The following is a 140100-nucleotide window of genomic DNA, read 5'->3' on the forward strand; positions in this document are numbered from 1 at the left end:
AACTACTGCTGTTATTACTACCACTACGGTTACTGCTGTTGCTATTACTGCCCCCACTACGGCTCGCGCCACTGCTACTATTACTCCCACCATGACTATTACCATTAGTGTTACTGCTATCGCTACCACTGTTGCTATTACCATTACTATTCCATAATTATTATTATTACTACTCCCCTACCTTCTTTTTTTTCCTTCCGCAGTAATTGTTATTGTCATTTGAAAGGTAATACATGTTCATTATAGAAGAATTAAGAAATTAGAGATAATTTCAAAGACAAATTAAAACTTACCCTCGAATACCTCCATGCAGAGGTATCCGTCTCCATTAGGTCCCCGTTCCTCAGTGGGGTCTGCAGGACCCTCCATGGCCAGCCACTGCCCACCTACCCATCCGTCTCCTCTCTGACCAGGTGCTGCAGTCAGACAAACCTCTAATGCCCCCGGCCTGCCTCTGGGCCTTTGCACATGCTGTTCCTTCTGCTTGGCATGGCCTCCTCCTGTCCTTCATCTGGCTTACCCTCCTGTATCCTGGGCTCTGAGCACAGACACAGGCCCCTAGGGAGCCTCCTCTGAGCACCCCTGGCCTTAGGCTGGGTCAGGGCCCCTCCAGGCCTCAGCAGTCCCCAGTGTCCCCCACTAACGCACACCCCCACTTTGTCTCTCTGGTGAGTGTCTGTGTACTTGCCTTTCTCCACCACTATAGAAAGCAGGGCCTCTGTGTCCCCGGTACAGACCTGCCCCCCGGCAGGGGGCCCCGTGTGTGTTTGATGAGTGAACGAGTGAGCGCCTCCACCTGGAATGGTCCTAGAGGTAACATTCTCACATGGGCTCATGGTGGCATCGCAGAGAGCAGTCGGGCTGCAGGGCCAGGCAGCTTCTTCTGGCCCAAATAGCAGGTCGTTGGCATTGGCCTTGGACCAGGGCTGCCACCTGGGGCCAGAGGTCACATGCTGGCGACCACCAGGCTCCCAGTGGCAGGTGTGAGGAGGCCAGGCTGCTCCACCCCCGCCCATCCACACCCTGAACAGACTCGTCAGGCGGGAGGAACAGGGCTCTTTGTGAGCCATCGATTCTTCATAACCGCCGCCGACAGACCGGGTGCACAGGGCGCGCTCATGAACCCTTGTTAACAGTGCCCAAGAGATGGTTCACGCGGAGTGCCCCCTTTTTGCTGAAAAACAACAGAAAATGTAAATTATCTCATGGGAGATGCTGAGAGCTCTGGGCTGGACCTTCGGAGCAGACAGGCAGAGCCTGGCCGGAAGTGAGGAGGGGAAGGCCTTCGTGCCTCCCCGCACCTGGCCACACTGACCAGGAGCCTTCCCAATGCAGAGGCCGGCGGGAAACCCAGGCTGGGCAGAGGGAGTGCGGGCAGCAGGAGGCTGGTCATGGAAGCTGATTTTGTGCATCCAAATGGAAAAGAGAAAAGGACAGCGATGTTTGTTTGTTTTCAGTTTTATCATTTTATTTTATTTTCTTAAAATCTTTCTTGCTGAAAGTATTACACATGTCCCCTTTCCCTCCACCGACCCTCTCCAGCCACCGCCCCCCGACCCCACCCCACTCCCCAGGCCCTCACCACCCCGCTGTCTGCGTCCATGGGCCATGCATATGTGCACACAAGGTCTTTGGTTGATTACCTCCCACCCACCCACCCACCCTCCTCCCCCATCTTCCCTCTGAGATCCCACACTCTGGTCCCTGCTTCCATGTCTCTGGATCCACTCCGTTCATCAGTTTATTTTGTTCATTAGATTCCACATATGAGTGGGATCCTGTGATATTTGTCTTTGACTGACTTATTTCACTTAGCATGATACCCTCCAGGTCCCTCCATGCTGTCTCAAAAGGTAAGAGATTCTTCTTTTTTATTGCTGCATAGTATTCCATGGTGTAGATGTACCACAGCTTTTTATCCACTCATCTACTGATGGGCACTTGGGCTGTTTCCAGATCTTGGCTATTGTAAATTGTGCTGCTATGAACACAGGGGGGCATACATTCTTTCTGATGGGTGTTTTGGGTTTCTTAGGATATATTCTTAGAAGTGGGATCACTGGGTCAAATGACAGTTCCATATTTAATTTTTTGAGGAAACTCCATAGTGTTTTCCATAGTGGCTGCCCCAGTCTGCATCAGCAGTGAACTAGGGTTCCCTTTAGAGAAAAATACAGGGATGTTCATAGCAATCTTTAAAAAGAGCACAAAGCTATAAACAACCTAAGTGTCCATCAACAGGGGACCGATAGAATGTAAATGGCCACGTGTCCGTTTGAGCGGAGTACTGTGCAGCCGGGAAAAGAAGGGGTAGCTCTGTGTGGGCCAATAGGGAAGGGTGTACATGAGATAGTACTGACTGGGAAGAGCGGATAATGGGACAATTGATAGTGTGCTACCATTTATTTAAGAGAAAGCTATATGTGCTTGATGTGTATTAAACGTGTGTGGAAAAAGTTACACAAACATCTCACAGTGGTTCTCTCTGGGAAGTTGGACTGAAAAACGGGATGGGACCCAGCTTTCAATTTTCATTTTACTCGCTTTTGTGCTGGTTTAATAGACTTTTCACTGTGTGCGGTATGACTTTGATCATTTTAAAAGTTTAAAATCTTTCAAAATGCTCAGCTCAAGGGGATACTTTAATTTTCCCTTTACATCCTCCTGTACTGTTTGAGGCGTTTTTCCCAACAACTATTACAGCCGTAAATATAAACATATAATACAAGATTGTTAAACAGAAGACGTTGGCTTGGGTGTCAGGTGGGCCCGGTGCTCGTTCTCAAGCTGCCTTTACGAGCTGAGTGACCTTAGGCAAGTCGCTTAACCTCTCTGAGTGTCAGCTTCTCCGGCACTGCTGGATGTGAATAGTGTATAGAGGGCGCGCATGCTGTGATGGTGGCTTTATCATTATAATTACCACTGTCCTATGGAGCGGTGGCAAACCCTCCCGGGCTAGCTATCCCAGTGGGCGGGTGAATACCCATCCCTGTGAGAGACCTCTGCAGCTACTAAAAATGTTGTAGGGCTCTGGCCAGCGTGGTTCAGTGGTTAGAGCGTCGGCCCACGCACCAAAGGGTCACGGGTGTGATTCCGGTCAAGGCCACATACCTGGGTTGCAGGTTCCATCCCCGGTCCCAGTCAGGAGGCGTGCAGCAGGCAGCCAGTCGATGTGTCTCTCTCACATCCATATTTCTCTCTCCTGTCTCTCTTCCCCTCCCTTCCTCTTTTCCACTTTCTCTGAAAAGCAATGGGAAAAATAGCCTTGGGTGGGGATTAACAAAAAAACAAACAAAACCTGTCATAGGCCAGTGCTCCTCGGTTGTTAGGTGTGTCACTCGGTTACACACGGAATCTTGGGTGGAAACCCAGTGTGTGTACGACGGGGATGAAAACATCTGAGTGGCATCCAAAGTGTGACCTTTACACCCAGGGGGTGTCTCAGCCTCCTGGCCGTCAACACCCCGGCCTTCCTTCCCTCACTCTAAGCCCCCCCTCCCCTCCCCCCCCCGCCCCCCGAATCCGAGATGGGCATGGACTCAATGCCAAAGACATCAGGGAAGGTCCAGGACCAGACGTGCCCATGTGGGCCGTGCGGGCTTGTGACGTCCATGCGAGCTGCAGAGGGAGGAGGTTCCTCTCTCCTGTGTGAGCCTGGGACGGGGCGGGACCGGCCTGGGCTGCCAGAGTTCACCCTGGAGTCCTAAGGACGAAGCTGACACTGTGAGAGGCTGAGCTGAGCGATGGCAAAGAGCTGGAGTCCCAGTGACATCGCGGGAGCCCCTGCGTCACACTGTGCCTGAGCCAGCCACCCCGGTCACACTGTGCCTGAGCCAGCCACCCCTGTCACACTGTGCCTGAGCCAGCCACCCCGGTCACACTGTGCCTGAGCCAGCCACCCCTGTCACACTGTGCCTGAGCCAGCCACCCCGGTCACACTGTGCCTGAGCCAGCCACCCCGGTCACACTGTGCCTGAGCCAGCCACCCCGGTCACACTGTGCCTGAGCCAGCCACCCCGGTCACACTGTGCCTGAGCCAGCCACTCGGTCACACTGTGCCTGAGCCAGCCACTCGGTCACACTGTGCCTGAGCCAGCCACTCGGTCACACTGTGCCTGAGCCAGCCACCCCGGTCACACTGTGCCTAGCCAGCCACCCCGGAGGGTCTGTTGCGGGAGCCCCTGCATCACACTGTGCCTGAGCCAGCCACCCCGGAGGGTGTGTCACGGGAGCTGGTCCGCTCCAGCGAGGGGGTTCTTTCACTTCAGCCAGAGGCGCGCTCACCGGTGGGATGTGTCATCCAGGAAGCCAGGTCGGGGGAACCGTGGGGCTGTTCTGACAGACGGAGCCCCTGAAACCAGGAGTTAGGGTGACAGCGCTGTCTTGCATCAGTTTCGCAGCCAGTTCATCTCGGCGTTTGGTTGTGGTTGCCCGGTATCGAGAAGCTCCTGACTCACAGTGAGTGTGGTAGCACTTCCTGTATTCTGTGCCCAGACCCTGGAGCCAGACAGCCTGGCATAGGACCCCTGGCCTGACCCCCGGCAGCGCCAGGACCTCCGGAGTCTCCGTCCCCTAGCGCCTGCCTCGCTGGAGGGTTGGGAGCAGCAGATGAATCGCTACCTGTGAAGCATCCAGAGTGCCTGGCGCTTCGCCCGGTGCACGGGTCCTTCTGCCACATCCCGGCTCCTCGGAGCGACTGCTGCTGCCTGGGCGGCACTTCATGGGAACGAAACCGCCACTATGCTGGTTTCATTGACAAGCGTCCCGAGACAACGGACAAGCTTTTGCAAAACCTCCTGGCAACAGCGTCTCCGTGATTTTCCAGATAGTGACCTCGGAGCCATGCTGCAAGGGCAAGGGGATCCCTCGGGAAGTTTAGGGGCGTGAGTTAGAGCTCAATAGGTGGAACGTGTTCCAGTGCCTGGAGTTGCCCAGGGTGGGCCAGGCTGGCCTCCGGGCCATGAGCTCTGCGCCAGGGAAGGGTGCACAGTGAGAGTGGCCTGCACGCAGCGGACAGCGCACTGGGTATGCCAGCTCAGGCAGGAGAGTCCACTCACTCACCCACTCATCCGATGTCCCCCCGGGCCCAGGAACTAGCCTTGAAGTCCCCGCTGGCGCTCAGAGTAGGTCATTTCACGGATGATTTCTTGCTAAGGTAGGAGGGTCCCCTTCTGCCAGTTTTGGGGGCTGTTTTCATTTGTAAAGAGGATCAAGTGTCAGAGCTCATGCTGAGAACGGGTTTCTAATGGTGGCTCTCGGGCACTTGGGCAGCTCGCCTGGGCGAAGAGACGGCAGGAGGCCCCTTCATTGTGCTCACATCTTACCTGACCCAAGTGGATAGAATGAGGAGAGGGACAGGCCCCACCACCTCCCAGGTGAGTGTTCAGATCATAAGGCGACCGGCTAAGCATGTGACTCAGGTGAGACCTCATTCACCTCGGCTCCCGGGCTGTGGGGTCTCCCAGGCAGGCGGCCAGGCCTCAGACAGGCCTCTGCTTTGTCCCCCCCCTCCCCCCCACCCCGCACCCACTGGAAGTCCTGCAGCTCCTCAGGCACTGGGTGGACACACTGGCCGGAGCGCGGACCGTGGTGCCAGGGGCAGGGGTGGCAGATCAATCCCATGGCCGCCTGTGCATCAGGCCAGGGGTGGAGAGAAGACGGGGAGAGGAGTGTAGGCGGCCCTGCTCCTCGCTCCCTGGAGCAGAGTGGGCCTCTCTCGGTGATCAGTCTGTCTGGCTGATAACCAGCGAGAACGAGAGCGGACCTCCGTTACGTGCCAGCCGCCCGGCACGCCCGATCAGTCCTCCTGCGCCTCTGGGAGGAGATGGTCTGACCTTCCCGTTTCCAGATGAGAAACCCGAGGCTCAAGAGGCAAACTGTCTCCCCGAGGGCAGGCCTGTCTGGCTCAGCGTGCCTTCCCCGCCCACTCCGCTTCCCAACCCCGCAGTCCTCCCCGGCCTCCAAGGGACACCTGACGCCCATTGCTCAGCTGCAGAAACAGAGGCCCAACGAGGCAAAGGCCAGACCTCAGCCCAATTACTCCAATCCTGGGGTTCCCCTTCCTCGCGGCCTGTCTGAGCAGGACCTGGGCGGCAAGCGGAGTGCCAGAGCGCACGTCTGGCTCCGGGGCCACGCCTCCGGTGGGAAACCACAGCCCCTCTTCCTCCGCCGCCCACGGGGAGTCACCCTGACCGGCTGCTGGCACAGCAAATCCATCCTAAGCTTCTCCCTCTAAATGTACGTGACAGGCGAGTGGGATGTTACAGGTTTTGGAAAAATAAAAAGCAACAGAAAAGTGGTTTGCATTAGGTGTGTGTGTGGCACTTGACAAAAATCTCAAGAGACAAGGATCCCAGCTCTCGGTTAAATTCCGGGCCTCTGCCTGAGAGGTGGTGAGGGCTCAAGGAGGCGTGATCCGGCCCTTCACGTCCCACATGCACCACATCCTGGAAAGACAACCTCTCCCTCTCTCCCCTCCTCCTCCCTCCCTCTTCATCTCTCCTCTTGTCTCTCTCCCTCCCTAGCCTCCCCTGCCTTCCTCAGCTCCTGGATCTCTCTCTCCAACCCGAAGGAGCCCCGCTGGTGCGCTGCACTGAGAGGCAATTTATAAAGCAGATGTTTACTGCAAGGTTTCACGCGAGCTTGGTGCCTCGCCAAACGTTATAGTAATTGGAGGCTGCGTTTAATTACTGATCAATGTAAAGTCGAGACAGGCCTGGAAACTGCTTTTGGTCTAGAGACTCTAGACCAGCCGTGGGCAAACTACGGCCCGCAGGCCGGATCCGGCCCGTTTGAAATGAATAAAACTAAAAAAAAAAGACCGTACCCTTTTATGTAATGATGTTTACTTTGAATTTATATTAGTTCACACAAACACTCCATCCATGCTTTTGTTCCGGCCCTCCGGTCCAGTTTAAGAACCCATTGTGGCCCTCGAGTCAAAAAGTTTGCCCACCCCTGCTCTAGACTCTCCTCTCAGCGTCAGAGAAGGCAGGGGCTCCCTGTCCTCCGTGGCTCAGCCCGTCCTGAGCCAAAGCCTGGGCAGTGGCCAGGAAGGAGGCTGTGGGCTTACAAGTAGTGCCTGGGCCACTGCCCTCTAGGAAGTGGCTTTGGGGAAAGGAGACCGGACTCTGCTCAGCCGTCCCATTACTGTTGATGCCCACTCTGTGCCAGGCACCTGCTGGCACTGGGGTCGCAGGAGTTAATCAGTTTCTCCCAGAGCCTGAGATAAGAGCTTTATGCACATTATCATTCAATCCGATCCAAGGCAGGTGTGACCGCCAGCTCCAAGCTGGCCCCCCGTGATCCCTGCCGCCTGCTATTCACCTGTTGCATAGTCGTCTCCCACATGGAGAGACTGGCCCGGGTCCCCAACATTGCAGAAGGGACACTTGTGACTTCCACGGCCATCATTAACGACATGGCAGCGCCCGCCTTGCTCTCTTAAGCCACTTGCTGTACAGGAAGCCAGCTGCCGTATCATGAGGACACGCCAGCAGTCCTATGGGGAGACCTGCACCGGAGGGACCGGGAGCCACCTTGGGCAGTGGAACCTCCAGTCCATTCAGATGAGACTGCAGCCCTGGCCGACAGCATGGCTGCAACCTCATGAGAGATTCTGAGCCAGAATCATCCAGCGAAGCCACTCCCAGATTCCCAACCCACAGAATCTATGAGATACCGAGTGGTAAGCCACTAAGTTTTGGCACAACAGATAGCCATGGGAAAGAAGGAAACATAAGAAAGCTCGATAAATGGAAAATATAAACAAGTGTGGCAAGAAAGAGTCCAGCTGTATGATCACATAATTATGTAATTTCTCTATATATGGATATAGATTTTTATATAATGACAGTATAATATTATCACAATAAATGTGAATGAGTTAAATTCACCAATTAAAAGAAAAATGTTATTTTATTCTTTACTCACAGGCTCCCATGAGATAGGCATTATTATACCCACTTTACAGATGAAGGAGTTGAGGCTCAATGTGGGGGAAAAACTTACCCAAAGTCTCTCAACTTAAAAAAGATAAGGTTGGGATTACAAAGCCAGGTCCCCCTAACTACAAAGCCCAAAGCTCTGACACCGTGCAGTGTTGTTAACGCCTTCGGACAGAGGACGACGCTGAGACTCAGAAAGGACGAGTGACTTGCCCAGGGTCACACAGCAAGTCATTCCAAAGCTGGAGTCAGAACTGGAGCAGATCTGTTGTCTGGAGTCGCCCCGTGACCTTCGCAGCTCTGCCAGGAAGGCACAAGGATCTCGTGGGTCTTCTATCTTCATCGCTGCGTAGGACAGTTGGAGACCTTAGCTGTGGCCAGAGAGACCCTGGCGGGCATGTGGGAGTGCCTGCTCAGGGAAGAACCCAGCACAAAGCAATGTGCAAAGGTACAGGGTGGGGGTGGCTCGATGCATTGAGCTGAACTCCAGTAATTACATCAGGGCCAGCAGCATAATTTGTATCTGGGTGATGAATGTCTGTGTTTTCGGGCCTGATTGCCCTATTTACATTTGGAATTTGCTGATCTATTATTAATGTTTCCTGGAGGCCAATGCGACAGGCATGAGCAGCTCGGGAGGCCCCTCCCACCTCCAGGAAACACCAGCTCTTAGGTTCTTGCTACCCAGAGCCCCACCTACTCTGCTCTGCGTCCCTGGCTTTCACGGGGCTCTTGGACCAATTGGCAGAGAGGCGGACCTGGGATGGGGTTTCCCAGCCTCTTTTAGACACATGAACACATGCTTAGAGGTACATATGCACAGGCACAGCACGTGCCTACATGCACACCCTTGCACATATATATACATCCACATCCTTATATACCCATAAGCACCTTCACACAAACATACATGAAACGCATACACAGACATACAAGCACACTCAGGTGTACATGCACACTCATTCATGTGCATTCAACAGCATACATACTGTTATTAACTGAATGTTTGTGTCCCCCACAAAAAAAATCCATATGTTGAAGCTCTAGTCCCCAGTGTGATGGTATTTGGAGATGGTGCCTTTGGGAAGTAATTAGGGTTAAGTGAGGTCATGAGGGTGGGGCCCTCAAGCTGGGATTAGTGCCCTTATTAGAAGAAACACCAGGGAGAGAGAGAGATCTTTCTGTGCACCTGAACTGAGGAAAGAGTGTGTGAGCACACAGCAAAAAGGCAACTGTCTACCAGCCAAGCAGAGAGCTCTCACCAGGAATTGGCTAGCTCCATGAACTGGACTTCCCAGTCTCCGAACTGAGAACATAAATTTCTGTTGTTTTTTGTTTATTTTTAAACAATCTAAGTTTATTTATTTTTAAATATGTTTTTATTGTTTGTCTTTTTCAAAAGAGAGGAAGGGAGAGGGTATAGAGAGATAGAAACATCAATGAGAGAGAGACATCGATCGACTGCCTCCTGCATGGCTCCCACTGGGAATGGAGCCCACAACCTGGTCATGTGCATCCACCCGGGCTGGAGAGCCTGTGTAGGTTCCAGAAATTAGCCAAAAGAAATGATTCTGCCATTCCTCCATTTTCCTGGAATTTCTGGCCTGTGGCAGCTGTGAGTACTATGTTGGCAGGCCCTGTGACAAATGGGGAAACTGAGGGAGGGACGTGACCAAGGCCGGCCCAGAGTTAGAGGTGAGACTCGGGGGGAAGCCCGGGCTCCTGGTGGCTCAGTGTGAGGCTCATGAAGCAGCATCTTCTTCACCCTCTCTGCGCAGAGCAGAAGCACGTCTTGGTGGTTGAGCTCAGGTGGCCCAACCCTGACGGTGTCGCTCAGTGGATAGAGCAATGGCCCACTTACCAAAGGGTCACAGGTTTGATTTCAGTCAAGGGCACATACCTGGATTGCAGGTTCAATCCCTGGCAACCAATCAATGTGTGGGAGGCAACCAATTGATCTCTCTCTCTCTCTCTCTCTCTCTCTCCCACCTCCCTTCCATTGTCTCTAAAAACCAATGGAAAAAATATCCTCAGATGAGGATTCACAACAAACAAACAGAACACAAACAAACAAGATGTGGCCCATTCCTGTGTCACCAGGATCTCGGGCAGTGGTACCCAAAAATAATAAAATTGCACATAAGCCTGAGCCGGTTTGGCTCAGTGGATAGAGCATCAGCCTGCGGACTGAAGGGTCCCAGGTTCAATTCTGGTCAAGGACACATGCCCGGGTTTCAGGCTTGATCCCCAGTAGGGGGCGTGCAGGAGGCAGCCGATCAATGACTCTCTCACCATTGATGTTTCTCTCTCTCTCCCTCTCCCTTCTTCTCTAAAATCAATAAAAAATATATTTTTTAAAATTGTATGTAAAACCCTACAGCAGCGATAACCACTAGCCTATATTGCGTGTTCACTGCACACTATGCACCTGCTTTATCTCATTTCACCTTCTTAACCAGGAGGCAGAGACGCACACATGCTTAAGGTCATTTGACTCAAAGTAGCAGAGTTGGGACTTGAACTCACTCCAGAGCCCCTGCCCTTAGTGTCAGCTCCGGCACCTCCCCAGAGAAGCAACGTAGAGGAAAATGGGTTTGCAAACTGCAACAGGACCAGCGGCCTGTGGGCGGAGACCACGGTTCCTCCTGGAGGTGATGGGAGGGGACATGTGGTCCAAGGGCTGTGGTAGCGAGAATCCCCTGCTGCTCCCTCTAGAAAGGGCCTCGCCTCCCTGCGATCCTGTGGAAGGGCGGGCAGCGAGCACATGAAATAAGGTCATGAATTTGTCATGAAGGCCTGGAAATGAGCGGGACTCATCATTTATGGATGGAATCATTAAGCCCTGAGCTCGGCGCTTCACTGAGGCCTGCACCCAGACACCAGGCGTCGCCAGCCGCTGAGCCAGGGACCGGTGTGGGTCTTCGCCATCACCCTCCACACTCCAGCGTCTCCAACGAGCCCCATGCGAACAGCAATTGCAATGGCCCTGCCCGGCCAATCCCAGTGAGACCTCTCTCACAGGTCTGCGCTGAGGGTGCCCAGCCCCCTAGATCAGCAGTTCTCAGCCTGTGGGTCGCGACCCCTTTGGGGGTCGAACGACCCTTTCACAGGGGTCGCCTAGGACCATCAGAAAACACATATATAATTACATATTGTTTTTGTGATTAATCACTATGCTTTAATTATGTTCAATTTGTAACAATGAAAATACATCCTGCATATCAGATATTTACATTACGACTCATAACAGTAGCAAAATTACACTTATGAAGTAGCAACAAAAATAATTTTATGGTTGGGGGTCACCACAACATGAGGAACTGTATGAAAGGGTCGCGGCATTAGGAAGGTTGAGAACCACTGCCCTAGATGGAGGTGCGGGCCTGCCTTCTCTTTAGGATGCAAAGAGGCCCCCTCATAAGGTAGTAAGTGTGAGAAATTCGGATTAACTTGGGTTTGAATCTCGGCATTTTCAGGCTGCAGCTGTGTGCTTCTGGGCTAGTCACTTCACCTCTCTGAGCCTTGGTTTTCTGCTCTTAAAAAATGGGCAAAATGATACATTTCATGGTTATCTGGTGGATCAAATTAAACAACTACAAAGTCCAAGTCAGGGTCTGGCTTATAGTAAGTGCCCCACAAATCCAGCATTTCAATCCTCACTCCCATCAGAGGCTCAGAGAGGCAAAGGGACTTGACAGCAAGTGAGCAAAAAGTGGGCATCGACTTCCTGCCCCTGGGATTCCCTATCACTATCGCTTGTGGGCGGGCTCAGCCCATCCCCCAACAAAACCTTGAGGCCGCTGTCCACTCGCTCCTTGGCTCCAGCTGCCTGCAGGAGGTGGAGGGAGGATGAGGAAGTGACCGCGGCCACTAGCGATTTCGGAGCTCCGCCAGTGGCCAGGCACCGTCCTGGGTGCTCTGCAGTTACGATTTCACTTTAATCTCCAGACAACCCTTGTCGGCAGGAACCACTATCATCCTTCCCACTTTAGAGGTGGAGAAACTGAGACTCACACTCCGACCCTTGACTTGGGTCAGGCAGCCGGGAAGTGGAACTTGTGTGTGATTTTCTGGGTCCCTGCAAGGCCAGGCTTGCGGGAGGGTGGCAAGTTAAAGACTGTTTGGGCTCTGAAAGAGCTGTCGCTTGACTCGGCCAGCACCTTCCAGAATTTCAGCTTTCATATTCCATGTTGTTGAATGGGTTCAAACCCGTGTTTTACAGATGGGAAGACTGAGGCCCAGCCACTAGAGGTAGAAGCTTGGGGCTTTCCCACCAGTTCCCCAGAGCCTGTCCATTGGTGGTGGACACCGTGGCTTGCACATCTAGAGAGGCCTCTGGCACCTGCCTTGGGGAGGAGCCTGGATCTTCCTCCACTCCCTACCCCACCCACCCTCTATCACCATGGCAACCATGCAGGTGAGCCTCGTCACAGCTAATCCTCTAATTACCAGCCACCTCTTCAATCGGCTGTAATTACTTTGGGGACACAGTTAACCTCTCATTAGGAACGCACGGCCGCTTTCTCCAAAAGCGCAGCGGTGACATGCCTAGTAATTTACCGCCCCGGCTCACGGGCCGCTTTGTGTCTAACTCGGGCGCCATCCCATCCCTGTCATTACTCCAGCCCGGTTGTCATGACGATTAATCATTCAATCCCTCATCAGCAACTTTTGCCAAATGTCACCCCACTCGTGATCAAAATCCATCCTGCAGCCTGACGCTGGGGGACTAATGGCTTGGAAATAGGCTTCTCCATTCCCAAGAGCTTTTTCCCACGACTTCTCAGCTTCCTCCAGGAAAAGGAAAGGAGGGACTTGCAGGGTGGTGGGCGGGGGGACGGGGGGGACAGGAAAATGGCATGTATGGGTGCTTCCTCTGTGCTAGGCACCTGAGGGGCATGGATGCCTTTAACCCATCACAGCCTGCTTCCTAGGAGGGGGGACTGAGGCTGAGGGAAGCCGGCGGGTCGTCCGCAAGGAAGTATAGCAAGGTTCTCACTCACACCTGTCTGGCTCCAAAGCTGAGCTTTTTGATAAAACAACACCACCCCAACCTCAAGGACAAGGAGCGTCACCAACTAGAACAGCGGTTCTCAACCTGTGGGTCTCGACCCCTTTGGGGGGCGAACGACCCTTTCACAGGGGTCACCTAAATACATCCTGCATATCAGATATTTACATGACAATTCATAACAGTAGCAACATTACAGTTATGAAGTAGCAATGAAAATAATTTTATGGTTAGGGGTCACCACAACATGAGGAACTGTATTAAAGGGTCGCGGCATTAGGAAGGTTGAGAACCACTAAACTAGAAGGATCCTCGGATGTCAGTGTGGGCAGCGTGTAGAAAGGAGCTGGCCCGTCAAGTTCAGGGCAAAAGGCCGTCAGGGACAAACCTGGGCACGTCATGAGAAGGAGCCCAGCCCAGCGTGAGCACCTGTGTCCCGAGCACACCTCCCTCAGCACTGCCTGCTCGGCAGCCTCCAGCAGACAGCAGCCTCAGGACGCAGGCGGAGAAACAGGCTGACCGCGGGCAGTAGGTCCAGGGACCAATCCGGACTGAGAGGAGTCTAGTGATGGGACGCGGTGGCCCACGAGCCCCTGAGAATTCGCACGTTGTGATGGGATGCATGTGCGTGTTTCTAGGGAGACACGGAAAAGGCTAGGACCTGCTCCAGTGCACTTCTCCGCTTTTCCCGCATCCCTGTTTGCAGAAGGAACACCGAGGCCCAGAGAAGAGCCATGACTTCCCGGAGTTGCACAGCAGTTCAGGATGGTGCCACCGGCCCAGGCAGGGGTGAGTCTTTCTAGGCGTCCAGGGCAGCCAAGAAGGGCTGTTGGAGGGGAGGAATTCTACCCCCTGCCAATGGCTTCCAACCTCCTCGCTCCGCCTCCCCTCCGAGAAAGCCCAGCCCCCACCTGCTAACGGAACCTTTCCCAGGCCCCTCCCAGGGACGGTCCTGCTGTCTGGGCCGCAGCATGTGGGAGACATCATCACGGCACGTTGTAAATGGCATTAACAGACTGTCACAGCAGCCGCATGGCATTAGCTAGCGGCTCTGTCTTCATCAGGCCGTCCCCGCAGCCCCGGCTCAGCCCTTCCCAAGGGTCTTCTTCCGGGGCCGGGCTGCAGAAGTCTCCTGGCCGGGAGGGGGTGGGCAGGGGCTGAGTCCCCGCGGTGAGGTGGGTAGAAGTTAGGAAATCTGATTTGTAAACGTGGTCGGCCTCAAAGAATTCGCCTTCGGCAGGCAGCTACTTATGTGCCCGGCATTCTCATTTAACCCTCATAACCACAACCTAAAACAGCGTGTTCTTCACCGGTCTGTGGGTGAGCTGTCGGGGGCTGAGAGGGGCAAGGTGGCTGCCCCAGTCCCTTCACCTAACAAGAGGCAGTTGTAGGACTCACACTAAGTCCTGCGGTTTCCGTAGATCATGTTGCCTTCTTGGAAAAGTCTTTGATCCATTTTCTGCCCATAGATACGATAGCCTTGAAGGTCATTCCCTAAAGCTACCAGCCCACCGGAAAGTTACCAGTCCCTGAGCTCTGCTTAGCGGGACTTCCAACATAGTAATAATCAATATTATAACAAATATTGGGTGTTTCCATGCCATTTCTCCTATGGTCTGGGTAGCAAACCCATGAGGGAACGAGGACCAATTAATCTTATTTGAGACAGTTGAGAACTAAGGCCCCGAGGGGGATGCCACTTGCCCAAGCTGCCCAGCAAGTCTGCGCTGGAGCCAGAAGTAACTCCCGGTCTCCTTCCCAGTCCTGGTCCTTTTCCAGGAGCCAAGGAGAAAGGTGCAGAGGCCTGCAGCAAGGGGACTGAGCAGGGCATTCCCTCTTCCGGGTGCCGCCTGCCCTCCCACTGCCCGTGGGCACGGCTGATTGATGCTTCACCCGGGGGCCTCCAGGCTGCAGGCAGCCGGATGGGCTGCCCCCGACTGGTAAGCAAATCCCCTGCTGAGCAGGTCATATTTTATCCGGCGCCACCTGCCAGCTCATTTGCTTACAGATACAGGTGCTTCATCAGGGAGGGATTAGCAGTTACTCAGCCCAGAGACCCTGGCAGAGAGCGAGCAAGCCGGGCCATAGCTGGGTGGGAAGCCAGGAGCCTGTCTGTGAGGTCTCCATCTCCTCCCAGGCCCTGGCCCTGGAACCAAGGGTAGGGATAAGGATAGCAGGGACCTCTGTGCTTTGCAGGTAGCTGACTTTCCACTCCCAACCCCATTGTCTTCTACCAGTTCTCCAAGGCTTGGTCCCAACCCCCTCTCCCCTGCAGCCTTCCAAGATTTCCCACTTGCCCTGCAAAAACAATGAGAGAGAACAGGAACAGCCCCAGAGTGTTGCTTGGTGCCTGATGATTTCTACACATCGCCCCCTTCATCCAAATCAACTAGTAGTTGGCACTTTAAAACCCCCATTTTACAGATGAAGAAACTGAAGCCCAGAAAGCCAATTGCTCAAGGTTAGAAATCCCTTCCTAACCAGGGCATAGTGCGTCCCCCAGGCTGGTCCTTGGCTTGCTTGAAGTTTTATTTACTCATTTATCTATTTACTTATTTTTTAACTTCTTTTTTTTCTGTCTGGTACAATTTCACTCAATTTATCCTGGTCATCAAAAGGCAGTTTAGCCCTGGCTGGTTTGGTTCAGTGGATAGAGTGTCAGCCCAAGGACTGAAGGGTCCCAGGTTCAATTCCAGCCAAAGGCACATGCCCGGGTTGCAGGCTCTATCCCCGCCAGTAGGGGGCATGCAGGAGGCAGCCAATGGATGATTCTCTGTCATCACTGATGTTTCTCTGTCGCTCTCCCTTCCTCTCTGAAATCAATAAAAATATATATATTTTTTAAAGGCAGTTTATTCTAGGGAGGTGTGGTGACAATTAGAGCAGTACTTAGCTCAATTTGTGTATCAGCCTCCCAATTTAAAATAATTTAAAATCTCAGAACAACCTTGGACTTACAGAAAAAATACATATGTGGTACATTTGTCACAACTAATGAACCAATATTGATACATTATTGTTAACTAAAGTGTTTTTAAAAAATATATTTTTATTGATTTCAGACAGGGAATGAGAGATAGAAACATCAATGATGAGAGAGAACCATTGATTGGTTGCCTCCTGCATGCCCCCTACTGGGGACCGAGCCCCCAGCCCAGGCATGTGCCCTTGACCAGAATCGAACCCGGGACCTTTCAGTCCGCAGGCCGACGCTCTATCCACTGAGCCAAACCAGCCAGGGCTAAAGTCTATTCTTTATTCAGATTCCTCTTTTTACCTAATGTCTCTTTTCTGTTCCAGGATCCCAAATTACATGTAGTCATCACTTCTTCTTGGGCTCCTCTTGTCTGGAACAGTTTCTCCGGCTTTTCTTGTTTTTCGTGGCCTGGACAGCTGTGAGAGGTACTGTGAGGTGCTGTGCAGAACATCCTTTAGCTGAGATTTGTCTGATACTTTTCTCATTAAACGGAGGCTGTGTGTTTTGGGGAAGTAGACCACGGAGGTAAGTGCCATTTCCATGCTGTCACCTCGGGCACGCATCCTGTCTGACTTGTCAGTGTTGCTCTGCCCTTGAGCTCGGGGCTGGGTGGCATTTGCCAGGCTTCTCCCTGTAGAGTTGCTTTCTCTCTCGCGCGCCGTCCTGTCCTCTTTACAAGGAAGTCATGTGCACAACCCACTCCTAAGGAGGGGAGTGACTCGCACCCGCCTTGAGGGCAGAGTAGCTACAAAAACTATTCAGGGCCCTTCTGCACCAGAGACTTGTGTGTCCCCCTTTTTCTTTATTCCGCCATTTGTCACGTCAGTATGGACTCGTGGATGTGTATTCTATGCTTCGGCTTATAATCCAGTGCTGCTCTGTGCTTTTTAAATGACACACTTGGTCCTTCTTCCTTGGTTTGTCAGCATTCCCCCAAATCTCTTCTGAAACGACCTCATTCCATGGGATTTTAACAGGCAACCTTCTTAAACTGGGTTCTAGAGGCATGTCACTTGGGTAAGTGGTTGAAAAGGATCGAAACGAGATCTTGACCGCTGGACCTTTCAGATCTCCTGATGTGGTGATGTAAGGGGGGGGGGGGGACACATAGGCACCACGTCCCACATCTCCTTCTCACACCCTGGGGGGCGGGGCGGGTGGGGAAGACACGTGAGGAAGTGATGTGTGTGTCTCATCTTCCCTGGAGACCAGAAGCTCTTAGAGCAAAGGTTCTGCTCTATTCTCCACTTTGTCTCTAGAAATCAGCACTGAGAAGGTGCTAAGGAAAAGCAGTTGGACAGGCGGGGAATGGACGATGAAAGGGTGGGTAGATGGACAGAGGGGTGGGCAAGATGGTACATGGATAGATAAAGACACAGGACTTGGTGGGTGGATGGATGGGTGGGTGGGTGGATTGGTAGGTGGAAGGAAGGAAGGAAGGAAGGAAGGAAGGAAGGAAGGAAGGAAGGAAGGAAGGAAGGAAGGAAGGAAAAAGGAAGGAAGGGAGGGAGGAAGGAAGGAAGGAAGGAAGGAAGGAAGGGAGGAAGGAAAAAAGGAAGGAAGGGAGGGAGGGAGGGAGGGAGAAGGGAGGGAGGGCAGATTGATAAGTGGACGGATGAATAAATGGATGGATGTTTTGGTTGGTAGGTGGATGGATAGACACCTCAATGGGTGGATGGACGGACGGATAGACGGGCGGACTTGTAAGTGAATGAATTGGTAGATGCTGACTCTTTACTTTGGAAGTTTCCTTTGTTGGGACTGTTTTCCAGTCTTCGAGGCAGTTATTAGGTCAACATATTTCCTTAGAAATTGTTTAAAAGGCACCTTTTCCCCTGGCCGGATGTGAGGAAACCGATTACATCCAAAAGCCAAGGGTAAGGTAATGACAGCAACTGAAATCTAACCTGGTTCTGAGCTTCCTGGCAGTCATGGCAAAAGGGCAAACAAGTTCACTTTGCTAGTTCTCCTTATCCACCCAACGCCACGTTTCAGGGAAGTAGACCTGTGGGCTGTGCAGAAAGAGGCTTTTCTCAGGCCTGAACCCCGAGAAGGTGTGGCCCTGGGCCATTCTAGAATCCGTATGCCATAGATGAGCACGGCCACCACTGGGGTCCGTTTCTTGCTAGCAGTTTCATACAGAGGCACCCACGTGACTATTTCTCATATAAACCCTTAGCAGCTGTCCAGGGCGCCGTCGCTTTGTGGCTCTAGGTGGGCAGTTCCCCTGGGAAAAGCACAACTTGATGTGACTTGATCCAGGGACAAAGCCTGGATAACCCGGAGGACAGAGGATGGGCGGTGGCAGCAAGTTGGACCCCGGCATCCCTGGGAGCAGCGAGAGGGCGTATGAAGAAGCGGGCACAGAGCAACCCACATTCCTCGCACTCAGCCTCAGACTAGCAAAACCAAGCCTTCGACGCCCCTCTCCCTCCCGGCAAAGGCATACCCGGGACATTTGCCCGCCAGGAAAAGGCCTCAGCTTTAAAACCAGACAACTGAGACTCAAGTCCTGGCTCCCTCACTAGCTGTGTGATCTTGGACAAGTCTCTTCGCCTCTTCGAGTCTCAGTCTCCTTATCTGCAATATGGGAATAGTTACTACCCCGTGGGTTGTTCAGAGCCGAGAGCCTGGGGTGAGGCAATATATAATGTCAGCTCAGTAGACGCCAATTTCCTTCCTTCCTTCTCTCCTTGCCAAGAACCCAGTGCCCCGATGGCCCCCGGGGTGGGGGGAGCAGAGGCTGCCGCTTTGAGGGTGGGAGTTCTTTGGGGTCCATGGATAGGTTTTCCTATGCTCACGAGCCCCTGAATAATATGCAAAACCGTGTGCAGATGTATTTTCTGGGTAGAGTTCATAGTTGCTATCAAATGCCCAAGGGATCCCTGACCCCCAAAGCCAAGGACCACTGCCTGGAGGGCTGGACCTGGTCTCCTGTCATGTGCCCACCCAGTCCCCAGACTGTGGGCATAGTCCTCAGGTCACCTGCCGGCCTCCTTAGTCATTGGACCACAGCCCAGCTTCTTCCTCGGCCACAGGGAGAGAGATGGGCAGACCTGGTTCTTAGGAGGGTGTGGCCTGGGATCTGGGCTGGTACCAGGGAACAAAGGCTCAAAGTGTAATGAGGGGCCCCAGTGGCTGCACAGGTCATCTATTGCAACCTGAGCCCCGGGATGGGAGAGCTGTTATCATCCCCATTCTAGAGATGGGAAAACTGAGGCCCAGAGAGGGAGTGGGAGGGCACACACCGCTAGGGCGGTGCTGGGATTGGTTCCAGGCTGGCTGATTCTGGAGCCCGTGTTCTTCTACGGTGTCACAGGGCCCGAGGGTGTCCTCGGGGGCCCAAGAAGGGAAGAAGACTGCAAGATATAGTTGTCAGGTTGTGCCCTGCCCAGGGGCGCCTGGTTGAGGGGTGCAATTTGGGGGTGCAATGCATCAGAAACTCAGCTTGAGGGCCACCAGCGGAGGCCTGTGCCAAGCGCCTTCAATGGCCTGAAGAAAGTGTAGCCCTGGGCACTTACTGCACCCGGAGGGGTGTCTTCTCCTAATTGGTCTGCCCAGAGGGGATGCCTTTTTCTAATTCCAGCCAAGCCCGCAGATGGCCTCCCTGCAGTCCTTTAGGAGGCAGCACACCTGCCTGCGCCAGGAGCTCTGCCAGCCTCCAGGATGACACGGCGCCCCCTCCGGGCCGCGACAAAGGGGTAGAGGAGGAGGCAGGTGGGACCAACTGGCTCCTTCGAGGGCTCCCAAGCATCCCGCGTGCTCCCCGAGTGACCCCGCTTAATCCCCCGCACAGCCTTGCTATTTGGGGAGGAGGAGGAGGGTGCCCAGAGGGCAGTAGGGACTTCACCTCCTCACCTGCTCTCGGCAGCCGAGATGCACAGAGTTCCCGCAAGATCCAGGGAGAGAGAGAGAACAGGCCCCAGAGAAGTCCCCCAGGCCGCTGTGAAGGTCGCCCGCCCATCCCTCTGGCCTCAGGCTGCTGGGGCCCAGCAGGGAGCAGGAACAGTGCTGCCCTCAGCTCCCTGCTTGGGTCCCTCTCGCCACTGCCCCTGCGAGCTGGCCAGGACCCCCCCCAGCTGTCACCTGACTGAACAGAGGGAAAGAAGCAAAGGCGGGGTCCCTGCCAGGCGGTGGAGGATTAGGCGCCAGGATTAGGGAGAAGGGAACAGCCCCCGCCTCATTAGAGCTGTTCTCGCTACCCTGCCAGCCTATTTACACTCCCTGCCCCCTCCCTCCCAATAAGCCAGTAATAATAATCCATTTCTAAGAGCCTCGCAGTCCTGCTGCTGGGCTCAGGGAGAGCTAGCAGCCTGTGGCTGTGCGTAAACAAGAGAGACAGATGTTGCCGACATCTGGAGACCAGGGAGGCCAGTGCGGCTGGGAACGAGGAAGAGTGCCCAGCTGGGAAGAGGGCTGCCGGGGAGGGAACCCTACCTGCCACTCATCTGGACGGGCCATCTACCCCAGCGGAGGCCCCTGGGCCGCGGGCTCCCAGGCTGCAGATGCTGGGGGGAAGCTGGGCGGGTGCTGCCTGCGAGGAGGGGACTTCAAAGGCTCCCCTAATCCCCGGTGACATTTTCAGACACAGGAGTTTGCTTTTTTATGCTGCGGATCAAAGCCCAGAGCTTTATAAATAACCCTCATAAAAGCCAAGGGTCTTGTAAAGTTAAACAACAAGTCACAAAGAGTGTGAGCATTCAGGGGCAAGAGATGGGGGGAGGGGGGAGCAGGAGTCTGGCTCCTGCCCCTGCTCTGCCCACCAGATGGCCACCCTCCCTCTCCCCCCATGAGGCCAAAGATGGCAGGCCCTGTGGGGGGTCAGGAGGCGGGCCTGGAGGGCCTGGCTTGCATTTGAAGGTTCCTCACCAGCCCCCACCAGCCCTCAGTAGGATACTAGAGCTGGCCTTTCATTCATTAAATCATTCATTCTTACAGTCTGTCAGTCAATCAACAAACATTTCCTGATGCCACCCCATGTGCAAGGCTTCTGGCCGGGAAACATAGCCTAGGCATTACAGTGTTTGAATCACAGCACTGCCACTTCCCAGTGGGTGACGTCCAGGAAATCACCTCACGTCTCTGAGACTCAGTTTTCTCATCTGTATAATGGGGGTACATTTTGAGCTTGTCCTAAGGGAGTTATTGGGAGGCCTCAGTGGGTATGGCGTCTGGTTAAAGCTCAAACGGGGTCATTATCACTATTAATCAGACAGCAAGAATCATAATCAGTGGTCTCTACAGAGGGCTTCTTTCCTTTGCCTGCCTCCCACTCCCCTTCTGCCTTACATCTGCGGGGCCCCACTTGGGAATGGGGTTTGGTTTATATTTTCTGTGAAGTCACTGGGACCCTGAGCCATCACCCAAGGAAAGACTGTTTCCAGAGCCGGGGGATGGTGGGGTCAGGGGGAGGTGTGAGTGCCAGTCCTGTGTCCAGCGCTTCCCAGCTATGCACCCAGTCTCCCTCCCTGAGCCGCAGTTTCCTCATCTGTAAAATGGGGGCAGCGGGGAGGATGCAGCAAGAGCAGGAATATCCAGTAACAGGTGCTCAGTAAATGACCGTGGATACCTTTGGCTCTCCTCCCGGTGGAGATTTCCAGAGGGAGAGCTCAGCATTAGTGCAGACGGAGAGAAGGGATAGGTCTGGCCGGTGATGGGGTCCCTCGAACCCAGTGCACTGGGAGCTGGGGCCTGGGCCCTCCCTTGGATGCGAGGTCAGGATGTGGGCAGACTATCCCCCGCCCCGTCAAAGGCCTCCCCCAGTGCGCACGGCAGCTTCCGGACGGCGGCAAGTCCACTTCACAGGCGAGAAAACTACGGCCCAGACCGTGAGGGCACGTGCCTGTGGTCACCTGGCCAAACTGTGTCCAGGCTGGAGCTCGAACCCCGGCCTGGCTGATGAGCCTTTCCTGCTGCTCCTGTAGGTCCCAGAGGTGGGCAGCCCAAACCGGTTCCTCCCCAGGGGTACCCGCCCGTCAGCTCCTGGTACACGGGATCCAAAGGTAGCTGCTGCCCCCCCAGCAGCCAGCTTCCCGGGTCCCCGCGAAGAGGAATGAGGGGGAGCAGGAGAGGTGGCGTGTGTCGTCCTTAGTCTGTCCGGCTGCCATAACAAACCCCAGGACTGGGCAGCTGTAAACAGCGGAAAGTTACTGTTCCCGGTCTGGAGGCCGGAAGTCGAGATCAGGTGCCAGTGTGGGAGGGGGAGGGCCCTCTTACGGTGCAGCCTTCTCCTGTGTCCCCTGGGGCTCGGGGGCCTCTTTTATAAGGACACCACCCCATCTATGAGCTGGCTCTCCCGAAGACCCCGCCCCCAAACCCCAGCGCTCTGGGTACTGTTTTCAACATGAGCATTTGGGGAGGAGCAAACATTCTGACCACAGCAGCACGCCAGCGAATTCCGCTCATTGACTCCATCCTCGCTCATTCAGTGAGCGCGTCGGCCGTTGAATGGTTCTTTATTAGCACCTGTCACGTGCCAGGCCCCGTGCTGGTCACCAAAGCCGAAGGGCACACCGGATCACGGGGTCCCTGGCCTGCAGAGCGGAGGCAGGTGCTGCAGTGCGGGGGTCAGGGTGCGGCTGGGAGTGCAGAGGTGGAACTCAACCGTGTGTGGGAACTTTCGGGGGGGGGGGGGGGGGGGTTGGGGGGTAACTGAGCTGGGACCCAAACAAGGACTGCAAGTCGCCTGGGCCAGGGCCAGGAAGGGTGTTTCTGGCAGAGGAAGGGCCTGGGGAAAGTTGGAGGCACAGAAGGGGCTCCCCACACACTCCTTCGTCCTATTTCAAGATCAGAATCCTCTGGGGGAAATAAAATCAGAATCCTTTGGGGTGGGGGGTGGAGATGGGGGATCAGAATCCTCTGAGTGGCAGGTGTGTCCAGCATCCCGAGACCCTCACATCCACCATGCCCCCACCCCCACCCCATTATTCCCATTAGGGCACCTGAGGCAAGGGAGGCTCAGAGAAGTTGAGTAACTCCCCCAAGGCCACACAGCAAAAGCACTTTGGATCTGATCAGCGTGGTGGATGTGGGCACTGGGGAGGCGTTATCAGGGCCCTCCCGAGCCTCCAGGGTTTACAGCCGGTGCCCTCAGCCGTTACCTCTCCTTGCTGAGTCTCACTTTTCTCATATGCCCCCCCCCCCCCCAGCCACATCTCTCACTGACCTCATTGGGGAGTTGGCCTGGAAGCAGCAGTTCCCTGGGGAAGGCTCAGGCACAAACCCTGTCCCAACTAGGCCAGGGACAATGGGGTCCCCCTGTGGGCATCTGGCCTAATTGGCAGCAGACCCCCGGGAGCTGGGCCAGCTTTGCCATGATCAGTTCATGACCCATGAAACACTTGCCTGGGGCTCCTCAGAGCTGGTCCCGGGACCCGGCTTCTGCGGCCGGAGGAGGCTGGTCCTCCCGTAGATGCTGTAACTTGATTCCCAAAGCATCGGTGAGGTCAGCGCTTAGGTCCCCGCTGTCCACCGGAGGAGCTGGGGTGCAGGGTGGAGCCTCCCACTGAGCCCCTGGCGTGGCATCCCAGCCGCTGGTTCCCTCGTCTGGAAAAACGGGGATAATGAAGCCCATTTCGTGGGCGAGGCACTGCCCTCAGTTTCTGCATCTGTAACAAATGGATCTGACTTACCAGGTTAGCATAACAATTAACCATGCCCGGCCAGGGTGGCTCAATGGTTGAGCATCAACCTCTGGAGGTCACGGTTGGATTCCCGGTCAGGGCACAGCCTAGGTCGCTGGCTTAATCCCCAGCAGGGAACGTGCAGGCGTGCATCTCATCATTGATGTTTCTCTCTCTCTCCCTCTCCCTTCCTCTCTGAAATCAATAAAAATATATTTTAAAAAATAATAAAATAAAAATCAATAGAAAAAATATCCTAGGGTGAGGATTGAAAAAATAAGCTTTTATTTCTGTCCGCTCCCTCCAGGATCCCGAGAGCCCTTGCCCACACTCCCCACGCTCCCCGTACGTCCCGCCTCCTTCCAGACGACAGAGGGTGTCACTCGTGGGATCGCCTGGGGGACAGTGTTGCAAATGCTTGTGCTTGGTTAAGTTCAGGCCCAAAAAGGAACGTCCCAGCCCACGGGGCCGTGAGCAGAAGCTCGCACCTCCCATGGCCAAGGCCGAGAGATGCCGAGATGAAACCTGTCCCACGACAGCGACAGGGACGGGCATCCCTTCCAAGGTTCCTGCAGCCTGAGGATTCTAGAAGCAAGGCTGCAGCGGGCCTGCCCAGTGCCATCTCTCTTGTCTGTGTCTTCCTGGGGTTGGGGAATGCCAGCCTCCTGTCTGGCACTGGGGGAGGTGCGTGCCTCGTGGACAGGACCCTGGGGGTGGGGAGAACACCGCCTCCCCCAGCCCAGGCCCGGCCCCCGGAGCAGCTGGCAGCGTTGCTGCTGTCTGCGGGCTCGTTTATCATTCGGAGGGGGCAGTGCCACTGTGAGGTCCCAGGAGAGCTCTGCCGTGGCCCCATCTGATTGAAATCCAGGCCCAGTGCACACTCAGCCCCGGGAAGTGGCCGCCCAGAACCCGAAATAAATAATACCGACGGCAGGAGGCACAAATCTGCTGCTAATTACGCCTCTCCTGACTCAGTGGGCGCGTAAATAAAGATTCCAGCTCGGAAGATGGATAGGCCGGGGGACGATGTGGCCGGCTCTGCTCGGAGCCTCTCTTGTCCTTCCTCCATGCGGGTGCGAAGGGCAGAGCGTTGGCCCACTGGCTGGGGGCCCAGGACCAGTCACTCCCCACCTCATGGCCTCCGTTTCCTCATCCATCAAACGGGGTGCCTGATCCCCCCTCAGCCACGCTCACGGCTCTGGGGTGAGATCTGAAAGGACATTTGGGGTAACTGGGTTCTGGTTGTGAAGAGTAAAGAACAGAATTTGGGGCTAGGCGGTCTTGGGTTGGAATCCCAGCTCTGGGACCCTGGGCTCCCCTCTGTGTTTTGGGTGAATGTGAAGAGCAGTGAACGCTGTGAGCCCCGCTAGCACACGGCACCGGAGGTTGCCGCTATGAGGACGACAACCCCGGGTACCTGGGCCCTGGCAGTCGTTGCCATTCAGTGTGGAGACCTGGCAGGTCCACGCTCCACCCCGCGTGGAGGCCCTGCCTGTCCTCACAGATCCACCTACTCATTTCCAGGACGCAGAGCCCGAATAGAAACGGGCCCAGGGAGAGGAGGAGGGAGCATCATCCTGGACAAGTTTAAATCAATGAACTCCCTGCCAGAAAACAGGCTGGGGAATGTACTGGCAGAATAATGACTTTTCTCCTCAGGATGAAATGACAGACCGGGGCCCAGGGAGGAAGCCCCTGCCTGCCTGTGTGGCCTGAGGAAGTCTTGTTTCCTTTTCTGAGCCTGAGTGTCCCCATCTGTACCAGGGGAAGGCTTAGGCCAGTATCAAGAATGGCTAATAGATGGCACGCGTCCTCTAACTCTCAACTCCCTTGCCCATGCAGGCATTGCTAATCGATAGCAGCACTGTACTCATCGAGCCCAGAGGGGTTAGCAAAACCCATCAAAGCCAGCGCTCCAGGCAGTCCCTCCAGTGAGGCTGGAGTTGGCAGAGGCACCAGCCTGGGCTTGGATGGCCTTGTGGTCCTCCTCCCCACAGCGCCGCTATTCACCAGCTGTGTCATTACTGCTCTGATAGGTCAGAGTTCATCACAGCTCTCACAGCAAAGGCTAACATTCACTTGAGTGTCAGCTGTGGGCCAGGAACTGTTCATTAAAACCTCAGGCCCTACCCGCGTAGGTCAGTTGCAATGTCAGCCGGATACACCAAAGTTATGGGTTCGATCCCCAGTCAGGGCACATAGAGGAATCAACCAATGAATGCATCAATAGGTGAAACAAGCAAATCCATGTTCCTCTCTCTCTCTCCCTTCCTCTCTCTCTCTAAAAAAATGAATAAATAAAACATAACCACCAGATACAGAAGTTACTATTATTATTATATTATATTATTATTATTATTATTTTGCAGAGGAGAAATCCAGGGAGGGGAAGGGTTTGGCCCAAGGTCACGCAGCTACAAGTGGGATCAGATTTGAACGGGTGCCCCTGTCTTCCCTGAGTCCCAGCAGGCCAGACGGGGCATCTGGGGACGAGAGCTCCCGCCGCTCCACACCGAGCTCTGAGCCGCGTGCGGCATGCACACTCAGTTTGGAACTGCCGTTATCCTCACTTTCCAGACGGGAAACTGAAGCCCAGCAGCGACGGGACCCGCCCAAGGCCACAGGCCGGTTGTTGGCCGGGCGGAGTGGGTGGCACTGGCATTTCCCATCTTCCCTCTCCTTCCCATCTGTTCTGAATCTCCAGTGCCCAGCCCAGGGCCTGGCACATGGAGGTGTGGGATGGATGAATGAATGAATGAATGAATGAGCCAGCTAGTACTAGAGGAGTGCACTTGGGTCCTCCTTCACCCCTTCCATCACCAGCCTCTGACCCCTCAACTAGCTCCCCGCCCCTCGCTGACCCACCTGCCCCAGCTGGGTGACCTCTCACCTCTAGTCACAGCCCCAGATGACCCCGAAGGCTTCTGGTCAGGGCCCAAATCCATCATTGCCGAGTGACCTGTCCCAGCCCTGCCCTCCATCCCTCTTCCCACCGCAGTAGAGGGAAGGTGTGTAGCGATGGAGGAGGCCCCACTCCAGGAAACTCCTGGCCCCACTGACGTCCTCTCCCGTGTCCGCCCCATCACCCCCCCCCCCCCCCGCAATGCTCATTCCCTACCTGCAGAGCCCTTTAGTCAAATACCTTGGAATCCAACATATAAGACAGACAAAGGCAGAGGGCTCTGGCTGGAGGGTGCCCCCAGGGTGAGACCCCCAGAGAAGCTTCAGCCAGGAGCCCTGGGCTGGAACCCAGCCGGCCACTGCTCACTCTGGGATCTGAGGCAAGTCCCCTCCCCTCTCTGAACCTCGGTTTCCCATCTGCAACAGGAGAGAATTGAGCTCGGTGATTTCAAACCGTCATTGTTGGAAAAGTGGAAACCTTTTTTCAAATTAAAGCGCACGCTGAACTCCAGTATGAAAAAGATGTGACATTGAGCATTGAAGTTGGTGAGGTGGGGTGGGGTGTGGACTCCAGAGCCTCTTTGTCAGCTCCCCTGTGCACCCGCCAGGAGCCCTGACACATCTTCCTAAAACCCCAAGGTTCCTAGAAATTTTTTGAAAATACATGAATGGAGATTTTTTAAACTTATTTTCTTATGAAACATTTCAAACATACAACGAAGTTGAAAGGCATTTACAGTGAACACCCAAATTTCCACCACATGGATTCTACTCTTAATATTTTTTTCTTTTTTTAAATCCTCACCCGAGGATATTTTTCCATCGATTTTTAGAGAGTGGAAGAGAGAGGGAAAGACAGAGAGAAATGTCGATGTAAGAGAAACACATCGATTGGTTGCCTCCTGCACGTGCCCCAACCAGGGCCTCACCCAGGGAAGAGCCAGCAAATGAGGTAGGTGCCCCGGACCGGAATCGAACCCTGGACCTTTTGGTCCACAGGCTGAAGCTCTATCTACTGAGCCAAACTGGCCAGGGCTCTCTCTACTCTTCATATTTTACTGTATTAACTTGCTTTATCAAATAAGGGCAGCCTCTCAGAGAGGCCTGTGCCGGGGGTCTGGGTCCATTGCAGGAAGCCCTGTGAATCTGTGATGGCAACATCAGCTGCTGTAACAAATAGGCCCTGGCATGTTAGTGGCATAACTCAACAGAAGCTCACTGCTCACCTAAGCCTATGTTGTTGGTCAACAGGAGGACGACAGTGGTGTTGGGACCCGGGCTCCATCCGTCTTCGGCCTTGCTCTGATCTAGAAGGGCCGACTGGTCTGCCTTGGGGCAGAAGAGAAGAGGCACATCCACTTCTTACATCATGCTCACATTTCACTAGCAAAAGCTACCCCTACGGCCGAGCCTGGAAATACAGCCCCTGGCTACACACCGAGCTGGCTCCACTCCTGGCATCCATTCCCTCCCATGGGAGGGGTGTGACTTTCAGTGGTGGCTGCTGTCTCTGCCATCCCAAGCTGGCCGGACGCCCCTGTGACCATCCTAAACTACCCGCAGCACCCCCTTGTCTCCGTGCTGCCCCGTGCCAGGTCAGAGGGCCTGGCCAGCTCCCCAGAGGAGTTGAACGTCACTCAATAAACATGTATTAAGCTCTTATTGTATACCTGGGCTCTGTGCCAAGACTTGATCACACAAAGATGAACGACACAGGCCCCTGTTGTTAAGAACCTTCCACCAAACGGGACAGCAGCTCTTCCATCTTGAATCCTCCTTTTCTGAGAAGAAGCCCAGGAGATTTTCCGTTTTTTGAGGACGGGCGGGCCTGACGCTGGAACCCTGGGGGAAGGGTCCCACCTGATCGATCTTGAGGCGCCTCCTGAGCGCCCAGAGCAGTCACGTGGTTGACTGAGCTTATTTCCTCCTCCCTTCGCTCTTGCAGAGGCCCTTTCCCCGTTTCACGTCACGGAATGAACGCCAAGGCTCAGAGTGGCGCAGTGACTTGCCTAAGGTCACACAGCAGTGGTGGAGCTGGGATTTGAACCCAAATGATCACTTCCTAGTTGCTTGCCCTCTTCTGTTCCATGAGGGCATCTGCTGGAATCCACAGAAGAAGAGAGACACAGGCCCTCCTTGGGAGCTGCGGACTGTCCCTCACTTCTTCCTCGCTGCACCCCTGATGCTGGTGCTATTACCCGCGCCATTTTAGAAAGCCGGAAGCCGAGTCTCAGAGAGGGGAAGTGACTTACCCAAGGTTGTACAGCCCATTGGTGCCCTGTCCTGGTCTGTCTGACTCATTGTGGCACCTCTGAGTGTGTGGGTGGTTTTTATGGCTAAACACAGAGGCGGTGGAATTGCTCCTCATCACAAGAATGGCTTACGAGGCAAAGGGCTGCTTCCCCCACCAACAGTGGCACACACATGCTCTAAGCAATGGAATGGTGTCTCTGAGCAATAATGGTTTACAAAGCGGCTGCAGACAGCCGAGCAGGTCCCCCCCTCTGGATCCCAGCCAGAGGGGGCTCCAGGGCAAGGGCAGAGGCACCTTCCTGGAGCTCTCTGGGGCTGAGCCAAGGGTGGGGTGGCAGGAGGGCGCCCAAGGCGACTGGGCAGGAAGCAGGGATCTGGCCTGTCGATGGTGAGGGGCCCAATCAATGCTATCTCCCCAGGCCATGCCTGCCAGACATTGATTTCTGCCGCTGCTGTTAACTCCTTGTTTATGTAACGCCTGAACTTTGCACAACTGAACCGTTTCATGTGCAGAAGAGGGCCTGTTGCCATGAAAACCGGGGGCACATGACAGCGGGATGCAGCGGGATCTCTGTTTTATTGGCCTGCGCTGAATGTATTTTAACCTTGATAAGTCAATAACTTTTTGTAAAAAGGAGATCTGCCAGGCATGCTCCGGAGGGCCTGGGGCCTCTCCAGGCCAGAGGAGAGGCAGGCGGGCTGGGTTAATCCCCTGGAAGTCTCCCTGCCACCCAGATCTCTGGAGGACCAGGCCCAGCTGGCCAGGACGCAGAGGCGGCCTCGGGGGTCGTGGGAACCACCCCCACCTCCAATCACCGTTTCCTGTTGGTGAAGGCTGACAGCTAACTCAGAAACTTTCTAGGCAGAGACCCCACCAGGGTTCAGACCTTAGGCACACACTCCCACTGGCTCAGGAGCTCTGTGCCACCTTGGGCACGGCGCTGACCCCAGCACGGGGTCCGCCGCTGGCTCCCTCACGGGCTGAGGCCGCTTGCAGTCCTGTATGGGGAGCGAGGGGTACGGCCTGGCCCACGGTGGGGCCTCACTGGAGGGATGCGGTTCTTGTCCTGGTTGCTGTATTTTACAGGAATAACCACTGATGGTATTTGTAGAGCCCATTAGGCTTTGGGAAATGTTACATTATTTTCTCATCATAGCCCTGAGATAGGCAGGCACAGGGTGGAGAGTCCCAACTTTTCAGACGAAGAAACTGGTGCCCCGGGAAGTTGGCTGACTCGTCGGGGGGTCACATGCCGAGGTGATGGCCTGACGGGAGGGACGACGCCCTCCGACTTCAGCCCGTCCTCCTCCTACCCCCATTCATAGGAGGAGCCCGTGTTGTTCGTTCCCCAACAGCCAGCCCCGTGGCAGACGTCGTGACTGACAGCAGCACAGACCTCCTCCCCTCTGAGGCCAGGGGAGGCCCCGAGTCCCCTTCAACACAGCTGGTGTTTGAGATGAGGTTCGTGTGAAACTGTGAACCCCAAAGGGCTCTGGGGTCAAGTCCCAGCTCTGCCACAAACTTGCCACATGAATTTGGACAAGTGCATTCCCCTCTCTGGACCTCCGATCCCCGATAGTGGAACAAGGGGGGCATTTAATGGTCCCCAGATTCTCGGAGGCTCTCCCAGGTGGACGGAACCCCCACCACTTCCTGATTCCTGTCCCAACAACCACGGCCCTTTGAACTCTTCCCAACTCTATTAACAAATATTGACACAGAACCTCCTGTCAGTGACGATGCAGGTGCTGGGACACATCGCAGTGAAGACGATGACAAAGAGCCCCTTCCCCCCGGAGCTGACAGTTAGACAGGGAGGCAGAAATAAACGCCAACCACAGTGCTCCAGGCTGCCAACAGTAATAAATTCTGAGCAGGGAAAAGCAAAGGATGGTGCTCCAGGGAGGGTAACTTCAGGCGGGGTAGTCAGAGAGGACTTCTCTGAGGCGGCGACATTGGACCTGAGACCTACAGAACAATACTGAGCCAGCGTGCAAAGAGCAGAGGAAGAGTGTTCTGGGCAGGGGGACGGCTTGTGCAAAGACCTCGAGGTGGGAGACAGTTTGGCACCTTCAAGCAACCAAGAGGCCTAAGTGGCTAGAGGCGTGTGAGGGTGGAGGGGGCCCGGGAGCCTGGCAGGGGCCAGGCCCTGAGACTACCTCAGCCCCCCCTTTTGGCCTCCTGGCCCCATCCCCCTAGGCCTGCCCCAGAGAGAGGCTCCAGGTACTGGGGGGCAGGGCTGGGTGAATAGCAAGGTTACCGTGCTTCTTCCCTTCCCTTTTCTCCAGGAGGAGCATAAAGAGCTCTTTCTTTTCTGCTTATTAATAGCTCTGATTAAATTATCTCTGAAAAATCTACGTGGTGTGCACCAATGGGGGCTCGGCTCCCTCCAGGCTCTGGCCTAGATTACAGCAATGAGGGCAGGTGAGGCAGGCACGTGGGGGCTGGGAGGGAGGCTGGGGCAGGCCTGCTCCGCCACCGAATAAAGGCTCGGTGTCTGCTCCCTCCCCAGCCCCAGCTCAGCCCCTGACCCACCTCCGTGCGTGGGACAGTCACAGCTCCCTCACCCGGACGCTAGGCCTTTGCAGTGGCAGTTTCTCTGCCAAGACCTCTCTTCTCTCCCTTCTCCCCTCAGTCACCTCCTCATGTTTCCCAGGGCAGCTGATGGGCCTTTCACCATCACCAGCCCCCTGCTGGGCCAGGGGCTGTCCTCTTCCCTGCTACCCTGGGTGATAACTGCTAGTTGCCTTCTCTGTCCCCCATGAAACTTAAGTTCCATGAAGCCAGAGCCTGTGTCTGGGTCACTGTTGAATCCCCAGTGACCGGCACAGGACAGGCCCTTAGGAAATGATGAATGAATGAATGAATGAATGAGCAGAATTAAAGGAGGAATGCTCAGGCCTCAGCGAGTGAGGGCATGACTAACCTTACATATGTGGGTGCAAAGTTCCAGGCCTCAGGCCCCTGGAGCAGTGGCCGTGTGGTACTCAACCCTGTTTCACAGATGAGGGAAACTGAGGCACATGGCTAGTAACCTAAAGAGTCGGGATTCATACCAGTACGTCTGATTCTCCCCCCTCCTCTCCCTGCTCTTCCTACCTACAAGAAAACAAAACCAAACTAAATGAATGGGCACATTCATTCACTGATTCAGAGATTAATTCAACAAATCTTTATTTAGCACTGACAATATGCCGGGCCTGTGCTCAGGATAAAACAGTTTGAGTGCAGCCCCTTCCCTCGCAGAGACCCAAGGTTGGTGGGGAAGACTGGCAAATAGGTGGGCCATTATAACAGCCTGGGTACATCTTTAAAGGGGGAAGCACTCTGGCCTGGAGGGTGGCAGTCAGGGAAGACTTCCCAGAGGAGGTGGCACCCTAGCTGAAACCTGAAGGCGGAGCAAGAATCAACTTCCTGGAGGGAAGATATTCCAGGTGGAGAGGGACAGCATGGGCTTGGAAGTCCAAGAGACACATGGGAGGATGTACAGGTAGTGTAGCAAGGCTGGTATGTAGGGAGCATACAAGGGCAGTGAGGGAAGAGGTGCCATCTGTCCCCTTGTCCCCTCAGGGCCTCTTAGACCCTTGGCCGGAGCCAGCGTTCAGGGCTTGACTGCCTGGTGGTTCTGTGGACCATGGCAAGTCCATCTTGACACTGTCTCCATTCACATAATGCAGTTACTGGACACAAGCAAAAGCAAGGGAGGCTGGACTGAGGCTGGAAGTTGGGAACGGCGGCGGGGGGCGGGGCGGGGGGGGGGGGCCATGAGGGCCAGACCTCAGGGAGGTGGGCATGTTGGGGGTGGTATGGGGTGGTAGGCACTGTGAGTGTGGGACATAGTGAAGGACCAAGACTGAGCATCTCCTGGGGGGAGGGGGTTGTTCACTGCCTGGAGGGGTGTGAGAAACACCTATAAGAAGCCCCTCCACCTACATAGCTACCTTCAAGCCTGCTGTTGCCTGAAATCCCACCATGAGCACATCCTGGAGTCACAGACTTCAGAGACGGTGGGGCCTTTGGGGTCTTCTAAACCCCTGGCTGTAAACTGTAACCACTGGGGCCTTTGGGAACTGCTGGGGCGAGGAGGGGGGGCCAGCTCCAGCGTCTGATTGGTAGGTTAGGTTGTGAGCCTCACTCTCCATTTTCCAGCAGAGGAAACTGAGGTCCAGAGAGGAGAAGAAAGTTGCCGTTAAGGTCACACCCAGTCAATTAGTGGCTGGCACTTCATACAATAAATCAAGGTCAGGGGGGCTGGTGTTTGGGATCTGGTTCTGTCATCCTGTGACCTTGTACTAGTCACATGGCTTTTCTGGGCTCTAAGATGTGGGTAATAACCAAATAGACGTCACAGGGTTGCTGTGAGGGTGAAAGGAGATAGAAATATGTGATATAAATAGCACTGAGCACTGCCTGGCCCATAGTTGATGTCAAGTCATGGTTACCACAAGGGAAAAAACCCCAAAACGCTGGGAAGGCTGTGTGTGGCCCGCGGCCTGCTACTCCCCCTCCTGCCCCTTCCTTCCCAGGGTTTTGGTTGTCATGGTCCCTCGCCCTGCACCTGGCTTGGGTGCACCATGCACTCCCCCCACCTGTCCACACCCCAGTCCACCCAGAACGTTGCCCAGGCAACGTGCCCCAACGTCACTGCCAGTTCAGGTGGAGGGCCCGGAGTGGAAGCAGCTGGCCCCAGATCACGTTCCCAGGTAAATCGCCACCCCCACCCCAACTCCCACGGGGTGGCGGGGGTGGGGCTTCGGAGAGAACTAAAGAGGAGAAGGCAGCCAGCATGTGAGCTGCTGGGAACTGTGTGGTGGCGGCTGCTCAGCAGCCTGAAACAGGGCCAGCTCCTGTCCTAGATAAGGCAGTAGGTGGCCTACTTGGGCCGGCCCTGAGCTCCCCGGCAGGTGCCTCTCTCCCAGGATCTGGGTAGGGGTGGTTGGGCTCCTGAAGTAGGCCAGGGCCGACTATAATCAGCTCATCCCCCACGGTGCATTCCGCAGGGCCTCCAAAGCCCTCACGTCCTGATAACCACAATTGGCATTTATTGAGCACTTACTGTGTTCTGAGTCCTTTCCGCCCAGTAACTCACTTTGCCCTCATAACAACCCTGTAAAGTAGGAATTAGGATATAGCGACAAGAGACTGAGGCACAGAGTCATGAAAACAAATGTTAAAGGCCAACAGCTAGCAAAGGCAGGGCTGGAACTCACCCAGGTTCTGTGGGATTCTAGGGGGGTCACATGGACATGGTCTGAGGGCGGTGGGAGAGTTCTGGCTCCTGCTTTGCATTTCTGTAGGGATCCTGAGGTCGTTCCTGGAAAGCTGGCCCCCCAACTTGCTGTGTGATGGACACATGGCAACTGAGGGAACTGTTCCTCCCAGGGCTCACTTTTGCCAGCTGTCAAATGGGACTGTTAAATGAGCCAGTCATGGGCTCGCAGGTAGAACAAATGAGAACCTACGAAGCTGCTTAGAAAGCAGAAAGCAAGGTTCCGTATAGTTTGGTGGATTCACAATTTGGAGCCCAGGTAGTACTGTGCCTCATTTTCACCACCTGTTAGGTGGGCAGTGCCTGCCTCCCATGGATGTGGTGAGGATTCCATGAGATAGAGTTTAGAAGGAGCTCACTGTGGTGTCTGGTTATATGGTTAGTGCTCCAGAGATCTCAAATGTGCTCCCAAAACTCCATCACTAACGAAAGTATGCCCTGGGGCAAAGCACTCCAGACAGTGTCCCGTCACATCTCTTACCTCAATTCCTCTGTAAGTGGGGAGTATAATACTAATCCCTACCATATCCGTTTTCTTGTTGGTGAAATGGGGGTGATAACAATACTTAACTCAGGGTTGTGTGTGAAGATTAGGTAAAGTACTTTGTTACATGTGTTAGCTTCTTCTATTGTTTTCATTATTTTTAACAAATAGCTACCAAATGTGTGCTCAATAATGATACTGGTTTTTCCACCCTCCCCCTCCCACCCCCGCCCCTGTGCCCGACAAAGGGACAGCAAGTACCAACATGCCCTGCACCCCCAGTTGGGACCCCTCCGCCGGTGCCTGCGCGCTGCATACTGGGAGTTGCAGTCCTTTCGAGGTTGGCCCCGCCTCGCCCCAACTTTGGGGAGGAGGCTGGAGAGCCACCCTGCCGGCCTTTGAATTTTGCCGCGAAAAGCGCGCGTGGCGGCCCCTCGGCCACGCCCCCCGCAGGACGCGGAGCCGCGTCACCCTGGTAACCGCCTCCCGGCTGTCCCTGATTGGGCCTGACCGCGGAGGGCGGGCGGGGAGCGAGACGCCGCGGCTGCTGCGGGCGCTCGCGCCTGTCAGTCGGGCCAGAGCGGAGCAGCGGCAGGGCAGCCGGGCGGGCAGCTCCGCGAAGAGGCTGCGCTCACCAGCCGGGGAAGGCGAAGAGCCGGGCCCGCCGCCTGCGGGGCCGAAGCGCACGGCACTCGGACCTGAAGCGGGGCGAGACGCCGGCGCGCGCCAGGCGGCGCGAGGCTGAGGTCCCGGGAGCCCCCGCGCGCCGCCCCGGGCCACGGGCGCGTGAGAGCCCGGTGCGCGCCGCCCTGCTGCACCTCGCGAGCTCGCAGTCTCGGTGCACCGTCCTTCCGGCCGTCCCCTTGCACTCCCTGCTCCACCCGGACCAGTTATTTCTAGGCGCCGAGGCCCCCTGGGCTGCATCCGAGCCTCCGCCGCCCGCTGCCGCCGCCTCGGCTGCCGCTGCTCGCCGGCTTCCCCTCCCCCCACACCGGGGCTCGGAGCAGGAGGAGGAGGGGCCGGTGCCTTCTCGCCGCTGCTCTTTGCAACCTGCGGAGGCTGGTGCATGCCCGGCGAGGCGCCCGGACCGCTGCAGGTGCGTGCAACCCCAAAGGAGAAGACTCCCCCAGCTCCGGGCGAATCTGGGGGCTACGAGCCGCGGGCGGGCGGTCGAGCAAGAGGAAGCAACAAAGACAGGCTGCAGCTGGGGCCGGCGAGAGGGGCCGCGGCCGCCGGGCTCCAGGCGCGGGCAGAGGGGGCGCCCCGGGAGCGGCGCAGGCTGAGCTGCCGCCCTGAGCGGGACCCGGAGGGGAGGCGCAGCGCCGCCCGCGGGACGCGGTGAGCACCGGCCCCGGCCAAGATGCGCCGCCTGAGCGCCCCCGCGGCCCGGGTCCCGGGCGGGCGCGACCCCCGCTGAGCGGAGACACCCTCCACCTCCGACTTCGACTTCGGAAGGCGCGAGCGGCGCGTGTTTCGGCCTCGCCGATCGCATCCCCGTCCACCCGGAGAGAGCATCGGCCCCCACGGGGGCCCTCTCGGGCCGTTTCTGTCTTCTCTGCATGGCTGTCACCCCGCGAGCGGAGCGTCGCCGCTGAGACCTGGCCGATCCGGTGAGTTCCGCGAGGCGGGTCGGCGGGGTGGACTGGGGGCCGCCCGGGTTGGAAATAAAGGGCCCCGGACTCTCGGAGATCCTGAAGCCCGGTGCCTCCTGACCTCACACAACTTGTCTGGACTCGCCAGCCGCCCGAGTGGAGGTTGGGGACCCGCTGGGCGGACTCTGCTGGGCCCTGGGCCGGTGGGCGTCCGCCAGAGGTCACCCCGCCCCTAAAGCCAACAGACCAAAGTAGCAGGGGTAGCGCTCTGTCTTCCGAACATTCCCAGGGAACTCTTGCGCCTTGGAGTGTTGGAGGAGGGGGCACCAGGAGGGGACAGCTTGGGGTTCTTCCAGGTAGCCCCAATCTTCAGGGGCATCCGCTCAGAAGGGCACGTGGAGTCTCCGTTACATGCTGGCGGCTGCTTTTGAGGATGGCGCCGAGTGTAGACTGTAACAGGGTCCCCTTATGGCCGGTATTCCTACAAAAAACTCACAGGTACATGGGTGCTCAATGCATCGTGGTGTGACGTCACTACCAGGCCCCTGACGTCATTGGGGTGGCGGTGGCCACATGACTTGTCTTGACCCAAGGCGGGAGGGGCGGGGTCGTGGTAACCAGGGGCCAGGCAGACTCCCCACCCTCACTGCAGTCCTCTGACCTAAATCCCCGGTGCCCTGGGGAGGAGGGGGGGCAGCACCAGCTGTCTCTGATGATGCTCCTCCCCCCAAGGACAGGTGTTCAGCGTTGGTCGCAGAGCCTGGGGGCTTAGGACTCCCAAACAGCAACTTTCTGCTTTCAAAAAAGATGTTCCAGAGCCCACCCCTGAACCCACCCCCAGCCAGCAGGCTGAAGGTCCCGGGTCCCCGAGAGCTGTGGGCCCCCTGCCTCACAAAGGGCTGCTCTGGTCAGGAAGACGTAGGTGCCGGGGAAGGTGCCAGGAGCTGCTGCTCGCTGCTCCTCACGTCCAGGGGGTCCCCCGCTGTTCACTGCCAAGATGAGGGCCTGGCCAGGCTTAAACTCCCGACTGCCCCACGCCTTCCGTGTTGAGGATGATTTTGACAAGCTCCATGTGGTGCTCATTAAGTGAATGGAGGGCACATGAGGCCCATCAGTGCCAAGGTCTGAAGAAAGCATGCCTTTGCCAAGGGGCCAGCTACGATGGGGGTCAGGCCCAGCCCTCCCCTCCAGCACCCCCAGCACAGTCCCTGTTCTTGTGAACGCACAGAGCCCCCAGGCAGCATCCTGCTGCTGCCTCTGACTCCTCTTCTCAGCCCCTTCCAGCAGCCGCTGCCAGTGTCGGAAGTGGGTGAAACTGCTGTGATCACATTTCTAGGAAAAGGTTAGAGAACTGCCATTGCTTCCGTGGCGTGGGGTGGGGTGGGGTGGGGTGAGAGCCGAGGGGAGTGTATGTGAGGTCATTACAGAAGCCAGGCCCCGTCGCTATGCAGCAAGCATTTATTTCTGTTCTCCTACCCGGCGCTCTAGCTAGATGAACAGGTCAATAAATATCAGCGGAGCTGCTTTTGGGGCTTTGCGGAGAGAGGATTTTCCAGCTGCAATGGTGTGTTAAACACAGGCTTCCAAGGCCAGAGGAGCAGCACAGATGGGGGAGAGGTGGGAGAGGGGCAGAGGGCTGTTTGCGCTGCCTCTCGAAGCTTCCCAGTTTAGAAACAAACTCGGAGTGCGCCAGAGCGCCACAGACACAGGCAGTTGGAGGTCCTCCACGGAGTGTTTACATTTCCTCAGCCAAGGCGGAGGGGACGGCTGTCAGCATCGGGCGGTTCCTTCTGTTCGCTTCCCTGGGCTTGGCAGTAGCACCAGGCGACGCAGGAGGGGGTGCCGGCTTACCCAGCATCTCCCATGTGCCAGGCATTTCATAGGATCGCAGTGACTCCCTGCAGTGACTCATGTGCTGTGGCCCATTATACAGATGAGGAAACCGAGCCTCTGAGAGAGGAAGTGATGAGCTACAGGTGCTCAGCCAGACAACCTCAGAGGTTCAGCTCTCAATTGTGCTGACTTAAGAGTCCCAGGTCCTCTCACCCTCTTCCATGGGTGGAGGGGAGGCACCCCCACTTGTTGGACAGGGTCCCTACAAGACTCAGGGGTTACTGGCCACAGCGGAAGTCTGGCCTCACCCAGATGTCTTGCCACATGGAAGCCCAGGTTGGGATCCTGCTTCCCATTACCTACAGGACAGATTGAACAGAGTAGCTACTTCTGCCCTGGCCTTGTGGGCAGCCTGCTCCCCTCACCCCTGGCACCTTTTCCCAGCACTGGAGGAAGGAAGGTATGGCATGAAACCTGCCTGCCGGGCAGGGATGAGAGAGCTGGCCCTCGGCTCCTGGTCATCTGCCCTGTGGGCTTCCCTGGGTGGGGGGTGAGGCTGCCCCCAGCCATCCCAGGGACCCTCTTGGAGGCACCCAGCTGGTGGGAAGGCAAGGCTATAGATGGGGCAAGAGCATCTTTGGTAGCTATGGCTTCCTGACCCAGCCTGAGGGCGGGGAAGGGCCCTGTGGGAGGGGAGCCGTGTGACTCTCAGAAAGGACAAATAGGGGTCCGCCAGGCAGAGGAGTGGAAAAGTGTTCTGGGCAGTGGGTGTGGCCGTGTAGCCAGCCTGTATTCCGGGGGTGTGCTGACGGAGGTTGAGGGGTGGCCCTGGGTGTCTGTGTCCTGGACGCTTAGCCGGATGGAGAGGTTTAACAGGGGAGAGGATCCAGTGAGGGCTCCCTTGTCAGACATCCCTGCGCCTCCTTCCAGTCAGGTGTGGAGGGCCTTCTCTGCGCTCGGGCAGCCTCTTTCTCAAGGTTAACTGTCCGCCCTCCGTAATCCTTATCACTACCTAATCCCACGTAAGCCTACCATCCCCTGTCCCTCTGAGCCATTAAGTGAGGGTTCAGCACAGGTGGTGGCATACAGTAAGCACTCCATAAATGCACATTCTCCACATGTGGCCACTGTTAGCCTCAACCTCAGAATGGGCCTTTGAAAGGCTTTCCCAGTCCCACTTGGTGCCAAACATCAAAGACCGCAGGGCAGGTCCGGGACTCCCACCCTTCCAGTTGCCTCTGCTGGGTCTCCCACCACCTCCCCGGGGCACCCCACATATGTGGCTCCCCATCTGAGCTGCTGGGGCCTGGCCAGGGCGTCCCTCCCAGCCTCCCTCCTGCCCCCTCCACCTTCCAGTCCCTCACCAACCGGAGGAAGCCAGCGGAGCAGCTCATATTCATGAACCGTAATTCAATCGGCGGCGATTCCTCCGGGCTGGGGCGGGGTGAGGAGGAGGAGGCGCGCACAAAAGGGCCGCTCTGTCACCTCCCGGCCAGGAATCGCCGCTCTCCCGGCGGCGGCCGGAGCCGCCTTTATTGTGTTAACCCATTTGCGTGTCAAGAGCTATTGTGCGCGTTCCCTGCCTCTGCCTGTGCCTCTGCCTGTGCGGGGCGGGCTGCGGGAGGAGGGCCAGCGCGGTCACCTCCGCGGGCGCCGCCCACCGCCCTGATTGGTTGCTAAGTGATTTGCATCCAAGGTAATCACTTTTATCTCAGAAGGATGTCGACTGTAATTATAAGCTGCTGACATCTTTTGAAATCTGCCTAATGACTATTTTAGTCCGCACTGGGTGGGGAGGGGGCTGCTGGAGGCTGGGTGGTAGGGGTGGGGGAGGGGGAGCTGGAAGGTGGCTGGGTTTCTTCGACCTGGACCATTGGCTCCTTAGTTTAGAAATATCTGAGTGCCTCCTGCGTGCCACGAACAAAAGACTGTGTGGGGAGGGGTGCTGCGTTCCTGCTGGCGGCGTTAGTACCATTTCAGAGATGGGGAAATAGAGGCGCTGGGAAATGAGCCCCCTGCCCAGAGTCACACCCACTAAGGCTGGAAGCCGAGTCTTTCTGACCCCCACATTCCTGTGTCGGCGCCGGAGTGGGGCGTAGACAGAACTAATCGTGGTGTTCATTCCCGGGTAGAGGTCACCTGCCGGGTACCTCCCAGAGTTCATATCGTAGCCCCAAGAAACGCTGGTGCTGCCCCAGGGAGAAAGCCGGGCACAGAGGAATTATGTCATCGCCCAAGATCACACAGCCAGAGAGTGGGGGAGTATGAGGTCTATTGGTGGACAGAAGTGGGGTTCCAGCACCCCCTCATAGTTCCATTCTGTAAACACCTGTCATCAGCCTGGGCTAGGGCACCCTGCTGGCCACGCTCTGGGTGGCAAAGCGCTAAGGAAACAGACTCCATGTAAAGTAAGATGAGGCTGCAGCTAACTCAACTTCTGGCAGAGCCCGAGCAGGGCTGGAGGAGAGGGGGGGCAGGGAGGGGAGGGTACAGCTGGTCACGGAGGGCTTCCTGACAGGGGGTGTTTGCTCTGGACCCAAAGACTGGGTGATCTGCCCGGCATGGAGTGAATGGGGATGTCACTGGCAGAGGGAGTTTGAGACCAAGGGGCATGATCGGGAAGAGCAGGGAAGCTTACAAGAGGGTGGAGGGAAACGAGGGTGTGCAGGGGCTGGAGCGGGACTGAGGTGGAACACGGCTCAGGTCTTCAGTCACTTTACCTCCCGGGCCTCACTTTCCTCGTCTGTTCAAGGGAGTCATGCGTTTTCTCACAGGCTTGTGGGTGCAATGCGTTTGAGTGTGTGGACCGCTCGGGTGAGCTTGACTGAGCCCTTCAGAGCTGGGTGGGCAGGGCTCCGGCCCCAGCCAGTCCTCCTGGCCCCACAGCAAATCTGCATCCCAGCCACAGCAGCTGCTTGGGGCCCTGGGAGCCCCGGCCATTGTGCCGAGGGCACGGGGGACAAAGGCCTGCGAGGTCAGGGGGGAAGGCCGAGGCTGGCTGTGAACAGGCGCCTGGGGATGGGGACTTAATGATGCAAAACTTAATGACCCAGAGTCTGTGGGGAAGGGGCCTGCCTTGGAGGAGGAGGGCGGTCCAGCCGCCAGCTGTCTGCTCCACAGATTTGCTGCCAAGGCAGGGTCAGCTGCCCCACAGGGTCCAGGTCTGAGCGTGGCACTGGGGAGGCAGAGGTAGCAGGGCCTCCCGGCCGAATTCAGTCTCCAGGCCTGACTTTGGGGCTTGGCCCTCCCCCGAGCATCTGAGTAACCTCAGCCTCATTATCTGTCAGATGAGCCAGGGTCGGCTGTGGAGGGCAGCTGTGAGGCTTGGCAGTGGGGAGAGCAAGTGGGCAGTAAACAGGAACTGCTATTTTTGCTCTTTATTCATCCGATCATTCAGAGAGATTCAGTGCTTCGTGCCAGGCTCCCTGCCAGGTGCCGGGATGCAAAGATGAATAAGCCCAGTTGCCTTGAAAGCTGGTAAGGCCTCCAACACATCATCACAGTACAGTGAGTTAGTCACCACAATACAGGAATTCACAGTCTGCAGGCACTGTGCCAGGAGCTGGGGGACAGCAGATACGGCCCTGTGGGGCCCCAGTCTCAGAGTATGCTAGGAAACCAGAGGTGAGAATTATTACTTCCCGCTGAGGGAGCCAGGGAGGGCTTCCTGGAGGTGGAGGCATTTTCAGTTGCAGGCTTTGGGGCTTCTGTCTAAAACACCTGTGCCTATTATCGGAAATCACAGGACACTGGTGACATCTGCTTTGTGCGAGGCTGGCCTCTGGCTTTGGCATTTTGTTCTCTCGTTTCATTCTTACGTGGTTTGGGGAAGGGTGTTTTCCTGCCTGCCGTACAAATGAAGAAACTGAGGCTCCGTGAGGTGAAGCGACAGCTTGGGGCCATGTGGCAGGTCAGCAGAATCCCCTTTCTTATCCACTCAAGCCTCTGCCTGTGAGGGCACTGGGCTGGGTGGGCTGCTGCTCAAGAATCCTTGGGCAGTGGCCGAGAGGATCCAGTTCTGGGCCAGCTGTTGCCTTTATAAGCTACACGACCTTGAGCAGGTCATCCCCCACGCCAGCCAGGCCTCAGCTGCGTCCTCTAAAATGTCAAGGATGGCAAAGCCTGGCAGGCCTGGCTTGCTTTACACTGCTGTGCCCTTGGCAGACATCGCCAATCAATTGCTGCCCTCTTCCCCTGCTGAGTCCTTCCCCTGACCTTGGCTTCTGTCCAGGGCTCTGGGAAGGCAGCATGAATCAATCAGCAGGGTTCTTTCTAGAGCTCTGGGCAGGCAGCACACATCTAGGAGCGGAAGCCCGCTTGCCTGCCTGGCCTGGAAGAGCCCAGGTTCCCCCTGGCCCTTCTCCTGTGGCTTAGAGGGCCAGGGCACCAGAGCGAGGGATACTGGAGGGTCTTCTCTGAGGATACGGTTGGTCCTTCAGCCACAAGAGCTGTGGAGGTGAGAGTCGTCACCTTTCTTCATCTCCCAGAGCCCTGAGTCCCCTGCATGCAGCCAGCTCCTGCTCGGTGTGCGTGCTCTGGGCAGATTCCGGGTGCTTCTGTTCGTCCAGATGATAATAACAGCATTGCTTGAGCTCCTCCTGAGAGCCAGGTCCACCGTGGCCACCCTCTCCTTCATCATTCTGCAGAGCACCTGCAGCACCCGTCAGCCCTCCAGGAAGAACCCTCACCCCATTTTAGAGATGAGGACGCCGAGGTCAGCGTGGCCCAGAAGAGTAGTCATGCCCTTGCTGATGGCTGAGCTGGCATGCACACCCAGGTCTCCAGCTCCACAGCCTGGAGCAGGGCTGAGCATGGCAGACAGGACAGCCTCTCTGGAGAAGGTTTCATTAAAGTCTGGCTGGCTTCTGGCAGGCAGAGCTGGGCCTTCTGGGAAAATAGAGGGACCTACGAGGTGGAGGGAACAGCATGAGGAGCAGCTCAGAGGCAGGCAAGAGTGTTTAGGCGGAGGGACTAGTTGTGGCTGGATGTGGACGGCACGTGGAGAGAAAGGGAGGGAGGCAGCCAGGCTGGTCTTGGTGTTTGGACTTGGCCCCTCTGTAGTAGGGAACTGGCAGCTCTGTGAGCAGGTGAACGACCCAGTCTGTCTAAGTGTATTTATTCAATGTCTCCATCAACCCAGGGCAAGGTCAGCTGGAAGCTTTAGCCTAGAACCGTGCCTGGCACACAGTAGGTGGGCATCCAGGAAATGTTTGTTGAGTGAATAAATTAATGCTTGCTGCACTGAAATGCTCCTGACCTCCCGTGGGCTCAGCTGCGAGGAGAGGCCAGCATCCCTCTTTCTAGGAAAAGTTGAACATCGGGTTGGGGGTTGGGGCTGGAGAAGGATGCCCGGGGCAGGGGCTTCCCTCCCAGCACTCCCGTCCCTGCTGCCTGCCCCCCAGACCCTCCTAGACTTTCTAAGAAGTGCCCTCGCGTTGCTGCCACGCCTGGCAGGCAGCCTGGACCCAGCGCTTTGGGGGATAAAAGATGAAGGTTCATGACCATTTTTTAACTCAATAAAGGAGGAGACAAGCTGCAGGCTGCAGCGGAGATATAATTAGTTCGTAGCAGTGGCGCTTTCTTGATTTAGCTTCTGAGAGAACAAGACAAGGATGTTATCCCCAATTAGCAGGAACATCCAGTCGGAGCCTCAATAGGTGAGATAACAAGCTATTTTTATGACTTTCTTTCCCAGCTTGGAGGGCGGGGGGAAGGGAGGATCGGGGCCTGATTTCTCTTCATGGGGGAACAATTATTAGCGACCTCGGGATTTCCCAAAGGCAAATGATGTATATTGTGAACCCAAACAAGCACGCATCCGGAGTGGCAGGCTGACCTTCGGAGTCCAGGACCAGTGGAAGGGCGCAGGCCCCTCTGAGAAGGCTCCCAACTGCAGACAGCCCATTGGCTCGGCAAAGGGGAGCCCCGGCCCTTGTGACAACTGCCTCCAGCTCCCTACCTGCTGCAAGGAGGCAGAAGGGCCACTCCCCGGGGAGAGGAAGGAGCCAGCCCTTGGCAGCTCTTCTTGGCACACCCTAGGCTCTCTCTGCCACCGGGGCCAGCGGTTCTGGCCCCTCTGCCTGGAACCTGCCACTTGCACTCTGTCTGCCAGCCCCCGTTATGGCTCGCACGGCCCGACCACCCTCCTGCATCCGGGTCCCAGACCCAGGCTCTGGCAGGGGCTGAGTGGTGATTAACTCTACTCTGTCCACTGTCATTACCCCCCCCAGCCAGGGCGCCCGGCACTGGCCAAGTCTCTGCTGGGCAGGGAAGCCCTGCCAAGCCCCACCCCGGCTGCCTGGCCACACTCCGACTCCTGGCGAGGCTAGGGGATGCCCAGAGAGGTGGCTGGCATGGCTGGCACGACACCCCACCCGCCGGGCCCCAAGCCCAGAGCAGATTCCTGGGCCTCGGCCCATCCTGGGGCACCTGGCCCCGCCCCGCCTCACGTCCCGCCTGCCTGTCAGTGCGGAGCCCCGGCTCCTGGTTCAGACGACTGACAGATCCAGCCATGCAAAGTGGGAGTTTAATTGCAAACAGTTTTTATGGATCATGGGCCCATCTGTGCCACCATATGCAAAAGGGGAAAAAAATCCGCATTAAAATTTTTTTCCCTGCCCCGCCCCCCAAAGCTGATTCCAAAGGAAATAGTTGCCAAGGTTTTTCTGGCTGTAGCCAAGCACAGAGCTGGGACCTGTCCCAGGGGCTCCCTGTAGGGTGGGCTGGCAAACTCAGGGGCCCAGGTGGGGCAGGGGTGAGAAGCCCCATGGAGCCTGACTGCTGAGGGGAGGCGATGGCCTCAGCCAACTGCCAGCGGTTCCTGTACCCACGGGGCTCGCTCGGCTCGGGCCTTGGCACAGCTGCAGCTGTTTGCGTGCTTGCTGTCCTTCCCAGCCACCTCGCCGATGCTGTGCGTGTGGCCTCTAGAGCAGAACTTGGCACGGCGTGGGCACCACACGATGTTGTGTTGTTGTTGTTTTAATCCTCACCCAAAGATATTTTTCCATTGTTCTTAGAGAGAATGGGAGAGAGAGGGAAAGAGAGAAACATCGATGTGAGAGAAACACATCCATTGGTTGCCTCCTATACACGCCCCGGCCAGGGACTGGGCCAGGGAGAAGCCTGCAACCTGGGCATGTGCCCTTGACCAGAATCGAACCTAGGACCTTTCAGTCCACAGGCCGACGTTCTATCCACTGAACCAAACTGGCTAGAGCAGTGGTCGGCAAACCGTGGCTCATGAGCCACATGCGGCTCTTTGGCCCCTTGATTGTGGCTCTTCCACAAAATACCACGTGCGGGCGTGAACGTACAGTGCGATTGAAACTTCGTGGCCCATGCACAGAAGTCGGTTTTCGGCCTGGGTGAGTCTATTTTGAAGAAGTGGTGTTAGAAGAAGTGGGGGGTGTCGGTCGGGTGGGCGACGGGAGACGCGGTGCAGGCGGGCCCCGGGATATGCAGGCAGCGTGGGGGAGGTACATTGTTTTGAGGTACGTTCGCTGAGGTCGACCCCTTCCAACTCTCCCATCCACACTCACAAGTATACAAGACAAGTGTGGATGGGAGAGTTGGAAGGGGTCGACCTCAGTGAAAGTACCTCAATCAGATTGAGGACGTTTTTAGCAAAGGCCAGCTTAGCAGTACCCTACTTAAGTTAATAACAATGTACCTACCTATATAGTTTAAGTTTAAAAAATTTGGCTCTCAAAAGAAATTTCAATCGTTGTACTGTTGATATTTGGCTCTGTTGACTAATGAGTTTGCCGACCACTGGGCTAGAGCAACATCACACAATGTTGATGGAAATTTGAGAATGCGTGTGCCATGGGGCCCACAGATGAGGCACTTTCTCTACCGTTTCTAGCCCAGGAAGTGGGCCCCAGGAGATAGTCAGTGACTGCCTTGATTTCCCTACCTGCTTCAAAGAGGCGTGAGGAGGCTGGTCAATCCCCCTGGGGCTGCCCAAGCTCACGGTCTCCCTCTTCCCAGTGGTCCCTCCTGCCACGGTGCCTGGCTCCCAAGATGAGCCTCACCCAAGGGTCAGCCCTCCTCAGGCCCTCAGAAAGGGCTTCCACCCAAGGTCTGAGGGGCTGGTTGTCAGCGTTCTGGAAGGATTCACCTCTGAGGCAGCCTGCCGGGGTTCGATTTCCGGGCACCTCATCCCAACAACTTCAGACTGTTGTTTCTCCCTCTCTGTGCCTCAGTTTCTTCTTCTGTAAAATGGGGATAAGGTGATAGGATACTGCATGTGAAGGTCTCATTTTCTTCCCCAAGAGGGTCTTTGCTTTGTTCACTGATGTCTTCCCAGCATCCTAGTCAGGACACTTGATGTTGAATGAATGAATGAATGAATGAATGCATGTATGCATGAGTGAGGTATTTGGAGGACTCCAGGGAGGGAATGAGACATAGGCTCTTGGCTTGCCAGAAATGCAGGGTTTTTACACCCTTTCTATTGAGGTCTGGAATCCACTGGGCAGCCTGGGGGGTTATGAACTCCATTCTCCTGATGAGGAAAACTGAGGCTCTCGGAGATCAGGAGACTCTCCCAAGGTCATGCAGCTTGAAAGCGGCCGAGCTGGGACTGGAACCCTGATCCCTGCGACTCCAGCTGACCAAGTCCCTGCCCTTCTTATGGGTGAGGAAGGTTAGCCCAGTGGGGAAGGGATTGGGCCACAGTCACACAGGAGGGAGGTAGTAGCCAGGTCTGTGCGTCCTTCCTACCCCAATGACAAGATAAGGAAACAGGCCCTCCAGCCTCAGACCCAGGCCAGCTGAGTCCGCTGCTCTCCCCTTCCTCCCTCCCTCCCTCCCTCTCTCCCAGAGCTGTGCCTGGGATCACTGTGCTGTGGGTTTCCCTATCAACGTCATAAGCCAGCAGCTCCGTGTGTGCCAGCAGCCAGGCCCTATGCTGGGGGCCCCATGTTCATGGCCCCAAGGCCTGGTACTTGGCACAACCCTCCCACAACAGGTAGCAGGTGAAAGGGGGACCCCTGGGACCCAGGCAAGCACAGGCTGGCCAGGCCCCTGGCGGGAGCCCAGGCCAGGCCCCAGGCAGCCCGTCCCCACCTGCCAGTGATCACCAGCTCCCGTTGTAATCATTAAAACTATTAGAAGGAAACGTTCGCTTGAAGCAAATGTCAGGCGCCGAGCTCTGCTTTGTAAACGCTCACAATTAATGCCAATCAGGCCCGGAAAAGCCGGCCTGGAATCCTGTCTGTTTCGTCTCGTTTGTCAGCTGGTGCGGCTTCATGTTGCACATTTTCATACAATTGCTATAAACATAAAAGGGAAGCTCCACAGTGTTCGCGGCGCCCGGATGGTGCGCTGACTTAATTACTCGGTATTCCGCTGTTCACTTGGCCACCCTGAGCCCATGAGGGAGAGAGGGGGACTGTGTGGCAGGGTGCAGTTCTCCTGGGGCTCAGCCAGGGAGATGGGTCAGCCTCCAGGGCTGAGTCTCCTGCCTCCCCCCCCAACCCCACCCCACCCCCACCCCCACCTCCCAGCCACATGGCCCACGGAGCTGAGGATGTCTGTGAAGCGAGCCATCTGCTAAAATGTTTGCAAAACCCTGAAGGAGAAAAGAGGGACTCGGCGTCCCTTAGACCTGGCTTCCGGTCCCTAGTCCACCTCCTAGAATGAGCCGTCGGGTTTATTGCCACCTCCTGCACGCCAGGCACTGCGCCGCTTGCCAGCTGGGCCTCAGTTTCCCCGTCTGTGAGTACCAGCTGGGGCCGGGCTCTCGGCTGGGCATCAAGTCTTTTCTCATGTGGCTGTTGCACAGACTCTTCAAGTACCCACAGGAGGGTGAGACCTGGAGTCCCACTGCTGGAAGCGGTAGAGCTGGGATTTGGACCTGAGTTGCTGGACTCCAGAGCCCATAACCATTCTACCACCCTGCTAGGCCCTCCCTCCCAGGCGGGGTAGCCATAGGGTTGAAAGGAGATGAGGGAGCTAAAAGTTGCAGCACACAGTAGGTGTTTCATGAACAGTAGCTATTGTCATCCCACTGCCCGCAGACAGGCCAGGGGCAGTGGGCAGCTCAGGCCCTGGCCCGAGGGGCAGCACCAACATACATGGACTCTGCTGGATGGAGAGTAGAGGGTGGAGGGCTCTACAAGGGGTGCCCTTCCCCCTCCCTCCCCAAGGGGCTGTGTCCCCCAGGTCTCAGGGTAGGGCTAAGGAGGGAGGGGCTGAGAGCGTGCCTAGCCAAATCCTCCCGCCCCTCCCCTCCCCCAGGTGCCTCTGATCTGGCCCCAAAGTGCTGGGTGCTAACTGTATGCCAGGCCCCTCATCACCTAACTGAACCCTCAGCATCCCAGAAAGGTGGGCCTGTTATTGTCTCCACTGCACGGATGAGAAAACTGAGGTCCAAATTGACCTAAGGTTACACATCTAGAAACGGGGGAAGCTGGAGTCAGACGCATGTCCAAGTTCATCTCCTCTGAAGTCTTTCTCATGCCTTCCCAGCCCCCTCCCCATCGTGGCCTGGATGTGGCCTTGCCACACACTACGAACCCTCCCAAGACCCTTTTGAGCTCTCTGGCTCCCTGTGGACGGGTCTTCTGAGGCCGGGCTGGCTCTGCAGGGACACACCAGCCTTTGTGCAGGCTCGGGCCAGGCGGGGCAGCCACCAGGGTGGGGAGAGGGCAGTGCAGCCAAGCGGCCAGGGATAATGCTCAGAGCCAGGAATAGAGGCCCCTTTGTGTGGTGCTCAGTGGGGGAAGGGCTGCTGCCAGCTGCCACCCTGTGCGACCGGGGAGGTCTGAGCCCGCCACAGGGGCCTGTCAGCGTCTCCCCTGCCGCCTCCTTCCGCCGTTATTTGCCTTCCTCTCATTTCCTGGGGCCTCTGGCTCCTATGGAGCCACTGGCAGCCATTTATCACGTTTGCTGTGGGCATACTATGTGCCACCACTGGGCCAGATACTCCACTAACTCTGCAGGTAAAGGGCAGTAGTCACCTGTGACAGATGAAGACACTGAGGCTCAGAGAAAATGGGAATGGAATAGAATCCAGGCTTGGGGGGTGTGGGGCCCAGGTAAAGCTGAGCACAGTGCCTACTACGCGCAGCCAGCCTGCACAAGCGTGACCTGGGTTTCCCGCATCCCTAGTATGTCCTGGGAGAGGTGAGCGGGCGAGCTGAAGCAGTGGGCGGTGACAGGGACGTGGGGTAACTCAGGAGCATAAGCACATGGCAGCGAGCTATCTCTTTGGGTCCCTCCTTCGGCCCCATTTTACAGGTTCACAGACTGAGGCTCAGATAACTTAAGTGACTGGTCAAGGATCCCAGGGTCCCATGGAGCCACAAACTAGGGAAGGCAGCTTCCTGGAAGCCCTGCCCTTAGTCTTTTCCTGGCTCCCACAGGCCCATTGGGCAGCTGTCCACTGCAGACACTGACCAAGTCCCTGTGTGATCCCCGCGCTGTGGGAGGCCCAGAACCACCACAGGATGCCCCCAAGGCTGTTTGGCTTCCCACGGCGTTTTGCAGCCTCCTGGGACCAGCTCACCGTCACCGGCTGTGCCCTCCTCTGGGCCTTTCACCAGGAGCACCCTAACGCCCCTCCCCCTGCTTTCCTGCGTGCGCACACACCTTCTCTCCAGGTAACTCCGCCTGGCCTCTTCCCTAAGTACCCCCTGATTCGTTAAGGCTTGGAGTCTTGTACTCTGCTGACTGCTACCAGAGCCCCAATCCTTTTCATCTCTCTCCCAGCTCTTTAGTATGGCACATAGTAGGCCTTCAATAAAGTCCGAAACAGAGATACAGCCCTGGCCTCCCCGGACCTAGTCTCCACCTAGTGGGAGAATGAGATACAAACAGACCATTGACAAGGCTGCATGTCCCGGAATGGGGTCAGTGCAGGGCAGCTGAGGGGCAGGACGCTCCCACCCTGGCTCCTGCTCTAAGAAGGGAGCGAAGAGCCCCGACTGTGCTCCTGAAAACTCGGCCACCTCACCCTCCCGAGGCAAGGCAGGAGGACGGGTGGGACCAGAGACTCGGGGAGGCAACAATGGCTGAGCCACCCAGCCTCTGAGGGCGGAGCCTCGGCCAGAGGCTCTGCCCATCGAACCCACAGCTGCGCCCTCTCCAAGGCAGAAACCACAGGTGCCCACGGGGCCCACCAGGTGGCACGGTGGACACCGCGGCGGCCACTTGGCTCGTGGGGATGTGGACTCAGTGGTTCCACAGAGGCCAGTTTTAATCTGTTTTCAAGAGAGACCAGACGGTGAGAATTTTAGTTGGAATTTTTGTTTTTTTCTTTTCAGTATTGGCAACCAGTTCACAATTTTTTTATTTAAATGTTACTGCAGCAAACAGGGCACACAGAGCAGGTGTTTGTGGGGTTCGCACCCTTCAGGGATGTGGTGCTGTCTGGGTGGAGGGTATGATGGGAGTCCCAGGACATCTCACCTTCCCCATCCCCAGCCAGCAAGCACCCCCAGAACCCAGAGGCAGCTCCACACACCCCTCAAGGCACCCCCAGACGCCGCCTTCACCGCCAGAGGCAGGAGGCAGGGCTTGAGCCCCACAAGGGCACCACCCAAATAGCTATAATCAGCAGCCTCGCCAAGACTTCAAACTCACCCAATTATCCTGTGAGGGAAAAAACGCACAAAATGAAAACAAATTAACATGTTTGCATAGAAGCTGCTGCAGCAACACACACAGCCGTGAGCACGCACATGCTGGCACGTGCCCCGGAAGGCTCAAGACACCGCTGCCACCTCCCCCTCCACGCCTGGCACCCACCTGGCAGGGCTGGGCTCGGTATGCCAGGTTGTGCCCACTGCCCTAGGCCAAAATGTGCACAAGGCCTAGCAACTCGATTACCCCAAACCTGATCGGGCCTTGTCTCAGTCCACCAGCTTTCAGGGTTTTGTTTGGTTTTTTTAATTTAAGAAACACATAAGGTTCATTATGTGCCAAAATTCATCCTCGTTGATCTGAATCCCTTTCTTCAGATGGGAAACTGAAGCACAGAGAGGTTAATTGACCTGCCCAAGGCTGCACAGCTGGCGTGTGGAAGAGCTGGGGTTTCCAGCCGGGTCCCTTCTCCTCTCACGCCTCCACCCTGCCCTGCCTGCTCTCTCACCGGAGGGCCGTGGGTGGCTGGTCATGATCACTGAGCCCAATGGCTTTGTGTCAAATGCCTGATATATCAGTCCCTCCCTGGATGGCCTTGGGCAAGCGGCTGCTCCTCTGTGCCTCAGTTTCCCCTCCTGGAAGATTGGGATAATAACAGTCCCTACCTCAGGGAGGTGGGAGAATTCAGGGGTGAACCTCTGCAATGTACCACATCTGGTAGCTACGCATGGGGTGCGGTCCCTCCAGGGGGCTGCCCTCAGCCCTCCACACACTGCTCAGTTGGCCCTAAAAGACTTGCTCACCAGATTCCCTGAGCCCGCTGGGTGCCTTTAGCGCCGTGTCAGGTGCTAGTCTCGCCCCCAGAGCGTGCAGCCACGGGGCTCAGAGTCTCCCTCTTCCGGAAGGCTGCTCCTCCTGGGAGTGACCTCCCTTCTCTGGGCTTCTCCAAAGCTCCTCCTGACCCAGGGCCGGGGTGTTGGGCAGCGTGTGCCTGGTCATCTCTGTTGTGTCTGAGCCTTCTCTGGTCCCACAGCCTGGCCCACAGCAGGGGCTCAGGCAAGGTCTGGCGATGGAGCCGTCCCTCCTCCCCACTCTCACCTGCTGTTTTGGGGCTTGGCCCTGGGAGTTGTAGGTTAAACTGTGCCAGGAGTTCGGTTTTAGTCCTTGGAACTCGAGGGTCTTCAGGCCAGGGTAGCAGACACCCCCTAGTCCAGGGGTCCTCGAACTACGGCCCGCCGGAAACATTTATCCGGCCCGCCGGTGTTTTTGCCACCGCTGTGTGCATAGGAATTTGTTCATAGGTTTTTTTTAAACTATAGTCCGGCCCTCCAACGGTCTGAGGGACAGTGAACTGGCCCCCTGTTTAAAAAGTTTGAGGACCCCTGCCCTAGTCCCTTCCTCCTACTCTGAGCGGCCACTGACACATCCCTTCACCTCTCTAAATCCCTTGCTGTCATCTCTGACCCATCAGCCTTGGGGTCTGTTCCCCTCATTTCACGGCACAGTTTACCATCTCAAGTTTTTATCGTCTCTGGTGAAAGCTGACGGTGGACATAGCTGGCACAGTGGATGGTGGATTTTAAGGAGCTAAGAGGGCAACAGTAGCCACTGCCCCTGAGCGAGTGATTACACTCAGTGTGTGCACCACCCGGCTTAGTCCTCACCATGGCTGCGGACGGAAGGTGTGGTTTCTAGCCCCATTTTTCAGATGGAGAAACAGGCCCTAAGGGACTCGGTGACTTAAGAGAGTCCTGCTATTGAGTGGCAGAGCCAGTTTGGAACACAGTAGTTCTGGGTTTGTGCTTTAGCCATGGCCTTGGACAAGCCCTTTCTGGATGCTGCGGTCAGAGGCTGAGGCAGGCAGTGCACGAGGACCTGGAGAGTGAGGACCAGTGGTAGGATGCCGTGCTGGTGGGGGTGGCAGAGCTAACTTCATTGGCATCAGCCTCTTGGTCTACGGTCATGCGGATCCCCCAGGGCCAGGCTGGCGCCTGGGGGAGTTGACCCAGTGCCCACCCCAGGGTCGGCCGGTCCTTTAGGACATGGGGTGCTCCCTGGAATCCCAGCCTTCCCTCGGCATGGCCTGCCCCAGACTTGAGTCCCACAGACCTGCCTCCACATCCAGCCCCAGCACGTGGCCTCGGGCAAACCCTGTCCTCTGGGAGCCTCTGCTGCCCCGCGCCTCTCAGGTGAGCTCCGGGCTGAGACGTGGTGTGCAGGATGCAGTAGCTGCTGGATGAAGCAGCCCAGACCTCCCAGGGGGCCTTCCTCCCCTCAGAAGCTTCCGGACACGAGGGGGTGGGGCGGCTCGCCTTGCCTCCCAGACCCTGCCCCACCGGCATGTGACAGTGGGCCTCAGAGGAGGCTTTTGCCCACTTACTGCCAGCCCTGTCCCTCTGCCCGTTCACCACTGTGTTGACCAACACTCACTCGGTTCTCTGGGGTCCAGGTGTCCCAGATGTGTGGAGGGGTTTGTCGGGTTGAGCTGGTAAACTGTGCAGTGAAATGAGGGGAAGAGACCCCAAGGCAGATGACCAGAGAGGAGAGGAGACCATCAAGGAGTGGGGACCTACTGAGCATATACCGTGTGCTTGGCCTCGGAGTAGAAAGGGGCTGGAGATGGGTCTGTGAGGCTGCCTCACTGCTGTGTTCCCCTGGGCAAGCTACACAGTCTCTCTGGACTCAGCCTCCTCAAACAGGGCTGTGGAGAGGGTCGCAGGAAGATGACGTTCAGTAGGAGTTGGCTGAGAGCCCGGGAATTGCACACTCAGAGGTTCAAACCCCCGCTCCACCCCTTGGGGGGAGGGGAGGAGCCAGTTCCAGTGGCCGTCCTGGAGCGGTGAGTGGCAGGGGGCATGGCTCCCTCCTGCCCGCCCTCCTGAGGCTCAGAGAGCAAAAGCTAGGGGCTGGCTGGGCCCACGAAGGAGGGAGAAGGTTCTTTTTTCCTCCCGTGACAGAAGTAACAGTCTTCAGTCTTTGGAAATGACAAGTCTGATGCAGAAAAATTAAACCGTCACCCAGCTGCCCAGAGCTGAGCACTTGGTCTCATGCTGGGGACCTTCTTCCCAGGTGTCGGGCATCCAGGGGGTGTCTGATTTCGCCTGGCATAAATGACCCTCCCGGTCACGCAGGGCTCACGTGTGTGCGTTGCTGATGGACATGGCCTGGCCCCGGGCCTGACCCCGAGGAAGGGCCTGCTCCCTGCTCCGTTGGCATGTTCTGGCCTGAGCTTCTGGGAGCCACCTGCCTGCCAGGAGCCATTGTCTGGCATGGGGGCTCGGAGCCGCCCTTGTTCTGCACACATCTGATCCTGTCTTTTCCACATCAGATCATTTGTAACCGTCACCAGGCAATCGGCCCGTCGCCGATTCAATCTCGGCTTTGTGCTGTCACAGCCGTTTTTCTGCGCCAGGCTGATTCTGAAAAGAGGCCCCTCTCCTGGGCCCGCTTTTACAAATGGGGGGAGGGGTGGGGGTCCTGACGTGTATGCATGCGTCTCTGTGTGTACGTCCCCCATGCACGTGTGTACACACACACACACACACACACACACACACACACGGGCACACTGGTCTCTGCGTCTCATTACCGAGAGTAGAATTTGGAATGAGGTAGGTTGACAAGGGCCCTGGGCTGCCACCTCTATCCCCATCCTCTGCCAGCTGCCCACCCTGAGCACCTACTGTGTGCCCCAGTGTTCAAACACAGGAGAGAATGTGCAGTAGAGATAGAGGCCGAGTCACTCAGCAATGAGATAATTTCACAGCGGTGATGACCGTGAAGGAACTGCACGGTGATGGGCTAGTGGCCAGGGAGATGGCGGACGGCCTCTAGGAGGAGGTGATGTTTGCGTTGAGGCGTGAGCGAGGAGAGGAGCTGACACCGAGAGTTAGTGCTACCCAGTCTGGACTGAGATGCCCTGTAAGGGGAAAATCCACTCCAGACTTCAAAGACTTGATATGAAAAAAAGAGAAAAATATCGTGTTAGTACTTTCTGACTATTGATTACATGTTGAAGTGATACTATCTTGGGTATACTGGGTTAAATAAAATAGATTATTAAAAATGATTTCTCTTGTGGGCCCTAGAAAATGTATTATATTTTCATTGGAGAGCACTGTTGTAGAATTTTTAGGTGGAAACAAAAGTGCAGATGCAAAGGCCCTGGGATAAGACCACAGACCCCGGGTAAACCGGCCCCTTAGTGGGCCACTGAGCAGGGTGGCCGGGGGAGGGACAGTGCGGGGAGGGGTGGGGGAGGGCCACGCAGGGCATTGCTGGAAATGCCACGGAAGCCAGTGCGGGAGTTCCGAGTGGACAAGGCAGTCAGCCCACATGGAAAAGTTCAGCCTGGCCGCCGCAGGGGGGATGTGTGCAGGGGCCATGGGAGCTGGGAGGCACATGGTTGGAACAGGGGTCTCTTGTAGGAGAGTCGCTGACATGACCTGCTGGAGGGCTGGCTAGACCGAATCCGGCCCCCACCCCCCAAAACAGCCCCCTGCTCCCTCAGCTCCTGGATTTCAGAGCCTCGGGGCCTTCTTGTCCTCCTGCCTTCCTCCCCACCCTCCACCTTCCCTCCCCACCCGCCCGTACACCGAGACCTTCTCAGCCGCTCCCTGCCTGGGCCAGCACTTGTCCACAGAGGGTGGTTTGCCCCTCACCTTGAGGGTGGGGGTCCTTGTGCTGGTTCTCTGTCCCGGTGACTCTGCCTGGCCTCGCTCAGAGGGGGTGTTGTCAATTGCTCACCAAGAAGGTATCTTCTCCAGCAGCTGCTTCAAGTTCTCCACACACAACAGTATCTTAAAGTCTCCGCACACTTGCCTGTGCAGCTGCCTGTGCTCTGGACTCCCACCCCTGCCTTCTTCTCTAGGCTGTTTCCTTCCTACCGACCTGTAGATGAGAATCATAAGCCTTAACAATGGCTACCACTTAGGGAGTTACCACTGTGAACCTGGCTTTATTTGTACTAATTCGTGGTAAGGAATTAACTCCTTTATCAGACGGGGAAACTGAGGCTCAGAGAGATGGAGGGATTTGCCCGAGGTCACAGAATTAAGGGATAAAGCCGGGGTTTAGTGAAGAGATAAAGTTCAGGCGTCTGGCGCCAACGCCCGGGACACAATACTGGCGCCCTTACGAGGACTGTGCTTTCATCTTGACACCCCTGGGAAAGGCAGGGGCCCCATTATGGCTTGTTATCCTGCCTTGTAATTGCCCCTGTGACCCCTTCCTTCCCCGTCTGCCTGTCACTGCCTCGGCTTCTAGCACAAGCCCCAGCACACAGTAGTTGCTTAATTTGTCATGTCCTCGCCAGAGGCTGGAGTGCTGCCCAGGGCAGCTACATCATGGCTAGTTCCCATGGCGACTGACGTCACTAGGCTCCCAGGCTCGGCCCCGCCCCTTTCTCCTGGGCACTTGGCCGGGAGCTGGCCGTGGTGCTGAAGCTCCTGAACAAACAGCCACCCCAGATGGCAGCTGTGTTCCAGTGGACACTTCCTGGGCCTCGCCTTGCTCTGCCGCCCTGGGCCAGCCTCTCGCCTTTCCTTCCCTTCAGGAGCTGGTTTCCTAAGGGCCTACTATGCACGGAGGAGGATCAGGGAGAGCCTCGCGGGGAGCCCCACTCATTCGATTATTCATCAGACATTTATTAAGCCCTCGAGGGGCCTGGGCTTCACTTGAAAGGAGAGTAGAATTTCAAGGGGAAGGGACACGGAAAGGGCTTGCAAGCGGAAGGGATGGTGAGGGCAAAGGCCGGCAGGTGGTGGTGAGAGGTGCGGCCTGAGGGAGGCCGCCTCCGGACTCTGCTGCCTGCCACCCAGAGCTCATGATTGTTGGTTCAAGTTTTGGTCTCCCCTGCAGCCCAGAACGACCAGCATCTTGGCTCCGGTGCCTCGCCCAGGGCTGGGCCACATGAGGTGCTAGGAACCGTGAGTGAGGACCAAATGGAGGGGTGTCCCTGGGCCAGAGGCTGGCGCTTCTGTCCGGGGACCAGAGGGAGCCAGGAGTGCTCTGTGGCCAGATTTGCATTTGAGAGAGACCTCCGGCTGTGGGGGTGGGTGCTGCAGTAATGTTGGCAGCAGATGTGGCCTCCAGTTGAAGAGGGCACTGTCCCCACTCCACCCAGCCTTTAAAATAGAGTGAAAATCCCCGTCCGGTGCTGTGGCCCAAATGGCAGTGGGAAATAATCACTTTTCACAGGCTCCTTATCCACGGCCAAGCCCTGCGCCACTTTAATCAGCAGAGCCAGTGTGACTTGGAGATTCCGGGCTTGGGAGATCAGGAGAGGGGTTACAGAAAATTACCCTCGCCTCCTCCATGCTAATGTAATCTCTAACCAGATCTGCCTAGCTGCAGCTCAAATTGCTTTTTAGATTAACATTTAATTATTAACAGGGTCCCCTGGAAGGCCTTGGGCTTGGAACAGGGATGGGGGAGGGCTTCTCCCCTGGCTGCCTTGCTGAGAGACAGAGTGGGGGGTAGGGGTAGGGAGCACAGGGGTCAGGAAAGGAGCGGGAAAGGCGACAGCAAGAAAGGAGGAGAAGGACAGGGAGGCAGGTGGAGTGAGAGACAGGGATGGAGACAGGAGAAGAAGAGACATCTTCCTGTTCGGGGGAGGGACTGGCTGTTCACTGAGTTTCCCTGTGGCCTCCTGGGCACGGGTCCCTCCACCTTTCTGTTCCAGCCAAGGGCAGGCAGATCCTGCCCCTCGATGCCTTTTGAGGTACATGCTGGCCTGGCTCAGGGTAGCGGGGACGGACTGAGGGCCACATAGCCAGGATCTGACCCCAGCTGTCCCAGGCTCCCAGCCCAGTGCTTATTCACCGCCCTGGGCCTGGGCCTCCTGCCACCACCTCAGACCCTTCCCTGCATGTGGGCAGGTCTGTGCCCAGTCAGGGTGGAGGAGAGTGAGGCTTCAGGTACAGCAAGGGGCTGGAGGTGGGGACTGTGGAGCATTCCTGCCCCCTTTCCATGAAGGTGGTGAGGCCCAGCCCGCGTGGGTCACAGTTCGGTTCCCGGTCAGGGCACATGCCCGGGTTGCGGGCTCAATTCGCAGTAGGGGGCGTGCAGGAGGCAGCCGATCAACGATTCTCTCTCATCACTGATGTTTTTCTCTCTCTCTCCCTCTCCCTCTCCCTTCCCCCCTGAGATCAATAAAAAAATATATATCTTTTTAAAGGTTGTGAAGCCCTGGGAATCACAGGCATCTCCTTTGCATATTTTTGGGGAACGCAGAGCCCTAACAGTCTATGCAGCGCTTTACACGACCTGCTGGGTTTCTCCGGCTCCTGTCTCGTCCCCACTCAGGATTCTGAATCCCTCGAGGACGGACTGCATCTAGAACCTCCTTTGTGCCGATGGACCGAGCACCTAGTCCTGTGTCTTGCATGGAAGCCAGTGCGCTGGATTGTGTATGAAAACCAAATTGTAACACACCCGTATCCAAGCTGGAAGGCCCTCTTGCCATCCGCTGGCCCACTCCTCAGAGAGATTCGGTGAGGGAGACGGAGGCTCAGAGAGGTGCCGAGAGAGTGGTCCTCAAGGTCACTCAGCCTTCAGAACCCCGGTGTTGGCCGCAGCCTGGCAGGTGCCGCTCTGAGGCCTCGGGGGTCAGCCTTCCTCTGTCAACGTCTAGTCTCACAGGATGCTGGGAAGGGCCTGGCATGACCTTCCCCTCCAGGCCACAGCCAGTCTTAGGCCTTGAGTGGAGCCACAGAGTCCATAGTGGACAGCACCTGGGGGGGCGGATGGGGTCTGGAAGAACAGTCCTTGACCTTCCATAGACTCACATGCTGCCGCTCCAGGGCCAGCCCAGCAGACTGCTGCTCTGTAGGATGCACCCGGGCCAGTGCCCACCCGCCGCCTCAGGGAGATACTGGAGGCCGAGGGAGAGGCCAGGACGTCCATTTTGAGTGGCTGGATTGGGAGTGGGAAGCCAGTTCTGGTTGGATGTTCCCGTTTGGCGGGACACCCGTAGATTTTCCTTCTCCCCGCTTCCTGTCTCATCCCCGCTCAAGACTCGACATCCCTCAAGGGGTTGCATCTAGAACCCCTTTGTGTGCGTGGCACAGGGCTGGCCCCCAAAAGACGCTCAGGGAGTGTTTGCTGCCTGAACGGATGGGTGAGGCGGGGCCGACGCTTCTTCATCTCAGTGTTGCTCTGCCCAGTGCAAGCCCCACAAGCTGTTCTCGGTGAATGTTGATGGGTAAGGGCCTCTTCCTCCTCTCACCTCCTTCCTCTCTGATTCTCACCTCCTAGAGCAGAACCAGAGTAGATGTGGGCATTGGGGAGCAGCAGGCCTTTGCTCCTTCCTGCCCAGCCGACTAGGATGTGGGGGCTGCACAGGGTGAGGCTCTGGGGGACGGACACCTCGTCTCTGCCACCCAGAAGCTGCGGGCCTTGTGCAGATCACTTCCCCTCGGTGACCATTTCCTAATCTGTAAAATGGGCTGAAAATAGCCCCCGCAGAGGCTGCCGGGAGGATGTGAGGCATGACAGAGGAGGCACAGGGCTGTGGCCCCTGCGCTCGGGACATGCTCCCTGCTGTTCTCAGTCCTCAGGTGAGTATTGCTATTTCGAGTTGCCGCCTCCCACTGGCGGAGGGGTGGGGGGAGAGGTCCCTAAAGTCCCCTGCAGCCAGACAGGCAGGGGAGATGACAAAAGACAGACAGGGCCAAAGGCCCCAATTCCCCATTCTTTTAATAAAAATAAAGACAGCCTTTCGATGCCCTTCTCCCAGGCATTGTTCTGCCAAGGAGAGCAGCACAGGCTCACTTCCTCCTTGGACCTGGAAAATCCTTCCCTTCTCTCCCCTCCCCTGTCACATTTCCTTTATCTAAATCCTCAGCTATGAAAGGGCAGATCGACAACTGGGGGCGTTATCTGGTGGCGGGGACCTTTTCCTAGGGGTGCCTCCGAGATAAGGAGTCTTATCAGCCCCCGCGTCAGGGACGGTGCGAAGCATTCTAATCACAGGCTTTCGACATTCCCCCGCCCCCGTTTTTATTATTAAAGTCACAAAAGCCGTTGTGCTTATAAACAGCCCGATTTGCAGAGAGGGTTTCAGAACGAGCAGCCCTCCCAGCAGGGCCTCCGGCCGGGCAGTGATGCGTCTGGGTGGGGCTCCGCGGGCTGGCTGGCTGCAGGTGGGATGCTGCTAAGCAGAGAGGGGAGGGTGGGATCGAGGGGGGGTGGTCAGAGTGTTTTCAGCGTCTGCCCCAGTCCTGTTCCCCGCTTGCTGTGTGACCTTGTGCAGGGCACTTGGCTTCTCTGGGCCTCAGGGCTTCATCTGACAGTAACCAAGTCATTGGTTCAACCATTCACTCAACGTCTGTGTATTAAAGGTTACTCTTGGCCAAGCCCTGGGAAGACAGAAACAAGTAAGACTTGGTCCTTGCCCCTGAGAAACTCAATCCAGTGGAGAGAGACAGACACGAACATGGGCAGTTACAACTCGGTGCGATCGGGGCTGAGGGAGGCACCCAGAGGAAGGGGGGCAGCATGGGAGTTACAGCGGATCTATGGCAGTGCTGAGGCAGAGGGGCCTGCACAGGCAGCGGCTGGAGGTGTGAGGCAGCCAGGCTGGAGGGAGGTTTAGGAGGGATGAGAGGCAGCATGTGGGGGCATGAGGGCCAGGCAGTGAGGGTCGGGCTCTATTCTGAGGCCAGAGAGAGGCGGTGAGGCTGGGGAGGGATCTGCGTCTTATATGTAGCTGATGGGTGGATGGAAACGACACGGCGGGCCCCTCGTGCATGGCGGGCCCCTGCCCAGCCACAGGGCAGGGAGGATGCGCAGGGAGGTGGGAACTGGGGTGCAGAGAATCTCTCCTCTCGGAGTGAACACCGAGTGTGGGCTGCAGCGCACTGCCTGCTGGGGCTCCAGAAGTTAGGGGTGAATCCAGGCAGCTGCTCTGGAAAAGTCGAGCTGAGGCCTCCAGGGGAGTCCTCTGTGGCCACACGTTGGGGCAGGTGACCTCTCGGCTCCCAGATCTGCCTGGGCTTCCGCCATCAGAGCCCTCGCTGCTGACTACTGTGGTCCCAGCCTGGCTCTCACCGCAGAGCATGCTGGGATGCATGGCCCCTGGGACCCGTGAGGTGGGGCCGGGAAGGGCTGGGCTTCTGTTATAAGAGAGGGCAGCACTTTCCTGGGCCACACAGTGGGCACGGGCTGGGGAGGCTCCGGCTTCCAGCCAGGTTTCTTGGGCCCACAAGTCGCTGGCTGCCCTCTTCTCCGGCCCAGGCCTGCCCAGGCTGCCGGCAGCAGAGGAGCCCAGGGTGAGAGGGTGGCTCGCCCAGCCACTGCTTGTGGGTGGGCCTGGGCAGGGTGCTGCTGCTTTCTGGCTGGGGTTTCCCTCTCTGTGGAGGGCGAGGCTTGGGCCTGCAGCCAGCTGGCCTTCTCCGGCCTCCCGTCTGTCCCCCAGCCCCTGCATCAGGGTGGCAAGACGTGGACACTGCACTGGCTGGAGTGGGGAGAGGCCGGGCTGTGTGCGGGGTAGCCACAGGCCTCTCACCCCCCAGGTGTGCACGCGACTGTGTGTCCGTGGACTGCGTGTGTGTGCATGAGGGCTTGTCACGTGGTGTGGGTGAGGGCGGGACAGTGTGTGCCCGTCTGCAAGAAGACGGAAGCAGTGAGTGCGATGAGGGAGGTGCGTGCGGAGGCGTGTCCGGCTGTCCCCGGGGTCTGAGCCGGCGAGTGTGCCCGCGTGTGCAGGTGTGTCCTACAGGGCTCCCTCGAGGCCTGCTCCCACCGCCGCTCACGGCCCCAGTCCCCAAGGAGCTGCCTCGTTCCGCAGTGAAGGGCTTTCATCTCTGCGAGAAGCCCACTCCTTTCCCTTTTAAACTGTATGATTCCTGCCTGATTGTAATGGCATATTTTACAATTACCAGAAATCAAAGCGGTAAGTGGATGCTGCAGCTCTTACTGCGTCGCCGCGTTAAAGCTGGCGAGGCGGGGAGAGGATGAGCGCCACCTACCCTCCCCCACCCATCCCCTCCTCTCTCTCTCTCTCTCTCTCTCTCCCTCTCTCCCTCCCTCCCCCCTTTTTTTTAGACAGTAATAGGAGAAAATTGGTTTTGAAACTGAATAAAAGTCCCTTTCAGTGTAAATCATTTCTTTCAGGGCACCTTTGCTGAAAGTAAAATAGAGCATAATGAAAGGTGGTTAGTGATTGTCTTTCATTTACCGGGAGGCCGGACAGACGGGCTGCGGCGTCCCGGGAAGTGCGGGCTGGAATAATTGCGCGGTAACAAGGAGCTTGTTGTGAAATTAGTATCTTAAGAAAGCAGTGAAAGAGGCTTTTCCTCATGAATACTTCATTATTAGAAGAAAGCGGCAGAATTTTGGGCTCCAGACACCTGTTTAGTATTAAGTAACTTCCTTTTCTTCCCCTTAAATACCCCCCCACACACACTCTCTCTTTCTTTTCTGTTTAAAAACCAGCATGAGGATTGAGTTGGCCCAGCTTGGTTGCTTGAGACTCAGGTCGTGTGTGTGTGTGTGTGTGTGTGTGTGTGTGTGTGTGTGTGTAGGGGGCGGGGATTAGGAGCTGGTGGGGACAGGGTGCCAGGGCTGGTGGGACACTGGGTGCCCAGGGCTCAGCTCACACTGGGAAGAGAGGAAGGGAGGGGCCTGGCAGGGAACCCCCACCCTTCCCCGTGGCCTCCCTGCCTGTGTCATCTCGCTCCTCAGCGACTCTGGGTTCTCAGGAAAGTGGATTTTGTGGAGAAAAGATGCGTGTTTCCATGTGAACGCTGGGCATCCGACTGGGTGAGCTGCGTCCTGTGGAGACCTCTGCAGGGCTGCCCTGGGACCTGTCCTCTGCGTTGGGGTAGGGAGCTGCTCGGGCGCCTGGGCTCAGGGTCTGGTCTGAGACTAAGACCGGGCTCAGCATTCAGGGCTGGAGCCGCCCTCACTCTCCCAGGGACGCCGTCCTGGACATCTCCCGCGGGTGCGGTGAGAGCACCCCAAACCGGGCCGGCCACCTTCGGTCAGCTAGAACCCCGTGTGCTCACTGGCAGCTCCCGGCACCCCGCCCCGCGGTTCCAAAGATGGCAGATGGGGTCTTTGCCCCTGGTGAGCTGCAGGGGGGTGTGCACAGCTCCGCCCACAGGTGGTTGGCCGGGAGCTGGAAGGACAGCCTGCGGAGGGAGGGAGGAGGGGAGCCAGGTGAGGACCCTGGAGGCGGTGACCGCACTCTGAGCAGGGCCGGGGGCCCCTCGCGGGGGAGTCCATCCCTCAGGAGACCTGGCCCCTTCCTTCCTGCTGGGCCTCACCCTGTCTGTGTGAGGAGGAGGAGCGGGTCTGCTGTGAGGGTCTGGTGTTCGGGGCAGGGAGGCTGCGGGCAGGACTCCCAGCTGAGGGAGGTGGGAGCTGCGGGCGTGGAGCAGCGTGTGTGAGTGTGTGACGCACCTCCCCTCCTTCTCACAGGGACCCTGCCACCGAGCGCGCGCCGGCCCCAGCTCAGCCATGCTGGCCTGTCTGCAGAGGACCCAGAACCCCCCGGGCCAGCACCTGGCCTGCCCGAGCAAGAGCCTGGAGCGGCGCAAGTGTGAGTGCCACCCTCGCCCTGCACGCCCCCGCCCCCCCCTTCCTGCCCACTCTGAGTCCACGGGGCTCTTTCTGTTCTTGGACACAGCAAGCTTTTCCCATCTCGGCAAGCTTTTCCCACCTCGGGCCTTTGCAGGGCAGCGCTGGGCAGGGAGTGCCCCCACACCAGCACGCCCAGCCTCCCCAACCCTGTCTTGAACTCTCCGTGTTCCGCGAGGCCTTTGCCCGGGCTGTGCTGCCTCTCTGGGGTCCCTCCCTGCCGGTGGCACCTTTTGTCTGGCCACTTCCTAGCAGCCTTCGCTGACCACTACCCGCGCCGCGGCCCACCCCAGCCCCTCCCGCGACGCTGCATGTGCCGTGTCTGTGTCGCCACCATCACACTCCTGCTTCGCAGGAACCGGGATAATGTGGAGCAGTCGTCCTGACGGGTCCCAGCCTGCTCGCTGGGCCTCCGCACGTCCTTTCCTCCTCGGGGCCTTGCTTCTCAGTGTCGGGTCAGGGCTGGACTGGGAGCCTCCAGGCATCTGTCCTTGACTCCCTGGGCCAGGGATCCGCCCTCTGAGCTGGTGATTTTGGCCGCCCTAGGCTGGGTGTTTTGTTTTCGTTTTGAAGTATTTGGAAACATTTAAAAACGGAGATTTGGATAAAAATATGGACTTCTAGTGTCTCCTGGGGAAAAAAAAAATCAGAGGATCCTGTGACAGAGGCCTGTGTTCCTGGACTGTTGGTTAGAACTGAACCGTTGCCTCTTAAAGGAGACACACCTCCAGTTCACAGCCCCTGCCCTCCTGTCACCTCCCCACAGCACAGGCGCAGCTGCCTTTATCACTGTGCTTACACTGCTGCTTTTTTCTTGTTTAATGTGTGTTTATCTTTAGATCATACGTTCTTGGGGTCCAATATTCAAAAGGGATGAAGGGGTGTACAGACAAAACCCTCCCTTTCCCCACACAGCCCACCATCTCCTGCCAGAGGCAGCCGTGCTGTCAGCTCTCGCGTGTCCCTCCCAGAGCTGTGCTGTGCACGTCCCAGCAGACGTGTACACGTTTTACACGCTGACCTGCACCTCTCTCTTTCACTTAGTGACACAGCCTACATGTCAGCACTTAAAGAGCCTCCTCATCCTTTTGCCATAGTTTCCCATTGCCAGGATGGTCCCTAATTCACCAGACCAGTCGCTTAAGTGGCACTGTACCCAGCCTGCTGCCCTTACCAGCGGTGCAGCAGTAAAGAGCGGGGTGTGCGCCACAAGGTGTAAACTGCAGGGTAAATTTCTAGGAGCGGACACACCGGTCAGAGGTATGTGCACTTGTAACTTTGCTGTCTGTCTTATCTATCCGTCTCTTTGGTCCATTCTTCCAGTTGGGTTGTTTCTGTTGCTGTTGGTGTAGGCCTCTGTGTGTCACACGAATTGCAGGTGTTTTCCCCGATTTGTCATCTGCCTGTGATCCCACCATGGAGGGATTTTCTTTGTGGAGTGAAATTGGTGGTCATTTCCTTTTGCTTCCATAGCCTTTGGATTGTGTGTCATACTTGAAATGTCCTTCAACATGCTGACATTGGGGATTTTCTTCTTTTAAAGCAGCTCCCCAGGTTTTTCTAGTTTTTTTATGGTTTAATTTTTTAAATAGATGATATCTGATTGTTTTGTAATTTCTCTGGTGGAAAGTTTGAGATGTGGATCCAAAGTTAATCAGCATCGGTGCAATGCTATCTTAATTATTGTAGCGTTATAATACATTTTACATTTTTTAGCATCTTTATTGGGGTGTAATTCACATACGACACAATCCACCCATTTGAAGGGAACACAGTGATGGCTTTTAGTATGTTCACAGAATTTTGCAACCTTCACCGCAGTCCATTGTAGAGCATTTTGTCACTTCAAGAAGAAACCCGTCTTAACCATGAGCAGTCACTCCCTGACCCGCCCGCCTTCCTTCTCTATAGACCTCCTCTTCTGGGCTTTTATACATTATGTGTATGAAAGGGGGGAATCATACATTATGTGGCCTTTTGTGACTCACTTCTTTCATTTAGCAAAACGTTTGCGAGGTTCAGCCATGTTGTAGCTGGGGCGTAACACACTTTAACACTTGCTGATGCAAGCTATTCCTCTATTCACCATCCTCCCACACAGAATTTCCTGGGCTGTTCTCTTTATTTCCCTGTCTGAACTATGGAATCAATTTATCTGGGTAAGAACAAAAATCCTGTTTGTGTTTTTACTGGGACTGCATTAAATTTATAAATTCGTGTAGGAAGAAATGGCATTGTTAGGATGATGTCTTCCCCTCCACGAACATGATCTATACCTTCTTGTGCATTCTAACTTCCTTGTGCGTCCCTTGGGAATGTTTTAATATTTGCTTCGTGTAGACCTTACACATTATTTCAGTTTATTTCTGGATAGCTAACCGTTTTTGTCAAGTCTTTCTTTTCATAAATGGAGGTTATTTATAGAAAGGCTGTTGACTCCTGCCACCTTACTGAAATCTTTTGTTTGTAATGGGTTTTTAATTTAGTCAGGTTTTCCAGTTATATCATTTGCAAATGATAATTTTACTTCCTACTTTGGAAGTTTTATACCTTAATTTCTTTGTCTTATATAATAGGGTTGGCTACTATCCCTGGAACAATGAAAAATAGTAATGGTCATAATAAATATTCTTGCTTTGTCCCACTTCTCATTAAAAAATGAGAAACTCCTAGGATTTCTCCATTAGCAAAATGCTGGATTGGGGTAGATAGCATGTTAAATATGTGTCCATCTATTCTCGTTTTATCAAGAATTTTAAAAATCAAGAATGCAAGTTGAAGTTTACCAAATCCATGAAGATGATCACATGGGTATTTCCTTTGATCGATTAATATGTATAATGATATAGATTTCTTAATATTGAGCCATCCTTGCATTCCTAGTTGAATCCCACTTGGTTATGGTGAATATTTCTTTTTAATATACTATGCAGGGATTAGATTAGCTCCTTTACTTAGGAGTTTTGCCTCAGTTTCATCAATGAGAGTAGTCTTTAGTTGGAACGGTTTTGTTGGGTTTTGCTGTCAGTGTTATGCTCTTTCATAAAGAGAATGAAGGCTTTCCTTCTTTATGCTTTGTAACAGTTCAACTGGAAATGGATTATCTGTTCTTGAAAGATTGGCTGCTCTTCCATTAAACAGTCTTGGCTAGTGCATTTCTTTTGAGTAGGTGGATAGCTCTTTGATAATGTTCTCTGGTTCTTCTGTAATAATTTATGTTTTAATTGTTCTGCTTATTGAATGAGTTTGATAAATTATATTCCTCTAGAAAAGTATTCGTTTTATCCAGGTTTTCAAATTTATTTGCATGAAGCTGAACAAAACAATTTATAATTCCTTTAAAATTATTAACTCACCCTTATTGTGTATTTTGTGCCCCTTTTTTCTTTTCTTTTTTCCTGATTAGGTTAGATAGCTAATGAGGTTATTTGCCTCCTTGTCCCAAAGAGCCATATTTAGGATTTATTAGTAATCACCCCTTTCTGGTTTCCAATGCATTAATTTATGCCTTTATCTTTATTAAAATCTTCCTACTTTCCTTGTTTTTTTATTTCAAAGCTTAAATCTTTAAACTGATAAACAAGAAAAAATTAAGGCTTTGAATGCTTCGAACACTGCTTTAGCTATATCCTATAGGTTCTAATGTGTAGTATTTTCCCTAAATATTTTATAATTTGGATTTGATTTCTTCTTTGACCTAAGGCTCAGTTGAGTTTCATTTCTCCACCCAGCTAGTAGGTGCTTTTGTGTTTTGTTTTTTCTAGTTTTACTGCATTACTAGAGACCCGGTGCACAAAAATTCATGCACTCAGGGGGTCCCTCAGCCCGGCCTGTGCCTTCTCACAGTCCGGGACCCCTAGGAGGATGTCCACATGCTGGCTTAGGCCCGCTCCCCAGGGGATCCGGCCTAAGCTGGCAGTCAGACATCCCTCTGACAGCTCGGGAGCCCTCAGGGGATGTCCACCTGCCAGCTTAGGCCCGCTCCCCGAGGAGAGCCGCAGTCAGACATCCTTAGTGCTGCCAAGGAGGCAGGAGAGGCTCCCGCCACCACCGCTGCACTCGCAGCTGTCAGCCCGACTTGTGGCTGAGCGGAGCTCCCTCTGTGGGAGCGCACTGACCACCAGGGGGCAGCTCCTGCATTGAGTGTCTGCCCCCTGGTGGTCAGTGTGCATCATAGAAACCGGTCATTTCTGGTTGTTCTGCCATCAGGGTCAATTCGCATATTACCCTTTTATTATATAGGACTAGAGGCCGGTGCACGAAATTTGTGCACGAGTATGGTCCCTAGGCCTGGCCTGCAATCAGGGCCTTCTTCCCCAGCTGCCCGCAGCCAGCCCCACCCCCGCCGCCACCCACCCCCAGTTCCCCATTCACCATCAGGTGATCGGTGCCTGACGGCCGGGGGAAGGGACTAAGAGGTGGTCAGTGCGCCTCATAGTGACTGATCCAGCAGTCGTTCTGCCGTTAGGATCAATTTGCATATTACCCTTTTATTATATAGGATAGAGGCCTGGTGCATGGGTGGGGGCCAGCTGACCTGCCCTGAAGGGGGCCCCTGATCGGGTGGGGGGTCCCCGCAAGGGGGCAGGGCCGGCCTGGGCAAGGGGCCGCGGGTGGTTTGCAGGCTGGCCACACCCCCGATCGGGGTGGGGGTCCCTGCTGGGGGGCAGGGCTGGCCTGGATGAGGGGCTGCCAGCAGTTTGCAGGCTGGCCACCTCCACCACCCGGCTTTGTCAGGAAGGACGTCCAGTCTATCTGGTCTAATTAGCATATTACCCTTTTATTAGTATAGATGATCAAAGTTTTCTTTTCGATAGACTCCATGGTCATTTTTTGTGAGTTTTGACACTTTATGGGGAAAAGAAGATGTGGCTCTGTTTTCAGGATTCAGAGTGTGGTGTGTACCAATTATATCAACCCCATTACTTATGTTAGTTAGGTCTTCTATACCCTTAGCTACCTGTCACGGAGAGAAATGAATTAGATGCCCACTGCTAATGTGTTCCAGTCTATTTCTTCTTGTGGCACCTACAGCTTCGGCCTGATGAATGGCGATGCAGTGTTATTTAACACACGGATATTAATACCTTAAATCTAATAGTGACTTGCATCTTTCTTTACTATATTTAATACCTTGGGGGCAGATTCAATTTCATCTGTTCAGATAGTAACCTCTGCTCTTTTAATTCACATTTTTCTTGAAACCTTGGCCAGTCCTTTTATTTGAACCTTTCTGAATTACTTTGCTTAGGTGTGACTCATATACTATAGAGCTGGATTAAGCTTTGTGATTCAGTCTGAATGCCTTTAAGAATTTTTTGAGAGCTTAGCCCATTTACATTTATTGATATGACAGATGTCTCATCGTAGTTCATTTTGTGCTTTGCTGTAATTGCTTTCAAAAGTCTTTCCTAAGTGATCTGTTCTCTGCTTTATTCTGCGCCCACCAATCATGAGGGAGGTTGGTGTTTTTGTCTAGCGGTGCAACTTTAAATAATACCCTGACTTTCTATTTCTTTGGAACAGTATCTATTATTTTCCCTAAGATGAAAAAAATGTTGACATTAGTGTGCAATGCTTGAACAACACAGGTTTGAGGTACATCAGTCCACTTATATGTGGATTTTTTAAAATAAATACGTACAGTACCGTAAATGTATTTTCTCATCCTTATGATTTTCTTAGTAACACTTTCTTTTCTCTGGCTTGCTTGATTGTAAGAAGACAGTATGTAATACATATAACAGACAGAATCTATATTAATCAACTGTTTACATTATCGGTAAGGCTTCTGGTCAACAGCAGGCTATTGATAGTTAGGTTTTGGGGGAGTCAAAAGTTTTATTTAGATTTTTGACTGTGCATGGGGGTCGGCACCCCTCACTCCTGTGTTGTTCAAGGGTCAACTGTGTTTTCTTTTTCCTTCTTCATTTCCTTGGAGTTCACTTTCACCCTCTATTACCTGACGTCGGCTTTAAATGATGGCCCCTGACCCCGGCTGTTAACGAGGAGGCACCTGTGTGCTTACACTCCTGTCCCTTCTGTCGTGCGGGATGCCATCACCCGTTCCTGGGGCTCGTAATGTTAGCATCTGGGTACAGCGCCACGGCGTTCAGCCTGCCTCCCGGGTAAGCAGGATCCGTACTCACCAGCAGTTCTTCTGCCTTAGTCTCCCATCACCCGGAAGGTGGCCTCCAGGCCGTGGCCTAAGGCCTCGCGCACAGACTCCTGGAGTCCCCAGCGTTCGGCCGGCCCGTCGGCCAGCTCTCTGCTCCAGCGAGTAAAGCCACCGGGCACTCTGTCTCCTTGAGGGTTTCTGTAGACCTTGCTCTGCTCTCGCGGGAATGTTGCCATGGAGAAGCTGAGGCCTGACTTTCCTCTTTGAATTTCATTGTGGCCCTGCCCCTCTTTCATGCCGTTCCTGCCCCGGCACGTGTCCGGGATGGACGTGCGTGTCTCAGTTCCCGGAGCTCAGGCCCGCGCCCTTCCCGAAGACAGATCCGAGGCTTGCACTGCCGCCGCCGCCTCCTTCGGGGCCCAGTTAACACAGGTTGGCTGTCTCTTCGCCCAGCTCCCCGATGTTTGCTCACTTCCTCCCTCACCCTCGTCCCCGTGTCCCCTTTTGCTTTCACAATGAGACTTCTTCTGCTCTTGTAGATCTGCTGTGTTTTTGCTTCACAGAAACAGTTGTCACTACATTTCCCTTCACAGTGCAATAGTGAGCCATGGTCTTTCTCTCTTCCGGTGGGAAGTGTTTTGCCAGCCGTTGCTTTTCTTACCTGCCGCCTTTCCTCTCTTCTCTTACATGTTCCGACCGGGTGCTGTGCTGGTGCCGCTTCGATGAGCTGGCTCTGGGGGAGGTGGGGCCCCCAGCCCAGCGCCCCCCCCCCCCCTCGCTGCCGCAGAGACAGGCAGGTCCCGCACGTCCCTGACTGTGGTCTCTTGGCCTCTCCTTTGCTCTTCGGAACCCGTGGGGCAGCTCTGCCAGCTGGTGCACCTCTAGTCTCACTGCTGCAGACGGGGTGGAGGCTCTACGTCGGGCGTGTCCCTCACACGTGGGAAGTGAGGGTCGCTGGCTCTGAAGCCGCTGCCGTGGCACCTTCCCTCTGCTTCCTCCCTTAGCCCCACTTGATCTCACCTGGGCATCCTGCCCTCCACTGTTTGTTTGTTCGTTCAGGGGGTTAGCTGGCTCCTGGGTTTGCCAATATTGGAACTGGTGTTTGTATTCCATGTTGCTGTCAGGGTATCCCCAGGAAGAGAGGGGGTGCCCTCTGGGTGTTCTTTCCGGAACAGGGGTTTAGAGAACTGTCTGCCTGCCTCATCCAACAGACCAATGACCGGTCACCTGGGAGGGCCTTCCTTTCCAGAAAATGTGTTCTCCGCGCACGTCCTTACGTGACCTCCAGGGGGAGCAGCTCCCTGTCGTTTATACAGTCAGTCCTTCACTGCCCCTGGTTGTCCACGGCACCCGATTCAGAGCATAAGCATTTACAGTAAACATGGCTCTCCTGCCAGAGCAAACCGGTGTCGGCAGCTTCTCGGACGCCCTCCTGAAGCCCTGGCCGGAGGTGCCATGGGTTGGAGCGCCATCCCCTGCACCAAAAGGTTGCGGGTTCGATTCCTAGTCAGGGCGAGTATGTTTCTCTCTCACAGTGATGTCTGTCTCTTTCTCTAAAAATCATATCTTCTAAAACATATCCTTGGGTGAGGATTTAAAGAGAAAATACCCTCCTGAAAAATATGCATGTTGAGGGGCAATAAATACTTTTTACATAAACATTCCCACCCCTGTGCTCTCAGCTCCTGGCTGTTTTCCTTACCAATACTGGTATATCTTCCAGATGTTCCCCATCTGACAGGACGCGCCCTCGTCCTTCCAACAGCTGCACAGCTGCACAAGCAGCGGACACCTAGGTTGCTCCTAGTCCCTCGCTGTTCTGAACGGTGTTGTCACGAACATCTTTGTGTGTGTGTCTGTGCAAAACAGTTATCCCAGAATGCACTCGCTAGCTCACAGGGACTGTGCACTTTGACCTTTGATTGCTACTGTCCCGCTGCCAGGGTTCCTGCCTTGCCCTCTGCTGGAGTCAGGGATGGGCATGATGACCTGGTGGCCTTCCTGCTCTGAGGCCAGAACGAGGGAGGCCAGCCAGCGCGCCCGGCTCCCCTGCCATCTCTGCACTTGCTGGCAAAGACACTGACTCAGCCTGTAATTGAGCGCACAGGGAAGAGGGAGGCAGGAAGGGAGATAAGCAAATTGAATTGGGCGCCCTGCCGCCAGCCAGGCCTGCACAGCTGGCAGGGAGGTTCCTGCCCTTCCTCCTGGGCATTACTCTTGGCAGTCAGGCCCCAAGTTTCAGGACTGGGCCACGTGCAGCCTGACCTTGGCCAAGTGGGTCAGCCTGTTAGGGCCTGGGTTCCTCCTGCTGTAAAGTCAAGGGCCAGACCAGCTGGACCTCAGGGGCCGTCCAGCACTGCCCATCTGTGATGACAATGTCAGGAGCCCAGGGAGGGGAGGACGTGGCCCCGCCTGAGGCCCGCCTGCCTCCCCTTCCTGTAAAATGGGATCAGAGCAGCCTGACTACTGCGGGCTGCACGGGCCTGGCCACCACATAGCCCTGAACATGACAGCACACCAGGGAGGCTGCAGCTCACCTCCAGGACCGGAGGTCAGGCGGCAGCGGAGCGGCAGGGCCTGGACGGCTCTGTGGCCAGGAGTGTGGGTGTCCGGCTGGCAGTCGTCGCCTGTTCCAGGTGGTGGGAGAAAGTGACCTGGGGAAGAAGAAAGGAGAAATGATGTCGGGGAGGGAAGGCTTGACTCCCAGCTGCCGGCGTCCCTGGGTTCCACACAGGACCTGCCTGCCCCGGACAGCTGCTCAGGACCCACTGATAAATACTTGCCTTTCTCATCGTGGTGTTGACCCGTAAACTCTGAGTCACGTCATGTGCTGCCAAAAGCGCAGGCTGTGCAGGTAGCTTCTGAGAGGCATGTGGGGAGGGTGGTACTCGGGCACCTGCCATCCTCGGAGCTGAGGCCACGACCCAGGACACTCTGCCACCTCATAAGCCACGCGGCCTCTCTGCACCGCAGGCTGCTCCCCTGTGGGTGAGGGTAGGGTGCCCACTCTGCCCCCTCCCCCATGACCCGCAGGGCACAGCCTTTGAGATCACAGTGGTCAGGGTCAAATTCTGGCTGTGCCCTGCTTGGGTCGTGGGCATGGTCTCAGGCAGGTGAGTAACTGGCCATCTCAGGGCCTGGTAGCCGACTCAAACCCTTTGCCCCACCCCGCCCGCCCAGACGGTGGGAGCCCCCTCCCCACACCCGTACCCACAGGCAAACAAGAGCTTCCCACCCCTCTCCCCAGGCAGCTGCTAAGGGCTCGCCAGCCCCAGCTCAGGGAGCGCTCTTCTCCCCACTGCCAAGCCTCACCCGCCCTCCACAGCGACCCTGACCCTGTCCTTGACCCTGACAGGCTGCAGCTGCTGCCCCGTGAGCGAGCATTCCTGCAGGTGCAGCTGCTTCCACTCACACTAATAAAATACGGAAGAAACAAAGCAATTTACAATCCCAATAACATTAAAAACAAACCTCTGGCCAGGCAGCAGATGCAATTATGCAGCCTGGGGGTGGAGGGCAGGCCCGGGCCCCTGCCGTGGGGACGCCGGGAGAGGACAGGGGAGAGGACAGAGGTCAGAAACGCAGGGCAGGGCCGATGGCGTCAGCCCCCTCTCCCCACTAACAAATACAAATGAGCTCTTAGCAAACTAGGAAGGCAGGCAGCTCCTTCATCTGGCACAGTGTCCGACCACAGGCCGCCGAGGGGTGACCTCCGAGGACGACAGAGACCCAGTCCCTGCCTCCACACTACAGAGTCCGGGCCGGCTCAGTAAGACAGGGACCAGGGTTAGCAAGAAGTAAAACCAGCTGCACAGAAACCCCAAGAGAACAAGAATTCAGCAAGATCGCAAACATAAGATCACCGTTCGAACTAAACTGTCCTCCTCGACAGCAGCAGTTGGCCAACGTTTCCTGTAAAGATCCAGGGTCTCACTGTAACCACGCAGCCGGGCGCTGCATCGTGGAAGCTGTCCCAGCCCCCGGGATAGAAAGGGGCGTGGCTGTGTTCCAATAAAACTTTATTTACAAAAGCAGGCAGCAGGCCAGAGTTGCACGCTCCTGCTCTACACCTGTAACAAAGAAGTGACACATGAATCTTACACAAAGATGCTAGTGCAGTTTTTTGGGAACAGCGTTATGTGTATGGCATCACGTGCCATACCATTCACCCATTCACAGTGGCCTTTCGTCTGGCTTTTTCCTTAGTGTCATGTTTTCAAGGCTCATCCATGTTGAATGTACATACGTATGTTCGTGCACATATCGGCACTTCACTTCTTGTTACTGCCAACTAGTCCCCCGTTGTATGGATGTGCGATGTTTTATTACCCATTTATCAGCTGATGGGTATTTAGGTTGTTTCCACATTTGGGGCAGTTATGACTAATGCTGCTGTGACCATCAGGAACAAGTGTCTGTGTGGACGAATGCTTTCCTTCTCTTGCGCCTGCTCCTAGGAGTGGGATTGCTGGGTCACATGGGAAGTCTATGCTGGATTTGGGGGGAACCGCCAAACTGGTTTCCAAGGCAGCTGCCCCACGTGACATTCCCACCAGCAGTTACGAGGGTTCCAGTTTCTCCGCATCTTCACCAAAACGGACCTGTCTTTTTGACTCCGGCCGCCCCAGTGGGTGCGCGGTGGCATCTCACTGTGGTTTTCATTTCTGATAGCGAAGGAGAATACTTAGCACCTTCGTATATCTTTTTGAAGAAATGTCCTTTTGGACATTTAAAAATATTTTTTAATATTTTGGACCACAGTTGACTGCAGGTAACTAAAACCACAGAAAGCAAAACTGCCGATGAGGGGCCAGGGTGGGGAGAGCTGGGCCCTGGCGTGCTTTGAAGAAGCGACAGCGAGTCATCCTCAGGTGGGAAGACTCGGCACACTGAGAGGGGAACACACACACAGAGGAAGAGACAAGTTGGACCACATCAAACACTGCGGCCCAGCAAAACGTACATACAACAGTGAAGAGGAGCCAGCATTTGAGAGGGTGTCGGCAGTTCTTTATAATGGACCAGCCCAGCCTCCAGAATAGAGCGCCCAGTGTGGCTGCAGAAAGATGCAGGTGGGAGGGGCAGGGAGCCGGTGGGGTGGGGCCGGAGGAGCTCGGGAGACTCAGTGGGAGGGCGGGTAGGTGAGCCCACCAGCATGGCGTGGGTGAAGACGGGAGTAGGTATGGAGGGGGAGATGAGGCAGCAGGGCCGAAGGCAAAGAGCCGCCAGGAAGACGGACAGGCAGCTCTGCAGCGGCGAGCAGGGACAGACACCGGGGCCGGGTACAAGGGAGAGGATGAGGACACGGCTCGCAGAGTCATCTCCCCATCAGGGAGCAGGTGAGAGACACTGAGGCACGGGTGAGGGGCAGGGAAATGGGCTGGGGGGGACTGCCTCCAGGGACCCAGTGGCCACCCCAGAGCTCCAGCGGGGGTGTGGGTACCCGTGTGTGCCCGGGAGCAGCTGCTGGTGTTTACGTACAGGAAGTGCCTGAGTGTCTGAGCGTGTGTGAGAGGGAGGGCTTCCACACGCGTGTGCACACACAGGGAGACTAGAGGCCCCTCTGCTGTGCCCAGAGACAGCCACCGCCCGGCACTGCCTCGTCGGGCCAGACAGAGCCGGCCCTCCCCGTGCACCCATTCTGCACCCAGCCCTCCGACAGGCGGCCTCTGGTTTCTCACCACTCTGCCCCTCAGGGGAAGCGGAGGCCAGGGAGCTGGGTCACTTCCCAGAGGCCCCCCAGCTGGTAAGGGGCACCTGGATTCACACCGGACTCTGAAACCAAAGACCCTCGGGCTGCCCCTGGGCCAGTGGGCTGGGCTGGGCAGATAAGTGGTTGGCAGCCAACCTGCCCCTTGTCCTCCCACAGCTCATTAATGTCCCGTTAACTGCGGTCAGGAGGGACCGGGGTGTGCCCAGCGGTCAGGAGGCCCCGAGTTCAGCACAGTACCTGAGGGGTGAGGTCCGTCCACGGCTGGTGCCTGGGTTCCCACAGAGAACCCTGTGTGGGGACCAGGAATTCTGGGCTGGCGTTCGGCCCCTGCCCCACCCACCACTGTCCCACCGTCCGGTCCCCACTGCCCCTGGTGAGCAATGCCACGGGCCTCACAGTGCAGAGTGCACACCCTCTTCCCTTGCACATGGGAGGCAGCGTCCCGGTCCTCGGCTGCCGGGTCACCCGCAGCACGTGGTCATGCTGGGCGTAGGGCTCCAGCCCGGGTCCCAGCTGCTCCCTCGGGCTGCACAGCAGAGCGCCCCCTCCCGCCCCCCTCAGCCTCTCGAGGCCGGGAGCCAGGCCTGCACTCACGTCTCCCACGGCCACGTCAACTCTCATCAAAGGGCTGCTGTTTATTGGCTTCACGTGCTCGTTGATGGCCCCGCCTACTTAGTGCCCATGAAAGGCCCAGGACATGAACTTAAGGGGGTGATGACTGGCCCGCACCCCGCCAGCCTTTTCAAGTTCCCAACGAGGCTTAGATGGGGGCCATGGCGGGCAGAGCGGGGCAGGGGTGCCCCGTGCACAGGGTGGGCGCCTGGGTTTGCACACGCAGCCCAGGGACCTCTTGGAGGCCTCGGAACAGGGCATCCACGGGATTCTGCACATCCTTCCCGCATCCCTGCCCACCTCAGTGCCTCTCCTGCCTGCGCCTCCTGGCTCATCCCCTGCCCGATCTGTCCTCCAGGGGGCAGCAAAAACGTGGGAATTTGCATTTGCGGCCCCTGTTTGATACCCTGTTCCTTGGATGTCCAACCTCCTCCTGAAACCCAGGGCCCACCCCCCAAGGATGCCACAGAGACTGCAGCGGGCAAGCCAGAGGGAGGCACAGGGAGGGAGGCACAGGGAGGGAGGCTGTGGGCATGAGGGAGGCACGGGGAGGGAGGCTGTGGGCATGAGGGAGGCACAGGGAGGGAGGCTGTGGGCACGAGGGAGGCACAGGGAGGGAGGCTGTGGGCATGAGGGAGGCTGTGGGCACGAGGGAGGCCCAGGGAGGGAGGCTGTGGGCACGAGGGAGGCCCAGGGAGGGAGGCTGTGGGCATGAGGGAGGCACAGGGAGGGAGGCTGTGGGCATGAGGGAGGCACAGGGAGGGAGGCTGTGGGCATGAGGGAGGCACAGGGAGGGAGGCTGTGGGCATGAGGGAGGCACAGGGAGGGAGGCTGTGGGCATGAGGGAGGCACAGGGAGGGAGGCTGTGGGCATGAGGGAGGCTGTGGGCATGAGGGAGGCACGGGGAGGGAGGCTGTGGGCATGAGGGAGGCACAGGGAGGGAGGCTGTGGGCAGGAGGGAGGCTGTGGGCATGAGGGAGGCACGGGGAGGGAGGCTGTGGGCATGAGGGAGGCACGGGGAGGGAGGCTGTGGGCATGAGGGAGGCACAGGGAGGGAGGCTGTGGGCAGGAGGGAGGCTGTGGGCATGAGGGAGGCACAGGGAGGGAGGCTGTGGGCATGAGGGAGGCACGGGGAGGGAGGCTGTGGGCATGAGGGAGGCACAGGGAGGGAGGCTGTGGGCATGAGGGAGGCTGTGGGCATGAGGGAGGCACAGGGAGGGAGGCTGTGGGCATGAGGGAGGCACGGGGAGGGAGGCTGTGGGCATGAGGGAGGCACGGGGAGGGAGGCTGTGGGCATGAGGGAGGCACGGGGAGGGAGGCTGTGGGCATGAGGGAGGCACGGGGAGGGAGGCTGTGGGCATGAGGGAGGCACAGGGAGGGAGGCTGTGGGCATGAGGGAGGCACGGGGAGGGAGGCTGTGGGCATGAGGGAGGCACGGGGAGGGTGCAGAGGGAGGGCCGAGCCAGGTGGCTGGGGCGTGAATGCACCCTGAGCAGCTGAGTTCACTCAGACCAGCTCCTGGGAAGGTTGTAGAGAGGCCTCTGGGCGCGTGAGGTGGCGGAGGAGAGAGTTATCGGCCCAGGACAGCACCGCCCCAGGAGGGGCCGGGAAACGCTGGCGGGTGTGGGTCGGGGGAGGCCTTGGGGCCGCCTCCGCAGAGCCCCTCCCAGGACTAACTCCCGGGTGTCGCGGCGCAGTGAGGGTGCCCCTGGCCACAGCCTCGCTGTCCCTTCGACACGACATCCCTGCGCAGCTAGACATGCTGGTGGGGACACGGCAGCGAGCGAGCAGCTCGGGGAGCCCATGTCGGGCGAGGACAGCCCCGCAGTCAGTCAGTGCGGTGGTGACGAAGCCCAGGCCGTGGAACTCCGGGGGTCCCCTCGCCATGGGATCCCCCGCCCCGCAGTCACCCCACGAGCGCTGCCCCATCTCACCCTTGCTCAGGAGCCGCCGCAGACAGCTGGCTCTGCTGCTTCCTTCACGTGAGGCCTTTGCCTGTGTCATTGCATTTGCCAAAACAAGGCTGCACAGGGCACCTCCAGGGACCCAGGCATGGCCGCGATCCCGGTGGGAAAGGCTGTGTGCGACGCCCGGGGCCTCAGGGACGAGGTGTGCAGCAGGGGCCACGGCAGCCAGCCCGGGTGTGAGGCCGAAGTCTCGCTCCCAGGACACCAAGAGCACTGCGCAGGCCCAGCCAGGCCGTGTCCAGGCAGGACGGGCTCAGGCTGCAGCTGGCACCTCTAGGAGCAAAGCTGAAGCCAGGCAGACAGCCTGCCCGCGTGGCCTCTGATGGGTCACCGGTCCCTCTGAGCCTCGAGGCTGATTATGGCTCCTCCTCAAGATCGTCCTCCTCTCTGGCTCAGTGGATAGGACATCGGGCTGCAGACTGAAGGGTCGTGAGTTCAATTCCAGTCAAGGGCATGTACCTCGGTCACAGGCTCCTCCTGGTCAGGGCACATGCGGGAGGCAACCAATTGATGCGTCTCTCACGTGGATGTTTCTCTGTCTCTCCCCCTCCCTTCCACTCTCTCTGACAATCAAGGGGAAAATACCCTCAGGTGAGGATTAACAACCACCACAAATGATCGTAGTCCTCTTCTGTGGAGGGGGAGAGAGCGCGTCATGAGTCTCCTGCTCCCGTGGGGGCCTGCCTTGTGGTGCGGAGGGAGAGGTGGGAGACATGGGAGGAGAGGACTTGGAAAACAGACCAGGTCCAACTCCAGCTCTGCCCCCTGCCCGTTGTGTGGCCCTGGGGATCGCTGAGCTTCCATTTCTCCTCCGTAAAATGAGGGCCTGTGTCCGCTGTCTGTTGCTGTGGAGCAAGTTGCTCCAGAGCTTCACGGCTTAAAGCTCTGGAGCAAGTTGCTCCAGAGCTTCACGGCTTAAAGCATCAGTGATCGTACAGTAGCTCCCATGGCTTCTGTGCACCAGGAATCCAGCAGTGGCCTAGCTGGGCAGTTCTGCTCCTGGTCTCTCGCACGGCTGCAGTCTGAGGTCGGCCGGAGCTGCAGTCATCCGAAAGCTTGACCGGGGCTGGAGGGCCCACTTCCAAGAAGGCTCCCAGGCTGGGGCGGGAGGCCTCAGGGCCTCCCCAGGCGGCCTCCCCACGGGCTGCTCCTGTGTCCTCACGCGGCAGCCGCCTCCCCCAGAGAGAATGAGCCAGGAGGAGGCCGCAGTGCCTTTTATGCGCACGCGCGCGCACACACGCGCACACACACACACACACACACACACACACACACACCGGGCCCCACACTCCTCCCCTTGCAGGTTGCACAGGTCGCCACATTGGGAGCGGGAAGGGACATGAATATCTTGGAGACCACCTTCCCAGTGCCACACCTTGTCTGCTTCCTCAGCTGTGCAATGGGGACACCTCCCACCTCTCAGAGCTGCCAGGCGCTCCAGACGACAGGGGCCGAGGGGCTGCAGGCTCGGGGACCAGCATGTGCCAAGCACTCCCCCCACGGGCGGCCTCCGCTGTGCCCCCACCATTGGCTCCAGGAAGAGCCAGGGGGACCAGCCCACCGAGGGGCCTGCTGACCTGCCAGGGGCCCGACGGGGCCCTTCTCTCAATGAGTGGGAACAGTGACAGGCACTGCTTCCCGCCCCTTCTTCAGGTTTTAAACACCTAATTTATTCCATCCATTAGATAGATTTTGTAGATTTAATCATTTTCACAGTTGGTGGCTCATTGGATACTCAAGATAAACTCCAAATGAAAGTATAATGGTGAGGACAAATGAGTGTTCACACCACAATGGCAGAAACTTGCTTGGAAAGAGAGTTTAAGAGGCACAAAAATACATACAGATATAATTTTTCCCCGGCAGCTGCTTTTGCTGACTATAGTAGGTTACCACAGTTAATTTCACCAGTTTTGTTCATCTGTAAAATTGCATAAAAGTGACATTTTTGTGCTCATTATAGCAGCTGCTGATTTATGGCTGGAAAATGAAGAGCTGGTCCCTTTTTGGCGGGCCCATCCGCGCGGTGCTAAGTGCCCATGAAATTGCTTGTATAATGTAGTTTAAATCCAATCCCCAGAAAGATTCCCCCGTTGGCCAAAGTGACATTTCCATTCTCCACACCGAGTTTATTTCAGGCCACTGAGGTGGGGGCTGCCCCAGGCAGGGGCAGGATGGGGGCCCCTGGCCGGTTCCACCTGCCCAGCCCAGGTCAGGCCAGAGGGACGAACACTGCTCCAGCCTCCTCTGGTGCTGCCCACCCCTCCCCTCCCTGCTGCCCGGCCCAGGTCAGGCCCCACCCCTGCACCGAGGGGCAGAGTGGATGGCCTTCCTAACGAGCTGCCTGCCCTGCCCTCCCTGCTTAACCTTCCCTGGCTGCCCAGGCCCTGGGGCAGGGCCTCTCCCCGCACTGCTGGCACTCGGGGCCCTGACAGCTCTTTGTGGGGGGCTGTGCTGTGCATCATGGATGTTCAGCAGCCCCTCTGCCCACTAGATGCCAGTAGCACCCCCTCATGTTGTGGCATCGAATGCAGCTCTAGACCTCGCCATGTGCCCTGGGGGTAGGAACGCCTGAGAGCCGCGGCCCTCAGTGAAGAGTGCTCTCCGTTCGGTTCGGCCGCGCACGGCCTGCCCAGGCCTCTGGGCTTCTCTGCACGCTGCTCCGGGCTGCTGACCTCTGAATTATAGTTCCCACCGGACATCTTCCTCCCTCGTCACCCCTTTCACCATGGCCTTAACTGGGGTGCCCTGTCTTCCAAAAAGCCATCTCCGGAGCCCGGCGGGTTGGCTCCCCAGCGTCCCCCACTGCCTGCCCTTCCCCCACAGCATGCATTTGCCCACATTGGCTGTGGGCCCCGGAGGGGCCGTGGGTGAGGCTCTGGGAGGGTGGGACGTTTGCCAGGCCCACCTGCGCACAAGCCCCGCCCCATCCTCTCCCGCAAGGCCCTGGCCCCAGGCACCCGGGAAGGAATGACCGCAGACGGAGAGCACGGCTTGTTAAACCCTCACAGCCACTCTGGGAGGTAGTGTTAGCAGCACCCCCATTTTACAGATGTGGAAACTGAGGTTCCGGGTGGTGAAGGCCCCCTCCTGAGTCCCCCTGGAGTCACTGGCGGGTCCTGGGGGTGCCCACAGGACAGGAAGGCAGTATGCCTCTGAAACCTTGTAGGGTCTTCCTCACCCAAGGGCCCAGACAGGTCCCGATCTCCCAGCACCTACTGTGCGCCTCACCAGCTGCTGGGCCCCTTGCTACAGTTGAGGTCACCCTGCAGACCTGGCATGATCATTACCCCCATTCCACAGGTGGGAAAACTGAGGCTCCGCTTTGCAAGCAACTTACAAAGGGCCCTCCAGCCAGGCCAGCCGGCTCTGAGCCCGGGCAGGGTCTTTCCATCCACATGGTGCTGCCCCTGCCTCAGACAGGGCCCCAGGAGAGGAATGTCTTGGGACCAGGGAGAGGCTCTGGATGGAGGAGGGGTCAGCCCACCAGCGACCTGCCTCCCGGTGGCAGGGCCAGTTGCGCCCACTGGCACACAAAGCGCAGTTCACACAAAAGGTGGTGGCTTTGCAGGTGACGGGCAGCCTCAGGATGGGGCTGGCAGCCAGAGTGCGATGTCCCTCACCTGCCTACTGACTGGACAGGAAATGTGGCGCCAGGTGAAAGCCCACAGCAGCGGCCCCCTCCCGCCAGGCCCCGCGCTGGGCTCTGCTCACAGGCCAATGCCCCGAACCCCCATTTGACGGGTCAGGAAAGGGAGGCACCGAGAGGGCAGGGGCAGGAGTGGGCACCCACAGGCACGGCAGCAAAGACAGCACCGAGCGCAGCGGGCGTGGAGCCGGGCTCCGGGCTCTGCCGGTGGCACGTGCCTGGCGCAGTCTCTTTGGAAACTGCCGGGCATTTTCTCCTCCCCGTGGCCCAGCGGTTCTGCTGGCGGCCATGTTCCCACAGAACTCGCTGAATGCACGCACCGGGCCAGAGGGCCACCGAATCAGCCCCGACCGACTGGGAAACGACTCCCACCGGTAACAGGAAGGATAGGCAGGCTGATGTGGGCGCGCACGGAGAGCACACGCCCATGCGAGGAGCGAGCACCGCGCACTGGCCTCACAAACGCAGCCTTTAGCGACCGACGCAATGCGAGCGCCGCCCGCGCCACCTCTCCAGGGACACACCAGGCGCTGCTCCTCGCAGTGAGCAGACAGGAGGGCCGCTGACCTGGCGCCTGGTGACCGGGAGGGCCGGGACCCTCGGACACTGGCCTCGCCCCACCCCTGACCCCTGGACCCAGGCATTGTCACAGGAGGGTGTCCTGATCCCTTTACCTACACCCCATGGAGCTTAACTCAGAAGGAGGGAGGAGCAGGGGGCGAATGGAGGAAGGCGCGAGGGAAGGGCGGCCGGCAGCGGGGGTGGCTCCTGGCCTCCCGTGTCACCTGCTCAACGCTCACCTGTGCTTCCCTCTCCTCCCTGTCCCCCAGGCGAGGCGGTGGCCAGCTCCATGCATTCCTCCCGCTACCCGAGCCCAGCCGAGCTCGACGCCTACGCTGAGAAGGTGGCCAACAGCCCGCTGTCCATCAAGATCTTCCCCACCACCATCCGGGTGCCGCAGCACAAGCACCTGGGCCGCACCGTTAACGGCTACGACACGTGCGGCCAGCGCTACAGCCCCTACCCGCAGCACGCCGGCTACCAGGGCCTGCTGGCCGTCGTCAAGGCCGCCGTCTCCTCCAGCGCAGCCGCGCCCGCCGGGCCTGTCAAAGGCGTGCTCAAGAGCGCCGAGGGCAAGCGGACCAAGCTGTCACCAGCCACCGTGCAGGTGGGCATCGCGCCCTACCCGGCGCCCAGCACTCTGGGGCCCTTGGCCTACCCCAAGCCTCCCGAGGCGCCCGCCCCGCCACCCGGCCTGCCCACGGCCGCCGCCACGGCCGCCTCCGTCATCCCCCTGCCCGGCCGCGGCCTGGCCCTGCCGCCTTCCAACCTGCCCTCCATCCACAGCCTCCTCTACCAGCTCAACCAGCAGTGCCAGGCCCCGGGCGTGGCCCCCGCGGCCTGCCAGGGCGTGGCTGTGCCCCAGCCCAGCCCGGCCAAGCACGGCCCTGTGCCCAGCTTCCCCAGCCTGGCCTACTCGGCCGCGGGCCTGCCCGACTGTCGCAGAGGCGCCGACCTGGGCCCGGGAAGCGCGGCCTTGACGTTGGCCGGAGCCGCCAAGCCCGCAGGGTACGTGGATGGCAGCCTGGACTACCTGCTGTGGCCACAGAAGCCACCCCCACCGCCGCCCCAGCCTCTACGGGCCTACAGCGGCGGCACGGTGGCCAGCAAGTCCCCGGAGGCTTGTGGGGGGCGGGCGTACGAGCGGGCCAGTGGGTCCCCCCTCACCTGCAACGTAGGGCTGCCTGCCGGCCTCACCGTGGGCCAGTACTTTGCCGCCCCCTGGAACAGCGTGCTGGTGACACCCACCAGCGACTGCTACAACCCGGCAGTGGCGGTGGCCGAGCTGGGGCCCGGGGGCGCCCGGGAGCTGGCGGGGCCGCCCGCAGAGGCCCTCTCCGGCCTGCCCAGCAGGAGCGCGTGCAGCACGGCGGCCCTGAGCAGCAGCCTGCAGTCGCTGGAGTATCTCATCAACGACCTCCGGCCGCCCTGCATTAAGGAGCAGATGCTGGGCAAGGGCTACGAGACGGTGGCAGTGCCCCGGCTGCTCGACCACCAGCACGCCCACATCCGCCTGCCCGTCTACAGATAAGGCCTGCCTGTGCCGCACGGACGGAGGGACAGGGCACCGACGGGGAGGCGGGCGGAGGACAGCGGTCGCCGCGCAGGGGCCACTGGTGCCCCCGGGCAGCCGGGCTGGCTGCTGCCGGGCCTGTGGAGGTCTGGCAGGTGACCTCGCTCACCAAGGCCCCTCCCCCCACTTCAGCGGCCCCAGGACCCGGGGAGGGCCTCCTGTGTCCACGCTGGAGAGGGGGGGGAGAGACCACCTTCACCACCAGTGCTCCATTGGCGCTCGCAGGGAGGAGCCCAGACCAGGGCGGGAGGCAGGAAGAAGTGGGCTTAGAATCAGGGGGCGCTAAGTGCCCCCAGGGGTCAGACAGCTCCCCACACGCCCCAGGCACCCGGAAAAGCGGCAGAGGGAGTCGGCGGTCCCACAGGGCCCCCCACCAGCCAACCCAGGTGAATGCCACTCATGGGGGCTCCAGGGACCACCGGCCCCCTGCTCCTCCTCTAGACTCTCCTCCCCTCCCCCATTCCTTCCCAGCACAGAAAAACCGCCCCCATCCCCACACCCACACCCGGGTTCCCGCTCCCTTCCCTTCCCTCCAGCACGTCCCACGGGGCTGCTGGCACAGCTGTGGCCGCGCACCGCACAGGGCACCTCGTCTGAGGAGGCGCCTCTCACACCCAGACCTGTGTGTTTAGGAGGCGGCCTCCCAAAGCTGAGGCAGGGGTGCCCTCCCCCATTCGCACAAGGGACCCAGGGCTGCAGGGGGCCTGCCCTGCCTTCCTCGGGGTTCTCTCCCGGAGCCAGGGAGGGGAGACCCAGGGCAGCTCCCTTCCTGCCAGTGCCCCCAGGGCCCGCCCCGCACCATCCGGGGTGAGGGGGGCGGCAGGGGCTCCCCCGCCGGCCCCCGGCGCCCGGCAGCGGTACTGTATCTCTCCAAGGCCTGTTCGAGCACTAAGTGCATTTACAAATCTCTGAGAATGTTTTTTATACTAAAATTGACCATTATATTCTACTGTGAGGAGTGCAGTCTGCACTGTATTGTTTTAAAAACGAGAGGAAGAAAAAAAAGGAAACACAGATGGCGTCTCCCTGTGGATTGTTCGGCCGCTTGTGTTGCACTTTCTCCTCCCCTGGGAGCGGAACATGCCCCCCTCCCAGCCAGGACCCTGCCCCCCCTGTGCCCCCCTCCCAGGCCAGGACCCTCCCCCCCCATGTCCCCCCTCCTAGGCTAGGACCCTGCCCCCCGCTGTGCCCCCCTGCCAGGCCAGGACCCTGCCCCCCCCCCGTGCCCCCCTCCCAGGCCAGGACCCTGCCCCCCCCGTGCCCCCCTCCCAGGCCAGGACCCTCCCCCCCCATGTCCCCCCTCCTAGGCTAGGACCCTGCCCCCCGCTGTGCCCCCCTGCCAGGCCAGGACCCTGCCCCCCCCCGTGCCCCCCTCCCAGGCCAGGACCCTGCCCCCCCACTGTGCCCCCCTCCCAGGCCAGGATCCTGCCCCCCCTGTGCCCCCCTCCCAGGCCAGGACCCTGCCCCGGTGCCTCCCCTGTGCTGTCACTGCCACCCACGCCCCAGCTCTCAGCTGGACACGGTCGTTTGCCTTGTCCACACATCAGCCCCTTGGTCAGCCAGAGACCCCTCCGCAGAGCGGCCGAGACAGAACCACCCGGGCCGCGGCTCCTTCCCGGCACCATGTGGAGGGGCCTGGGGTGGCATCCCCCCTGCATCATCAAGTCCCTTCCCAGCTCTTCCTCTGCATCCCACACGTCCAAGCTTCCATGGGGGCACATGTGGCTGGGGACACGTGTGGCTGGGGGCACCTGTGGCTGGAGGCAGGCCAGAGTGTCTGGGGGCAGGCCAGAGCGGCTGGGGGCAGGCCAGAGCGGCTGGGAGCAGGCCAGAGCGGCTGGGGGCAGGCCAGAGCGGCTGGGCTGGGGCCCCCCCTGGGCAGCCCAGCACACCCACCCCCTGCCCCGGTGCCCGGGAATTGGCAGCAACCACCCCCACCCGAGGGCTCAGCCTTTTCAGGCACTGGCTGTGCTGGGCATCTTCACATGCACTGCCCCATGAGGCCTCACCCCCTTGCACGGAGGCGGGTGTTCTAGAGGGAGAAACAGGCTCAGAGCTGGGAAGTGACCTGCTGAGGTCACTCCAAGTCTGCAAAGAGTCGGGATTCGGACCCACAGCATGGGCTCTTCCTCACGTTCCGTCCTGCCTCGTCCAGTGGCCTGCAGCCCAACAACTGGGCAGAGGGGAGCTGGGGATCCCCAGACTAGGGCCTCCCCTCCCATTCATGGAGCTCTGCCTGGGTGCCTGGCCTGGTGAGGCCCTGGCGGAGGTGGGGACAGGGAATGCCCTGGGTGTGGCCCTCCGGAGAGGGACGGCCACTGCCCTAAGCCCAGGCCGTGAGCCTGGCAGCACCGAGCGGGAGATGGAGGCTCCAAGAGGAAGGGGCCACGTTTGGGGGACCCAGGACCTTCTGAGCTGGGCCGGTGAACCAAGCCGGCCACCCCTGCCCGGGAACAGGGTCCGCAGCGTGCCGGGCTGGGCAGGGCCCGCGGGTGGAGGCCACGGGAGTAATAAGGGATGTAACTGCAGCCGACCTCACAACAGCCCTCCCAGTGAAGTAAAACCATCCCCGTTTACAGATGAGGAAGGACTCAGGGAAGGTGGGCACGGCCAAGGGATGGGGAGGAGGAGCCAGGCTCTGCCGTCAACCCCGCACCCTCACTAGGCTGCCTCCACCTTCAGACCTGGCCGAAGCCACTGGGGGCATCGCGGGCTGGGGCAGCCGGAGGAGGTGCGCCCCCGGCCTCTGCAGGCAGCTCACAGGCGGCTTCGGCAGGAGGCAGGGCTCTGAATCCTGTGCTGCTGCTCCGAGTGGCCCCGAGCCATCACATCCCAGCCAGACCAGACGAGGACCCAAGGAGACGAGCACAGCCTGGGTCCTTGGAGGGGGCAGGGCCTCAGGGCCCACAGCCAGGTTTAGGGCTGGGTGTTGGCCGGTGGCACCCCTGGGGCCACCTCACCACCAGCATGGCCTCAGGGTAGCCCGAGCCCCCTGCCCTGGCCCGCCGCCAGGCCCACCCACACTGGGGTATCGAGGGGAGCAGAGGACGGGAACCCCTCCAGGCCAGGTCTCTCGACTGCAGATGGGGCCCAGGCCCCGCTTCGGATCCTGGGGAACCGCGTCCTCTGCGGCAAGCAGGGCGGGTGGGGGCCCAGGCCCCGCTGGGGTTCTGGCCCTGTCCTGGCACCGGCGGCCTGGGTGCCTGGGCGGGCGGCGTTCCTTCTCCCTGGGAGCTGCGCTAGCTGATCTCAAACGGCCTCCAGCATCACCGCTCCCCCCCACCCCCCGCCCTAAGCGGTAGTCAGTCCGCCCGTAGCGCCCACGGCCTCTGCAACTTCATGCAGAGCGATGTCTGAGGAAGCCAAGGTCACCAGCCAATTGGTACAAACGAGTTACGTTCCTACCACCTCACTGACGCTGACATGACGTCTCCCTAACCAGACGACCCGGTGAGGGCTGCACGGAGCTCCCACCTTTCCAGGTGCGAGCGACACAGGAGCGAGGGGCCGGGAAGGGCCATCACAGCTCAGGCCACAGGCGGAGGCCGGGGCACGAGGCCGCCGGGAAAGCTCCCAGGCCCTGGCTCAGGGCTGAGCTCCCGGCTGCCCGGCTGCGGCCAGAACATAAAACCAAGTGCGGCCCCTGTGGCTCCACATCCGGGGCTGCGGGGACTTCGTGCTGGAGGAGCAGAGGGGGGACCTGCACCCCGTCAGCCCCAGCCCCAGCCGCCATCCCTCCTCGGCCTCTGTCTCCCCCTCTCCCCTCGGGCAGAGGAGAGCTGAGCTGTCCCACCCCGGGTCACCTGTGGCTGCACGTGACCTCAACCGATGACCACTTACCGTCCCGGCTGAGACTCAGAGCTGCCCAGGGGCGCGGGCTTCTCGAACCTACCGGAGGGGCCGACGTAGGGTCACCCACCTCTGGGGGCTCCTGTTTCCTGACTCGCATCCCGGCCTCAGAGCGCTCCCCTGCTTCTGGAAGGGGGAGCGGAGACCAGCCCAACCCTTGCCTGGCCTTCAGCGACTCGGAACTCAGCTCCCAGTGGCAGCTGGGATTCCACGCCCCACGCCCCACGCCCCACGCCCCACGCCCCACGCGCTGCACTGCGCCTGCCTGCGCATCCGGCTGTCTTAAAGGGCCCAGGCGGCCCCCCGCCCCGTCCTGGCCGCTGGAAGGTGGAACCTGGCCAGTGCGGTGGGCGAACCCAGTGCACAAAAGCTTTTCTGTTTAAATCACCATCATCGCCAGCTCGCTGGAGAGCGGCAGGAGGAAGAGAGGAGGCAAACACTAGCCTCAGTGCCCATGGACTCCTGTGTGAGCCGGGACCGTCACACTGAGCCCCAATCCTTTTTCTATCTCAGAGAGGAAGGGAGAGGGAGAGAGAGAGAGAAACATCAGTGATGAGAGAGAATCATAGACCGGCTGCCTCCTACACACCCCCTACAAGGGATCAAGCCCACAACCTAGACATGTGCCCTGACCAGGAATCAAACCAGGATTTCCTGGTTCATAGGTCGACGCTCAACCACTGAGCCACGCCGGCCGGGCTGAGCCTCAATTCGTGGTTTGTCAAAAGGGAGTGGTGACACCTGAAGGGGAATGGCCTCGGGTGACATGTGACCAGGGTGACAGGGAAACGAGTCCTGTGAGAGGCCACCTCCCCACTGCCCCTCGCCAGCTGTGGCCTTGGCAAGTGGCCGCCCTCTATGACAGCAGTTCTCAACCTGTGGGTCGCGACCCCTTCGGTGGTCGAATGACCCTTTCATAGGGGTTGCCTAAGACCATCCTGCATATCAGATATTTACATTATGATTCATAACAGTAGCAACATTACAGTTATGAAGTAGCAACAAAAATAATTTAATGGTTGGGTCACAACATAAGAAACTGTATTTAAAGGGCCAGAAGGTTGAGAACCACTGCTCTATGAGCTGCCTCCTCAGCTGTAAAGTGAGGCCAGTGTTACAAAGCATGCGCCACGAGGGTAGAGCATAGGAAATGGGTGGTCCAATCCCCCGGACGGCCCGGACCCTGTTCCGTGAAAGATGCCCCGAACGTCAGGTGTGTTCTTCCTGTCGGCACCTGGCCCAGCTGATCTTCACCTTGGAAAGTGGGTTTCCAAGTCCAACAAGTTTGAGAAGTAGATTCAGATCCTCCTCCCTCCTTCTTGGAGTGGCACAAATTACCTTCGCACAGTAAAGGCTCTGAAAAGTCCTGCAGGCAAGACACCTTCCACTGTAACCGGCATTTCCCTAACTCTTTGATCGCCCAAGTTTTTGGTTTTTATCTGGTAATCTCCCAAGGAATAAAGCGGGCTTCAGGAAATGCTGAGTCCTACCTCTCCCATAAGTCCCTGCTCCTATCTGGGTCTCAGTTTCCCCAGTTGCAACACAAAGACTCGGAATGAGTTCGCAGCAGAGCAAGGACTGGAATTCCACCCTGACCTGGGCCACCGCATCCTAAATGGTCTTCATACACCTGTCCAACTAGGCCCAGGTGAAGGGAAAGACCCCAGGGAGAGAGAGGGAGCCCTCATTGGAGAAGTGGAATGAATACCCCTATTTTGAAAAAGAAAAGTGAAGTTCAGAGAGGGATGGCAACTTGCCTAAGGGCACACAGCAACTATCCAGAGGCAGAGCTAGGCTGCCTTCTCTCTGAATGAAAGAGGATTGGGGAGAACAGGAGTGTGGGGGGAGCAGGGGGGGGTCTGAGTCCTACTGCCTCGGGCACACATGAAGGGAAGCTCAGCAGGAGCTCTTGCCCACCATGTTGCCTGGTTACAAGTTTTCCTCGGGCGCCTCTGACTAGGCCCTGGGTGTGACGACAGTGACCCCTGGTGGCGGGTCTCCAGCACCACCCTGCTCAGGCCAAAGGCAAATCTGTGGGATCCACTGGATGCATCCCAAAGATGGGGTGGCTAAAAGCAGGGGGGCTTTCTGATGTCACCGAGCACCTTGAGGTGCTGAGAAGACTCTGGGCTCGGATCTGGGGGCTGGGTTAGCGCCCCAGCTCACCCAGCCTCTCCTGTCCTCACATTCGGAGCCATTGAGCCTGCTGCTGTGGAGATGGACCGTGTGCCTGCTTCCAAAGGCCAGAGACACTCGTTACAAAACAACCCTGCCGCCCTCCGGGAAGTGTCTCCTCCGGAGACAGTGTTCAGACCCAGCTCCACCACGTCCAGGCCGTGCGCCCTGGGAAGTGTGTGTACCTCATTGGGTCTCACTGTCTCCATCTGTAAAATGGGGGTTAAAATCTGTTCTTGCATCTGCATGATTGGCAGAGTAAGAGAAACACTGACCTTTAAATAGGAAGGGAAACTTGTCTCAAACTCTCCTAAGCAGACAGGGTGGTTGACTCCGCTGCTCGGCGGCATCACCCGGGCCCCATGCCTTTCACCTCCGTCCCACCAGGCCCCTCCTGGCCACAGAAAGGCTGCTGCGGTTCCAGACATCACGTCCGGGCCTGACAGTGCCCAGCAAAGAAGGCAGCGTCTCCCTACACTCCCCTCACTCCCCCGACTTCCTCCTCCTCCAGACTTGCCCTCGGCTCACAGGTCAGCACGGGCTCACGTGGTTAACCTGGTAAAGGACGCAGCCGGCGGTGAACTCTAACAGCAGGTGCTGCTTAAGGAAGAGGGACACGACCTCTGGGGAGACAGCAGCGCCAGCCCACACGCTCTGCACGTGGCTCCTGAGGACATGAGTGACACTGGTCGGTGCCTTATCCGTGTTCATGTGCCTTCTTTGTGTGATTCCTCCAAGAACACAGACTCCCAGCCTGGCCGCTCCTGCCCGGGCCCCTGCCCTCATCCCAGGAGCGGGGGCGGCACTGCCCGAGCCCCTGCGCTCCTGTCCTCTGGTCCATGGCCACCACCTCCTTTGCCTCAGGCTCTACGCTTGGGCTGAACAAAGATCTCCCCAAAGACTTTGGAATCTAAACATAAAAGGTGGGGGGTGCTTGGTGTCACGCAAACGTTTTTCACCAGGCGGTCAAAGTGCAATAACTAGGGACGCTGGTCTGGATTAGTTAAGGGCCCTGTCGTCCAAACAGCCGAGTGATCGGAATACAGAAACCCCGGGGCGTGGACACCCACTGCCGAGCGACTGCCGACCTTCGACCTTCGGGAATGTCACAGGGGAGTCGGGGGAGATGAACAGTGCGGGTGAAAATGGCTTTTGATTTTTAAAAATCCCCAGCATTCATCTAAAACAACAATAACAGCTCATAATAACAGGGCGCGCGATAACAAACTATTCACAGCAGAAGAGGTAATTGTTCAATTAAGACCCGAGAGTTCCTGAGACTGTCTTTTCTGAGGGGCCCCATTGTTTTTGACTCCAGTGGCGCTAATTATTCCCCAATCGTGCTTTAAACTTGGATGAAAAAGCCCTCCTGTCAAATATGACACAGAAGCGCTTTGTCACCGTGAATACACACGCGCACACACACATCCTAAGAAATCCTCCTCGGAACAAAGTTAGGGCAGATTCAGAGGAAGAGGGTGGGCCTGGGAGCTGACAGCCTCGGGCTCAGGGAGGTGGCAGGCGACCCTGGCTGCCTCTGAGGTCAGTGCTTTCTTCCCAGGAGGGACTAACAGAAGGCCCGGGGTCAAGTCCCAGCTCCACACCTCCAGCCAGGCGTCCGGGGAGAAACTCACTTCTCTGAGCCTCTTTCTTCTGCAACAGGGAGTGCAGCGGACATGGCCTGCCGGGTTCTACTTACTTTTTCTTCTAGAGTCTGTATCTGTTACTGCCAAAAATTGCTGCCTGCACTTGAAAAACCATCACAGAACCTCAGTGGCATTCGAGCCAGCTCTTCCCTGCACCTGCGGGTCCTGCTCTCAGCGAGGCTTGCCGGGGAGACAAAGCTCTGCTCCCAGCCTCTCGGCCTCCTGCGAGGGGCATGGCTGGGTGAGTCTGCTAGCACCCCATTGGTTAAAACAAGTCACATGACCAGGGATGTGCCATTATGCTCCACCCACAGTGGGCGGGTGCCACAAAGCTGTGCTGCAAAGGCATGGATGAAGGGAAGAGTCGGACTTGGGCCATGGCCCAGCTGTCAGCGTTCCCTCAGGAACACCCCTCCCCAGGCTCAGGGTTCCGGGGAGGCTAACGCCACCCTTGGCTCTCACTGCCTTTCTGAGGTGCTAAGCCTCAGGCGTTTCTCTATAAAGAGAGAGATTAGCAACCCCTGTGGGGCACTGAAGACACAGAAGCATCAGACTGAGACCTTGTCGTCATCCGGAGGAACAGAGACCTGAAAAGGGCATGGGTTTTTTTTTTAATTCTATCTAATAATGGACAAACATGGTAATTGACCGTACCTTCGCTACGCTTCCCATTGGCTAATCAGGGTGATATGCAAATTAACTGCCAACAAAGATGGCAGTTAACCGCCAGCAAAGATGGCGGTTAATTTGCATATGTAAGCGCAATGCTGGAAGGCGAAAGGGGAAGGATGGAAGAAGCCACCTGCCGCTGACGGTGATCAGAAACCCAGGCGGCAGGCAAGAGCCCCCCAGGCCGTGATCAGAGAACCGGGGCCGCCTTTGCCCGCCCCCCGGCCGGTGATTGGAGAAGACAGGCGGGGCAGGGCCAGCAGCCGCCTCTTCCCTGCCCCCACCCCCCAGCCGGTGTTCAGAGAAGTACCTGTATTTTTTTTTCAAAGTACCTGTATTTTTAATAATTTCTTGACATGGTAAAATAATTTTACATTACGATCCAAGGGTGGTGGGGTGAGGAGAAGGAGCAGCAGAACAATCCAACAAACAAAAAGGGAAACAGAAATGCATGGTGGAAGGGATTTGAAGGGTGGGTAGGGGCATTGCCCAACTAAAATGCAATTGGTTTGTTACTGAGTACTATTCATGGGAAGACAGCATCCTGACTCCTTCTCTATACAGCATATTGGGAGTAAAAATGATGCATCCAGGTGGAAATATGATTAGGGGTTGGAAGACAGACAGGGAAAGAAGTCAGAAATAGACACTGAAGGAGTCCCTGGCTGGCTGGCTGCAAATACTGACTCTCCAGTAGTGATAGAATAAAAAAGTAGGGGATATCTCTGGAAGATTCAAGAGATAGGGGGCAACTCTTCTATGGTTTTGACTTGCCCAGCAGATTTCCACATACACACGTGTACATGCCTATGTTTGCATGCACACACATACACACATAACTGACTGCCCTCCCTGGAAGCACAGAAGAAGCCACCAGAAGAAGAAGGCGCCCACCTTTGGTACAGGCGCCAGCACCTGCGGCTGGCTGCAGCCCAGGAGACGCACAAGCCACCCGCCCAAGGTCCCAGGCTGCAGCCACCCGGAGAAGCTGCCAGCCCTGTGGTCCAGGGCACCAGCGCCTGTGGCCAGGGAAATAGGTTCCCTCTTCTCCTACTGCAGTCATTACTTCAATATTCCCCTTCTGAATTTCTCTCCTGTGCTGCAACCCAACTCCACTTTTCATCGGAAGGATACAGAACAGAGAGAGCAGTGTTAAAAACTTACATTTTTAAGCCGGTAAGGTTGGTACTTAAACATATAAATGGAAAACTAGAGTCCTTAAGGTAACAAAAGCTACAAAGGACAGGGACAGTGCATGACCTATTATATCCAGCAACCCATATGGGGACTGAAAACTTTGCAATGATGACAATTAGTGAAGATATGAATCAACTAAAATAGTTGACAGGGACAATTCTTCCGTCTTTGAAAATATCTACATCAAATCTGTTTAAATAGATTTTCATCTGCATAATATAACACATTCTGACAAGACCACCACTACCACCAATGTGGTCAGTGTTGTGCTGATAAATGTTTAATAACTGAGGGACCCCCCCGAGTGCACAAATTTTTGTGCACCGGGGTACTAGTATATAATTTTTATTGATTTCAGAAAGGGAGAGAGATAGAAACATCACTGATGAGAGAGAATCATTGCTCGGCTGCCCCCTGCACACTCTCTAGTGGGGGTTGAGCCTGCAACCCGAGCATGTGCCCTTGACCAGAATCGAACCCAGGACCCTTCAGTCTGCAGGCCGGCGCCCTATCCATTGAGCCAAACCAGCCAGGGCGTGGGGCATATGTTTTGCCCTAAGGGATCCTGTAGCCAACGTGGCCCGAGAACATGGCGGCACGCCACCAGCACGTGTTCCACACTGAAGGACACAGCGAAAGGTCATCGCTAAGATCTTCCTGGACGAGTTGAAAACATTTTAAATTGTCCCTAATCAGCTGTTGAGTTATAAAGAATCAGCACCCAAACCATCAAATAGTTAGGAAATCACAGTTGGAAAAGTTACTCCATGTTTAAAATTGTTTATTGATGGATAGAGAGAGAAAGGGAGAGAGAGAAGCTTCTATTTGTAGTTCCTCTTATTTATGCATCATTGGTTGACTCTTGTATTGGATGCCCTGACTGGGGATATACCCACAACCTTGGCATATGGGACGACACTCTAACCAATGGAGCTAAACGGCCAGCACAGAAAGTTTCTATGAGTTCAGATAAAAACGTACTCAGAGGAAAATTCACAGCCTACAATTTTTCTTTAATGAAAGAATGGAGCATATGCCTCAGTAAGCTGAGAGTCCCTTTGAGCTGAGAGGGTGTTTTGATCTGTGGGCAGGCCCATCCCATACCCTCCCAGAAGGACCCACGGCCATTCTTGGTGACCATATGGTCCCTCCCCACTGGACAGCTGGAATGTAGGGTGGGCAACTGTAGCAAACGCTACTGGTTGCCTAGGTAAACGTGGACTCTTCCACTCTCCTTTCCCATAGAACCACCTGCTGGGGGAACTACCTTCTCCCTACTTCCCGGGCTTCTTAGGCCGCCTGCTGCTCCCGGCCCGCTGGCCGGCTGGAGCGTGGGACACGTGACACAAACCTGGCTAACGACACAGGAGGGGGTCGGCTGGGGGCCCGGGGGGGAGTTTCCTCCCTCATGAAAGGAGACACAGGCCACCTGTCCTTCCTCCTCTGGATGTGGCTGAACCGGGTCTGATGCCTGGAACGAGGCAGGACGGGTGCTGGGGAAGCCTCTGGCGCAGGAGGCTGGCGCTGCCCAGGCCGGGGCCTGAGGAGCAGGGTGAGTGACCCCAGGTGAACGGCTGCCCTTGGCAGAGGAACGGGTCCGCCTTCAGCTCCACTCACGTGCACAGCCCTGCTGGGATGGGGCCCCTGAGAGAGGCAGGGCCCATCCCTCCCCAGGCCCCAAGCACTCTCACCAGTGCCGCCTCTGACGGCCTCCCTGAGGCCACCGCATCCTCTCCTGCCTCTGACACTGAGGGCTCACCTGGCCAGAGCTGTCACCTCCGCCTCCACTCCGCCCTCCCTGCAGCTCTCCTTCCCCCCACCCCGCCCCCAGCACAGCGTGACCTCTGTCCTCTGGTGAGCATTACCCTTCCCATAAACGAAACCCCAATACTCACTACTTCCCAAGCAGCACTATTCTCCCATCAACACAGCTCCCCCCAACACACACACCATTTCTCTCCTCCATTCCCTTCTCTACCTTCCCCATCACCACTCCAATCACCCATCTCTCAGGCCACCACCACCACCTCCTGTCCGGCCCCAACCTTCACCCTAACCACCACCTGGGCCACTGCAACTGCCTCGGCCCCACCTCCCCCACTCACAGGCATTTCTTAGCGCTCCCACCTCCCTCCTGTCACCACCCCCATCGCCCCACCACCTCCACCATCAGTGAACGAACCTTTATTGAGCACCAGCAAACCCCAGCCCCTCTACAGATGCACAGGAGGCGCGGCCCCCCCCCCCCCCCCCCGCCCCCGCAAGGCCCCTCACTGCAGCTCCCGGTGCTGTGTGCAGCCCAGGACGCAGGATGGGGTGGGTGCTGGGCCCGCGGTGCACCTGGGACTTGGAACAGGGTCCTGAGGCCTCTGCCAGGTTCCATTGGGGGGCGGGGGTGGGGGGTGTCATGCTGTTTTCCTGAGAGCAGAACAAATAAATAATGGAGGGACTGGGGAGCCCCTGTGGGGGGGAGGCCAGGCTTTGGCTTATGTGACTCCATGGGAGTGAGACAGGTGGCCAGGAGCCCTGTGCCTGGGTGTGGAGAGTGGAGGGGTGGGGAACTGGGGCAGGAGCCTGGGGCCAGAGGGTCCTAGGGCCAACCTGGCGTCTGCCTGGCCCTCACCTCTGGGTCAACAGGACATGTGGCGGAAATGCAGGTGGACTGGAAATGGTGGGTGGAGGGGAAGGGGGTGGCTGCAGGCCGGAGACCATGCCCCTGCCTGCAGCCCCTAGAGGGGGGCGTCATCAGTCCTCCATTTGGGGGGGTAGCTCTGCTGGTGGCCGTCGCAGCTGGGGTTCCCCATGTGGTCCAGAGGCACCACCACCTCGTCTGGGTTCGAGTTTTTGTTCAGTTCCACCACGCGCGGCACCACGGAGGACCAGCGATCTGGAGTGAGCACAGGGAAGTGAGAGTTGGTGGGGAGTGCACGTGCACCTATGGAGCGCCTACTGTGTACCAGGCTCTCCACAGTGACCTAAGCGGGAAGGTCTCATCGTCCCCATTTCACAGAGGTGGAGACTGGGCTCAGAGAGGTCAAGGTGCTTGCCCAGGAGCAAATGAATTCAGGCGAGAACCTGAGCGCCCCGTCCTCCCGCGTCTCAGGCACTTAGTGTGTGGAAGGGGGGCCCCAGGCATGCACGGCAGCAAAGGCCCTCAGCGGGCAGCTCATCCAACCCGCCCATTCCACAGACGGGAACACCGAGTCTCAGAGAGGACAGGATCGCTCCAAGCCGATTAGTGATGGGACTGGCCCAGGGCTGCCCCTCTGCACCCCCCGTCCTTTCGCTCACCCCTCCGGAGGCGGCCCATGGTGTGGGAGAAGCCGTAGTACTGGTAGCTCTCGTTCTTGCCCGGGTCCTCGTTAATGATGCCCAAGTTCTGGTTCCAGTGAGACCAGTTCACCTCGTCCACCCTGCGGGGCCACAGCAGGGAAAGGTCAGGGGGAGCCCCCACCCCCCGGCGGCCTCCCAGCGCACCCTCCTCCTCATGTTTATTCCAACCATTTTTAAGTAAACAATTCAGTGCATTAAAGAAATGCCCAAGGTTGTGCAACCATCACCTCTCTAATCCCCAAACTGTCTTATCACCCCAAACAGAAATGAGGTGCCCCATCCCCCCTCCGCCAGCCTGCGGTTGCCTCTCTTCTACTTTCCGCTCCGTGAACTACATGCCCTGGACATTGCGTGTAAGTGGGACACAGAGTGCATGGCTTCTGGGCCCAGCTGCTTTCACTTAGCGTGATGTTTTTGAGGCTCGTTCACGTGGTAGTGCGTGTCAGGACTTCGTTCCTTTTCGTGGCTGAGTAACGCTCCGTTGCATGGATGTACCACAGGCTGAGCCTCACGTCTGCAGGTGGACCCCTTCCTTCTTAAAACGCCCCCCTTAGTTTGGGGACACCCATGGAGAGTCAGGTTACAGCCTCTTACGCCCAAATTGGCTCAACGTAATTTTTCCTTTTTAAACTTATTTTTGTTATTTTTACTCAACCCCCATTTCTCGAGCAAGTGCTATGTGTTAGGACCGAGCAAGGAAGATACAGTCACTGTTCCCAGTTTACGGACAAGGAAACTGAGGCTTGTTACACTGTCCAAGGTCACAAGGCTGACAAATTTGTCGGGATTTGACTTTGGGGTTCAAACGGAACAGGACAGACCGACTGGCCTATGAGCCGGTGCTATTACCACGGCCACTTCCCAGAGGAGGACACGGACACTGCCTGACCCAAACATGACTGCAGTCCAGGCGGCACTCACTGTACGAAGAACGACCCTAAGAAGCCGGCGTCGGCCGGGCCCCTGGGGAACGTCGCCAGCCCTGGAAGCTGCTGAGTCACCTCTCCTGCTCAGCGAGGCCCCGCGCGCTTATCAGCAGGGACGGAGCCCCGACGGACACCGCCTCCGGCCTCTGCTCCCCGACAAGGGACAGAGGAGCCGCAACGCCGCTGCGTGCGGGAGTCCCGTGCACAGGCAGGTGCTGTCTCCTGCGTAACCCATCCGATCGCACGGCTGGCCCGGGGGTGGGATTAGCATTGTCCCCATTTCACAGATGAGGAAACCAAGGCTGAGAAGTGAACCCCTCGCCCAGCCTCAGCCAGCAGAACAGAACTTCGGTCAGGGCCATCGTGGCCTGTGGCTCGAGGAGCCGCCACGGGTGGAAGACGCAAGGAGGCCCGATCTCGCCGGAGGGTCCTGCCCCGTCCGCGCTCACCTGAAGCACCACCTGCGGTCCGGGGTGCCGTCCGAGCTCTTGCCCACGGTCACCATCTCGCCGGAGCGGAAGGCCTTCCTCAGGAACACGGGGAACGAGCGCTCGATGTCCAGGATGGTGGTGGCCCACTGGAAGGGGGGAGCACAGGCCGGGGGTGAGCCTCGCCCGCCCGCCCACTGCCCTGATGGCAGAAATGACGGCAGGCGGGTGGGCAGAGAAGTAGGTTTCCCAGCTCCCACTGACCCTGGAAACGGTTACAAACTTGAATCCCCCTGACCCAGCAGAATAAATGGGTGAGGCAGCATCAGAGGCAGAAAGGCCGCAGCCCAGGGCTCAGCACAGCAGCCGCCGCTCAGTGCGGGGGAACACTAGGGAGGGGTGGGGCCTGGGGCAAACCAGAGAGCACAGCCCACGTACAGGGGGTGGCCAGGCAGGGATGTGGGCCCACCTCGCCAAGAAAGGCCACAGCCTGGATTTTAATGTGAAATCTCTTAACTTTAAAATTCTGCATTAATTTTTTTTTTAATGATATAAAGAAAAAAATAAATCTTTGCTGGTCAAATCCAGTCCACAGGCTGCCGGTTTGCATCTGATGAGTCGCACCCGGGCGGGGGGGAAGCTGAGGCCGTGTGGGTAAGGACTCAGAGCAGATCTGGATGTTGCCCTGAGGCCGGCGTGAGAGGGTGACCTTGGGGTTCTTTCCTCACCGATCAGGGAGATGCAGTGCGCGTGCCTGGGCCTCGGAAAGCCCTGACTGTGAAAACCAGATTCGGGAACGGTGCCTAGGATCGCACCCGGGCCAGTGAGGCCCTGTCCGCACTGCCTTCCACACGACGGCACCCCGGGGTGGCGGGGCTGGAAGCTGGCCCCTGGCCTCGGCGCGGACCCTGCTGCAAGGCCCGGCTCCCTGAGCACTCCCTGTGCCAGAGCCTCTCGGTGCTCAGAGGCCACTGTCCTGGGAACTGGACCCCAAGGTGGGGAGACCACTGCTGGCGGTCAGGCAGGAAGCCGCTGGCAACACAGTGGGCAGCTCTGGGAAGCAGGCGCAGCCTGGGATGCCCATTCTACAGACAGGGAGGTGGAGGCAGGAGCGGAAGGCTGAGGAGGTGGTGGGTCCGAGGCCCCGCTCGGAAGGAGGGCCGGGGGCGGAGGAGCCGCTCACCTGCAGCTTCCAGATGTGCTTGCTCTCCTTGGAGACCTGGCCCACCGTCTCCCCCATGAGGGCGATGAGCATGTTGAGCAGCAGCACGAAGGTGAGGATGATGTAGGTGACCAGCAGCACGATGAACACGGCGGGGTACTTGGTGCTGCTCAGCATCTCCAGGTCGCCCATGCCGATGGTCAGCTTGAACAGGTCCAGCAGGAAGGTGCTGAAGGTGTCACTGTCGCGGCACGAGGGGTACGTGGGCGCCGTGCAGTTGGCGTGGTCCTCGCCGCACTCCTTCATGTTGGCGCACGGGTTGAGCAGGGACACCAGGGCTGTGGGCGGGACGGGGGGGCATTCGCTGAGTGTCAGACGCCAGCTGAGAGGGGGAGAGTCATCCCCATCAGATGGAGGGGAAACTGAGGCTTGGTCACAGGAGAGCACGGCCCAGGGCTACCCAGCAGGTCAGCCAGGCCGGGGTCTTCCCGAATCCAAAGCCACTGCTCTTCCCAGAACTCCTGCCAGCGAGGAGGAGGGCCTCCACCTGGGGTGACAACCCCCCCGGGGCATCTGCAGCGTCCTGAGAGGGTGACCCCCCACCCCACGGGGCATCTGCAGCGTCCTGAGAGGGTGACCCCCCACCCCCTGGGGCATCTGCAGTGTCCTGAGAGGGTGACCCCCCACCCCCTGGGGCATCTGCAGTGTCCTGAGAGGGCGACCACCTCCCGGGGCATCTGCAGTGTCCTGAGAGGGTGACCACCTCCCGGGGCATCTGCAGTGTCCTGAGAGGGTGACCACCTCCCGGGGCATCTGCAGTGTCCTGAGAGGGTGACCACCTCCCGGGGCATCTGCAGTGTCCTGAGCCATGTTCGGGTGCACAGCCGGAGGGAGTGCTGCTGGCGTGCTCTCGGCAGAGGCCAGGGATGCTGACAAACACCCCACACAGAGGACAGCCCACAGGAGAATCATGTGGCCCCAAAAGCCACACGTGCCGAGGCTGAGAAGCCCTGCTCCAGCCCAGCGTTCCCGCAGGTCCCGGGAGCCTGGGACCCGAGCTCTGGGCAGACGCTCTCTCTGCTCACAGAGGAAGGGCAGGAGCCGAAACCAGCGCCAGTGCTGACGGCCCAGAAGCCGCGCTCGCTAAGGCCCTCACCCCTCCAGACACCTCAGCCGACAGTGGCGCTCAGCCCAGACGCAGCTTCAGATCCTTCTCGACACAGCTGAGCAGCAACAACCGCCCCTGACCCCCAGGGCAGGGAGCACCCGGGACGGAGCCCCTGCGCTCCGTGGGCACAGAACGCCTAGTGCCTTCCACCTGGGATTACAGCTCCTGCCAACGCCACAGTTGTGTAGCGGCTGCTGAAATGTGTGTTGAGAAAGATTCTGAAATCTTGTCTGGACTCATCAGAAAAACCGTTCTGTGATCCACTGGCCATGTCTGTCACGGGCACAAACATGGAACAAGAGCACGCGTCACGTTTGTGTCAGGTCAATCGCAGACCAGGGAGCTAGTGTCCCACAGCAGACGCCCTGGCAGCAAGCTGACCACTCAGCTGCCACTTTAACCACGAAGCTTCTGCCTCAGTTTCTATAGTTAGGACTGCAGTAGGGCTGGGCTTGACCCGAATCCCAAACCACTGTGGAACCCCTGACACTCTGTCTAGTTCTTCTAAGTCCCATCACCGGGAGGGGGCAGCTCTAGCCGGTCCCTCTCTCCCCAGCTAAGGCTGCAGTTCTGGTTCCCCGGAATCACCCACCATCTGGTTAAAATATCGCCACCATCAGATCCTGCTCCAGGGCTGGCCCCCGACCGGCCTCCTCAGGTGGAGTGTGGCAGGCGAAGCCTGAGTCGGCCACTCGCGTTTGGATGCTGAGCATCGAATGGGCGATCACCCACCCCCTAGGGACCAGCCAGGCTTGGTCCGTTCCCCGTTCCTGGTCCTTCCCCCACAGCCTGTGCCACCGAGGTCCCGCGGCATCATGACGTCACGGAGAAGCCACGCTTGAGGGAGCCAGCATTGAGCTTTAAAAAGGACCTGGGCTGCCTGACCGGCGTGGCTCAGTGGTTGAGCATCGACCTATGAACCAGGAGGTCAGGGTTCGATTCCCGGTCAGGGCACGTGCCTGTATGGTGAGCTCGATCCCCAGGAGGGGGCATGCAGGAGGCAGCCGATCAATGATTCTCTCATCATTGATGTTTCTCTCTCTCTCCCCCTTCCTTTCTGAAATCAATAATAAGTAAATAAATAAATAGACCTGGGCTGATAGATTACCTATGAGAACTCACTCTCCCTGTAGCCCCGCCCCTTCAGTGTGGCTTGCAGCTCCTTCTGTGGCGAGGCCTAGTCTATTTCCCCACCTCTGAACCGAGGCCGCCTTCAGTTTGCTTTGGCCAACAGAGGGAGGCAGAAGCGATGCCGTGCCAGGAAGTGACCTGAACACTTCCGCTCACGTTCTGAGACCCCATAGACCACCCTGTGCCCCAGCCCCATCGAGCCGGCTGGAGGGTGAGTGACCACAGGGGAGAGCAAAGTCGCCCCCACTGAGGCCATCTGGCCAGACCAGGCAGACCAGCCAACCCACCCAGGACACAGGGCCTGGAAGACTAGCCAGATGGGTCCCGGCCAGCACACCCCCTAGCTGAGCTGGACTCCCGAACAATGAATGCATGGCGGCTGTCTTAAGCCCTGCGTTTTATGTGGCTTCTTTTGCAATAACAGTTAACATGCCAGTTGCACCGTTTCCTAGCTTTCGAACCTGGGCAGGTTATTTAACCGTTCCCCGCCTGTTTCCTCATCTGCGAAAGGAGAAGCGAAGGCTTGTTATCTTACAGACTTGCCGGGAGAATTAAGAGTCGGGGATGGGGAAGGACTTAGCCCAGCGCCTGGCACCAGTGAGAACGCCACACCCGCTGCTTATCTTCCCCACACATCACGCCACCCGCAGCCCCCTGGGCGCCCAGAGCTCACCTGACGCGTAGCCGATCATGAAGAGCAAGTAGACCAGCAGGAAGCGGAACAGGTCTTTGAAGAGGATCTACAGACACAGCGGATGACGGAGGCAAAGGTGAGCCACACGGCTTCTCGCTTTCCCAATGCCTCCATCCCAAATCCCCTTTCCAACGCTCCCAGGCCCTCCCGACGCCCAGGCCCTGCCTGCTGCCCCCGCGTGCCCATATCAGGCCCATGGCACTGTCCGCGCATGTGAGACGTGTACCTGGGGTGGGGGCTCCCTCCAGGGCACGCAGCTCCGAGGGTCCCCCACTCCGTACCTTCTGGATCATGATGCTGTAAGTCCCTGTTAGCTTCAGCCCACGCGTGAAGTAAAGGGCGTTCATCCAGCCCAGGACCAAGGCGAAGACCATGACCGCCAGGTACGCCTCGATCCCTGCCAGGTAGAGGGCCGCCGAGACAATCACCAGCACGGAGTAGATGAAGCTGCAGGCAGCAGAGACCACGGAGGGGCCGGGGGAGGGGCAATGAGGCCCTGAGGGGGACAGGCCCTAAGCCCTCCAGGGTGAAGACACCCCGTACGCTCTAGAAACCCAGAAGACACACAGTGGGTTCCGTTACCCAGCACGCTCGGTGGATTGACAATTACTGTGTGTGCAATGGCCTGAGCCCTGCAAGATCCCTAAGTGATGCCTTTGGAACCGCTAGAGCAGCGGTTCTCAACCTGTGGGTCGCAACCCCTTTGGGGGTCAAACGACCCTTTCACAGGGGTCGCCTAAGACCATGGGAAAACACATATATAATTACATATTGTGTTTGTGATTAATCACTATGCTTTAATTATGTTCAATTTGTAACAATGAAATTGGGGGTGACCACAACATGGGGAACTGTACTAAAGGGTCGCGGCGTTAGGAAGGTTGAGAACCGCTGAGCTAGAGAGCGTCGTGGTGTGCAGTGGGGATTTTGTGCTGCGTGGACTTCACTGCTCTCTGGCTCTGAGGGAAAGGAAAGCCGTAGCCACCTGCAGGACAGCCTGTGCCCGAGGCAGACATCAATAGCCCACCACCGCACTCTCCCACCAACACAGACACAGCCTCCAACCCTCTCAGCAGGGCACTCCAGGCATTCGCAACCATCACCAGCCGGAGGGGCTCGATCATTTCTATCCCCATGTGTGCGGTAACTCTCTGGCAACAACAATCTTGCTGTAATCAGAAGACCCTACTGCTCAGCATCGATTGGCCTCGTCCTGACTTCGGGCTCCAGGTGGCCAGGCTGGGTGAACTCACTGCTATTAGGAGTCACACCCCCACACCCCAAGCTGGAGATGTCCCAGCCCAACCCCACCTTCCTGACCCAGGGCTGCCAGCCGGGGCCTCCACTCACTAGAGCAGCTGGAAGGAACCATCGATGAAGAGAGAATTCACTCCAGGGCATTTCTTCATGAACAAGTCTTTGATCTGGAGGCAGGGGGAGGCAGGTGAGGGGTGGAGCCCCAGGAGCACAGAGGGAGGGGAGGGGAGGGGAGGGGAGGCAGAAGAAGGAAGAGAATAGAGGGAGGCAGACTGCTGTGCAGAGAAAAGACGATGGGCCTGTTGGGAAAGGAGGGACAAGCAGAGGGGAGTACAGGGCTGGAGAAGGGGGCGGAAGAAGAGAAGGGGGCGGAAGAAGGAAAGGAAGAAGGGGAGGAGGAGGAGGACGGGCTGGGCCGGTGGGTTGGGGCCACACACTCACGTTGGTGAGAAAGAACAGGACCCCGGTGAAGAGCGTGATGACCTCCCCGGCCAGCCTCAGGTAGTCCACGGTGGTGCGGTAAGGGTACGGCGGCTGGGGGGTGGGGGACGCAGGTCCTCAGCAGCCCCTCCAACACCGAGTCCCAGGTCCAGAAGTCCCCTCAACGGCCCAACATCGGACCCCAGGGAGCCTCCTCCCTCCTCTCCCCGCTGGGAGCGGGGAGGCACCCCTCCACCCTGCTCCCCAGCCACCTCTGGTTCCCCCGCAGGGGACCCCTGGGGGCCCCCGTGCCCAGCCCCGCCCGGCACGTCCACTCACGGTGCCCTCCAGCGGCTGGTAGTAGGCGGTCAGCGTGAAGATGACCATGGCGCACAGGTAGGAGACCACGTTAATGTAGAAGGAGACGGCCCCGAACTTGCGCCACTTGTCCCGCAGCAGCTCGTTGATGGGCTCCACGGCCAGCATCTCGTGGCGGTTCTGCGGGCGGGGCGTCAGGGCCGGGCTGGGCAGGCAACCGACACTCCCACCTCCCCCGGCACTGCTCCTCCTGACCGCGATCCTCAGGGAGGAGGGGAGTGGGACTCCGCCCCCAACTCCTGGGCTCAGCACCGCGGTCTGCCCCCCTGGCCTGTGAGGCCTATTCTAGGCTCAGAACCCGCTGGAAAGCTGTGCTCACGGTCCCCAAACTCCCAGCTGGGGATGGTACCGCGCTGCTCGCCCAAATACAAGCCCCTGGGCTTCCACCTCCAGGTTCTGACTCAGGAAGCCAGACTGGGAGATTCAGCCCAGGACGCTAAATACCTGCCTCACCACAGCTTCCCAGTGACGAACCCAGGCCAGACATCAATGACCGAGTCCTGCACCGTCGTCCTCCAAACCGCTCCCCAAGCAGAAACTAGCGGTCAGAGTTGGCACCAGATACGCTAAACCTCCCGCCATCCCATCAACATCAAGTCACGCCCTGGCTGGCTTCGCTCAGTGGATGGAGCATCGGCCTCAAGGGCCCCGGGTTCGATTCCGGTCCAGGGCACATGACCGGGTTGCGGGCTTAATCCCCAGTAGGGGGCGTGCAGGAGGCAGCCAATCAATGATTCTCTCACCACTGATGTTTCTATCTCCCTCTCCCTCTCCCTTCCTCTCTGAAATCAATAAAAAATATATTTTTAAAAAAGAAAAGAAAAGAATCAAGTCAGTCAGTAATTTCAAGATGGAGAAGTAAGCTCGGGCAAGAGAAGGCCTGTCCACGCTGGGCGGCCAGGGCGGGAGGGGCCTTCCGCACCCAGGCAGCACGCTCTGCCCCCGTTGTAAGCTCCCTGTCCCTCCAATGACTGAGTCTCTTTATAACCACGGATCTGTGCAACAGCGTAGCCACAGAGATGCGACTGTAGTATTTTTTTTCCTGATAGTTAAAGGCAGACACAAACCCACATGACCAAGCATGGAGGAATGGTTCATTAGCATGGGGTACATTTACACGCAGCAATGATGTCGCACAAGAATATTTAATGGTGCAGAACGATGTTCACAAACTACTGCTAACTGAAAAGAGAGCTTTCGAGACTTCATATAACATCTACTAATGGTAACAGCTGGCACATAACGTTTACTCTGCCAGGCTGCTCTAAAGCTAACTCAGGGTGTCTTCCCAGCAGCCCCACGAGATATGCACTGTCTTTATCCTCAGCCTCAGAGAGGCTGAGTCACTTGTCCTGGGTGGCACAGCATGCAAGTTACAGAGCCAGAATCCTGCCCAGGCCTGCCTGCCCCTGAAGCTCCCCCTCAGCCCCCTCAGCCCCGCCCCGGTGCCAGGCGTCACTTTGGGCACTGAGTTGGCACCTTTGTTTGCACTCAGCCCACAGACCCACTGATTTCATCCCCAGGCCACCTCCCTGCTCTCAGCCACCCCTCTGTCCCCGCCCTGGCGCCCACCTCAATCTTGCTGTTGTACACCAGGATCTCCAGCACCGAGGCCTCTTCCCCACACGTGTCCAGGGAGGAGAGGTCGTAGAGCGAGGAATACACGGGCCCGTAGGCCCAGTCCTTGAACTTGCGGGACAGGTGTCTGGTGTCCTCATCCGTCACCTCCCGGCGGATGATGTGCTGAAAGATCTGAGCAGGAGAAGGAAGGGTCAGGGGCCCCAAGGAGGGGCACTCCCAGGAGGACCCGGGCCGGGCACAGCCCATCAGATGGCTCTCCCCAGAGAGCAGGATGGGGAGGGAAAGTATTTACCGAGCACGCGCTGTGTGCCAGACCCTTTCCTCACAGCATCTTGTCTAGTTCTTACCCTTACTCTCTTGGCTTACAGATGAGCAAACGAAGACTCGGAGAAGAGAAGGGTGTCCCGAGGCCACACCAGCCCAGCGGAAGCCAGACTGAACCCAGGCTAGCCTTAACCACCTGAACTGCAGTGAATGTCATCTTTGTATAATTAAAACAGCAATTAATGAATCTTGTTACTCTGTTAATTCTACAATACTTACCATACCAGCCCTTCCTGTTACCACTCCTACTCTCATTGGCTTTCACACAGGGAAACTGAGGAACAGAGAGGGTGGGAGTCGCCTGAGGCCTGCAGTGTAGTGGGACGGAGCCAGGATTTCAGCCCAGGGCTCTGCGGTGAACTGCCACCGTATAATAGTTGCTATATTTTCAATAGAGTAATACCCGCCCGGCTCTTTATTGAGCTCTTACTACGCATCCCAGGCTCTGTTCCAAAAGCTTAAAGTGGATCCCCTCATCTGGCTGACAGAACAACACTCCACCGCAAGGCACTGTTACTACCCCCACGTACAGATGAGGAAACGAAGGCAGAGAGGGGAGGGGAGACGCCTGAGGAACGTGGCCGAGCCAGGCCTGGGGCCCAGCCCCCGTGACTGCTGAGACCTCCAGGTTTGCCTCTCCAGGGCGCAGTGTCCCCGGGCGCAGTGTGGCAATGTCTGCAGACACCGGTGCTGTCACAGCGGTGGAGGCTGCTGCTGGCATCTGTAGGCTAAGGCCAGGGATGCAGCTCCGCATCCTACATGCCCAGGACAGCCCCACACCCCAGGGCCACTCAGCCCAAATGGCAGCAGTGCCGAGCCGCCTCCTGCTCCAGGCCCTGCGCTGGAGGCCCAGGGGCAGGGACGGCCTCGCAGCAGCTCTGGCCGAGCCAGGACCCAGCGGTGGGGTCGGCAGCGCTGGAGACCCGGGACTCAGGTTCTCTCAGTGGCTGGTCCTGGCTGGCAGGAGTGGGGGGTGAGCATCCAGAGGCTCTGGGTGGAGTTGAGTCGCTTGGCTGGACAATAGGGAGCCATAGCAGGCTCTTGAGCTGGGACATCTGCACACCAGGGCTGGCATGCTGGGGGGGCGGGGGGGGTGGTAATTAACCATAATGAATGCCAGCAGCAGCGCCTGCCGTGTGTGTGTGTGTGTGTGTGTGTGTGTGTGTGGAGAAGAGGTGTGTGTGGGCCACCTGTGCCCCCGCCCCCGGCCCTGCACTCACCCCGATCTTGCCCGTCTTGGCGGCCATCATGAGGGGCGAGAGGCCGTCGTTGTTGAGCACGGCCTCCAGGTTGCTGTCGGGGAAGAGGCGCGCACACTTGAGCAGCAGGAGATCGTACATCTTGGTGACGAACTTGGTGTTCTCCCGGGTGTTGTCGGCGATGGCCACCAGCGCGTGCAGCACCGTGTTGCCACGGGAGTCCTGCCGCCGCATGTCCGCCTTCTTGTGCGGGTTCTCCGTCAGGTAGTGGACGATGTGGGGCTGGTTGGTGCAGGCAGCCAGCGACAGGGGCAGCTCACCTGTGCGGGGGGGGGGGGGGGGGGGGGGGGGTGGCGGGGACGGGTCAGTGAGGGGCCCAGGGGGAGGCTTCGCCTGCAGATATTTGGGGGACAGGCGCCGTGACCTGGACGCAGCACCCACAGTCCGCGGGAACGTGTCCTATGGTGACTCCCACTTCTGTGGGTGGTGCTGGGAAAACGGGTGTGGCTGTTTGGAGCGTGGCCATGTGATTTGGAGCCTGGGAGGCACTTGTCCCTGAACCCCACATAACACGTGCCTGTGGCAGGAGTGAGACACAGAATCTCCCCCTGGTCCAGCTGGGACGTGGGGGGCTGAAGCTTGGGCCCCACAACCTGACCGTTGGTCCCAGCGAACACTGGACTAAGGTGCCCATGAAAAGGTGCGGGTGCTGCACCCCCACGAGCCCATTGTGCAGACGGGGAAGCTGAGGCGCGGTGACTCTCCTCCCTCCAAGGCAAGGCCTCAGCGACCAGGCCAACGCGGGGCCGTGCACGGGGCCCTCTGAGCCCTGGGTATGGGGGAGGGGGGGTCAGGGCTGTGGGGACCACCGAGTACATCCAGCCCCCCGGGCCTCCTCACCGAAGTAGAAGTAGCCGCCCTCGTCCTTGGGCTGGAAGAAGCGGCCCCGCGCCTGGGCGTGGACGTCGGCCCCCTGGGCCACCAGGAGCTCCACGTAGTGCTTGCAGCGGCGCTCGATGGCGATGTGCAGGGCGGTCTGGCCTGGAGAGGGACGGGCACGGTCACCCGGCTCCGGCTCCGGCTCCGGCTCCCGCAGAGCAGAGGCCAGAGCTGTCTGGGAGGGGGTGGGGTGCACAGTGTGGAAATGGGGGGGCTCAGGCCAGCAATGACCTCCAGACAGATGTTCCCAGATGTGGCATCTCGTGCAAGCAGGATCTTAGGCTCAAACGGCATCCGACTTGTAGGATCCCAGACGAGGGAAACTTCCAGACTCACGAGCGGAGTGGCCTCCCCCCCGCTCCCGCCCGAGGAAACACCATCTCGTGGTCTCTCAGAGCCCTGGGCTCAGGGTCCGAAACCCACGGAACTGGAACCCTCCTACCCGGGAATGAAAGGTCACATCTGAGCCACAGACTCTCGGAATTTAGACCCGGGAGCTGGGACTGACGCCGTTGCCGCTTAGGGCTGTTGGCTCACAGCACTACTGCCCTAGAGCCTCAGTGTGTCCGGAGCCAGAGCATCCTAGGTCCGGATTTCCCAGCTCATGGATCACTAGGCTCCGTGCACCTCAGAACTTTGATTCTGAAATGCAGGAAATCAGAGTTCATTCATTCATTCATTCATTCATTCAACAATCAGTAGGTTTCTCGGCACGTGCCGGCACGTGGGGCCCAGGCCGAAGCTCTCGGAGGTGAGAAAAGTGAGGCTGGTGCCCACTGCCACCCCCCCCCCCCCCGGGCCCACCTCGGTAGTAGATGTCCCGGAAGGGCGAGTTAACGAACTCGCGCATGTTGCCGGTGCGCTCAGCGATGTCCAGCAGCAGGGGGATGGTGTCGTTGCGGCCGTTGCTCAAGTTCAGCAGGGCCTTGGGCAGGCAGGTCTTCCCCGTGGAAGGCTCTGGGGGACAGAGGTACAGGATGAGGGGGCTGGTCCAGGGCCCACAACTGCTGGGCAGCAGGGGACAGGGCCCTGCTCCCTATCTGCTCCCCGTGGAGCTGAGGGGTCACATAAACTCGAGGGGCTGAATTCTTTAAAATGTGGGAAGCTGCAGCCTTTAGAGACTGGTATTTAGAAAGCAGATCTGGAGGGAATCTTCCAAATCGAATAGAGGGGGGAATGCAGGTTCAGCAAAGCCGGCCGGATCTCTTTACTGCAGGACTTCTCAGAGCCTTTAACCAAAGAGGCTGGGAGCCTCCCAAGCCAGACACAGCAGGGAGCCTTTGCCCACCTACTTAAACACAAATTCTCTCCCATGAATCACTTGCACTAGAACCCTGGGGGGGCAGGGGAGGTGCAGGGCTCCCCAAAGCGCGGACTGCCGCCGCAGAGGCCGTGGCTGACCTTGGGAGGGAAGGAGGACCTAGGGGCCCACAGGTGCAGCAATCATAACCCCGTAGCGAGGTTCCATTGTCAAATCTCTCACGAAGGCAGTCTCTGGTACTAATGGGTCCTTAACAGCCTGCCACTAACACCGTTAATGTCCCTGTGCAATCTGCTTCCCGAGTATGAACTTTTACGGTTACGAGTTGATTTATACCTTTAAAAGAATGAGTCAGTGAAGAGAACGCCCTGCGAATCGCGCTGGGGCTCGGACAGGCCCGATCGGGTGCCCGCCCTGGAACCAGGGACCGTGGTCCCAATTTCTGTGCAAACTTTCCTCCCCTTCAGGTTCCTCTCCAGCTAACGCGAGGCCGCACAGGGAAACGGATGCGCTAACAGCTGTTTGCTGCGGAGCCGGCGGCAGGTAGGAACCCTCAGGAAATATCACTGCTGCAGTTTTCACTGTTCAGCGGGAGGTGCTGCAGGAACCTCGCCCTGTTGGGCACATTCTCGCACTCACTGTGGAGGCCTGAATTCCTGTCCCAGCGCCCCCAGGAGTGAGGTCCTGGGACAAGCCCCGAGTCCACGCCAGGAATCTATTTCTTGAATGAATAACGGATGCCAGTTTCCCGTCTTCGTAAGTGGGAGGGGCTGCTCCCTGCTGGCCAGGCCCCTGGGAATTGTGTCCAGACACACCCCACTCAGCTCTAACCTCGAGGTGGCCACAGCCCGTTTTCTACTTGTTTTCCAATTGTCAGGCAATTCACAACTCTCCGTGCCGACCTCATCGCCGTCCCCTCCCCAAACCCACCCCAGTCTGCACAGGTCCCGTCTCAGAGCGTGGCGTCCCCTTTGCATCACTCCTGTCCTTGTCCTCCCTTCTTCCCTACCCGCCCCCCAGCAGGTCTTATTGATTTTACCTCCCATTTCTCCAACCCCTCCACCGATCTCCATCTCTACTGCCACCACCCTGGCCCAGCCCTCATCTCTCTCGCATGCCCAAGGCACCTGCCTGGGTTCTACCAGCCGCTCTGATTTCCTTTGGTCCATTTTCCACATAGCAGTTGGAGCGGTCACATCCAGTGTCATTTTGATCACAGTGAGCCACAGGGCCTTTGCACATGCTGTCCCTGCACTCTCTCCCTAGTCCCTCCTCCTCTTTTCACCTGGTTAACTGCAGCTCATTCAGACGCGGCTCAAGTGCCACCTCCTCCAGGAAGCTCTCTCAGATTTTCCTGACTAGGTCAAATCCTCCAGTTTACACACATTACAGTTTGTAACTGTGCGTTTATTTCTGTGATTGTTTGATCAATGTCGGTCTCGCCCAGGAGGACTGTGAGCAACTTGAGGACAGAGTCATGTCTGCTTCGCTCATCACTGTTCACCCCATGCTGAACGCAGCACCTTACACGTGGTAGGTGACCAATGAGGCAGTAAACATTCAACGACAGGTGAGCTGGGCATCACAGGTAATTCCAAACCACAGGTAACCCAAAGTGTGGGGCACGGAACCAGGCCCTGGATTTGGGCTTCCACACCCCCAGACCTGGGCGATCCTGGGGTTGGGGGCTGCCAGCCTGGGTCCTGGGATAAGATGCCAAGAACAGTGCCTTCCCAGAAACGCAGTTCCAAGACTTGACCACCAGGTGGCGAAGTGACTGCCCACACGGCTGCCGGAGCAGGGCCCGGAGGGAAAGGTTGTCAAACCCGCGGTGGGAGGGGGCGGTCACAGTTGACCTCATGGGCCTCTGGCTGGGAAGTCATGCAGGGGCGGATCCAGGTTTTGTGGGGCCTGAGACCTAAACAACTGGGGGGTCTTGTTTATGAAAACAAACACACATAGCAGGTAGCTGACCTGGAGGAGGGGCTCAGACCCCCTTCCTGGGTTTACAGGGAAGGCCGGGCAGCAAGGGAGCTGGGCCCTGAGGTGCCTGGAGCCTGGAGAAGGCTGGAGGGCAAGCTCTCGGGGCTGGGGAGTCCTGGGGCAGTGGAGACGGGTCTGCAGCCTGGGGAGGGAAGCGGGAAGGGGGGGGAGGGGGATGGAGGAGGGAAGAGTCTAGGAGCACAAGCGGACCAGACCTGATGCCCTGCCTACCCCAGGGGGCAGGACTCCCCAGAACCCCAGCGGCCTGAGCCAGCACGAAGCAATTCTCCCTGCTGAGGGCCAGGACTACGCCGTTCTCACTCCCCAGTTTACAAACGAGGACACTGAGGTTCAGGGAGGCCACACATCCCTCGAGTGGTGGAGGGGGATTTGCACCCAGGTAGGCGGATCTGCTGACCTACTGCACTGCCCTTTCCTCCAGTAAAGGCCGAATCATGAACGAATAAAGACAGTGGAGGCCCAGAGAGGTTAAGCAATTGGTGAAAGACACACAGGACCAGACTCCCTGTCCAGTGCTCATTCCAGCCAGTGCAGCCCACGGACCCGGGGAAGAGGCTGAGGGGAAAGGAGCCCCCAGTGCCTCCCCCATCTCCGGCTGGCCTGCCCGCCACCCCCTCCTGGTGGCTCACCCCGGAACTCCTCGTCAGTCAGGCGCTTCTTGTGGGTCAGCAAGTAGGGGAGCAGCCCATCCAGGTCGACAGTGGAGCCCCGGGACACGATGTCGAAGAGGATGGGCCGGTTGAAGACTTTGAGGATGGGGGGCGGCTGGGGCGCAGGAGCCTTGGGGCTCTGCGGCTGCTTCCTGAAGTGGGGAAGGCAGGGTGATCGGAGGGTTTGTCCTCTGCCCACCCCACCAGCCCTGGGGGGTCAGCCAGAGCCCTAGGACAGGCCAGACTGAGGGCGGAGGGGCAGCTGGAGACAGCTGTTTTATCCAACGTCCTCCACCCAGTTCCTCCTGTGCTTTGGGTGGAGACACAGCCAGACCGACACACACAAGCCTGCCTATCCATCCACCCATCCATCCCTTCCGCTTGTCATTTACTGAGCACTTACTAAGCCAGGCAGAGACTGGCGGAGACAAGGACAGTGAGAAAGTAAGAGGAACCAGGCTAGAAGACGCAGCAACTCATTCATCTATTCAACCACTCATCACTCACTCACTCATTCAAGAAACCGTGGAGACAAATGAGGCCCCGCACGGAGGTGCCTCCGCCAAGGCCCACCACACAGTAAACGTTAGCTGGTACTGTTACTACTTAGCGCCTGCTGTGAGCCCGGTGCACACAGACAGAAAGACAGGCTGAGACGGGAGGGAGAAGAGGAGGGAGGAGGGGAGCAGGCCGTGCCCTGACAGAGGAGGCCGGGCAGGCGGTGGGCAACGGCCAGCAGCCATGGGCAGGGGAAGGGGAAAGAGGTGTTCTCCTGAGGGGGCACAGACTGGTACTGCCCCTCCTGCCACCTGCACAGCCCCCTTCTATCTGCCCTGAACTTTGACCTTTGAGCCAAATTGTGAAATGAAAAGAACACCCTCGTCCCCAGACCTCACTGAGGTGGCCTTCGGGGTCAGGGGACGCAAAGTGTGGGGCACTTTGGGGGGCGAGACAGGCATGGGTGGGCTGGATCCAGGGGGCTGCAGTGAGGGGGCTGGAGCCAGGGGGCTGCAGCGAGGGGGATGGCGCTAGGCCTGGCATAGAATGCAGCATTGGGATGGCCATGCGTTAACCCCACCCAGGGCTTCTCTCCACTCTCCTCTCCTTTCAGCCAGGCTTCCTTCATGGAGAGAAAGGGCTAATACTTGAGCGTTTGACCTCTCCCCTAGCCCCAGGAGGTGCCCAGGAGGTGGCACTTGGAGAAGACCCAGGAGGGGCTGCTGGGGTTGTGTCAGCAGGAGAAGGTGGGTGGATGGATGGATGAGAAAATGAACAAAAATATGAATGAGTCAGTGATTAAGCAAATGAATGAATGAACAAATGGATGGACAGATAGGTGGGTGAATGAATTGGTAAAAGGAAGGAAGGGAGGAAGGGAGGAAGGAAGGAAGGGAGGAAGGAAGGAAGGAAGGAAGGAAGGAAGGAAGGAAGGAAGGAAGAGGGAGGGAGGGAGGGATGGGAAGAGGGAGAGGGAGAAAGAGAAAAATTAGAAATGAAATGAATGAATGAATGATGAGTATAGTTTAATGGATAGCTGACTGGTTGGATGAATAGAAACAGTGGGTAGGTGAAGGAATGAATCGGTGGATGAATAAGTGGTGGATGAATGGAAGGTTGATGTGAGTGGAGGGCTGGACAAATAGATGACAGGTAAATAGATGGGTACATAGATATTTGAATGATGATGGACAGATGGATTGGACAAGTGGATGGTCAGGTGGAAAGACAGGTAGCTGGATGAATGAATGAGTAGAGGATGGATAGATGGGTGGATGGATGGGTGGGTGGATGGATGGATAGATGGATAAAGGGATGGATGGATAGGTGGGTGGATGAACAGACAAGTATATGGAAGGATGGACAGGTGGATGGGTGGGTGGATGGATGGATGGATGGATGGATAAATGGATGGAAGGATAAATGAATGGATGGACAGGTGGGTGGGTGGGTGGATGGACAGGTGGGTGGGTGGGTGGATGGACGGACAGGTGGGTAGATGATGGGTGGGTGAATAGATGGATGGACAGGTGGACTCAGTACAGAGCTGGAGACCACTGCCTGGGCAGCCAGCAATACTCACTCTAAGACCTTCCTCCTCCACCGCTTGTTGTCACTGGGGTGGTGGCGGTAGGTGCCGTAGTCGAAGAGCGAATCCATGGGCGCTTTCTTGGGCCCGGGCACCACCGAGGACTCGTACAGGGTGGACTCCAGCAGGTCAATGGGGTTGGGCACCCCCTTGCGGAAGGCGCCCTGGAACTTCATGCGCAGGTTTGGTCGCCCATCGCCTGTGCCCGCAGCGGCGGCCGGGCGAACAGCATCGGGCGGTGAGGGCAAGGGGGACCCCTCCTCCCCTTCGAACAGGTTGGCCAGCGAAGAGAGGGGGAAGGCCTCCCCACCGGCGGTGCCACTCTCATCCCCGGGGGAATCGGCCACCTCGCCAGGCCCCGCGCGGGGGCCTTCGCTGGGATCGGCCATGCTGGCCCCGAGCGTCCTCACGGCTGGGCCTGCAAGGGAACGGGAGAGTCAGTGGGGGGCTCAGGAAGGACCCTCCCACGTGGGCAAACAGCCCGGCTGCCAGCTGCTTCAAAGCCTCCCTTGTAATGACAGGGTGCGGCGCTCCCCGCTGTGGCTGCCGCCAGCCGGGCAGGAGCTGCCTGGAGCCTCTCAGGGACCTGGACGCCGACCCGCCGGCTCGGCCCACTCCGGGCGTGAGCTGCAGGAGGAAGGGCCTCAGACACCCCGGGACCCCACACCTGGAGCCGAGGCTTCCTCCCCCAACCCACCAGCCTCGGAGCCCACAGAGCAGGGCTCAATGCCAGCTCCACACTTAGCAACTGCGGACGGCCACGCTGACCAGGGCAGGGCCACAGCCACAGCCACAGCCACAGCCTGGGCTGTCACCGGTCACCAGGATGCCCGAGGGCAGGGCCCGGCACAGTAAGCACCTGGGAAACATGGCCACCACCTCCCTGCACTGGCGCCGGGGTCTCAGGAAACCCGCGGGGCCCGGTTTCCTCATCAGCACCACCGTTCTGACCCCATTTTCCAGAATCGGAAAGAAATCGAGGTTCCGAGACCTGGCGGGCCTCGCCAGGCACAAACTCTGCCCCCTGTGCGGGCGGATCCCTCTTTGCCTGGAACCCCCCCCTCCAACCCCCCGCCGCCGGCTGTGTCCCAGCTCAACTGCCCCTTCCTCTGGGACGCCCTCCCTACGAACAAACGGCCGTGTGACAGAGGTATCTCCAGTCCCCATTCCTCAGGTGAGGGCCCCGGAGCTCCTAGGGGCAGTCACACTCACAGATACAGAGAGCATGTCCCCGGGCACCCGATGGGAGGGGCTGTGGGCGTGGGTGAAAAAGGCGATTAAATACAAATGAGTGGTTACAGGACAGTCAGGGTGACGTAAAGGGTAGCATAGGGAATACAGTGGGGCCTTGACTTACGAGTGTCCCGACCAACGAGTTTTTCGAGATACAGCCGTCTCTCGGCCGATTTTTTGCTTTGAATTGCGAGCTAAAATTCGGGTTACGAGCCAGCTTCAGATACCCCACCGCTAGTTGGCGCAGCGAACGTCACACTGAACGCCACAACATCAGCCCAGCATCACGTGTCTCACTCGTTCCCTTTTTGATTTGACATACGAGTAATTTGAGTTACGAGCTCCGTCGAGGAACGAATTAAACTCGTAAGTCATGGCCCCACTGTAGCCTATATCCCCTACTGCATTAGGGTAATACCATACGCAATGCACATTACTGAATATTATAATAACTATGTATGGTGTCAGGTGGGTACTAGTTCCATCAGGGTGACCACTCCATACATTATATAAATGTCTATCACTGGGCTGTACACTTGAAACTAATATATCATATGTCAACTGTAATTTTAAAAAAAAATAGCCCCAGCTGGTTTGGCTCAGTGGATAGAGCGTCGGCCTGCAGACCCAAGGGTTCCGGGTTCGATTCCGGTCAAGGGCACATACCTCAGTTGCAGGCTCCTCCCCAGCCCAGGCCCTGGTTGGGGCCCGTGCAAGAGGCAACCAATCGATGTGTTTCTCTCACATCGGTGTTTCTCTCTGTCTTTCCCTCTCTCTTCCACTCTCTCTAAAAACCAATGGAAAAATATCCTCAAGTGAGGATTAACAAAAATAATAATAATAAATTAGTATTTTAATATTTTAAAAAATAAAAATGAACAGGAGGGGCCGTCAGAGCTTGGAGGGAGACAAGCTGAACTTGCACCCCGGTCTCTGGCTCAGGGACGGGCGCTGGCGCCGAGGCCGGCTTCCTGGAACTCCGGCATCCCGCCCAGCGGGAGGGAGACTGAACGGTCCTCCTCTGTCCCCTCCCGCCCAGCACCCAGCGGAGGAGCAAGTGAAGACTGGTCCCCACCTTGTTTGTTCTGCGGCTGCGAGAGAGGTGGGGACGGCAGGAGGCCTCTCTTTTTAAAAAATTATATTTTTATTGATTTCAGAGAGGAAGGGAGAGAGAGAAACATCAATGATGAGAGAGAAGCATTGATCGGCTGCCTCCTGCACGGCCCCTACTGGGGATCGAGCCCACAACCCGGGCATGTGCCCTTGACCAGAATCAAACCCGGGACCCTTCAGTTCACAGGCTGACGCTCTATCCACTGAGCCAAACCAGCCAGGGCTCAAGAGACCTCTCTTGGCGGGCGCAGGGGGGCACAGTGCCAGCGCTCCTGCCGGGACTGCCCCCCGGGCTCCAGTGTGGAAGGAGAGCCTGGACTGTAGAGTCATTCAGGCCTGGGCTCCAAGCCCAGCTCTGCTGTCTACCCACCACTGAGCACCGGAGCCTCCGCCTCCTCACCTGTAACGTGGGTACAACTGCAGTAGCTTTTCATAGGTTTGCAGAAAGAATTAAATGAGATCAGGCATGTGCAGTACGAGCCCTGGGATTAAACTGGGGGCTGTCACTGATTATAATCAGAGGAGGAAGGAAGGGTTAGGAGCGCAGGTTCTGACATCAGATATAGCTGGTCCCTGTCCCGGCCTTGGAACTAGCAGCTGTGTGATCCTGGGCAAATCACTTCCTCTCTCTAGGCCTCGGTTTTCCCACCTGTAAAATGGCACCACACCTCCTAGAGCTCTTAGCAGATGCCAATGACCTCAGAAATGTGAAGCACCCACTCAGTGCCAGCACCTAGTAGGACTCAGGGGACAGTGGTCCCATCCACCAGCCAGGCGGGAGACAGAGACCTGGACCCGTGTCCACTAGCAGCTGTCACATGACTTCGGGCTTTGTTCTGTGGGAACAAATGCCACATGTTGAGGCAGGAAGGAGTGTCTATTGGGGGTACAAGCATTGAAGGGGGAAATTAGACACCCCAGAAACAGCCCTGTCCCCGTCACTGGGGACCCCAAGTCAGGAAGAGAAGAGGCGTTGGTTACATGCCTCCACTGTCAACACCCTCCTAATGACCACACCCCTTTCCAAGGCCCCCTCCCCCACTGGGGCTGGGCCTCATGGACACCCCCTCAGGGAGCTCCCAAGGCCAGAGGTAGCTGGAAGGGCCCCTTCAGACCCCCCACCATGATGCACCCCCTCCTCTAAGGAACCTCAACCTGAACAGCATCAGGGTTTCTAGGGGCTCCACAGCTGCGCGTCTGAAGTCAGCCAGCCCGGGGTTCAAACCCCCCGCCAGCCGCTCACCGGCTGCTCGTAGCCTTGGGCGAGGCACAGGGATCAGCATTAGCATTTTAATTGTGATGAAATCATAACTATGAGATAAACCACCATCATTCTCAGGATTCTGCTGCTCTCACCCTGTGCCAGGGACCGGCCTATGCGCTTCCCACGCGCACGCTCACCGGATCCTCGCTGCAACCGAGTCCAGCGGCTCCCAGTGGGGCCCACTCGCTCCCCAGCGACACTTGGCAATGCCTGGGGACAATGTCACCATGTGCAGGGAAGAGCAGGCTCCTGGCGTCGAGGGGGTCAAGGCCAAGAATGTGGTTCAACATCCCACAATGCAAGGACAGTCCCCAACCGAAAGGTCTACAGAGCTGAGGTTGCAAGGCCCTGCCCTGCAGGTAGGCACTGCTGTAATTCCCATTTTACACAGGAGGAGACTGAGGCTCAGAGAGGTTAAGTGCCTGAGGCCACAGAGCAGGTTCACAAGAGTCAGGAATCAAACCTGGGCAGCTGGCTGCAGAGCCTGGGCCGCCCTGACCCCTCGGCCTGGGCACAGCCAGGTGCCGGTGCCGGGCACCACCCGAGCCCTGACAGTATTGTGTTCAAGCTGCAAAGCAGCCTGGAAGGAAGGATCCCTGCTGCCAGCTCAGGCGCGTCTCTGAGCCTTAGTTTCCCGCCTGTACAATGAGGTTGGGATCGCAGCATCTATGCCACAGAGCTGCTGTGACCAGGGGCTGGTCGGGTGTCTCCTGGGCCCTTATTAAGCATTTGAGAAACGCTTCAGCTCTAGCTGGTTTGGCTCAGTGGATAGAGCGTCGGCCGGGGGACTGAAGGGTCCCGGGTTCCGTTCCAGTCAAGGGCACGTACCTTGGTTACAGGCACCATCCCCCGCCCTGGTCGGGGTGTGCGGGAGGCAACCAGTGTGTCTCTCTCACATCGATGTTTCTCTCTCTCTGTCTCTCCTCTCCCTTCCACTCTCTAAAAATCAATGGGAAAATCTCCTGGGTGAGGCTTAACAAAGAAAAAGCTCTCATCACCATCACCGTATGAAAGCCCCGTTACTGTCCTCACCCCTCCCCGTGCGCACACAGACTGGCATCCACCGCCCACGGCCAAACTCGCCAAGACCCTGCAGCCTGGCCCCTGGTGAGTGCCCAGAGCCGGTGCGCAGAGCCGGGCTGCTGCTCCGTTTTAGGGCTGAGGAAACTGAGGCTCGGAGAGGCCAGGGAGCCAACGGCCTCTGGATCCTAACCCTGGATTCCTCCCACACCACAGCACCCGGGCGGGTGCACACACACGCACACACACATACATACACACACACACATACACACACACACACACACACACACACACGGGCCTGCTCTGCTGCTCTGGCACTTCCCTCCCCAAACACTGCCCTGTTCTCTGCGGTCAGGAAAGAGCTCCCTCCCTGTTCTAATTTGCCCTGCAGACTGTAATTACACATTCCAACCCCTTGCCAGCCTCAGGGGGGTGGGCGGGGGCGGGAGAGGCGAGCCCTCTGTGGGGCTCCCCCACGGCACAGGCCTGCGCTTACTCGTGGCACCAGGCAAGCGCCCGGGGCTCCACCGGGGGCCTGTGTGCCCGAGTGTGAACATGCCCACTGCGCACCGCTGCCTCACGCAGGCCACAACTGCAAATGTGTTTGTTGTCAGCATCCAAGCCCTTTGTTTGGATATAAATACGAGATTGTCGTCCACACAGATGGAGGCTGTGGCGGGATGGGCAGAAGGGGGATCTGAATCTCAGAGCCAAGGAGCAGGACCAGAAGCCATTTACCTATTCATTCATTCATGCATTCATTCATGCAGCAAATATTTACTGAGCACCCACTGTGCGCCAGGTACTGGGGACACAGCTGCGAGCAAGACAGAGAGAAAGCCCTGCCCTCCGGGGCTGACCTGTAGGCTGGGGCAGAGTCCACGGCTAGAGAGCAGGAAGCAGGGCCTGCCTGCTGTGTCGCGCTGTGCAGGCCGGACGGCAGGTCCCGGGCAGCGTGTGGAGACTCAGGGCTGAGCCAGGCCCCAGGCCTTCCTCTCTGCCGGGACAGAGCCCCAGACTCTGGGCACAGGGCCATCTGGCAGGTCACACATGCTGCCCTGATGGCCCCTGATGGCTCACCTGGGGCAGCCAAGTCCACTCCTCACCTGGTGGGAGCCGTGGGGCATGGAAAGAGTGTGTGCTCTGACTTTGACGTCAGACAGAGCAAGGGTGGCTCCCAGGCCCACCTCTCACCCGCTGGGCGAGCCTGCGCACGTCCATCCCGAGCCTCTGAGCCTCACGGGCTCACCTGCTGGTGGGGGTCGCAGCTGGGCTGATACAAGAATTTACAAGTTGAGTCAAACCCCTGGCAGAGAAGGCCCTCAATGCACAGCCAGTGCTGTCTCCCTGGGAACCCTGGATGCGCAGGGAGGTGGGAGGTCTGTTCCGCCCAACCCCACGCCGGTCCCCGGCTCTACCTGATCACATGGCAACCCTGGCACGCATTCGCCAAATCCCATCCTCCTGACGATGACGTGACCAGGGAAAGCTGCTTACGTTCGGAGGCGAGTTGGGACGTGTGGGCTGCTGCCCCCCGCGGGGAGATTTCGGGAGCTGCTCCTCCTGTCCCCTCCCTCCGGGCATCCTTTGAGTGCCACCTGTTTGCAGGCACCCTGGGGAAGCACCACTGTGGACCCCACAAAAGAATCTCGGAGGGGCCTTCGCCAGTTTGGCTCAGTGGATAGCGCGTCAGCCTGTGGACTGAAAGGTCCTGGGTTTGATTTCGGTCAAGTACACGTACCTCAGTTGCAGGCTCGATCCCTGGCCCATGTGCAGGAGGCAACCAATTGATGTGTCTCTCACACATCGATGTTTCTCTCTCTCTCTATCTCTCCCCCTCCCTTCCACTTTCTCTAAAAATCAATGGAAAAATATCCTCGGGTGAGGATTAACAAAAAATAACAATTGATCTTTCCTTTAAAAAAAAAAAGAATCTAGGAGAGAAGGCAGATGGCTTCCCGCTCCAGGCCGCCGCCTGGGCTGTCCCGCGGCCGTGGCTTCCTGCTCCCGCCGGCTCCCTCTCCTCAGGTCTCCTGCACGGACACCGGCACTGCCTCCCAGAAGCCCTCCTGGCCCCCGTGTGAAGCTCACTTCAGAGCAACATGTGCCCCTTTTAGAGCACTTTCCTGGTTAAACTTTAAAGGCACACGTGTTACTCTTTACCCATCTTCTCCCTCCTCTGGCTCTTCCCTCGAGGTGGGGACTACTGGTGTCCGCTGCCCCAGCACTGAGCTGTGCCCACGCGGATCGAGGCTTCGGGAACATGTGATTGCCTCTAAGACCCGGGCCCTGTGCTCCGGGGAGGGCGCAGGCAGGGGAAGGGACAGGAGAGGCTGCAGGGAGAGGGGCTTGGGCTGGGCTTTGCAAAGTGAACGGTAAAGGGCAGAGGAGAGGACAGGTCAGTGAGCTGCGAGGGAGTGCAGGGCACGGAGGACGGGTGCGGCTGAGGCACCGGGAGGGAAAGGCAGGAAGAAAAGACGAGTGAGTGGGGAGTAGGAGGCAGGCAGACCAGCGGGGAGGTCTGGGGTCCCCACACACACACCCACGGCACTCCCTCTGCCCCATCCTGGGGCTCCCTGCCCAACCTGTGGGGCCCCACTTCCCGTGTACCCTGGAACACACAGACTGGGAGCACCTGGGCGGGTGGTGCGAATGGGGAAGGGACTAGGAGGACAGGACCCTCAGGTTTGCTGGTTCTGGCCAGCCCCCACCTTCCAGGTAAAGAAGCTGAGGCTCAGAGAGGTGTAGCCCCTGGCCCAGGGTTGCCCAGCTCCTGAGTGGGGAGCAGGATTAACCCCGAGTGGCCCAGGACCTGAGCCTCAGTGGGCATTTACAGGGAAGGGGGGACGGAGCGGGGAGGGACGGGGGGGACCACTGCCCAGGGGCTGTGTGACCGGGACAGGTCAGCTGGCCCTCCTGTGCCTCAGTTCCCTCACCTATAAATGGCGGTGATCCAGGGCCCGCCCGGCGGACTGAGCGAGGGTTAAAGGAGACAGTGTGCTCCCAGCCCTGCACCCGGCAGGCCCCGCCCGGCAGGATGGTGCTGTGGGATCCTGTGTCACCATGTTGTTCACAGAGGATGGATGACCAAACACTGAGGACCAGGGAGGCCTGGCTTCCAGGGAGGGCGGAGTGGCTGGGCCCGGAGCCCGGGACCCGGCGGCCGCTCAGAGCAGCCGCCGCTGGGACCTCGGCCCCTGGGCCAAACGAAACCTTCTGCTTGCCAGGCTGCCGGGCGGCGGCAGCAGGGGGGCAGGGGGGGCACCCCGCCACACTGGGCACCTTCCCGCCGCCTGTATTTACCCAGCAGGGCCCAGCCCGCTTCCTGCTTGCTGCACAGTGGCCGCCTGTCCAGGGTAGACAGAGCCCCAGTGTCCTATCAGGTCCCCCCCGGGAGGGTGCCCCTCGAGCTCACACCACCAGGCTGGGCAGCGTGGGGTGACTCACCAGGCCCACAGAGGGCCATGTCGGTGTGACCACCGCAAACATTCGGTCGCTCTGCAGGCCCGCGCTGGAGGGATCCCAACTGTGCTCACAAAATCCACCCCCCCCCCCCCCCCCGGCTCTCCTGGGCATCCGCCCGCCCTAGGCCCCAGCGAGGGGAAGCAGTGGGAGGCAGTGTGGCGCAGTGGTTTAAGGCACACGCCACGCAACCCAAAGGCCACATGTGCCAGGACTGCACTTATGGGGAACGTACAGCGCAGGCAAGTCCGGAGTCAGACAGCACAGCCTGGCTGCCGGGCTGGGGGGTGGGGCGGTGACAGCTAATGGGTACGGGTTCCCTCTGGGGCAACGGAAAGTTCTGGAGCCACACAGCGTGCCGTCGGCACAGCTCTGCGCGCACTAAAACCCCTGCACGGCGCACTCCGGAGAATACGTCGTTCTTACTGGTACGTGAATGGCCCCTCGGTCAGCCGCCAGCTCCGCGATCTTGGACAATGGCTTCCCCTCCCGGAGCCTGTTTCCTCGGTGACATACAGGGTGTGGCACACCGCAGGGGCTCAAGGACATGCTGCCCCTCCTCGGAGGCGCCCGCTCTGTCCCGGCCTCCCCCGCTGGTCAGAGTGCAGCCCAGGAGCCGCCCTCTCAGACTCAGTCCTGCTCAGAGCCGATGCTGCCAGCTCCAGCCCAGGAGGAGGGTGGTCTCGGAGCCACCACGCCCCTCCCCCGGCCCAGCCCATCTCCTGGAGGGAGGATAGTCACGGAGACCACCCCCCTCCCCCGGACAGGACCGTGTGGCCTCAGGAACCATGAGATCGCCTGGTCTGTTCCCCACCTGCCACTCACCGGCAGGTGGCCTTGAGCAAGTCACATCTCCTCTCTGGGCCTCAGTTTCCACATCTGTAAAATGGGGGAACACTGCTGAGTCCGTATTTGCTTTGTAATTATTTGCTGGACTGCAGATCTGTGCTTTACATTGAAAAACTGCCAGGACAGCTCCTACACCATGGGCTGCTGTGGGCAGTAAATGTGATCACTGGGGAGTTTCGGACAGAGCCTGGGACACAGTGAGGGCTCAGCACACGCAGCTGCGTTCTTATTGTTGTTAACGTTCCTTCCATGTACAGCTGGGAAGACAAGCCCAGAGCAGGCAGGACAGAGCAGGCGCTGGGACCCAGACTTCCTGGCCCCAAGGCGGCTCGTGACTGCTGGGTTTTCTCACCTCCTCATTTCCATCTCTCGCCGCCTCTGGGAAGCTATCAGGACAGGCGCTGGCCCATTTCCCACCTGGGAGACTGAGGCCACGGAGAGAGGACGCCCACCCCAACATGCATACACCCTCCACCTATCACACCTGCAGAGCCTAGAGGAGGGCAGACACTCGGAAGGAACCGGTCGGGTGGGGCTGGGGAAGGGAGCCGGAGGCAACAGAAAACCGGTGTGCGGTGCTCCCTCCACCCGCCCGCCGCACCACCAGCCTGTGCCAGCAGCAGGCTGGCTGACAGCGGGAACTAGGGCTGAGGCCAGCGCCCGAGGCCCGCCCTCCGCAGCGCCTGCCGCATTTGCATTCGTGCATTCACACAGCACCTCCATCCGCTTTCACCCAAACAGTAACTCGGGAAGTTAGATATTCTCGCCTTCATTCCCAGCTGACAAATGAAGTCCCAGGAGAATGGAGGTTGCGGCTGACATTTGTCCAGGCACGCCATCTGATGTCGGCATCACTGCTACCCCGTTTCACAGGTGAACACACTGAGGCTTAGAGAGACCAAGAGACCCAGCTGAGGTCACAACTCAGCAGGAAGGGAATGTGCCTGGAGTCCAACCATCTGCTTTAAACCCACTTGAGCCCTGGCTGGGTAGCTTAGTTGACTAGAGTGCCACCCTGACAGGCCAAGGTTGTGGGTTCAATTCCCCGTCAGGGCACATACAAGAAGCAGCCAAAGAATGCAACAAGTCAGTGTCTCTCTCTCCAACCCCCCCTCCCCTCTCTGTCTCTCTCTCTCTAGTAAATAATATATTTTTTAAAAAGAGGTAAGATTAAATAAATAAACCATTTGAGTTCAGCGCTTCGGGGCCTATGAAGACCGCTCTCCGGGCCGCCCGGCCAAGTGCCACCCCCCTTGGGACTCGCAGGACAGCGGTGAGGAGCTGATAACGCATCAGACAGACGTGGGGTTGGAATCCTGGCTCTGCCGCTGAGCAGCGGTGCGACCCCCCCCCCCTCCCAGGCGGAGCGCTTCGCCCTCTGCAGCACCCATGCTGGGTCGCTGGGTCGCTGGGTCACTGCGTCACTGGTGGATGTCGCCCCAAAGGACTGCCCGTGGGATGATGGGAACTCGGACCCAAGCTCCAGGAGGGCAGGGCCCTCTCCTGCTCTGGTCACCACCGAGTCCCCGAGTCCCCAGTGCCCAGAACAAGGCCGCACACAGCCGCTGCTCAGGTGCGCTCGCCAAGGGACCAAATCAGCGATTCCACGAGTGAGCAAATGAACGGAATCAAAGACAAAGTCATTCTCCCCTGGGCAGACGACCTCCAAGCTGAGCCTGGACCCGACTATCCAGCTAACCCCCCTCACAGATCCCTTACCGAGTGCCCACATGAACCCAATGCCCTCTGAGGGCGAAGGCTATCATGAGTCCATTTTTGCCGACGAGGAAACTGAGGCTCAGAGAGGCCAGGGCACGCCACGCTCACTCACTCAGGAGCCAGGGCCTGAGTGTGAGCGGGCGGCTGTCCTGACCCCCTGCCTTGTTGATCTGTCCGTCCACTCCCTCCCTCCTTCCTTCGCTCATTCATCCACTCTGTCTATGTATTCCACGCCTCCCCTCCGTGCCAAGGGAAGACAGAGTGAGCCAGGCCCGGGTCCCCATCCGAGGCCCCTTGGCCCTGCGCCCGCTGGGGTCTCCTCTGAGTCCACGCGGCCCATCGGGGGTGTTTGCTGGAAGTGCGAGCGCACACGCACACACACACACACACACACACACACCACACACACACACACACACACGAGGAGCGGTCAGCCCTCCTGGACAGCCGGGTGTAGCCCAGGCCACTCCACCCTCAGGAAAAACAGGCGCCTGGTGAGACTGAGCAGCCCTTTGTGTGCGAGCTGGCAGGGCGGGCGGCCGGGCGGGCGGCAGGGCGGACGTTACTCACCACCGAAGAAAAAGAAGGGTATTCCCATTTGGTCAATGGCCCGCCTGTCACCCCCTCTTCTTGCCCCACCTCCTTCTGTGGCTTTTCCTGTCCCCTGAGCTCATCTGGGGCAGACCTGTGAGGGCCTCCTATGCCCCCAGCATGCGCTTTGTGATCCGCCCTCGCCCATGAGGAAACCTGCTCAGAGAGGTGGGCGACTTCCTCGGGGTCACACAGCCAGCAGCGGCCAGGGCTCGGGGCAGAACGGAGAAGCCGGTGATCAGGAAGGGCTCAGGCAGGAAGGAAGTTGGAGTCACAGTGGCAATAGGGGCCTGGCCTCCTGTCCTTGTGCCCACCAGTCAGGGTGCCAGCTCATGGGACCCAATGACACCGAAGGCAGGGGTGCCCTGGGCGGGGCAGGAGTGGCAGCTGGCATACCCCGAATACCCCGCACACTGGCAAAGCTCTGACTTCCAGCAAACCCCAGGTGGCAGCCCAAGAAACAGAGGTCACACAGCAGTGAGGGGCAGAGCTAAGATGTGGCCCGAGGTGGGACAGACTCCGAGGGGGGTGAGTCCAAGGTGGCTTTCCAGGAAGGACGCTAAGCCAGTCACTGGGCCTTCAGGGACCCAAGGGGACCAGTCACTCGGCTCTGGCTTCCATTCCAGCTCTGCCAGGAGCCAGCAGGGCATCCTGGGCAAACTGCTTCTCTCTGAGTCTGTAAAATGGGAGTCCGCCTTCCTGCCCCCCGCCACCTCCAGGGGAGGCGAGGCTATGACACCACCGAAGTTAACATCGGGCAATAGACATTGGTTATAAATTAAACAGTCATTGGTGCGTTGAGGACAAAGCAGGCACTACCGTCATCCCCATTTTACAGATGAGGAAACAGAGGCCAGGAGAGAGGGAATTTACTGAGAGCCGGATCTGAACCAGGTAGCCGGGCTCCAGCCCTAGTTTTTAAGCATTAAATCAGGAAAGTAGGAAAGACAGCTTTGGCACGTAGTTGACGCTCATAAATATTTCATGGGTGAAAGATACCGTCCTTTGTCTAAGCACAAGTCTAGATTTGCCCCTGCTACCTCCCACCCACCTGCCTGGCTCCCTGGGGCTCCAGGGGGGCATCCTGGAACAGTCAGGGGTGGGATGAGGAAGGAGATGGTGTGTTAGAGCCTCATTGTGTGCCTTGACTGTCCTTGCAAAGTGGGCACTGAGAGTCCATTTGACAGATGAGGAAACGGAGGCTCAGAGAGGTAGGTGACTTGCCTGAGCTCCCCTGGTGAGGGCGGAGCAGGCCCAGGGGTTGAGCCCACGTCAGTCTGAGCAGTTCAGGTTCTTGTCTCTATACTACATCTTTTCAACAACTGTGGACCCAGACAAAGGGGACAGGCCACCTTGGAGACGGAGGGCATGGATTTTGAAATTAGACGAATGGAGTTCTGATCCCAGCTCTGCCCCTTCCCAGCTAAGAGAACCTGAGCAAGCACCATCACTGCTCAGACCTCAGTTCCTCCCTCTCAAAAATGGGTATGATCACAGTTTGTATCCAGAAGTGCTAAGGATATTTGGCTCAACGCCTGACACATAGTAAGTGCTCAATAAATGCTCGCTCTCACCGTCATGACCACGAACGCAGCCAGGCAGAACCTTGTACCCAGAGTTCAGAGCGGGTATCTCAAGAGATCTGAATTAATCTTTAACAGGAAATTCCTCTCCAAATTAGCGATGCGAAGCATTCCAGAGGGCCGGAGTGCATGAAAGGTTCTCGGCTCCCAGATCCTGTGTGACAAGACCCAGAGCTGTTCCCCAGGGTGCCCAGGATTGGGGGGAACCTGAGTGTCTTTCCCAGCATCAAATGGGGGAACCTGATGGAGGCAGCAGGCCAGTGGCCTGTGAGGGTAGATGCCCATCTCATGTGAGCTCCCTCCAGGAACAGGCCAAGAAGCTCCAAAGACTCCCCGTCTCGGAGAGACCAAGATGGCGGCATAGGTAAACACCGGAGACTGCTACCGCAAACAACCACTTCAAAAATACAACTAAAAGACGGAATGGACATCACCCAGAACCACAGAAAGGCTGGCTGAGGAGAGACTCTTCAACTAGAAGGAAAGACAACAGCATACCGAGGCTCAGAGGAGGCGCAGTGTGGAAAATATAAAGGTGCGGAGGTGCACGCGCAAAGCGGGCTGGTGGCTGAGGGCGCAGTTGTGGTTTTCAATCAGGAGGGAGTCTCAGAATCTGAGCTCCAGATCCGGGCGAGTCTCTAGGGACTCAGACTCAAATGGGAGAAGCGGGATTGTCTGGCATCAGTTGGAACGTGAGGGCAGCTTTCTCTCCGAGGTTTGCAGCCGTTGCTGGGGTTCTGAGAAGCAGAGCCTCTGGGAACGGGACTGAGAGCAGCCATAACTGCTCCCTCCCCCCGCCCTGTTGATCCCACCCCGCCCAAGCCCTGCACAGAGCCATTTGCCAGATAGCCTCAGGCAAAGGCTAGATTAGCACTTCCCTAGAGGACAGAAGTTTTCCCACTGCAGATACAGGTGATTCTCACAGCCAGTCGGCCTGGTGGTCAAATCCCTCTAGTATTAACTACAATCAAGGCTTAACTAGAACAAGACTGTGCACAAAGACCACTAGGGGGTGCACCAAGAAAGCATAAAAAATGCGGAGACAAAAAAACATGACAGAAATGGAGGATATAGAGCTAAAAAACGCAATTTTGTGGGCTTGCAATAATGTGCTAGAAGCTGCCAATAAACTTGATGAGAGCCTCACGAAATCTAATGAGACCCTCGATGCTATGATAAAGAACCAACTAGAAATTAAGCATACACTGACTGAAATAAAGAATATTATACAGAAACCCAATAGCAGACCAGAGGAGCGCAAGAATCAAGTCAAAGATTTGAAATGCGAAGAAGCAAAAAACACCCAACCAGAAAAGCAAAATGAAAAAAGAATCTGAAAATACGAAGATAGTGTAAGGAGCCTCTGGGACAGCTTCAAGCGTACAAACATCAGAATTATAGGAGTACCAGAAGATGAGAGACAGCAAGATATTGAAAACCTATTTGAAGAAATAATGGCAGAAAATTTCCCCCACCTGGTGAAAGAAATGGACTTACAGGTCCAAGAAGCGCAGAGAACCCCAAACAAAAGGAATCCAAAGAGGACCACACCAAGACACATCATCATTAAAATGCCAAGAGCAAAAGACAAAGAGAGAATCTTAAAAGCAGCAAGAGAAGGAGACTCAATTACCTACAAGGGAATACCCATACGACTGTCAGCTGATTTCTCAACAGAAACTATGCAGGTCAGAAGGGAGTGGCAAGAAATATTCAAAGTGATGAATACCAAGAACCTACAACCAAGATTACTTTATCCAGCAAAGCTATCATTCAGAATCGAAGGTCAGATAAAGAGCTTCACAGATAAGGAAAAGCTAAAGGAGTTCATCACCACTAAACCAGTATTATACGAAAGGCTGAACGGTATCCTTTAAGAAGAGGAAGAAGAAAAAGGTAAAGATACAAATTGTGAACAACAAACATGCATCTATCAACAAGTGAATCTAAGAATCAAGTGAATAAATAATCTGATGTACAGAATGAACTGGTGATTATAATAGAATCAGGGACATAGAAAGGGAATGGACTGACTATTCTTGGGGGGGGGGAAGGGGAGTGGGAGATGTGGGAAGAGACTGGACAATAATCGTGCACCTACGGATGAGGACAATGGGTGGGGAGTGAGGGCGGAGGATGGGGCGGGAACTGGGAGGAGGGGAGCTATGGGGGGGAAAAGAGGAACAAATGTAATCTGAACAATAAAGATTTAATAAAAAAATTAATTAATTAAAAAAAAAAGACTCCCTGTCTCAGATGCTGTGCTCAGTCGCTCAGCTAGGCCACAGCACCTACTGAGCACCCACATGTGCCGGGCACAGCGAGCCAGCCTTGTGCTTTCTCTCTCTCCCACCTCTCCCTCCAGGGCACCCTCTCAGGCCCCACCTGGGCCTCACATCTCTTCCCTGGACAGTTTCCCCGGGGACCGGCCTCCCTGCCTGGCCCCACGCTGCAGCCAGGGGACCTTTCCAGACCACACGTCCAACCTGCCCCCCAGCCTGGGCATTAGGGCTCGCGGTCTGACCCAGGCCCTGCCTCTCCGATCCCTCCCCTTCCTGTTCACATCACACCCCAGACAAACAGAACGATTTCTTGACTCTACAAGCCCAAGGTTTACTCACCTTACTCCATTTCTCTCTTTTTTTTTAAATATATTTTTATTGATTTCAGAGAGGAAGGGAGAGGGAGAGAGAGAAACATCCATGATGAGAGAATCATCGATCGGTTGCCTCCTGCATGCCCCACACAGGGGATCGAGCCACAACCCGGGCACGTGCCCTGACCGGAATCGAACCCTGACCTCCTGGCTCATAGGTCGACGCTGAGCCACGCCGGCCGGCTGGGCACCTTACTCCACTGCAAGATCACCCCCTGGTTTTAACCGTGAGTCTGACTGGCCCATGAGTGCCATCTGCCACCTGTTTGGGAACACCCCCCTCCCCCCGCCCCCGGCAATTCACCAATAAGGGTGGGAAAGAGGGTCCCTAGCCATTCTGGCTCCCACTGGTCCTCACACAGAAAGAACTGCGGACACGTGGGAACGGCCCGTTCCTTTCTCCTCCCTTTTTATTGAGGTGTTTGTGGTAACAGCCACCAGCACAGACACAAGGGGACGCGGGGCTCTGAGTGCGCCAGGCCCTGCCCAGGGCTCCGCACTGGCCGCCAGCCTCACCACAGCCCTGGGTGGCCCTCATGCAGCCCCCACGTGACAGGAGACACTAGGGGACCAGCTCAAGGTCACCCAGCCTGGGTGGCAGGGAGGCCCCCCTTAACCTCGCCTGGCCTCCCTGAGGGGCCCCCCTTCACCTTCCTCAGGAAGCAGCCGCTGAGCTGGACCCTGGGTGACCAGCTACCGTGCACACCTGAGATCCCCGGGCCGAGCCCTTCTCAGCCCCCAGGACCAAGCTCCTCGCCGCCTGCCGGGACCTCAGGGGCGCAGGCCCCCGCCCGTCCGCCTTCAGAAGCTGGGCCAGAGCAGCCAGGGGCCACCGTCCCGTGCCAGGCAGGAGGCCTTGGGAGCTGGCGGTCCTGGGTTTAAACTCCACTTGGCCAGTCCCGACCTGAACCTCAGCTTCCTCATCCACAGAATGGGCGCCCCACCGCGGTCCGCGGCCACTGGGCAGCGGAGGTCCCTCCAGCCCCGGACCCACCCGAGTGCCCGGCAGCGCTGGGGGCTGGGGACCGCCCGCCTCGGGGACAGGAAACAAGTGGCTCTGCGGTTCCAGCCTCCGCCCCGCAGCGCGCGGGGTCCAGCCCACGGAGTGCCCGCGGGTGGGCAGCGGGGCTTCTTCGGACCCGGCCTCCCTCCGAGACCCGCCGCCCCGGCCCCCGTTGGCGCCCGCTTCCCGGGGGAAGCACGGATCCCGGGAGCGGCACCCGGACCGGGACAGCCCGCGGGCCCCGCGATCCCGCTCCCCGGAGCCTGGGGCGCGAGGGGCCCCGACCGCGCCGTCCTCCCCGGCCCGCCCGAGGGCTCGGCACTCACCTCCGGACCGCGCGGCGCCGGCGGCCGGGACGCGGCGCTTCCTGAGTCCCGCGGCCCCGGCGCCCGCCCACCGCCGCGCCCCTCCTCCCTCCGCTCGGGTTACGGCCGCGCCGCCCCGTCTGCACCCGCCCCCCGCCGGCCGTCGGAGCCCCCACCTCTGCCGGGCGGGGCGGGGCCTCAGTCTCCTCACCTGGAAAGTGGGCGCAGGACCCCTGGGTGGAGGGGCAGGCGCTTCTTGGAGCAGCGCTGGTGCATCTGAGCCTCCGGCTGCTCCCCGGTCCCCCGGCCCCGCCGGCCCTGTTCACAGAGCCGTGAACCCACTCCTGCAGCTTCAGCCGGCGGGGCCACAGGTCGGCGCGGGTCCCTCCGGGCTCCGCAAAGGAGCTCCTCCTCTCCGCCTTCACCAGCGCTGAGCACCAGTGACGGCTTCCTTATCCGATAGGATGGTGATGCCCACCACGCACTCATCCTCTGCTCTGGCCACTTGATTACTCCGCAGCTCAGACAGCTCACTCCTGCCCAAAACCCAGTTGCGGTAGGGCCTCAGCCCCTTGGAACGTGGCCGGCCCTTTTGTCACTATTGTTTTGTTGTTGTTGTTTTATTGATTTCAGAGAGAGAGGGAGAGATCAAAACATTGATTATGAGAGAGACTAATTGATTGGCTGCCTCCTGCACACCCCACACTGGGGATGTGCCCTGACCGGAAATTGAACCGAGACCTCTGGTTCATAGGTTGACGCTCAACCACTGAGCCACACGGGCCTGGCATCACTATTGCTTTTATTCCATTGCGCTGACACCCCCATGGGTAGGCCAGTGGAATTTTAGAACGGTTGGAGGGAAAGAGAGAACCAGAACAAAAGTGATTCAAACCAGTCACCAGTGGGAGACGTTACAAAAAAATAAACTTTAAAAATGAAGTCGCTGAGCTGCAGGGAGAGGGGCCAAGTGAACCCTCCTCCCAGCCAAGCTGAGGCAGGGATGCTGTGCCCACTTCACAGACGGAAAACTGAGGCTGGAGAGGATGTGGCCTCTCCAAACGTGCTCCCACCGGAGGGGGCGGGGAGAAGACTCCTTCTCCCTCGGGACAGTAAACGGCACCCCCTGCCATCTAGCCCTGAGGAATGTAAACAGGCCCCCTTGTCTCACCCTCCTGACCACTATGGACAGCCTCGGGGCTGGGCTGGGCTGGGCTGGGCTGGGCCAGGTTGGGAAGCGAGGAGTTAGGGGCAGGCTAGTCTGGGCCCCTTTCTCAGAGAAGTCTGTCTCAACTGAAAAGAAAATGACAAGGGTGATCCCTCCCGGCTAACAGGAGGCTGATGGGGGGACGGGAGGAGATGGGGCGGGGGGTGATGCTCATTCTTCTCCAAGGTCAGGGAGATGCGGTGTGAGCCCTCACAGCCACCGCAGCTGGTCCACCTCCTTCCTGACCCCATGTCACAGGCTCGACGACTAAGGACCGGACCCCATGCGAGGACGGGACTCAACTCGGTCCAGGGGCCTCTGCTCCTGACCCCTGGGTTCAAACTGCCCTGCCGCTGAGGAGGTAGGAGCCTCTCCCTCTCCACACCTCAGTCTCCTCATCTGGAAAATGGGTATCAGTTTTCAGGAAGCAAGGACCGTAACTGCCTTGTTTGCAGGTACAGGACTAGCTCTTGGCACTTAGTAGGTGTTTTAAAAATACTGACTGGTCGCCAAAACCGGTTTGGCTCAGTGGATAGAGCGTCGGCCTGCAGACTGAAAGGTCCCAGGTTCGACTCCGGTCAAGGGCATGTACCTGGGTTGCGGACACATCTCCAGTGGGGGATGTGCAGGAGGCAGCTGATCGATGTTTCTAACTCTCTATCCCTCTCCCTTCCTCTCTGTAAGAAATCAATAAAATATTTTTTTTTTTTTTTAAATACTGACTGGTACCCTAACCGGTTTGGCTCAGTGGATAGAGCGTCGGCCTGTGGACTGAAGGGTCCCGGGTTCGATTCCAGTCAAGGGCATGTACCTGGGTTGCAGACACATCTCCAGTGGGGGATGTGCAGGAGGCAGCTGATCGATGTTTCTCTCTCATTGATGTTTCTAACTCTCTATCCCTCTCCCTTCTTCTCTGTAAAAAATCAATAAAATATATTTTTTAAAAAAAGAAAGAAAAAAAGAAATTTCAAACGTTGTATTGTTGATATTTGGCTCTGTTGACTAATGAGTTTGCCGACCACTGAGCTAGAGGGAGAGGGGAATAGAAAGTTATTGCTTAATGGGCACAAAGTTTGTTTTGCAAAATGAAAGCGTTAGGGAGATGGGTGGTGGTGGTGTTTGCACAACAATGTGAATGTACTTAATGCCACTGAACTGTACACTTAACAATGGCTTCCGATGGCCAATTTTGATATGTGTATCTTACCACAATTAAAAAAAATGGGGAAAATACTGGTTGAACGGGTGCAGAGGTGAGCGGAAGAGAGCGGGAGGCGGCCAGCCACCCAGCAACCACTCGCTGTTCTACTGGATGGGACGTGAACGAGGGCCCCCCGCTTGGAGGGACTGCAGTCCCTTCGCCGTCTCTGTGGCTGGCGACACGCTCCAGCAGCGGGAAGGACAGAGACTGGACAGAACACTCTCCTCCGAGGGAAGGATGAGTTCAGAGGCGACAGGCAGCCTGGCCGGCCGTGGGCCCACAGGCCCAGAGTGCCGCAGGGGCTCGGCTATTTCCACCAAAGGGGCTCCTGGCCGCACCGAGAGCCTGCACTTAGCCAGCGCCTGCTGTATGCCAGGCAGTGCCAAGCACCGGGGAGAGAAGTGAGCCAGACGGTGAGCCTGTCAGGGACTCTACTCATCACCCCGTCATGTAAACAAGACCCATGGACCTCACTGCACTGGGCACAGCCCTGACGCTGCCACGACCTATCTCATCTCGCTGTCGCCGGGAGGCAAGGGTTCTCAGGCTGGTTTCCAGGAAAGGACCCCAGGGGTCACCTGCCTGAGGTCCCACACAGGTCGGATTGGAGCCCCAGCCTGCAGCCTCTATGGTAGCACGGTCAGGAGGAGGCTGGTCTGAAGAAGAGACGGTAAGGAGGATGCGGAGAAGCGGAGCCCTCTGCCGCTGCCGGTGGGACGAGAAGCCAGCAGCCTCTTTGGGCGATGATCTGGCAGCTCCTCCAGATGTTAAATATAGTCCCCAACCAGCCAAGCCAGCTGCTGGCACCCGGGACACGGCCCGGGGAAATGAAAACACGTGGCCACACAGAGACTTGTACATGAATGCTCACAGCAGCGTTACTCAGACAGCCCGAACAGGACAGCTCACATGTGCCGGAAGCCGGTCCATCCTTGCTGCTTGACACAGTCTCTGCAGGAAAGAAACATCTGCACAGCATATGTTTCAAGGGACCTGGCATATATAGCATATTGTTCTTAATATGTTTGCTCTCCTTAGCGCCATGTGTTTTAACCAAGGTCACCTCTCCGAGAAAGGTTGTTTCCCCAGGTGGGGATTTTTCCCTGAGGTTAGGGAGGGGATACAACCCCTTAACTAAGTGCCAGGCGGGTAGTTAATCACTTTAACTACAAACAATCACGCTTAAGCTACATAATCTTTACTCCCTGGAATGGAGATAAGAAACACCCTAACCTTTGTAATAGAAATTGACAGGATTAAAATCGACTGGTACAAATACAGATGTAACAAGACAATAAACATCAGATCCTGATCAGATCCTAACCAGAACTTGGCTGGAGATCCTGGCTAGAGATCCTGGCTAGGCTGCTGATCAACTGAAGGCTGTCTCTGTGTCATTCCTTCATCGCCAACTCCGTCCACACCTTTGGGGACCTCTGGACCCGTTGGGGTTGGACCCCAACACACATGGTGAATGGATAAGCAAAATGTGGTCGATCGTAGAACGGAGTAGTACCGGCCATAAGGAGGATGGAGGGCTGGTTCTTGCTACGACATGGATGGGCCCTGAAGACACTATGCTGAGTGAAAGCAGCCAGACATCAAGGGCCACGCGCTGTGCGACCCATGGATGCGAATGTCCAGGGAGCGCAAATCTATGGAGACGGCAAGTAGATTAGTGGCTGCCAGGGGCTGGGGCTGGGGCTGGGGCTGGGAGGGTGAGAGTTAAAGGGCTTGGGTTCCTTTTTAAGGTGATGAAAATGCTCAGAAATTGACAGCGGTGATCATTGCATGTATCCGTGAGCATACTGACATCCACTGAACGGTACACTTTAAGTGGGTGAATTGTATGTGAATTATATTCCAATAAAGCTATTTCCAAATATATCTATTTTTAAAGCATGGTCTCTCTGGAATCAAAAGGATGTGGGTGTGGCGTTATCACAGTGTAGGCTGTGTGGCCCTGGGCAGGTGACTCTGCTTCTCTGAGCCTCATTCTTTTTTTGTTTGTTTTTCATTTTGTTAATCCTCACCTGAGGCTATTTTCCCATTGATTTTAGGTAGCGTGGAAGAGAGGGAGGGAGAGAGAAAGAGAGAAACGTAGGTGTGAGAGAGACACACTGATTGGTTGCCTCCTCAACCTGACCGGCCAGGTCGAACCTGTAAACCAGGTATATGACCTTGTCTGGGAATCGAGCCCGAGACCCTTCAGTGCACAGGCCGACGTTCTAACCACTATACCAGGCCGGCCAGGGCTCGGAGCTCACTCCTTCACCTATACAACGGGGCTGTGACCGCCCCCCTCGCACGGTGGGGAGGGTTAAACATGGTAGTGCTGCGACATCGTCACTGCTCAGCAAATTGTCCCGGGAGGTCACGCCTCCCGCCCAGCACTAGCTACCAGCCCGCTGGAGCGCTCACACGTTTACCCCACGTACCGTCTTCCCTCCCAGCCATGTTGTGAGGCTGACATTCGTGTCCGTTTCATTGTCTCCATTTACAGATGAGAACTGAGTCCAGCAGGCACCCTGGCACGGCTCTCCCACACCCCCGGCAGCTTTCTGCCTCTGCTCTCAGCCCTCTTTCTCTCCCATGGGCACCCCCGTAGACCGGCTGGTGGCCTCACAGCTCCAGAACTTGGCTCAGGCCAAGAATTGGTGGCCAGGACCCTGGGGCCTGGAGTGGGTCTCTGAGTTATGGATGCAGCCCAAACCACCTGCGGACTGGACCCCGGGCCTCTCAGCCTATCACCTCCCAGTATGGCATTCTCTCCTCCCACAGCCCTCAGAGGTGGTCTTCTCCAGCCCCTTTTGCAGATGAACAAATTGAGGTTCTGCAGAGTGAAAGCCCTTTGCCAGAGGTACCTGCTGGGGGTCCGGTCAGGATTTGAACCCAGGACCATCTGAGTTAAATGGGACTCCCCAGCCCCTAAAGCAGCCACCTGGCACCGCCCCACGTGCCTCAGTGCCCCCACTTCTGACTCGGACACCCTGCTGGCACCCACCCGGGTGGCGTCGGGAGTGGAGGCAAATTCTGGTTGGCCTTTTTGTTCTTTCTCCGGTGCCGGCCGCAGGTGGGCCCAAGTCACCATGAAAAGAAAATACAGAGGAGACGACAGGCAAAGAGGGTAGGGGCGGCCAGGGCCGGCAGGTGAGCATTTATGCAGCACTTGCTGTGTGTAGGCACCATCCTCAAAAATTCCTTCCAGCCACAGGAGAGGAGGCCACCAGAGAGGTGAGGGGACCTGCCTCAGGTCACACCGTCCAGAGGGCCTGGCGCCTGACGGTCTTCCTCTGGGTCCTGCCCCATGGACAGCAGCCCCCTGAAGTCACATCTCCCCACCTTGACCAAGAAGCCATGGTGAGCCCTAGCTGGTTTGGCTCAATGGATAGAGCATCGGCCTGTGGACTGAAGGGTCCCAGGTTCGATTCCAGTCAAGGGCACATGCCCGGGGTTGCGGGCTTGATCCCCAGTCGGAGGTGTGTAGGAGGCAGCCAATCAATGATTCTCTCTCATCGTTGATGTTTCTGTCTCTCTTTCCCTCTACCTTCCTCTCTGAAATCAATAAAAATATATTTTTTAAAAAAAGAAGCCATGGCGACAGGACACAAAGAGGCTGGAGACCATCAGCTGGTTTGTATGCCTCGGTCCTGTAACAGCTGACCTCGGCCCAGAGACCGCCCCGCCCTGCCAGGGACCTTCAATGAGGCTCTTCTGGAATTCTCCTGGGCAGAAACCTGAGGCCAGGTAGGGAGGAAGCCCTGCCCCTCAGAGGACTGTTGCCAGGGACACAGCCACTCTCAGCTGCTCAGCCACTGGCTGGGATTCCAGTCTTCTGGGCAGCAGGCCTGGTGGCCCGTGGGTGTGGCTGGGTCACAGCTGGCCATGGGCATTTCAAAGCCAGCCTTCCTCTGAAGCTGTGGTGTGTGTGTGTGTGTGTGTGTGTGTGTGTGTGTGTGGTGGGGGGAGGCAGGGATGGAGGGGCATCTAGGCCTTGGTGCCAGCGGGTCCCAGGAATTCAGGGCTTCCTGGGTGGGCCACGGGGTCCATGGAGGCCCCTAGATGGTGAGTGAAGATATATGAAGGTCAGGATGGAGACAGCCCCTTTTATGAGTCCAAAATCCTCGCTAACGGCTTATTGAAGTGTGAACTGACTTTGTCCCCTCTCCTCACTGAGGCTTGTGACGCCCGATCTTAGAGCAACAGCCTGACTCACAGTGGCCTCGGCAGCTCTAGGTTTCACCCTCACCGTTGGCCTCTGTCCCGAGAACCTGCTGCTTTCTTCCCTGCCTCAGGGCCATGGCACCAGCTGGAGCCAGCTTCTTCCCCGGCCTGCTCTCCCCTCAGGTCTCAGCTCAAACGCGAGCCACCTCCGCAGAGAGGCCGCCAACCTGCCCTCTCCCACCCAAATATCTCCCCGTGGGTCCTGAGCGCTCGGAAGATGGGACCTTACCTGCCTTAGCCCTGCAAGGAGCACTGGGTCTCGCCCAGGGCTGCACATAGTAGGTACTCAGAAAACAGGAGAGTTACTCACCTTCCAGATCACCCTCTCTGGGTTGGATGGAGGAGTGATTAGGGTTAATCCTCATAATTGCCCGTTATCGGACACTTCCTAACTGCCGGGCCTGCACTGAATGACCCCGTCAAATGTCTCAGAGAGAGGCCAGGGTCCCTGCTCGTGGATGGAGTGCTGACGTCAGTGGAATTCTGAATGCCAACCAGGGCTGGCGACAGTGACACGCGGCGCCTCTTGTAGATTGTCAGAGCTGCGGGAGCTTTGGACTGGCCAAGCCCCTGATTTAATAGATGAGAAAACTGAGGCCCGGAGGGGAGAAGGCACTCGCCCAGTCACATGGCAGAGCAGGGCAGAGAGAGGAGCAGCTGCGACTGCATGGCCTTCCCTGGGCGCGCCAGCTGATGCGCTGACATGGGCCCCGCCATACCTTTAAATATATATATATATATATATATATATATACACACACACACACATATATATATATATATCTTTATTGATTTCAGAGACGAAGGGAGAGGGAGAGAGAGAGAAACATCAATGGTGAGAGAGAATCATTGATTGGCTGCCTCCTGCACGCCCCCTACTGGGGATGGAGCCCACAACCTGGGCATGTGCCCTTGACCACAATGGGACCCGGGACCCTTCAGTCCACAGGCCGACGTATCAACCAGGGCCCGTATCTTTAAGAACAGGAGTAAGAGAGCATGTTATGGTTTAACCACACTGGGGCTGGGTTGCCCCTTCAGGAGCCCCTGGCAGGCCATAACATCATGATGAATAGAAATATTAATAAAAGCCAATTATCGAACATCTTCTGTATGCCAGGCATTTTATACACATTATTTTATGTAACCCTGCAAAGTAGAGGTGGCCCTGGCCCATTTCACAGGTGTGGAAACTGAGGCTCAGAGTGGTCCATTGACCTGCCCTGGATCACACAGCTATAAAGTTCTAGAACCTGCACTTTAACCTAAAAATTGTTAGGTGGTGCTGGTGATGGCGCAGTGCCAGTGGTGGCAATAGTCACAGTCACAGTCACAGTCACAGTCACAGTCACAGTCACAGTCATTAATCCTAACAGTAAAACAGGACACACGTGTGGTCCCCACAGCGGCCGGCCTGACGTCAGAGCTGCAGACACCCTTAGAGAAGCTCCAGGTTCCGCAGCAGTGCTCAGTGGCCCTCCCTTGGCCCTCGGGAAAGCAGGAGAACACAGGTGGGTGACCCCCTCCCCAGCACACGCACCTTTTAGGCGCGGGCAGAGGCTGGGAGGGGCTGCCTCCACCGCGCAGTGCCTTCAGCGCCACCTGCTGGACCCTGCAGAAGCTGCAGGCGGTCAGCTTACAGGCGCGGGGCAATGGGATTGGCAGCCCCGGGTGGAGTGAACCAGGGAACTCATCAATCAACTCACAAACGCAAGGATATGTTCCCTCTGTTCTCCTCAGCCCCAGCGCCTGAAACCATGGCTACTGGGTCAACCCTGAACGACTACGCAGCCCGGCACGCCTGCCCAGGCAGCGTCACTGTCCCCTGGCAGGAAGTGGGCGTGCTGGGGAGATGTGGAGCCCCGCAGTCCTGGCGGGGCAGCCCGGCCAGGTCCCCTCATCCCACCCCTCATCCTCTTCTGATAAATGGGGCTCCCATATCTGGGGCGGTTGTGAGATGAGGGGTGGTGAGTACTGGTGGAGGGCCTGGTATACAGCTGGCGCTCAGGTGTGCTCCTTCCTCCCTGCCCCAGGCAGAGCGCAGTCCGGCTTTGTCAGGGTAAAACTCCTTGTCTCTGCGGGCCCACCGTGCTCCCAGGGGCCTGGCATTACCAGGAGTGAAGGGCATAATCCCGGCCCTCCCAGTCTCATTCATGTCAGACACACAAAGAAAAGCTATTTGTAAAAGGAAGATGCAGAATTCTTTTATCTATTTACTAGTGGCCCTGTGCACGAATTTCGTGCACATTAAAAGAGAATTAATTAGAAGAAATATTTTAATATTGCTATTTGCCCTTTCTCTATAATAGAAGTGTCGGGGATGAAAGAAAATTAGTAAAACGTATATAAAATCTCCTTCCTGTCAGAGTCTGGGGCGCGCTGCGGGACCTAGAGTCAAGTCCCCACCCACCACCCTCACACACTTCGAAAACGCAGGAGACCCAGACCCAGCCAGCCCCACCCCCACTGGATGAGACCCAGACCCGGCTGGCCCCATCCGTCAAGCCCCTCCAGGTGGGGGTGCAGCCTCAGGTCCCCCAGCCCAGCACCTGGGTAGGGGGTATGGCCTGAGGTTCCCCGTCAAGCCCTGCCGGGCAGGGGGCACGGCCTGAGGTCCCCCGTCAAGCCCTGCCAGGCGGGCGGGGGGCACGGCCTGAGGTCCCCCGTCAAGCCCAGTTCCCCCTCTCCCCGCAGTGTCATATCAGTGAATGAGGACGCATGCAGGCAGCCTGACCCTGGCCCTGCCCACAGACTGGTCGTGACTTGGACACCGTAATGGACACATTAGCATATTACCTCTTTATTATATAGATTGTTTGTATACTTTCATTGATTTCAGAGAGGAAGGGATGGGGAGAGAAACAAAAACGATGAGAGAGAACCATCGATCGGCTGCCTTCTATACGCCCCCCCAACGAGGATCGAGCCCACAACCCGG

At 57.6% G+C, this 140100-nt stretch overlaps 2 protein-coding genes and 1 non-coding gene across 4 annotated transcripts; 1 reads left to right on the forward strand and 2 right to left on the reverse strand.

Annotated features, from left to right (window-relative positions):
- Nucleotides 1-15756: 15756 nt before the first annotated feature.
- Nucleotides 15757-15874, reverse strand: LOC138998228 (small Cajal body-specific RNA 8). Its single transcript, XR_011469097.1, has one exon. It is a non-coding gene; the product is annotated as a small Cajal body-specific RNA 8 (non-coding RNA).
- A 19212-nt stretch (nt 15875-35086) lies between these two features.
- Nucleotides 35087-84253, forward strand: FAM222A (family with sequence similarity 222 member A). The gene is made up of 3 exons (XM_070399290.1): nt 35087-36074; nt 62901-63021; nt 81949-84253. The coding sequence occupies exons 2-3, from the start codon at nt 62940-62942 to the stop codon at nt 83208-83210; spliced, it is 1344 nt and encodes a 447-aa protein (XP_070255391.1). The 5' UTR covers nt 35087-36074; nt 62901-62939; the 3' UTR covers nt 83211-84253.
- A 10704-nt stretch (nt 84254-94957) lies between these two features.
- On the reverse strand, nt 94958-130759 carry TRPV4 (transient receptor potential cation channel subfamily V member 4). 2 transcript variants are annotated; one of them, XM_070399751.1, is made up of 16 exons: nt 130742-130759; nt 113724-114147; nt 111623-111795; nt 108533-108685; nt 107690-107830; nt 106811-107109; nt 105258-105437; nt 103647-103805; nt 103329-103421; nt 102981-103054; nt 101912-102077; nt 101610-101676; nt 98659-98975; nt 97497-97624; nt 96080-96201; nt 94958-95675 (listed from the first exon to the last, which is right to left on the reverse strand). In XM_070399751.1, exons 2-16 carry the CDS (start codon nt 114116-114118, stop codon nt 95518-95520), a joined length of 2625 nt encoding a protein of 874 aa, XP_070255852.1. In that variant the 5' UTR covers nt 114119-114147; nt 130742-130759; the 3' UTR covers nt 94958-95517. The 2 variants fall into 2 exon arrangements, with proteins under 2 accessions (XP_070255852.1, XP_070255851.1); XM_070399750.1 differs by lacking the exon at nt 130742-130759 and adding an exon at nt 130552-130634.
- Nucleotides 130760-140100: the final 9341 nt, after the last annotated feature.

The sequence above is a fragment of the Myotis yumanensis genome, unplaced genomic scaffold (assembly GCF_028538775.1).
Source record: "Myotis yumanensis isolate MYYU_CA2020_CCGP unplaced genomic scaffold, mMyoYum1.0.hap1 SCAF_19, whole genome shotgun sequence".
NCBI lineage: Eukaryota > Metazoa > Chordata > Mammalia > Chiroptera > Vespertilionidae > Myotis > Myotis yumanensis.

Coding starts and splice junctions, on each gene's coding strand:
- FAM222A (XM_070399290.1), top strand. CDS start 62,940: ATGCTGGCCTGTCTGCAGAGGACCCAGAACCCCCCGGGCCAGCACCTG. Junction 63,022..81,948: donor GAGCCTGGAGCGGCGCAAGT/GTGAGTGCCACC, acceptor CCTGTCCCCCAG/GCGAGGCGGTGGCCAGCTCC.
- TRPV4 (XM_070399751.1), bottom strand. CDS start 114,118: ATGGCCGATCCCAGCGAAGGCCCCCGCGCGGGGCCTGGCGAGGTGGCC. Junction 105,438..106,810: donor CCAAGACGGGCAAGATCGGG/GTGAGTGCAGGG, acceptor TCTCCTGCTCAG/ATCTTTCAGCACATCATCCG. Junction 96,202..97,496: donor GACCGCAGGTGGTGCTTCAG/GTGAGCGCGGAC, acceptor GTGGCCCCGCAG/GGTGGACGAGGTGAACTGGT.